This window comes from Sander vitreus, chromosome 4 (assembly GCF_031162955.1).
Source record: "Sander vitreus isolate 19-12246 chromosome 4, sanVit1, whole genome shotgun sequence".
Taxonomy (NCBI): Eukaryota; Metazoa; Chordata; class Actinopteri; order Perciformes; family Percidae; genus Sander; species Sander vitreus.
In genome coordinates, this window is record NC_135858.1 from 5168421 (window position 1) to 5312599 (window position 144179).

The window sequence follows — 144179 nt, forward strand, 5'->3', positions numbered from 1 at the left end:
GCTTTGGGCCAGTACACCTACAGAATATTGCTGCAGATGTATCTTATTGTGAGCGTTCTGGCTGCTACGGCTCACAAAAGGCCTGGTCACACCAGCATTTAAAATGGCAAAATGTTGCTATTGTGCTAGCATGTTACCTGCTGGCTAGCAGCTTGCAGTTTACCAGCTAGCCCTGTGAGTAGTCATTAGGCCCTTTCACACAGCCTGTTCAAGGTTCAAACCGCTAATTAGCTTATAAAGCTAGTCGTCGGGGCACAAGGAAAGTAAAAAGAAATTGCTATTTCTACACCACTAACAAGGCTCAAAATAGCACCACATTTCCACAGTAGCATAATGAGGGTCCCTACATGTAAACCAAAGCGTTGAGAACTTTGTCAGTGTACAGACAGTTTATTAAAAAGATAGTTTAGAAAGACAATACCGTTCACGTATACATGCAGGCGCCATCTTGGGAAAGCAGTCACAAACAGTCGAACGACGAACGCCGTGCAACCAGTAACGTAGCTCAAGTATGGTATTGTCTTTCTAAACTATCTTTTTAATAAACTATCTGTACTGTCGGTAATTATGTGTTATTAACCCCTAGGTTCATTTTGTGACGGATTTCTCCTTTAATATTGATTTTTCAGGAAGCATTCACTCTCTTAAGTCCTCAGTGAAAAATGGTATGGTTGAAGGAGGAGCACCCTCATGAAGTGGAGAGACATGCCGACATCTTCATCTGTCAAAGCTGTGGCTCTGATGCTAAATTGACAGCTTTAGAATGTGTCTTTAATGCTAATTCAATGGCTAAATCCACCCAGAGCCGGCCTCGCTGTAGTGCCCTGTAGGGCAGCGGTGTTATCCAGGGTCCCTAAGGACTGTCCAGTGCTGCTCTGTGTGGTCCAGCCCCCCCAGGAGAGGGCTGTGGCTGAGGGGGGGGCTTCCCTCTCCTCCTTTGATATTAGGAGTGCTGGAATGGAGGAGTAGCACTGGAAGGGAGAGCGGGGGGGAGAGGGGTGCTGGGTCTCCCTAGTTGCCAAGCGAACGCCATATGGGCAGCTCACTGGTGTTACTGGGGGCCCGGGGCAGTTCCCAGAATTCACATGATAATGAAGCCCGGGGCCATTCAGAGTGGTGGCCTAAAGCTGGGCCTAAGAGCTTTTGATAGCCCCCAGCAGCCTGTAGGCCTGCCCACCCCGGGCCGAGCCAGCTTTCCTGCCAGGCCCAAACCACCTGTTTGATTTTCCCAGGGCCCTGCCACAGTGAAGGGAGAGGAGAGAAAGAGGGAGCAGGGAGGAGGAGGGGAGGGGCAGCAAAGGAATGTCTCCCTCTTATTTTGTCACTGAGTGTGTACTTCCCATTCACTTCCTCTTTATAATCCTCCAGCCCTCCCCTCACGTGCACACACACATACACACTGTTGCATAAACACAACCGTGCACACGAACACATGCACCCGAGGATAACCTAGATGCACATACGCGCACAACCCTGCTGACCCGCACACAGGCTCTCTCGCCTTTTGTTAAACCCCCTGAAACAATCCCAGGGAGAAGAATGAAGTTTAAAAGTAGGGCACCTTCTGCTGCATCAAAGTTTCACACAAGCAGATTCCTGGAAGTGGGCCCTGGGTGAAAAGCAGGGCACTTGTCTTAGCTGTGTGTCTCTCAATTCTACATGGGAACCAGGGGAGGAGCTTTCCTGGGCAGCTAAGGGGACTGGGAGACTGGCAGTAGAAGGACCTGGGGGGTTGGATGAGAGGGTGATGGAGACTGGGGTGGATGAGAGGACACCCGGGCATGAGAGGAGGAAACGGTGGCTTTTGCGGGGGGGTCGATGCCTGTTTACAAGAAGGGCACATTCCTTTATCGTGAGAATGGCTGGTCGATGCACAGCAATAACACAGAGACAGACAGGGCAGATGGCCCCAGGCCTCCCTTACTGTAGCCACAGCGCATGAAAACAAATGTTCAATCCTTTCTTGTTGCTTTATCAAACAGTCAAATGTTGAGTGGTGGGGGGAAATGAATTTTAAGTTGGTTTTAGCTACTGGGCTTAAAATTACATTTGCATATAACACGCTGACTGAATAAGTGGTCTCTTCTCTCACAAGACTCTGTGGTAAAGTATTGTGATCACACAGTAGCAAAACACACACACACACACACACACACACACACACACACACTGACTGGGTGCACAGGTGTGACGCTGTGTACTCTGCAGCCACTTGTAGTTCCTGGTGTTATAGGCGGGGCAGCGTTTCTACAGTTTAACCTGAAATGCTACCTTGCTGGGGGCTAAACACCTGCACTGAACTCACAGGGTTGCAGAGAAAAGGTAAGAGGAGGCGGGTGGGGGGAGGGTGTGTATGTGTTTGTGTGTGTGTGTGTGTGTGTGTGTGTGTGTGTGTGTGTGTGTGTGTGTGTGTGTGTGGGGGGGGTGTTACACCTGAGCTGCCTGTGTTTACCCCCTACCTAACAGGGTCTCTGGTTACTGTAGAATGTTCTTATAGCTGGTCTTTTAACACATTATTCAGGTCAGGTGTACAGGGGACATCTGCATAGAAAACATTACAATAACTCTGCACTGTAGCCCTATTGTGACAAGAATACACGCACCTACACCTGTTGCACCTGCACTTCCTTCTGTATGGCACATGAATAGATAGCCAGATTCCCACACCCATGTAAATTAACTTCCTCTTGCTGCTGTGCCCTCTATTCAACTTTGATAAATAAAACAACAAACAAGAGGCGAAACTTGAGCAGGCTCAGATCACAGCTGAACCAGCAGAGACTGTTAAGGTGAGACTTTAGTGTCAAGAGCATCAGGAGAAAGAAACAAAAACTCCCCGAGGCCCAAATAACTTGATTATACCCGCTCCACAATCAAAACAAAAGTGGCAGGCCCAATCTGTTCACTGTCAATGGCGGCTCTCATTTGTCAAGCCCATCCAAGAGGTTGGTTCTCAGGCGACTCGCACAATGCCCAGTGACAAACAGGAGGGCTCTCCTTTTAGCCCTGCCTGCCACCGGGAAGCCCATCTGAAGTATTAATCTTTGGGTGGAAGAGTGGAGGAGAGGGCTCAGCCTGGCCCAGCCATTGTCCCCAGGCCTGGGCCCTTTGAATGGGGCTTTGTCAGCTCCCCAGCTGCCACTGTCCATGCTCCATCTTTGGGCTTTGGCTCCCATGTCCCCTGGCCATGCTGACTGGACGCCTCTGTGCAGCTGTGGGGATGTGCGGGTTTGTGTGTGTGTGTGTGTGTGTGTGTGTGTGTGTGTGTGTGTGTGTGTGTGTGTGTGTGCAGGATGGAGAGGTTAGGTGACAGACCATTTGTCTCATACTCACACAGGCACACACAAATATGTGGCTTTACTTGTCATTTCAAAGCAGTGCATTCAGTTGCCATGGAATCTTAAAAACACCAGAATGAATTCCTGTCTTTAATATGTTAGTTCAGTTTCTTACTTAGGGGAATATATTCTTTTTTGGTAAACAATACATGGCTCTTAATTTCATTGATCTTCTTATCGATTTGACAAAATCACAGGAATACTCTCAGGGCCATTTGTTCCTGATGTTTCACCTTATTTATGTTGGGTGTTGATGACGACCTCTAGTTTGATTTCCCGCGCTAGATTAGTCAGCCAAATGTCTCAATAATGATATATGTATATATGTCTGGGGTGTAAATAAGGAAACCATGGTTTCTGATGGTTTCCCAGAAGCAATTATTTGTTTGTTCTTCATCTCCCTCCTATAGCAGGGGGCAGCTGGCCAGCAGCATGCAGGCCTGTCCCCCATAGGCATCTTCTGGCTACCAGCTGTGAACAGCTGGTCCCCCCTTCTGCTACCAGTGGACCTGAGCCCTGCTGGAAGTCCTGGAAAGGACAAGGCCTCATAGGATCTGACAAACAGGCCGCATTCACACATAGACAGGTTCTGCTAATGAAGAGGCCTCATTAGGCTACATTTACAGTTTCTATAGAGGTGCATCTATTGTTCGGTTCAAGAGGGGAGCAATAGCCATGAGGCTTCTCAGGCCAATGGAGTACCTCATCAGGATGTTTCCAGTTTCACCGTGGCCTTAGCACGAAGTCAGATTTAATTCACTGACCATCCTCTGTGTGATGTCAGCGGCAAACTGTTGCTATAGTGAAATAAGTAGAGGGAGGGGTGAGGTGGGATTGGGAAATGGTTGTTGCTGGTGGTGGTGGGGGGTGATGACCAGTGCACGGAAAAGGGACTCTGGCGTTATTAGATTTGCAACAAGCCGTAACACTGTCTCTCATTGTCTATCCCCCACCCCTGCCCTCCCCCAAGCCCCTGACTGTAGAGAACACTACCCAGCATCCCCTCCTCCTCCTCCCTCTCACCCCCTCCTCACCCAGCCCCACCCCACCACCCACCACACCCCACACCCCCAGCTAAAGCTCTCTCTCCAGGCAATTGCCACTGGAGTGGAAAGTATTCCAGAGTACAATGCCTATGCTCTCAGTGGGTGCTTTAGCATGCCACCAGTGCGCTGTCACCAGCAGATGGGGAGCTAATTAGAAGCCATTTAAGAGCTTTGATAGTGTGTGTGGGAACCGGGCGGAGGGAGATGGCCACAGGGGTGTAAAGGAGGGGTGAGCTTTGGGTCCGGTGAATGCACACACATACACATGTACACACAAGAGAGAAAGAGATAGAGAAGAGAGAAACCAAGCTGTCCCTGCGAGTCCTCCCGGGCCAAGGACACAAAGCAGAGGACACCTGTGGGGCTTCAAGGATCTCTGTGAGGCTTTGCCTCAACTATCAGATGGAGATAGTGTTCCTACAACTTGCCCCTGGCTTTCAGGATAGGGCATCCATTCACCCACCCAGTCTGCTGCCTGCACACAGGAAAAACACCCAACAGGCAGCAAGGCTCCAACCGGTCTGCGCTGCTGATGACACATCTCTGAACCAGGACTCCCACAGGAAGTGACTCCCAACCACGGGTCCTCAGTCATTACATAGGCTTGGCTGCCCAGGGAGGTGCCAGGCCACGCCGGTACATACCAGAAATCCAGGCAGAAACATACATAACACACACCCACAGAAGCCATGACACACAGTATTACAAACCTTCACATTCAGAACAAACTTCCCCCACTTGTACCTGTGACTGATGAGTCCTGAGTGCCACCAGTCAATCATCACTCAGCTGGGGAAAGATTTGACAATGTGGTGTTGTAAAAATGTTTGTATCTGACACCACACTCACCCCTCCCTGTCCCATGTGAGCCTCTCCACACACCTGCACACAGGTGTGATCATTATCAAGCAAACAGGAAGAGCGTGACTGGGAACTGGAAACTAATCCCACAGCTGCGAGGAGATGACCTCTGTGTGTTTGTGTTAGTGAGTAAAAAAATTGTTGAAAACTTCTCCTCTCATAATCAAATTCCTGCACATTTCTTTTCAACAGTGTATCTCAATAATCATACTGAAGTAAATCCTCTGTCTAAGAAACATTTTTTTCTTCTCTGCCATTATTGTGGTTTGGTCACTTTCATGTTTCAGGAAGTAGTACGCACACTACTTATTGTCCCCGCTGCTATAATAACAGCAGCAAAAGTGTCAAAGCATTGTTGGAATGTCCTATTTCCTCTGAATATATTCCTGCACTAACTTTTCTCCTTCTGGCTTCCTGTAGTGTGCTTTTGTAGATTTATTTGCTGTAGCGATAAAGAGGGCGTATTAGCTAATATGTTTCCCCTCCACCAAATGGAACAACTTATCCTGAAAAAAACCTACCGGGAAATGGTTTGTGTGCTGGTGTAAATATAGTCGAGATACACAATGTCCTGAAAAAACATATAAGTGTGTGCTTTCTGTTGTTTCATGGATGCAGGATGTTGCAACAGCACTGACACAAACAGTAGCCTGTCATAGAAATAAAATACCAAGTGATAATTGGCTCACATGTTAAGTGTCCACTGGGAAATTAATTCTGTGTCAGCAATGAAGGAGGGAAGGAGAGCTAGGAGAGGGCACTGCCATTCTGTCAGTTAAAATCAGGAGCTAATATGTTTCACTTTTCTTTCCCCTCCTCTGCCTCTTCCCTCTGTCTTCTCTCTCCCCTTGCCTTGATGTGCTGTAAACAGGCTAAAAAGGGCCCAGCTGTGTGGAGTTATTGTTGGTGTCAGTAGGAAGTGCTGATAGCTTTTGCAGCTGAACAAAAGCTGGATGAGGGGAGTGGAGGGGCGCTCCAGACACTGTGGCTCCAGCCTAGATTCTCTCCCACAATCCTTGCACCGCACTCCCATTGTTCTGCCCACCCGGCCCTCCCACCGCCCTGTCAGCTGTGACCTAGGACAGAGGGCAAAAAAAGAAAAGGAAAAAAAGAAAGTTTCTTAAAAAGTTTTTACAGGCTACTGCAACAGCTAGAAGAAACAGGCCCAGTGGTAGTTAACTTTGTTACAAGACAGCACAGAAATACTGATGTTATCCTCGGTCTGCTACAACATCTGTGCACATATAAGCTGTGCCTCTTTAAATAGCATTTATGTTCAAATGTGAAGAGAACAAGCTGTTTCAATTCCTTCAATATGCAAATTCCTTTCTAACTTGATGAAAAACGGTGCAGTGTGTCAGTCTGTGCAATTACCAGAATATTAATGATATTCTAAATAAAATCTTAAATTTGCAAAAACATGCATTTATAAACTATTACATGTTGCAGGTCCTGGTCAAATAAAATGCCTTAATTTAAGCATAGCATATGGTATGATACAGTGGTGGAATGCAACTAAGTACATTTAGTCAAGGAATGTGCCTAAGTATAATTTTGACGTTCTTGAACTATACTTGATTATTTCTATTTCATGCTACTTTATATTTCTACTCCATTACATTTCAGCGGGCACATACTGTTTTACTGTATTTTACAGCTAAAGTTACTGGTTATTTTACATATTCGGATTTCCCATATATAAACTGCATATAAACTGTGATGCATGGCTAAAGATTAAACTATCCAACAGTAAGCAAAATAGCTTCACATTCACACAATGTTAAAACACATTACTGTACACATTAATAGATCAGTAACGATACTCCAATAATATAATATACAATAATATGACGCTGAAAGGGGCCATTGTCTGGCTTAATGAATGGGTACTGATAATACTCAGTTTAAGTAAGCTTTGGAATGCAGGCAACTTGTAATGGATTGTTGTTTTAATCAGCATTTCTACTTTTATTTATATGGAGGATCTGAATACCTCTTCCACTTATTAGTTTAATGTTACTAAAGTAGTTTCTGCAACATTATAGTGGAAAATAGTAAAACAGCTACATGAAGTAATAAGTCAGTAAATTAAATAAATGAAAAACCTACTTGGCAATAAATACAGGACTCTTACTTGTAATGGAGTATTTTTACAATGTGGTATTGCTACTTTTACTTAATAAAAGATCCCAATACTTTTTCCACCACTCTGCCTCAGTCTATCACATCTCTTCTATTTATATACTGTTCTATCATTATTTTTTACTTGCTTCTTCCACCACTGTCTGTGTGTACACTGTTTGGAGGTTAGTGCATTACGCTGTATAGGCTTTATAATAGGCTGCATTCCTTAAAAGAATATAGAATTACATTTATATTACCTAAATTAGTTTGATGCATGTTGTAGTCAACACTATTTGACATAACAAACTTGTCATCATTGACAAGAGAGTAGCTGAATTCTTGCAAATAAAACGCATGACATCAATTCATTATAAAAGGTAACCACAGAAGTCCAGTGGGCTGTGTGGAGGAATGCAGCCGTTATTCTGTGTTGAAATGCAGTAACAACCTAATGCCGAGCCTTTCCCCTCCTCTCTGACAGCCTCGGCTCTGCAGGTGCGCTGGGCGGTAATCTCACCCCGCTGCTTTAGGTGATAAATGAACGACAAAGCTCCGGAGCCGGCTTGTTCTCAGGGTTCCGCGCGCCTCGCAGGTGAATGGAGGAGTGCGGAGTGCGAGCTCTCTTGTTTGACGTCTCCATGGAGACCGCCCGATCGGCGCCAGGCTGACAGGCGTCAAGGCTCGAATGAATGGGTGACGTCACCGCGCTGGCGCCTGCCAGTCTGCTCGGGCTTGTTTGGACAATCTGGGGGGAAGATTCAGAACAGAGCGATGCGATCTGAGTGTGCACACAAGGCTGAGCACACACTGCAGAAACATGTGAAGGAATCCGTGAAGCTGCTGCTCACACTGAGCTGCCTTCAGCACATGAAGCAGGAAAAGGAGAGTCTGTGCTGCGAGAAAAGTCCAGTTTGTGAGCATAAAGGAAGCTTTGAGTTTAAAAAGCAGGGAGACGTGGTGTGGATATGAGTGTGTGTGTGTGCAGTACATTTTCGAAAACAACTTGTCCGCAAATAGTAATGTTATTTAACTAATCAGATAAATTCAATAAACCGGGCTAATATCTTTAGTGACTGCATTCCACACTTAAACTAACTTCATTATCCTGAACTAATTAAAGTGAACAAAAAGTTCAATCTTTTCCCAGAATTGTTTGGCCACTCTGTGTCATCCATTGTCTTACTTTACTGTACTATTGTCATCCACATCTGCAGTGCCATCAGCAATTGTGAGAGGCAAATCTAGGGCACTGTGGTAGCCTAATTATCATTAGCCATTCATCGTATTCATCCTGTCCCATCCCACACACATTCTCACAGTGCATACCCAGGCATTCACCACCCCTTAACTGTCCCCAGGCAATCTACACCTGCAGAGTCCCCAAGCCATGGACAGCTGGATTCCCACATATTACCCATAAAAGACACACATTTGTTTCCATTTGTAACGCCATCCCTCAAACAGATTGTAAATCCGATAACCAGGCGAGAGTGGCCATTGGCTGAAAGTGCTGTTGTGGACCGACCCATTAATACAAACGCAGCCGTCTCATTGGTTTAGTGTCTTCAAACAGGACGACTCTAGCACGCCCCCGGCTCCTTCTCGGCTATAAAGCCGAGGAGGTTCGCCCATGTGGATGTTGCAAACTGTCAACATAGCATTGCCAAGATCTCTAAGAGGAGGAGAAGCCTCATTGCTCAACTACTTTACCTTAACCCCTCGTCATTTTTGGAAACTACACCTCCTACACTAATCCAAGATGAAGGTTGTCGGATCTACCTGCGCCCTGAAGAGCAAGGTCGGCGGTGAGGACATGGTGCGCTGCTTGTCCGAGCAGAGCTTGACTATCTCCAAGTGCAAGATTCCGCTGCTGGACGAGCAGATGAGCGCCTTCCTTCACGACATGAACAGCTGCTATAGCAAGTTGAAGGAGCTCGTGCCCACCCTGCCAACCAACAAGAAGGCCAGCAAAGTGGAAATCCTGCAGCACGTCATCGACTACATCTGGGACCTGCAGGTCGAGCTGGACGAGCCGGAGAAGAGCCGCCAGCACTCCGCCAACAGCGTCACCCGCACACCGCTGACCACCCTGAACGCAGAGATCGCTAGCATAGCAGTTGAGGTAAATATCTCATCACATATACCGCAGAATTAATCTGAGAAGGGCTCGGTGTCCCACAGAGCTCCCTGCACCACCGTAACATATGTTTTTGAACGTCAGTACGCATGCGCAAAGTTGCTAAATCCGTGCGTAAAAGTCTCTTTTTCGCACAAGATTTGCTTGCGACTGCTTTATATCCATGTAACGCAGATGTACTAATCAACCTTCTTTTCTCTTTCCCCGCAGAATGGATGCTCAGATGACAGGATTATGTGTCGTTAAGAGCTCGCGGAGCTTCGCACCATCACCCCATAGCGAGCACCGCGAAGAACAAACAAGGCTATCTGATGTGACTTCTCGACCACATCTATAAAAAACCTTAAACTGTGTAGGGACGTTTAAAACTCCCAATGCTAGAAAAATAACGTTGCGTGGACATCCTCCGGTGGCGAGGATCTCTGTCACTCAAGGCTCTCGATTGATCAGAGGGCCCTGAGGGAAGAAGACCGGCGGTGTCCAGATAGACTGGGTTAGCCGGGGGACCAAGACCAGTTCAGTGCAACCAGCATCGCTCGTTGCTTGTAGAGTTTCTAAAGAAAGCTAATGTTTCTGTTACGCTCTTTGTATCTTGTGTAAACTTTATAGAGATATTCAACATTTTGTAAAAGAAAAAAATACATTTCTCAGATTACTGAGCGACAAACTGTATTGTATATTACAATGCCACACTATGTGCAGATATTGTTTTCTTACAATGTACCTTATTTGTGTTTTTATTAAAACAAGACAATTATTTTTGAACAAGAATTCTTCTGTGTCATTGTATATATGTGTGTGTGTGTGTGTGTGTGTGTGTGTGTGCGCGCGCGCGTGTGCGTGTGTGTGAGAGAACAGTATTTTAGGTGCTATATCGTATCATACAGGCCCACCTGGAGAGTTTCATTGTCTTTCTTTGTAAAAACTAGAACCATAGTTGTGAAATATGACACCCTGGTGATTATTACGTGCTGTTATAGCCATATTATCATTGTGATTGATAGCAGGCCTACTCACATTCATCTGAATAGCTTATCGTGTTGCTGATCTGAGTACTGGGGGGTGTAAAGTGGTTGTCAATAAAAAAAAAAAAAAAATGCTACACCTAGAAGAGGCTGTTAAGTCAATCAGGTAACATAAAACTAAAGCTGGTGGTCAACATAATGGCTCATAGCCAGTTAAATTGGTAATTTGCCTCTCTATGGGTCATTACCGTATCACATTACAAGAGGAAGTATCATGTTAAATCGTCAAGTCTAAACATCTTGACAAATTGAGGCAGTTTGAAGCTTAGTATTAAATAAAATCATCGCACTCATGACAAATGTATTCCCCCCCCCCCCCAAGATGATTTAAGATTCAACACGTATTTAACAAACTCCCTGACAAATATCAAGCGATGTAAGGTGGTTTATCAAGAAAGAAAAGAAAAAAAACGAATAGATAAGGTTAAAGTTTGTATGACTCCATAAAACATCCATTTAAATATGGTGTTTCAAGATGTTATCGTGTAAATCAGCAGTTTTAGTCGCTCTCGGCACTGCAGGGGTTAAAATGGCTTTGGCGAGGCGATTTGTTATAAGATTTATTCTGTCTCCCTGGTGCAATGTTTTTCCCATTTCCCTGCGGTGCGATGCGCACAGCTGCAGCCCCGGCGTGGCCAGTGTGTGATTGTGTTTGTGTGATAGCTTTGTGCCAAGGGCAGGGGAGGGCGGCGGGGCCCAGACTGAGCGGCGCCTCGGCACACCTGGGGAAGTTCAGGTTAAATAGCTCCACATTCCTCAACACACAGCTGATTGAAACATTAACAAACAGTAATCCACGGGCCAGGCCGCAGATGGGCCGGGAACCAAGCCAACACTCAGAGAGAGAGAGAGAGAGAGTGAGAGTGAGAGAGTGAGAGAGAGAGAGAGAGAGAGAGAGAGATTCCCACAGCACAGTCATATGTTCTGAATTTGCTATTAATATATACACTTTTTTTTTTTAAACATACACTGCTTGGGCTGTTAGAGAAGTGTCCATAAGTAGTTGAACAGAATTGTTTAACATATACAATTCTTTGATGTTTTTTGTTTTTTTTATGTATTTATGTGTAGCTCTGAATTTCTAATCAGTAATCACATATCATTTATCTACATTGCAGATACAAATTTTTACACTTTTACGTAATCTGGTTGAGCTGTGGAGAAAATAAAAACCAGGCTATTGTGGTCCCCCATAATAGGTGTGTAGTGTACTCAATATTTTATTACAGTAAATCCAATTAGGCCCGTGTGTTGGCTTTTATATGTGCTTAATTCTTAATTCTTATTATTATTTTAATACGTCAGTCTATAAACATGAATCAAACCTCGTGTCCCTTCCTTCAACGCTCCTCTAGTTAGCGCCCTCTTGCGAGCATGGAACGAATTGCAGGATAAAAAAGCCTGTGTGTGTGTGTGTGTGTGTGTGTGTGTGTGTGTGTGTGGCAATAGATAGTTGGACATTAGTAGACAACAGCGCCCCCTTCTGGCAAATGTGACGTGAAAAGCTCTTATTGTTAAAGTTTTTTTTCCAACTGTTTACACACAAAATCTTTTCATGCCACAAGATTTTTGAAACCTCTCACTCAAAGTGCAAAACTACACACCAAATCTCCAAAACCATGAGCTATTTCTCAGCCTTTCACACAGTTTTCAGTTGCATAAAACACTATATTCAAAACACTACACACAATTCTCTACCTAAGACACAAATATCTAACAGGATGTGACTTGCGTTTCTTTTCCAAACACAACCAATCAAAATGCTACATTTATTTACCAGGACACACACACACACACACACACACACACACACACACACACACACACACACACACACACTCCTCACATGTGCAAACACATTATGCTTAACTGAATACTAACCAATCACTGCTTTAGTATAAGCCTATACAGAGGTCAAAGGTCAGATTACCTGTTTTGAACAATGGATGCCAACAATGGACAGAGAGCAAGGGGGGGGGGGGGAGGAGGAGGAGGAGAAGGAGGGAAGAATGTGATCAACCACAGATTGACAATGAGAGAAGCCCATCTTGAGTAGCTTTACAGTGGCGTCCATACTTCAAACCTTCAGAAATGAGTACAGGCATGCAACTATCTAAAGACTATTTCAGCATTACAAATCAATCAGACTTTGTTTTGCATGTAATACCCCCCCGCCCTGACACACAAGCACGCACAAACACACACACACACACACACACACACACACACACACACACACACATATTCTTTATTATAAAAGTGATACCTTTGGTTTACATATGTTTGTAGTTTTGTTTTCTTGTTTCGTGCTACTGTATACTAACACCAACACTGTGCTACTCTTACAAACGTGATGTTTTGCCAAATAAATATTTTCTGTTTTACTGTAACATTGCATTGTTGCTTACACTTTTCAACCCCTCAAACCTCAGCAGGTTACTTTCACTCTAGAACATCGTAAATGTAGATATAAGCTTATGAAAGACAAAAGAGCTTTAGATTTAGAACAACAGTGTGTACATGGTATATCCAAAAATTTATTATGAAAAAAAGTGTTTGCCATTTGATGCAAATGCTTCATTTTGAGATGTGTTTATGGCATTTTGCAGTGTTTCATGTTGAAGGAGATGTGAGGCATTTAGCATTTTGTGTGTGCAGTTTTGGGAATTGTGCAGATTTGAAAAAAGGAGACAGATTTGAAAACGTGTCTAAGTAGTTGGAACAAACTGTAATATGGTTCTGGTGTCATCATGTCTTCCTGCTGACTTAAAAATATTTCTTGATAATTTAATATTAAAAATGTCATTAACATGTCTACTTAAGTACTATACTTAACTACAATGCGGGGCGTTTCTAGGATATTTATATATAGTGCTTTTAATTAATTAATGTTTCAAATGAGTTGTTAGTAGTTCCATTTAAGAAAGAGTTCCCCTCTAAACGTGTCGGCACTTTTCATCTTTTTTCCAACTCCATTGATAATCATCTCACGACCCCCAAACGTATCCTGGGATGTGTATACTGGCCTGTGTAAACTATCAAACTAGCTCCACTTCAACCAGCTACAGCAGTAAAATACTACTGATGGTGATTAGTATTAACAATCTAATAATGTCCTATTATATCAGTCACAGGAGGCATTTTTCTGCAGATTGACTACTTCCATTTTAGTCTGTTTGCCAATAATACTTCTGTACTTCTCTTTCACTTGTTATAGTGTCTTTTACATATTGTTTATTGTAATAATTCTAGTCTATATTTATGTTATCTGTTGCAGTACTTTGATTTATTGTTTATTTCCTTTTAATATGTTTATGCATGCAGCAAACACCGAGGCAAATTCCTACTAAGTGAAAAACCTACTTGGCAATAAATACAGGACTCTTACTTGTAATGGAGTATTTTTACAATGTGGTATTGCTACTTTTACTTAAAAGATCCCAATACTTTTTCCACCACTCTGCCTCAGTCTATCACATCTCTTCTATTTATATACTGTTCTATCATTATTTTTTACTTGCTTCTTCCACCACTGTCTGTGTGTACACTGTTTGGAGGTTAGTGCATTACGCTGTATAGGCTTTATAATAGGCTGAATAGGCAAGTTTTCCACATTACAATACTAAGCAGAGTGTAATATTGAAATTCAAAAGCAAAGCAGTTTTTTTTTCTGACATAAGAATATTACATATAAACCTGGGAATGGATACGTTCTTCATTAACAATTTGCAATAACCTGACAGTGGCAGCCCTCATCAGCTTTGTTTGCCAATGCAATAAACTGGCTGATAATTACTGTTACTAGAGTCAGATTTAGTAAATTGCAGAGTCAAAAGATGATCAGAGAACCAGAGTCAAGAGTGTTTAAATATAAATTTGTATTTACATCAATATCAACAACAGAAAAAAATCTGTAATATACATCCTGTAAGATGACAGCTTATCTTACCTCCAAATAAAGAACAAAAAAACCAAATGATCTCTTGCTTCTTTTTGCACTTCATTCAAACTCTACAAAGTTCCTTTTTTCTTGAAGTAACAAAATCTGGACATAAAATGAAGTTGTTTCCTGAAAGATAGAAGAGATATTGATATGTGTTGAAGTGGATTTCATTCCATTGGTATTTCTCTTTCACAGCAAAACATGCTTTTTTTCTGGATGTAAAAACTTTCTGCTGTGGGGTTGAGAGTTTCCAGTCCTCTTCGCACTGCACCGATAGCCGCCCCCCCGCCACTGTGGAACAACTTAGCTCCATGCTCCTTATGCTTACAGTACAAAACCATCAACTGCTTTTACAGATCCATGATGTGTACCCATTTACTATCAGACTAATATAACGCATATCATAAAAAATGTACACCAGAAATTTCAGAAACTATACAGAGATGTGGAAAAATATCTTTGGATTGCGCATGTTAAAAAGGTAGATTGAGCAAGTTGAGAATAACAGTCAAAAGAAGATAGTGTGAATAAAAATACACTTGACAGACAGAGCTGGTGGGAGGGGGAGAACATTGCAAGAACCAGGCTTGTTGGTACATGGAGGAGTGTATTTCATGTCTTCACTGTACTGCAGACAAAAGTTATACAGCTCACCTCACACAGAACCCAACAAAATCACATCGTTCTATGTAATCGACTGTCCTGACAGAATTCACCTCCCCCACCTTCCAATAAAACCTCTGACAGTGTGAAAGCTCAAACCTTCAACTCATCAGATACTCATCACAAGTAAAAGTGCTTTGCTAAAACATGGAATACATGACTTTTCGGAAAAATAAAAAATACAGCATTCAGAAAATGACAAACAAGGGGAAGAAACCCCAAACACGCCTGCAATATTTGCAAGGGCATTAAAAAAAAAAGCAAATCAACCAAATCAGTATTGACCTATGGGACACAAAAATACAACCAGGTCTCATACTTTGTGCAATAATGGGCCTTTAAAAAGTATGTTTGATATATTTTGTAGAATATTTACAATTCATATTCACAGAGGACATTTGAGACATATAATACTGCAGTACCATTTGTTTGCTTATAACAGGTGATATGATGCTCAGTTACAGTCTAAAGCATAGAGTTATTGCTCCAATCTGCATAACATAGTTAACTGTGCTTATAGCTTCCGATGACTTCACGAATGAGGTGCATCCAAAGGATAAGAAGAAAAAAAGAAAGCCTTTGTTGTGAAGGCATTAAATCTCTAGTAAGGCTGTAATGATGAAAAAATATTGCATCAATCTTTGTTACACAGAAGCTTCCAGGTAAAGTGCAGCCACAGCTAGATGTACCATAGTCTCGTTCTGTAGCCTGGCTCTGACCCTGAATGCTGCCCGACAGCTCCAGGTCATTCACGTGAACACACACAAACATGAGCTCACCCACATGCACTGATATTTTTGTTTGTGCATCCCTTTAACAGGGTGACAGTATGTGAGGCTTCAGTTGGGGATGAAACCCAATGTTTGTCCTTGTAGCCCACTTCCTAGCAGTGTGTTGTGCCAAGTCTACTGCGTCATGTTTTATGCTGGAGAACTCCTGCTATGTGTGTGTTTGCGTAGGTCCAGCTCTCGTGGCTCAGATCGCTCTGCCACAGCTGAGAGGCTCCAGATTCTGCTATCAACCACAGGTCCTTAGCAATACTTCTGCAGAGAGAAAAACAGTGAGATGTGCAAACCTTTCTAGGGGTTGAAAAAAGAGAATTTCCCTTTACATGTCTGATATCTCAACTGTGTTTTAAAACATCAGCTGACCATCATGTAAAGCCACTGTACTCTGAATGTGTCAATGTATTACCTACCTGATCAGGTCCCATTGGCATTCTGCCCATTCCCATGGGGTTCATGCCTATTTGGCCCTGCATCTGGCCCTGCCTCTGTACTGGTATTTGGCCCATCTGTCCTGCACTGGCCCCACTGACTGGCCCGGGTCCACCCATTGAGGTGTTCATCATCATGGGTCCAAACTGGCCCTGGTTGCCCTGCTGGGGAAACTGTTGCTGGGGGTATGTGCTGGAAAACCAGAAAAATAAAATAAGTTTTGACACATGTAATTTACCTCTGCAACTTATAGAATCATTACCCAAGGAAAAGCCTTTTCAGTATGGTGCTTAAATTGTGATAATTAACTACAAACACTTAAATAATTGGTGACTCTAAATCATTTTTCTCAAGGGAGCCTAATGCTACATACTTGCTGCGTGACATGCCACCCTGTGGCCAGCCTTTCATGTCTCCAGACTGGTACATGGGCCCTCCCTGTGGATTGCCCTGCATCCCTGGCATCATGGTGTTCTGAGGAGGACCTCCCATTCGTCCTTGCATCATGTTTGCTGGTGGGCTGCTACCTGGAGCCATGAATGATGGGTCCCCCTGCTGGTTCATCCCTGCAAGTACAGCAACAAAAACAACCGAGAGAGTCATCAGTGTGTAACTTGAATATCCAGGAGGAAATGATGCAGAGCTTTGTCTCAGTCAACTCACCATAATTACCATAGTTAAAGCCCTGCTGTCCAGGCTGGTTCATAGGGGGGGCCCCGATGGGGCTGTCTATGCCTCCTGGTGCTGTGACATTTGGAGGAGGGCTGAAGCCTCTTGCTGCCCCCTGCCCCTGCTGCTGCTGCTGTTGCTGCTGCTGCTGCATCAGCATCAGCATCCGCTGCCTCCTCATCTGCAAGGTCATCATCTCCCTGCTGCGCTGAGCCATCATCTGGGCGTTCAGGAAACCAGACTGCAGACAAACATCAATACTTTGACCTTAATTCTACAAATGGTGACTTGCCTGATGTTTAAAAAGTGGCAAGTGAATGCACACTACATTATATGTGAGGAAGTGCTGACTACATACCTGACCACCCATGCTTGCAGGTTGCATGCCAGGCTGGATGCCAGGTTGCATGCCAGGTTGCATGCCAGGCTGGATGCCAGGTTGCATGCCAGGTTGCATGCCAGGCTGGATGCCAGGTTGCATGCCAGGTTGCATGCCAGGCTGGATGCCAGGTTGCATGCCAGGCTGGATGCCAGGTTGCATGCCAGGCTGGATGCCAGATTGCATGCCAGGCTGGATGCCAGGCTGGATGCCAGGCTGCATGCCTGAATGCATTGCAGGGTTTCCTCCGGGGGCATGCTCCATCTTCATGCCCTGTCGGGTCTGGTTCATAAACTGCCAGATGAGACAAGACAAAGACAAGTTAAATAGGCCAGTTTTTTTGTTATGTTCACTATTAACATAGCAGCCAAGAAACCACCAATTTCTCATAAGACACAAGTTGACCTGCTGTATCTTTAATATAATGATACGATATCTGTGTGTGTGTGTGTGTGTGTGTGTGTGTGTGTGTGTGTGTGTGTTATCACCTGCTGTCCTTGCAGTCTCTGCTGCAGCTGCAGTCGGAGAGGCTTGGGGGCAGTCATCATTCGAGGTCGCATCATGTTTGCACGGGGGTTGCCCATACCCGCCATGCCAGGGAAGCTCCCTGTCTGGCCCACTTGATTCATCATGGGGTTGAAGCCTCCAGGAGACTGGCCTTGCATTGTGTTGCCACCATAACCAGGCTGCATGCCCATAGAGGAGGGCCCTGGGGGCCCAGCGTAGCCTTGGTTATACATGGGTTTTTGGTCCATGCCTAAGGAGGAGGCTGGCCCTGGGAAAGGCTCCGATGGCGGACACCGACCCTGGCCTCGATTCTGGCCCTGCTGGTGGCCTTCAGGTCCGTGGGTCTGGGGAACAGGGAAGTAGCATGTCATTCTAGTTTGTGAACTTTTCTGCAATATCAACACAAAGCTGGATATGGGAATTTATGTGATTAAACTACTTATAGAGCACAGACATAAAACACATATTCATCAAACAACTGCATAGCAATAACAAGTATCACAACAGGCTTACAGACAGCCTGCACAACCAGAAGCTACAAAACATTGGGAACTTAATAACATTTACTGCAAGCTAACATTAGGTTGAGACCGCCCATTCAACTGTCTAATTAGAACAGTAGAGAGGACAATATAAATTCATCTTCAATTCCATATTTACTTGAATCAAGAGTGCAACAAGTTGTCCACTTCATGCCATAACATTTAATGGACTATTAACTATTATTTGTATTATTTGTGTTTTATTAACTATTAATAAAACACTTTCTGCTTTATTCAATAAATCACTTTATAAATTAGAATTACTTTTAGAACAGAAGTTAAGTTAGGTCCACGCCCCATTGGTGCCAAAATTTCCTGTTAAAAAAATGAGTAATATGCAGTATATTATATATACACTGTAGTGAGTCCTGTACCTGGCCTACTATTTCAGGGATGCCTAGGGCTCGGTCTATCTCCTGCAGAGCAATGACATCAGTGGTATTGAGCAGAGAGTCCAACTGGTCAAGAAGTGCCCGTTCATCACTCGGGCCCTCGCTGTTGGCCAGGGGCCCAAGAAGCTGCTCCAGGGGGTGCCCAAACTGCTCCCTAACACAACAAATGACACAGGAAATGAATGAATCACTTCAAGAAAAGGAGACTGCAATCACAGACACCATTAACACCACCTTCTGAATTTAGCTTAAGGTCTAATTTGGAAAAGATTCAGAGGGATAGCGTGTGAACCAGTGCAAAAGCTTTACCTGTTTGTGTTATTCTGTGGTCTTTCCATTCCCATAGCAGAGTCTGGCCAGGAGGGGGACCGAGGAGGGGGCCCATGTCCACCAAATGGGCTCATACCCATATTGGCTTCATTGGTGCCTGCAGAGGTAAAAATGGATAGTGTATGATCAATATAGAGTGGAAACACAACACAGACATTTACATTACTTTATCATACTGCCAATTAAGTACATACCAATTAAGTACAAGCACCAAACTTTCCGTAGTTACGGTTTAACACACACACACACACACACACAATGCGACATACCCATATCCATGAGTTGCTGCTGCAGCATAGACCTGGTTTTTCCAGGTACACTGTTGGACCGGTTGATCATGGGTCCTCCCATTGGACCAGAGCGACCCATGCCAGGGTGTCCTGGTCCGGTCACAGGGCTGCTGCTGCTGGACCTCGCCATCCCCCAGTCACCTGAAATGGGAGGCCGCTGAGGCATTCCCATTCCTCTGCCCATACCTCCTGATCAACACACGGACCACAAACATCGAGTGTTAGCAAAATAAAATAAAAAAATAGTATTGAGAAAATAAATATCCCCATGCGGTCTACTCTGTGGAACCCAGTTCTTCATAGAAAGCAGGGCTGTCTTGGGTATGCTAAGAAATAAATGTTTAAGTTACTTGTTGGATTGCCCCGTGGTGGACACACACCCATGCCTCCTGGAAAACCATTGGGAATGGGCCCAGGTCGAATCGGAGCATCTATCTTCTCCTGTTTGACCAATGTGGGACAGGGCACGTTCCGTCTCCCGGCCAGCCCGCCTCCTACTGCTCCCTCTCCACCCATGGGCTTGGCATCCATGGACAAGGCTCTTTGATAGGCACTACGCTGAGCTGAAGGTATGGGACCTCTCTCCCCATCTGAAACACACACACAATACTAGAGTTAGATTACATACCCTCACACATTTAGGAGATTCCAAGATTCTAAGATTAAGACTACCACTGACAAGGAAGCAGCTACACTGTGATACCTCATGAAAGACCTAAAAAAGTAAGTGACATGCTATATGCCAAGGCTGTAGAATCTCAGCCATGCATGCTATTTTGTGTTTTCCATAGAGCAAGAACCTTTTTGCTGTCCAGTGTTAGATTTGATCAAAATACTCAATACTGACTGACTTACCATGTAAACTATCAGGCATATTTCCCAGTTTGTTTCCCACTTCCTTCCCTGCTCTGGGTTCTGGTTCAGGATAGAAGCCAGAGTTGTTCCTTGGGACACCCAGAATGGTCTCCAGGGTCTCTGCCTGAACCATCGAGACACAAGAATGATTAGACAACAATGCTCTACTGGGTATTTTAAACTACATCTAACAAATTGTTATCCTGGGCAAAACCCTTACCTCATCAGATGGCTCCAACTTGACCTTCCCATCCATGCAGTGGGGGTCCGAGCTGGTGACCCCTGTCCCATGAGCTCCTCTCCCCTCAAGCTCCTCTAGTTTTGGCTTGATATCACCACCTTCTTTAGAGTCATCCTTATTGAGGAGGTAGTGAAGGAGGGCATGGGGTTTCTCCTTCTTAGGGCTGTGCTGCTCCTGCTTTGATTCTGATCCTCTAACCCCTCCAGTGGCTGCAGGTTCAGGCTCTGATGCCCCCGAATCCAGGCTGCTCTTCCCAGTGGCCTCGGCTGTGATGCGAGCCACCTCGTCGGGTGTGTGCCCATTCTGCAGAAGCTTGTGGAGGATCTTGTGCTTCTCCTGCAGCGACTGACTTGTTAAATGTCCTGTGCCGCCTGAAGAGGACACAGCGCTGTGATTCCCACCCGTGGAGGAGGACACTCCTGTTGAGGAGGGGCTGGTGACGCCGGCTGTTCCGTCTTTAGCCTCAGGTGTGGAGCTGGGCCCAGAGCTAGGTGTTTGACTAGGTGGCACCAGCTCATCTGTAGGGGAGGTGAGGAGTTGCAGAAGCTTCTTGTGGCACTTGGTGTCAGGGACCCGTCGGTTGGATTCTCCCCCGGCTGGACCCGCCTCTCTGCCGGCCTGGCTGTCTGGCTTGTCAGGAGGGCCCTCGCTGGTGGGGGTGTGTGGATGCTGCTGAGACTGCTGCTCTCCTCCAGCCCCCAGGGAGCTCCCTGGGCTCTTGGAGTCAGAGTAGGCTGGGAGGCTTAGTTTACAGGGTCCCCCTGCTGCCTGGTTTGTGGAGTTGATGCACGGGGAGCTGTCAGGCTTGTGAGGGTGAGGAGAGGTGAGGGGGGAGGGCATCGGATTACCCACTCCCTCACTAATGGCTTGGAGGGCATTCAAGGAGCTGCTGGAGAAGGTGGTGCCTCCTCCTCCTCCGCCTCCAGAGTTACCAGGGTGACTGGAGCTTATGGGAGAGATCATACCTGCAGAGGACACAACCAGAGACATGTGATCAGAAGAAGAATATTTATTAATCCTGCAAGGGAAAATATATATTTTTCACTCTCTTGTATATATTTTTTCAGTCACACTGTGCGTGTCTATATATATATATATATATATATATATATATATATATATATATATATATATATATATATATATATATATATATATATATATATATAAAAAATATTATAATGTGTACATATATAATAAACACATGCATTATGTATGGAGGGAAAGGGCTCGCACCCATCTTGGGGCTTCCTCTGACTCTGGGTGAACCCATGACGTTGTGTGGGGGGCCATTAATCCCTGGACTGGCCTGGGGGGGACTGGTCATTCCCATCCCGTACCCTCCACCTCCAGGTCCACCTCCATGGAACTGACTCATCTGCTGCTGATGTTGGTGCTGATGCTGATGCATGCCATGGTGGCCCATCTGATTCATGGGACCCATTTGGTTCATGGAGGAGTTCATTGGATGCATGGAATTCATTTGATTCACCGGATTAATTTGCCCCATGTTGTTCATCTGATGCATGGTATTCATCTGATGCATGGGATTCATCTGATGCATGGGATTTATGCGGTTGCCCCCAGTGTATGGAGGCACTCCCCTTTGTGGCATGTTGCCCTGTTCAGCCATGCCGTAGCCCCTGTTCATGCCCATGCTCCCTCCTGGGCCCATGTTCATCTGTTGGTTGGGATTGTTCACACCCATGTGTTGAGGCCTCATACCTCCACCCTGGTTTCCACGATAACTATTTTGCTCCCTAAAGGGAATACAGTAAATAACAAAAATTGAAAACAGAACAAAGCACATAAAACATAGTGAGACATTCACCCAATTTGGGAGAAATAATTCTTGCTAGATCCAATTGTTAGAGCATTTGCACCTTTGTAGCAAGTGTGTGGAGAGGTAAGAGTGTGGCTCATTGGTGTTGGGATTCCTGCAGAGGTCACTCCTGGTCTGGGCTGTGACTGGGGTGCCATCAGCGAGCGAAAAGCGGTAGAGTGGGGTCTCCGCATGGCCATTATGGAAAGCTAGAGTAGAAAAAGGAGAATTAACACCCCCCACAATAGCTAACAACGGGTCAAAGACTGCACACACCAACATAAAAAGAAAGCGCTAATAAACAGCTGTCACAGGTTGTGGCAGGGACTTAAGATAAAATGTCCATTTAGTTGATATATGCTTGCAGTTCTGTACTGCGAGTGCTGGAAATAGTTGGAGCCTGTGATGCAGTCACAACACGGATGTTTTTTCTACACGACACAAAGGCACGGTAAAACCTTTTGCTCTACAATCAGTCACTAACACTGGTAACAAATAAAACTGCCATGTAGCTGCTCCACAATTAAAAGCATTCCAGTGATTACTGCTTTTAATGTGAAGCTGACTGAATTAACAGCAATTACAGCTTAGCTGTGATAGTTCAACGAAGAGGATCGGAGGCTGCTGTCTGTTTGAGTAGTAAGAAGAAGAAAGAGTGGAACAAAACTCCAAACCAAAAGAGACATTACAAAGGAGTAACAACGGTACTGAAAATTCAATAAAGTCAGGAGTGTTATTCGATCCGGTATTGTCTCCTGTTGTACTGGAGATGACTCATTCATGATTTTAGCCTCTTATTTATCTAGCAAGGGCCGTGTCCCACATATCAAACATTTGAATGTGATGACTGGTACAGTCCTTGTATACTTTTGCAGCCTTCTTGCCAATGCTCAAACCTGCCTTCCTGACGCCAATTATTGGCAATAATTGCCAATAATAATGGCTCATTCCTTTGCCAATGTCTGTGACCATGTGTCATTCTAGGTAATCCAGTTACATGCAAAACCAATGCGGAAATAAAGTTGCTATCGCATACACCTACAAATGTAGCACCAGATGCGCAAACGCGAGGCTTTTTGTGGAAGCGACTGAATGATGGTGACAAGTGAGGTTAAATTGTAGGGAAGTGCAGTATTATATACCATCTTGATAGTGCCGTTTGTAGGACCAAGGTTGTCCCTCACTTCGATGGAGGAACATCTGCATGCAGCGCCTCACTAGGTCCTCCCAGCCTGGACGCATAGTGGTGTGAAGAGAGGCCTGCTGTTCAATTTCAATCAGCTTACCTGCAATAGAGGATGCACCATTGGGATTACACAAAGGATAATGGCTAGTGATGAACTTTACATGAAGTGTATATGCCTAATACAGTATGCTGTACATCTCTAAATATCTAGAATGACATGGTTTGAAAGGTCATTGTCATATCAGTACAAGTAATGAGTATAAGTGGGACATCTAAAAAAAAAAAAAAAAGTACACCGCATCACACAATGCCATCTAACACAGCATGTATAACCTAACTTAGATTGACTAAGGCCTTTGTAAACTGGTGTGCCTAACAAAAACATTTCCAAAGGTCATGTCACATGTGCACAAAATGAATACACTTGGGGAAAGAACTTGCATTAGTATATACTACATAGTATATACTATCAGAAATAACACAGTGGTAACTTACCAGACAGTTCATGGCGTGTGCTAAACCTCTCAGTCCTCTCTACTGCAATGATGCGTCGTGCCACACAGATCATACATGACTGCAAATCTTAATAAAGAGACAGCGCAATGTTAAGTCCTCATTTGACATCACCGGAGGAGAAACTGGACATTCAAAATCATGTGGTTATAGTATTATTTGCAACATTTAAGCAGATTGACCAATAAATACGATAGAAGGCATAGCTACACACTACGTGTAAGCCAAGAAAGTCACTGGGTAAACAAATCCTACTTTGTGGCTGCTAGTTAAATCATATCCTCTGCATGAATAAGTGTAAATGTTAACTGTTGTCACATGTTTAACTGTTGTATTTTCCCATTGCTTTAATCTGAAAATTAAAAAACATATATATATTCAAAGCAAACAATGACTTTTACCTTCTCCCTCCTCCATCATGGCCCGGGGCTGAGTGAGGGCAAAACACTGCATGGTCTCATAGCGATGGCCCCCAGGCCTCTCTTCTGACAACCCGTGACTCTGACCGTGAACAAAGTTCACCAGCATGCGGCAGTTGAAGGTGTGGCTCTTCTGCCGGGGTGCTTCTCCACCCCACGATGCCCCATTTAGTGCTAAGAAGAGAAATAGGCAACCAGTGAACAGATGACCATGACTCTATGTGTGTGTCCAAGAGCATTCAGATGTTCAATCAGTTATAAACGTGTTTGAGTAAGTGACTGTGTTTGAGCGTTCAATTACGTTTGTGTGATCTTGAATGTGTTTGTACCCACACATGTATAAACCCATGTCTCACCATTAGACTTAGGTAGGTTCTTGTGAAACTCCTCCCTGTCATCGTCATGGATTATGTTGTAGACACTGGTGTTGATTAGCTCCTCCTGCTTGTACTGCAGGTACTGCGTCACGTTGTCCGACACAAATACAATGCTGCCCTCTCGGTTAACCACAAACAGAAAGCCATCCAAGGCCTTAGAACAGCAGGGTCACAAAAATGAAGAGTTAAATGGAGGGAGACTTATCAATGAAAATTACATTATATATACCTTGCTTGGTTACTATTTTTGCCCCTCTATAAACCAGCTGAGACATTTTTATCGACTTTAAGTGAGCCGTGACAGCAAAGCACTGGTCCAGCATATGGAACGGCAGCTAATTAGTGTTGTTATTTTGCCCCCTAGTGATTTTCCCAAAGCTGACCTGTAGGAGCAGCGGTCCCAGATGGTCCTTGTCAATGACCCCTTGACCAGTGGAAGACACATCCGCCTTCTGGACATCGTCATCGCTGCATGACCTCTTACCTGAGGACAAATAAAGCACATTGCACTACTGATGAAGTGTGAGAGCTATCTATGCCTCTGGATCTTTTTATTTGGCACTTTACATATTGCAAATCATTTTCATGGTGTAACTCAAACTAGAATAGCTGTTGTTCAGAAGGCAACATTTGATGCCAGTGACCTTAATTTGAGAAGTACACACAACCTGCATGTTATTTCGGCTACAGTATAATAGATATTTTTCCTGATCATACTGTCCGAATTTCACAGCAACCATTCTATGATGTCCAGTTAGCTGTGGGAGCTGCTTCCTTAATACAATGAAATAGTTATTTCTGGCCAGCAGGTGGCAGCATGAGTCACGGATGAATAATTAGCATGCCTTTCTATTTTTAAAAGCAGCATGTGTCTGAGACACTAAGCAAGATGACAAATAGTATGACACTGGGTTTAATTACATTTCTGACCAAACTAGCCTTATGAGCAGAAGTAATTGACATAAAAAAGGAGACACCAGAGAAAGCGATTGCAAAGAGCAAATGTGTAAACAGGGGGAGGGAAAAGGTGTTTAAATGGACAACAGACAGAAAAGAGAAAAAACTAATCAATCATTCCCATCCTGTAACTATGGCAACCTGGCTGCATCACACCGGGGCCAGCAGTAGCCAGCTGTGACCCTCTGGGTAGACCCTCTCTTTTCCTTACCCATTTAACCTCCCAGATCTAATCTCAACCAAGCTTAAACAGGTGGAAGAAAATATCCTCTTTTGCGTATCCAATCATGTAAAGTATGCAAAATGATTGGAAAGTGGCCTAAGGTCTTATTTCTGAGTCACCAGTAACATTTGTCTCCCAGAGAGAAGCACGGTTTGGCACTAACAAATGCACACTGTCACTGACAGCCTTGAGCCATGACCACCAAGTACTGGTCTCAATTACTGGTGTTCGTTTTCCCCCCAGCAATACAAACAGCCAAACTGGATGTCAGGCTGAAGCAGCCTGGCCATGAACCAAACACACCACTTCATCACTGGCATCATCTGTCCTGCAGTAGGGTACTTGACAAGATTCAGTCTAACTTAATTCACTGTTTACTCCCCATAACAAATACAGAAAAAAAACAAAAAAATATTCTATTTATAATAACAATAACAACAATAATATTAGTAATAATAATAATAATAATAATATGTGGCTTTGTTCATCACGACCAGGAATGTATGGGTTTACTTTGCACAGTGGTGGTACCTTGCTCTTTGATTTGTCTGATCTGTCTCACGGTCTCCTTGAGGATGGCACATTTGTCAGGCTTGACGTTGAAGCTGTCAATGTTGGAGAGGTTGGCAGAGATGAGCTCAGCTAGCTCCTCGATGTACTTGCTTTCCTGTTCCCTCCGACGCTTGTCACACCTGCCGGGGAGCCAAGGGGATTAGACATGTTGTCATGACAACCCCACCTCCCTATGCCCCGTCCATATACAGGCCATACGGCTTTGGCTCAGATGCTTCAGATATTTTGCAAGCAGCAGACAAAATCTTGTTTGCAGGAGGCCAGGGGGAAGGAAGCGACGTTGTGCACTTGCTGACATTCACACCAAAAACGGCAGCAGACAACGACAAACTGGATTGATATGTGAGTGACACTTATAGGAAGTTACAGCACTCACCCCAAACCTGGTGTGTCACAGGTGGACAGTTTACGTTTGCGGTCGGAGCACAGCGGCTCCAACAAGTTGTCTCCTACGCCACTCATCTTCAGCGCATATCAGCCCCTGAAAGCATATAATTGCACATCATACATATACATGTATACACACACACACACACACACACACACACACACACACACACACACACACACACACACACACAGCAACAGGCGGTGCAACATAATCAGAGGGAATAAACTGAGTGTGGGGTTTTATATGCTCATATGTGTGTGGTACAATCTAATTAAATGATAAGTGCTGATTGGAAAGTGCCATCAGCTGTCGTTTCTTTGCAAAGTATGTTATTATGCCAAATTCAGGCAAACCTTTAAAGCTTAGTGTTTAGTTATGCAGAAAAGAAATCAACAAAATCCTGAAGCTATTTATGTTATAAATGAAGTAGCTTCCAAAGGATAAAGTGGGTTGTAGATTCCTACAGATTTATGAGGGTAGACTATCCATTTAGTATCGCAGCCTTGGTTCCTGCTTAGTGCTTGATGGGAGTGAAATCTCATCTGTTCCACTGCGAGGAGCGACTGATGATGATGATGTAGTGATATGGAGCCCCGCGGGAGATGGGTCATCCTGCGTTCAGCCAGGCTGCCCGCTAGAATGATACCACTCTGCTAGCAGCGGCAACACACATATACACTGCGTATACAAACTGTTTCCAGAACACATGCATGTTCAGGCATGTCGCAGCACATACTGTAAGAGAGATCGGTGCTAGTATCTACTGTCCCAGTAAGGCACATATTCACCAGCCTGCCTCTCGAGGCCAGAAACAATCCAGTCAAGGCTCCACAGTGCATTTTAGGGACTAGTAAGAATAATCCTTCCGCATTCTCTTTACTCTGCATTCTCCATACTGGGCTACATCCTCTTTCTTTCAAAAGGTTTTAACTGCTGTTTTCCCCCATACCATCCTCAGACTACTCCTCCCTTCTTTCCCTCCCACCATGGGTGTAGCAGTACTGGGCTGTGGACTCTGCCCTTGTTTTCTTGGTCTGACATTGCCCTGTGTCTGACCCCCTAAGAGTTCACGTTAGAGGAAACCTCTGTAGCCAGCCCCTAAGGTCACTGCTCTTTCCTATTCCCACCCAGAAACACACACAAAGCCGTAGCGTGTGGCTGCACAACCAGATTGTTCTACTACTCTATCCTCGACTCCGTGTCTGCATATGTGTATGTGCACAAACACAGAGTGAGCTCATTCCAGAGTGGAAAAGTATAGAACGGATGGGAGCCATTATGCAACTCCTGCTTCGCAACTGCAGGCTAGGACATGCAGCCCAGTCCCCCACCACCACTACTCCTACTGGAGCACCAAGCCTCAGACACGCACTCTGCGCCGTAAATCTGCATTGCATGCTTCTTGTCTGTCTACCTTTCACCACCCCTCTCCAAATCTGCCTGTCCTGCTCCGGCTGTGACTCTCACTGCCTTCCCTTCTCTCGCTCTTCCTTCCTTCCTGGTTTCTGTCCTAAGGCTCACCTCTGCAGCAGTGAAGAAAGATGACATCAGCCCTCAGTCAGCCTCATATCCTGAAACGGACAAACAACAGAGCTGGGGGCTGCTGGGGGCCTCTCTGAGAACAGGGAATGCATCGCGGCGTAGCACAGTTTCTAATTTGGTCATGGGGACACCATGTTGAAAACTTCTGAGCTTGTGAGTCTCTTTGTTAAATAAAACTTCACCAAAACAACGATGTTCTCATGGGATTTAAACTGCATGACACAATTTGCAGTAATTTCTATGTTCATAATAGTATGTATCACAAGTTCACTAATGTTGACATTTTGACTTTCCTAAAAGTTTTGACATGACTGAAATCTGAAAACTGACAACTGAAATACACAATACTTCTACAGCAGAGTGAGAGATTGTGAGCAGCAGCCCACCAAAACCACTGGCCTGGCAGTATGCCACAGACCTAAATCAGCTTCATTTTTTGAGAATGTGGAACTTGCTCAGGAACAAGATGAGATATGTTGCACAGACCATCAAGTAAACAAAAAGCACCTGCCAATGTGAGAAATACAACATGTTATATCTAAACATAAAATGGTCTGGGGTGTGTGTGTGTGTGTTTCTACATACACCACATGCTCACCTTGACCAGTACAAGCCCCAGTCAAGCTCCATTCAGGGTCTAGTGTCGTTTCAATGTCTTAACATCTCCTGAAAACAGAAAGAGAAAAACAAAAAAGGTCATAAACTGTGGCGTCCTCTGAATGTCTAGACGTCTCAACATGACTTCATAGTGGCAATGCTCCCTATGAAAATAGCATGAGCTCTTTATATGTTTTGCTTTCATAGAAATTCATGGGAAAAAAAATGATTTCTAAAATTGCACAGGAAGCCATAGCAGATAGCATCCTGTTTGCATCCTCCCTCAGCCCATTCCACTGCGTCATCCCTTTCCTGGAAATGTGGCCACTAATCAACCTATTTACATATTCTGTTTGTCAGGCTGGACCCGTGTCGTCCTGGTTCCTACTCCCACCTTGTAGGATTGCTACTGGCCATCAGAGGCTTTCCAAAACTTAGCAAACTCAGCATTAAGACAACAAGACAAGTGTGGGAATTAAACCATACGAACAAAGGTCAGAAAAATCATGCACAATTATCAGATGGTTGCTAATACTAAATTTAAACTGGTTGGTCAAAAAGCTTTCCTCAATGTACACATAACTAAGCAGGTAGTTTTTATTTGTTGCTACGTCATTTATTTATGGTAAACAAGATGCTACGTCACCTTTCTTTTCTACCATTTCTTTTATATACACAATTCTTATATAACTTTTGAGAAGAATTTGTCAGAAATTATACATGTGCTAGCAACCGTTCTGTTAAAGCTTTTATAACCTTCAGTACGGTACGGTGTGTGTGTGTGTGTGTGTGTGTGTGTGTGTGATCCTCCACCACAGACCATTGATCACATCAGTCCTAAAGGCAGGGCTGCTACTGAGCCAACGCTGCATCTGAATAATTTAACACAGTTGAAATAAAGGGAAACTTTTCTCTATTTCTCTGTCAAAACTGTCAACGTTACAAAAACACCGTAACAACAAATCAACAATTCACAGAAACCAGAGTAAGAAAGCAACGTGTGGATATGTTTTAACATCTTTTAGTTTTAGTTGTGTTGTATCCTCAAATCTCATTCATGTCCCCTATTATTGTTCAACTTTGTTAATCCCTGTGCTTTCTGTCCTTGTTTATTGGAACAGGTACAAACACACGCACACACATGCACGAGTAACTTCTGGTAGTGAAACGTAATTCAGACCAGGAGAAGCACTGTTATGAATATGGACCGCAGCAAGAGGAGGAGTCAAGGCAGACTGAGTAGAATAAAGAGGGGGAGGAGGCAGAAGAACAGGGAGGGGAGAAGAGAGGGGACACAGTGCACTGACATCGATAGTGCTGGGAATCCATTTAATGTATACTGGTAGCAAACTGGGTATTTGACATTGAAGCAGTTCCTAAACTAAACCCGTTTGCTACTTGTATTGTTTATAAAACAGAAAGCATGTCATTGACAACTTTTAAATAGAAATATCTGCTTTTGAATACAGGGTTTCCACTAGTGGATAGCAATCCTGGCGGCCTGCCGGGCTAAAGTTGACTCCACGCCAGGCCTAAGTATCTGGGAATATTTTAAATGTATTTTTGACATGCGTTTTAAACTAAAATGTGTTATACAAATGGTGAACTTCATAAGCATTAACTCTGTTAGCAAGTGTGTGGTCAAGAAAGAAAGAAAGAAAGAAAGAAAGAAAGAAAGAGAATGAAGTTTAAGTAAAGTTATAGCTGTAAACATAGCAGTGCAGTGTGTGTACAGTTTAGGCTATTTGTTGGTGAATAAATGCTACAACTACTCAAGACCCAAGCCAGGTTCCTGTGTCTTACTTGCTACCTGCTGATTAAAGTGAAGGTGGTTGCCCCAAAGTAGGGCTGCATGATATGAGGAAAATATTTAATTGTTTTGATTGATATTAGAGGGAATGATTTTTGCATCATTATTCTCATTTTCATTGAAGAATATATTGATCATGGAGTGATTTTCTCTGGATCTGTACCAAACAAAGATTTTATCTTAAGTCTGTACAATACGGCAGGCTATTTTGTGAACACGTGCGTCAACAAAGACACCCCCTTACCATTCATTTCTTTTTATCGCTGCAAATCAGCGAACCAAAAACTTGGGAGTTTGTTTCTGGCAGACATCCAAACTGTCTCTCGCATGGTATTACGTCATATCCTGTGTCACTTCTCGCATTGTTTGGAAACCAGACATGAACACTGTAGCGTGACTGACTGGCAACAGCGACTTCAAGACTCCTGATTACAAGACAGCAAGTTGTGTAGTCGGAACAGTACAACAATCTAACAACTTTGAAAGAATCTTGGTACTTATGACACTGCATTTTTTGTAGTAATAAAAGGATTTTAGTTAGTATTATAAAAGTACATTATTTCAATACACGGCGTTTTGGCTAGAGGCCAGAATGGCAGCAGTGTCAGTCAGTCAGGACCAGAATAGTAAGGAGGACATTCCTGCTCAGCCTGAAATAAAGCCTGCAATCCGAGCTCCCTGAGACAATGAGTGGCAGGGCCAACAATAAACACCCAAAACAAAGATCAGACAAAGTGGAGCACACACACACACACACACACACACGCAATTACGGACCCCCAAAAACACACCTAAAGCCCATTATATATATTATAAATGTATCAAAAAGAGAGTGGTTACACAGACCAATAATTAAAAGGTGAGACACACAGACACACACACACACACACACGCAGAGCGACAGACAGAGTAATAAAGCAACAAAAGGTGTCCACTAGAGTTTGGGACATCAAGAGCAAAAAAAAGAAACAAAAAAGACTGACTTCCTGTTTTTCTTCACCTCCTGCTGAGCATACAACCAGCTCCTGGGTTAAGTGCAACTGGAGCTCGCACAAACCCCAGGCTCAATGGTTTTGTTCAAGACCAAATCCTGGGTAATTTTGAAGCCATGGTTTGCTGAATCCAATTGTCCAGCCTTTAGTCTAGCAAACTGGTCCCACGTGGACTTCAGTCATGAATAAAATTAAATAACAATGAAAACAAAAGAAAAAAATACTAATAAAAATGTTTTGGTTTATTACTGTATGTGGACGTAAGTGTGAAATGTCTCACTTCCGTCACATAGTTCTGATTTGAAGCTTGCATGTATGAAGAAAGAGAAGAAGAGAAAAGCAAATTGGAGATCTAGACCCCTCAAGCTAACCAGACTGTTGTTTGAGCTACAGTTTAGCTCTCTGACCACATTATAGGATGGGCTGCCTTTATAACTGGTTCGATGTATAGAGGGTTTTCACCGATGTCACGTTCTGGGCTGTAACCTGGATGCACGGCCATATTGGAGGCACTCGGTGTAAACAACTGAATGGAGTAATGGAGTATTGTGCACTTTGGATACTTTAATACTTTATGTCTAACAACAGAAAAGCTCATCAAAACGCGTCCAAGATGCAAAGGCATTGAAGGACTTAGACCACAAAAAAAGGCGCAATATTTTGAGAAATTACAGTTTACTGGCGGTGCAGATCCCTACAAGTTGGCTCCCTCTTCTTGAATCCATGGCGACCCGGTGATTCTTCCTTCAGTTGCATATACCGATATAGTCAACTACTTGGTTCTCTCACCGAGCCCATACACAGCGGAAGACCTTAAATCCTACAAAAGTTTGGAGGCTTATAACCAGATGGTGTGTGTGGATGGGTGAGGGAGACGCAGTACCAAGTCATTAACGACCGTTGTGTTGTGAAGGCCAAAGTAAGTAATGCAATAATGTCTTTAATCAACCTAACCTTAACTGTATGATATCATTGTGATACTCAAGGTGTAGTCAAGTGAATCTCAATAGTTTTTTTTTTTCTCATGTCAAATACCGAACAAGACAGAGTTTTACCTCGTAGATCCTGGTTGAGCTTCCAACCACAAGCGCCTCCTTTCCTCGGATAACTTCTGGCATTCCTCTCCCTGGTTTTTAATAACTTTTGGAAGTCGATAATATTCCAAATGTTTTTCTCGGTCTGACCTATTGGTACAACCTAAAACACGGCAATAATTAACCATTTTCCTTGACGCCGTTCGGGATCTACTTCAGTGCCTGTGCTTTGTTGTGATGCGGAGTACCTCAAACATGGCGACTTCGGGTCTGATGACGCGTCGTGAAAACCCTCTATAGCAGGCTGAGCAATTCTGGGTTCAAACCCTTTCTCGGCCAACAGAAAGAAGAAGCCCAATTGCCAAAGTCAAAGCCACAAGCAGCATTGAACGGGGTTCGGTCGTCACAAAGCTGAGCAAAGTCACTTCAGCTGTTTTTTGTTTTTTTAAAGATACATTTTTAAGCCTTTATTGACAGGACAGCTTAGGACAGGAAAGGGAGAGAGAAGGGGAATGACATGCCGCAGGTTGGAATCGATCCGCTGCGGTAAGGACTAAGCCTTTGTACATGGGCGCGTGCTCAACCAGGTGAGCTACCCAGGCGCCCCCAGCTGGTTTAATTCTGTAGTAAAAGGGGTGAGACCAAGCACACACCTATTTCATCACTACAACGGATGCCGCATTTCAATAAGTCCCGCCATTTGGCCCCCCCTTTATTGGAATTTAACGGAAAATGGGTACGTACATTCAGGTCTTACTGCCTGATGTCTCCATTGAGTTTAAGAAGGACTGCACAAGAAGAACTTGAGTTATGGCCACTTTCCTGCTAAGCGCCACCATTTACAAAGTTCTTTGATTGATGACGGCCATGTTTTTTCACCAATCTTGCTTATTTATAGTAGAAATGTGTATCTCAGTCTCGCGATGCTGTAGACCAATTTTGGTGTCGATAGAAATTTACAAAAGTCTACATTTATATATTACTGTTTTTCACATTATGCAAATTAGCAAAAATCCATCATGGCGGAAGTTTATGGTCCAAGAAGCTTTTTTGTAGAGAACAATGAGCTGGACTTGTGTGAAAAAAGTCAAGTCAATCAGACTCAACGTGGCCTTTCAAAGTTTTGGCCTTAAGTTATAGCGCCACCATCAGGCCAAATGGAATCATATTTTATGGGAAGCCTTGGCACAGCAACTTAAGAAAAGGCATCATTAAGCATATAATACTAAAAAGGCCACACCCACCAATCTACCCCTTCAGGGTTTGAACCCTAATAAAAACCCAACATTTTCACGATGGATTTATGAGGATTTGGCATATTGTGTAATATGTAAGAGGCACTCTAATGTTATGCTCCCGTTTGGCTTTGGAAGTAGGTTAGTACTGTAGGTATCAAGCTGCCACGACCCAGCTCTAAGGCCATGACACAGAAAGGGAACTAAACACAATTGTAATGAGAAATTAAACAATCAGAAGCTAGTAAGCTTTGCATGCTGACATAAGCAGCTTAATTTAGAGTAGGCAAACTCACTGTTAAATATGTTCTTTGCACATTTGCGCTTTCAGAGAGGCATACAATAAGCTATGATTGTACAATCAATGTTCAGGGGAAGAGGTTTAGCAAAGTAACATTAGCAAATTGTCTTTCTTTAGGTCTTTACTTCAGTGAGTCCCTTAATGGTGAGATATGTGAGAGGTCTGCTGGTACCAAAAGTACAATACTCAAAGCATCCTTGCGAGATGCAGATGGCAGAAAAAGGGAACCATTGAATGACAATTCTGCTCTTGCTTCATATAATTTAGAACAATATTTCACTTTGTTTAGGAGCTATCCATTAGCTAGACATTTTGGGGATTCCCCCTTAATTTTGAGTGAAGATAACGTCCGGAAGCAAACATTTTGCACAAATGCACCCTTGTTGGTAAAGGTTGCTTATTAGCCATTTTCCTGCCAACATTATACATGATTTTAATGAAACATGGGCTATTGGGACTGAACTGGAGCCAGAGGGTTTAATGGAAAGATGGAGCGTGCCGCCACACAATGAGATTCAGGGATGGGGATGAGGAGGACATATGTCAAGCATGTGCGTACAAGTGTAGATTTAAAAAAAGTGAAGCTGTAAATTGTTCATAGAAAGCCTCCATTTAGGTGCAGAGGCAGCTGTGAAATTCCAGTATGGCTTAAAAACCAGAATGAAAACACAGGCTTTGTCTCTGTGCTTGTCTGTAGTGTGATGTCTCTTCTTTCCTCTGTATACCTTTATGATCCATTCAAACCATGTCCGAGTTGCGAACGGACACTGCCAAAAATAAAACAAACACAAATTTGTTTAATTTCTGTTTGCCCAAAATCAAGGAGCAGTTCACAGTGGAATAAAGCACACCTTTCAAAACCATGGTAGTCAGTGCATTTACATGCACAGCGGTAACCGGGGTATGGTCTAAATGTTAGTTAAGTGAATAACGGGTTATGCTAGTTCTCCCTGTATACATGAGCGGGGAAGAATGGGAAAAATGATGGCTTTAAAAAAAAATTATCAACGTAATGGTTCATTCACACACTCTTGTCACAGTGTAGGAAAGCACAGTGCTCTCGCCAGATGACTGACAACTTTGTTTGGCTTATTACTTATATCTTTAACCAGGGTTGCCCAGTGTCAGGTGGAATTAGCACGCTAACGTTAGCGTTTGTTTACGTTCATTTTCCACCACGAGCATGCAGCTACAAACACAAATCAACAGAGAACTCTGTAATGAAACAGTATCTAACAAGTGTAGTGAAGCGGCTCTGTTGTAAAGGCTAACGGTACTCAATTAGCACAATAACATCATGTTAGAAAGCACAGCCAAAATGATTTGTCATAAACTAACGCTAACGGCATTAATAGGCACTGTATGGCAGCTAACATAAACTTTAGCTGTCTCCATGAAGCACCCAGCTAAGCTAACATTACTATAACTTACGACGCAGTTAGGAAACAAGAATGAGCAAACTAATGTTAACATAAGCACTTTGGCTCGGTGGATGTCGATTTTAAAGTCATGTTAAAACTATTTCCCGTCCTTCTTCCGATTTCCAGCTGCAGCTGCGATGTTGTACTAACTAACGTTACTCGGTACGTAGCTAACGTTAGCTTAGACCTCACAATGCCTTGTGTTTCTCACTCTCGCTAACTTATTGTTCATAAAATGTGACATTATTTATATAAGCATATTTATAAAAAAAAAGTCGCATTCGAATAGTAATTTCAGCATTCAAATAGTATTGATTTTTTTACTATTCGAATTATAGTCGACTTTCGGTATTCGCCCTAATGGGTTTTGCCTTAAACTTGTAGTATACATGATGCCCATTAATTAATGTAGCGACAGAGAGAAGACAGTTCAATGTACAGGGAAACTGCTTCAATAGGATTGCTTTTTCCCCTAAAAAAAAAAAAATATCCCCCACCCGTGCCCAGGGCACACAACACACAGACTGTGTGTGCATCTCCCCATTTTTCTTACACAAACTGCACTGTGTAAAAAAACAGGGAAAATAAATTAAGGTGGAAACAAAGAGATATTCTACTGTGTGTGTGTGTGTGTGTGTGTGTGTGTGTGTGTGTGTGTGTGTGTGTCACACATGCATCTCCTACAACTATCCATCATTAATATGGACAAAGAATAGAAAGAGCCAGGAAAGGGTGCACATGGGCACAGGTCCAACCAGCTACATCTTTAACAACCCCTTCATTTTCTATAAGCGTGACATGTTTGTGTATATAGCAAGATTATAAGAGTGAGGACACGGCATCGTCCAGAGTAGACTACACTGACCAAACAAAATGCAGGCGGCTGTGTTCACACAAGGCTAATATTATGGAAATGAGTTCATTAATCAATGACTAAACCGCCTTTTATCTGGAGAGCCAGAGCACCAGGGCCTGATCAACCGCCATGCTGTCTATTCTGATAACACCCACATCTTCACTAGCAACTAATGGAGATGCAGTGAGAAGAGAAATCTCATGTAGCCTCCGATAATTCAGTGTGAAGATATGTCAACCATTGTAATTACTTTGGGCAATATTTTCTAAATGACCTCACGTTGATATAAAAAAAAAGAAAAGACTGTGCTTTGGTTTTAACTTTGCTTTTCATAAGCAGTGTGTGCGTTGATGTACACGTTTCAACTGTGCCACTCATTTTCAGGCCGCAGCTCTGACGATTTTCTCTCTTCCCTTCCTCCCTTCCTCCCTCCCTCTTGCTCTCGTCTTTCTCTCCTTCCTCTCTGTGCTCCCACCCCTCTCCCCACCGCACCCTCCCCCCTCCCCACCATCCCTGTTGGATTGGTGGAGTAAACACAGGAAGAGAGCAGGCTCTGTTCCACCATGCCAGAACTGGGGCTGGGCGTTCCAGCAGAGCTCCTGCGCCGGGGTCAAAAGTTTACTGTGGTTTTCATTTCACCTTTCCTCAGCCAATCACAGCGCCACACTGCAGCGCCTGAACTCCGACCCCTGCAAAGAATTCCACTCAAAGATGGTCGTACGCCAGTTTCACAACTGCTTCCCCCCCAACTCCCATTTTTTCCTTTACTACTCCTTTTCCTTTCTTTTAACTGGCCCGTTTCATGTGTTGACAGAGCCTAGGTGAAAAAGATTCCAAAAATGAGGTACAAGGGGTAACAGAGAGCAGGAGCAGAACTAGAGTTTTTAATCTTTGCAGCCATGAAAACTATAAAAACTCACTTTCTTTTATCTCCCAGGGTGATAAACAGCTAACCATGGCAAAATAAAAAAATAAAACCACACACCATTATCTAAAAATCGGAGAATCACAAAGATCGTTTTACAGTCTGACACACAAGTAGGGACCATTTTAGTTGGTGTTGTTTCAATTCCAGTGCAATAAAACCCACAGAATTATCGATTACAAAAAAAGATAGAACATAAACCTTATTCTTGTGCATTTGATAAGGTGTAGTGCTCTACTCTTTGGTTTTCCTTCTTCATGTTCCATCATCCACCACATGCCGTTCAGTTGCAGGTAAACACTATTAAATGTGTTAAAATGACTTATGAGGACAGGCTGGATACAGGTGCTGAAAGACAGACAGCGAAGGCAAATGGGTGAAAAAGAACAGAGGAATCAAATCAGAGTTGCTCAGTCTAACTGGACACACACAGTTTGTTTTTGTCTTGGTGACACTGCACTCTGTTCCTATCTGCTGAGTGACTAAACTTGCACTGCTAATCCCTCACACTGTAGCCCATATATATATATATATATATATATATACGGATTGTTGCGCCATTATTCGCCTCGCAATTCTGTATAAAAAAGGTACGGACACGGAATGGGGGGACAGAGTTTTCCGGCGTTAGGCCGGCAGCAGATATAGTAAGAGTGCCAAATTGACGTCTGTGAGAAAAGCACAGCCGGCAGGGTGGGACTACATACACACACGCACTATGCTGTTTTGATGCAGAATTAGTCTATTTGTGGTTGCGGCTAAAGAGGGGTGGGGGAGGTTGGCATTAAAAAAAATTATGAAGTTAAAAAATGTTTTATTTAGCATTCTGATGTGTGATCTTCTGATTTCTTTCTTCATGACACTCTTTTTTTCAGAGTTTTTTTTTTTTTTTTTTACTTTTCTTTTCAGTTTCAAATTTAATGTCAGTCACTGTTGAGGGCTTAGAGGGGAGTGGTCAAGAGAGCGGAATTTACTTGTAATATGGAGAAATGTTTATGGCTAAGGCCATATGGTCAAAATTAAATGATTGATTAATGTCTTAACAATAACTTACAATTACTTATTTCACCAGTAAATTGCTGGTAAACGACAAAAACAAGCACCAGATGGGAAAAGGGTATTTTACAATAACTTAAAATGCACCACGGGGCTGGCGAATTTCAAGAATTTCTGTTTTGTTTTTCCGACAACGGCAGCTGCAGACTGTTACGTCCCGGTGTTGGAATCCTCTACAGGGAACTAGAATCACACTTTACACCGCTTAACGTAAGCTGTCAGCATTTTAACCACTGTGTTTAATCCAGCTACTAGCTAACGGTAACATAGCGTCCCGTGCAGCGATGCTTCTGAAGAAAAAAAAAAAGTCAGGCACCGAAATTTTCGTTCTTATTCAGTCTCGTTACTACCGTGAACGTCAGAACCGGTGGCCTATTGGCACGGCGTTTCGGTACCCAACCCTAGTAGCTATCCTATGGATTCCTACCAGAGGACGCCCCACCCACAGTTGCAAGTCAAGTCGGCTTTCAAAACGTAATTTCTTTTACCAAAGCACCATTACACTAGCCTAGAAATCTAGACGTACCCTAGCGACAGCAAATGTAATTTGCAGCCAAGGGGGTCTAGGCACTCTCCATTGGCTTGCGATCTGGAAAACCAAACTCTAGTCAGGCCAATCACATCGTGTATAGAGTCAGTGGGCGGGCTTATGGCTGCTGCTGCTGGGAACAGCTACTGGAAGACTTGGAGTTAAGCTTTTCTTTGAGAAAAGAACGGCACTGAAGTCATTCTTAAAAAAGGAAGATGTGTTCAGAGTTTTGCCGACCGGATACGGCAAAAGTTTAATCAACTAGCTTTGCTACCTTCTTCGTTGCTCTGCTTGATGATAGCGCTATCCTATTGCGTGCAGTGGGAATTTGAAAGACAACTGTTTATCCCGCCCCTCGGATTGAGCCCCGTCAATGGTGAGTTCCCAGACCCAACATCTTGATGTGGGTCTGGCTTGTCAGGCTACCATTACACATGTTATAGTAATGTAGTTAGTCTGTCTATTGTGTTCAACCTATGGTTGTGCTTTGTTAAATTAGTAACGTTACCGTAAATGATGGCGCTGTGGCGGAAATGGCCGTCATTCCTTAACATTATGCTAGCGTAGTTTTCCAGGGATTTGTGCTCTTATTTTTCTAATCTGTAAATTACAACGTGTCTGCCAACATGAGCTAAGGGCCCGAGGGCTATGACTGTTGATATAATTGTTGATTTTCTTTAGATGTGCCAAATTGTACAATATAAGTGATTATTGGGCGGACTGTTGAGCTAAAGCTATGCTAGCGGCAGCTGTCACTTTTTGCCATAACTCCAAACATCCTGGGCTGTAGCTGACTCAAGCCAGAGAAATCGTACATGCTGTTTTTTTGTTAATGATTTTTTTTTTTATTGATGAGGATAAATGTTGAATAAATGTTTATTTCATAGGTTATGTACTTGTGTTATTACAGTATCTGGGTCACATTAACAGTGGTATAACCAAAAGTAAAATATTTTTCTAAATTTGACTGAAAGAGACAATTATATATATATATATATAAACATTTCTGAGACAAATGTATAGCAAAATTTGGAATTGTTACAGCTCTAGCATAATGCCGCTGTTGTTTGGCTCAGTGTAAAAAAGCAAAGCCAGCGTAACACGGATCTTCTTTACAGCAGTATTGCCGAATCTCCTTACGGTCTGTCTGCCTCACTCCCCACTGCAGGAGATGTATTCACACGACACGCTGTATTCACTTTACTGTTTACAGTTAAAGCTGTTAAATTGAACCCTAATATGTACTAAACACAAAGCATCAATACTGTACCGAGCATAGTATAGCGCCCTGTCGGACAAGGGGAAAAAAATTCTACTTGGCGAAGTCAATTTTTACTGGCCCCTATACATTTTTTTAATTTTTTCTTTTTTATTAGTGGTTATAAATAAACTCAAGTAAATTGTTATATTTGATCTTAATTTACAATGTATAAACACATCACGAATGGTGTCATAGAAGAGTTAAAGTTCATACTGAAAGTGGATGCTATTAATTAAAAGAACCTATCCAATCTAATTGCAATAAATAAGCTACTAGAGAGACAGTGGTTTATATATGTAATTTATTTGTTTGACCGCATACAATTTAGGTTCTCTCATTTCTACTATAGCTCTAGTACTAGTAGCTACACTGCAGGTCGGCAACAGTGATGAAAAATATTGTAGGTATTATGGGTCCTGAACGTGGTCACAGTTATGCTGAAACAGCTGGAAAAGGTTGTCAACAGTAACATTACCTAAGTGTGTTGGTCCTTTTTAGCAACATTTTGCTTTATTTTCAAATAATCATTTCTCAAAAGCGTCACATTTCAGAATATAGTGTCCTTTCTCTCACATAAAAAAACTGTCATATTTTATGGAAATCAGCCACCGAGGCATTCATCCCTGTCTGTCACTCTGCCTGAGGAGAAAATGCTTTAACGTTACTTGCGCTGTTGTTTATTTGATTGTTATGACTTCTTAGGTCGTCCTGTCACTGTTCCAGTTGCTCACACTCAGAGGGGAGAGAGCGCTTGAGTTCAGTGGAGCAGACTTAAACCCACTTGCCCGAGTGGGTTGTTATGTGTACTTGCCCGACGTGGCGTTTTACTTGCCCCGGGCCATCGGGCAACCCTTATTGTTGACCGCTGTTACAGAACTAATTGTGCAGCCTTCATAACACTACATTTGCAATCACATCTGCAGAACAAGAAAAATACAGTATCCTGTATCTTACAGCTCATGTCTGAAGTTTACCATGATGATGGACTTTTTACCATTGATTGTGTACAGGCTTTAGTAAGACATTTGCATGGGAGCTACATCCTGCTTATCTGTGAAGCAAGTAATACTGTATGTAGGCTGTACTACCCAAATAGTACTAACAACTAGACATCGATACGCAACACTGTAAATCTACTTGCAATTTGAAACATGAATTTAATAATGTTTAGCTTTAATCCAATTTTCAAGGGTGGCCACATGGAACAGGGTAGTATCAGAGTAGTACAGATAGTGGTGCTAATTGAACAGGGACCTTTACTTCTCCTATTTTAGTCACACCACAGTCATATAAAATCACTTGTTTCAGTATGGCAGTAGGAATCAGATGAGCACATAGCAGCACAAGCCGAATGGAAACATAGTGATCCCTTGCCAAAAGTAGAGCCACCTCCATACAAAATACTGGATCAGACTAATGTTAAACTTTAACGACAAGCCACATACACAGGAGTGACGTCACCAGGCAGAGTGAAGAGCAGTAATGGTGAAAGGAACATTTTTCACCTTATCCAGGAAGGACAGGAAAAAAAAAATCAGTCCAATTAAGGAATGAGTGTTGTAGAAAAAATGGATAGTAATAAATTATCTGACACATGCCTTGCCAGTGTTGACATGCTGTAGTAAGTCTGGAGCCTTTAACGATGGTGTGGAACTCTGTCATTCACAACTTGACTTTTCTTTGAACTCAAGGCTGCAATAAAGTAGAAATCACACTTGTGGAAAATCGACATGCTGTCTAGCACAGTGCTGTGAGCAAATGTCTGCACACTAACTGCAGTTTGTGGTAATTTCTTTTAATGAAAAAGGAGCTTTTGAATTGCAGGTAAACTATAAGATAGTGCCCATAACAGTTGCTTCTTGCATGGTCACATACGTGTACATATCCTCTTGCAATGGCAGTGCAGTGCCAGCCACAGCTGCCTCTCAATCCAGACAGACCCAGAAACCACACCCCACTGCCACATAAGTCCAACATCAAACCATTCATACTGAAAATGTACAGAGAGGAACACATGTAAACAACGCAAACCATTTGACACTGTTCATTTCATTTTCATAGGTGAGGAGTATTAAGGGCAGTAAAGCTGAGGTCTGTGAAAATTTGGGACAGAGAACCTGTGCACTTTGCAGTGGTCAAAATTGGCCAAAGCCCCTAGTTATTTTGGTTGCAAAATAACTATTTTGACTGTGCCAACACACCTTTTTCAACTTTTGTGCATTTTAGGTAGAGTATACATGGGATGAGAAAATTGTAGACAGGGAGAAGATGGAGAGTGTCCATGTAGCAAGTTCATATAGAAATGACAATGTTTCTTTTCTCTCCCCCTCTTCACCAGCCTCTCTTTCTCCTTCTCTTTATGCAGAATAACAGACAGAGAGCATCTGGTAGCAGTTATCTCACAAACCAAACTTTTTTTCACCCTTGCTGTCTCTCCCCCAAAGCATTTTATAAAAGGGGGCCCTAAACAAAACACAAACAAGGTCTTGCTAACTTTTTACAATGGTAACAAAACTAGGCCAGGGAGCTACCCTCCCACTGGCTTGTTCAGGTGAACACGTTTTACGAGCATTCTTCAGCTGGGGGAGCGAAAGTTAAAGGGGGAGTTGAAGTTAAAGAGGAAGGGTAAGGAGGGGAGGGGGGGGGGGGGGGGACAAAGCTCTTGGCACCCCCTTCCCTAATAAACTTTTGCCTTCGTCCAATCAACGAGGACTACAGAGGGTGAACTGTTCCAAATCCTTGCTGGTTATAAACTAGAATTGGGTGCAATGATTGCTTCAGGCTGCCCGTTTGGCTTTTAGAAGTGTGCATGGCTCACATATGGCTCAGCTAGCCTAACACTTGGGTATTACCTCAGAAGAGGGGACAGAGGGGATGAATGAGATGTGACTTCAAATAGAGTCAGAGTGCAAACTGCACCGCTTGACTTTGGACTCGGTGGGCTGGCTTCCTCTGACTAGTGTATAGCAATCTGGTTTCAGCAGCTCCCATCTCATATTCTCACTTTCACTTGTCAGGGTAAAGTAGCTGTAAATATTTCAGCAGTGGAAACACAACTGTCTTGTTGAGCAGCGTTTTCTATATTTAGCTCAACAATGGTGGGAAGACCTACCTGTTGAGTACTACCACACCACTTTAGCAAACACAAAGACAGATCACGGTCACTGCATGAGTGATCTTGAGATGTGGGGACAAAACGTATGTTTTACACAGCTTAAACTGACCACAGGAAACTTTCTTAAACCTTGGTTGTAAAATAGCCTCTGATAACAAGTCAGCGTCAAGTTTAAACGGTACCGAACAAAGCTAGGCTAAATGTTGAATACTCTAATAACTTGACATTAAAGAAAAGTTATTACTGGAAAATGATGTACTCTCTCCCTGAATAACAAGTACTAGTTGCAAGTAATCCGTCAGAGGCAGCAACTCTGGTATTTTTCTTGACTAACCCTACACTACCTGTACTGCTGCCTGACAAAAGGAACTCAGACCATGGTGTCATATTTCAATTAGGTGAAACAATCGGGCTTTCCTTTCAGCTCTGTGTGTCATCAAGAGTCCTCTCCAAGCCACTGCTCACAAACACAGCTAGTAATCTTAAAATGAACACATACCACATTACCGATTGGCAGTTACTCCAAACAAATCTTATAACTCAGTCTTTCGGCCTCTCTTAGGCAGACAGACTGACGAAACACTAAAAGAATGCTTTCTATTCAGACATTAGTGATGCAAAAAACACAGTTTGACAAAGACAGATTAGAGACAGTTATCAAAACGTGGCAAGCTCTATTTTTTTATAACAGCCAGTATTTAGAATTTAATGCAACCACAGAGCAGAAATATTTACCCAAGCCCTTTAAAAAGGGAGCTCATGCAGCAAAATTAGAGTCCTAAAGTTTTTAATTATTTAAAAACCTTAAAGAAGGTATTATGTAACTTTTGTTGGTAAACACACAGCATTCCCACCCTCCTCCCAAACTCAACAAGCCAAAGAGAGAGAGAGAGAGCAGAGTTAGCGAGAACAAAGCAGTGAACCAGAGAAATAAAATGTTATTATATATTATATCTGATTGTTTCACAGCGGTTACATTCCAAAGCACAAATAAACAGACCCGTACCTCCGCACAACCCTGCGTGAAGGTGCATTGCCATTGGTCAAACGGACAGACCGACAGCACAGAGCAGCACTCTGCACACAGCAGAGGAGAGAAACCAGGAGCAAGAGGAAACACTGAAGCACATAAAAAACCCACAGTGATGCAACAACCTGTTTTCATCCCAGGTCGTCAAACACCGCCGCTTTGTATCATACGGACACTAAAGGGGGCCTTGTGCGCCGGTATGCCCAACCACCATGTAACACAGGAAACACTGACTACCGCGGAAAGCCTATAGAGAGTCTATACACTGTTTTTAGAAAAAACCTGCAGAGTATGTAGTAGTAATACCTTTACATTTTAAACACAAATCCAATAAGAACTTTATAAGAACTTCATTGAGAAACATGAGTCTAATTCAGCGTACTGACTTCAGAAATGCAGTTTTAACATATATTCACATACTGTATGTATGGTGTTGTTTACAATACAGTGGGCTGGAGATAGTGCTCAAAGGAGAACTGGAATCAATCAAATTCAAACATTCCCAACTTTACCAGGGAGCTTTGGATGTCACTGAATACATTTGAACAGCCAAAATGTAGTGTACTTTTACACAGATCTATTATCTGACATAGCTGATCCCCAGATTTATTAGTTTACCAAGTCTGTTTGGTAACCAGCTCACAAAAAACACATTTGTTTTGTATTGTTGAAAGGGTGCTAAAATATTCAACATCAGATTACCCTCTATGAGTAATAACTAAATCACTAAAGCCACTAAATGTATGCCCATTCAATTATCAATCAGGCAATCTGATGTAACCACAGAATCTGCCACGAGAGAGAGAGAGAGACTTCTCCCAGTCCCATGAGAAAAAGTGATAAGTTAATGAATTATTGAGAGCACAGGGGCCGGCAGACAAAGAGCGAAAGCCATGCATCCCAGTCACTTCTTTACCCCATCTGCAGTCAAAGAATCCCCCCAAAGATTGATTCATTGTTAACGCAGCCTGACACCCTGTGTGAGGGAGAAAGAAAATGGTAGATAAAAGGGACAGAGAATGGGGGACAGGGGGCTCCATTTGCCAAGAATATGAGCAGAAGCAGTTCATTGGACAGGTTCCCACAGTGGTCATTCTAACACTTAGAAAAATACCACATACATGGACTTGAGTAATGGCATTCCATCAAACTCAAAATAAAGACAAGTTAGCTCATCTGATGGCACCATTCCCGCTTGTTTATTCCCAGCTACATTTAATGAGTGGCCTGCATGAAATCATATAAGCAGGAACATTCATCAGTAAGCGGCATCCTAGTAGCTAGACCATGTAGTATTATGACAAAAACGCCTACATTATTTCAGAAACTCTCACGTGGAAATAAGCATTGAGCTGTAATACCTGCAAGTATTGGCAGGGATGGCCCCAGGCAAAGAGAGCGACAGCACACCTATACCTCAACTGTTTGTGGAATGACTACCTACCTCCTCATTGTCTGCTTACACATGAGCACACTCTTCAAGAATGTCATCTTACCACCTCACAAACTGTGCTCAGCATACACCTTGTGGAGCACAGAGAAAGCAAACCTGGACTCTACCTGAACCCTGTGAGCGATCATCCTACCCTGCGATCTCTCTCTCTCTCTGTGTGCATGCACATAAATATGATTTATCAGCAGTGAAAACCAACTTGTATCATATTGTGATGGGCCATTATACCAACTATTACAATCACGGATACGTAATCTCACTACAGCCATGCAAATATATAACAGATGCTGTGGATTCTCCAGAGCAGCCACACTGAGTTAGTGAGTTCAAGTTTGGTTTGTCAGCAGGGCAGAGGACAGTGAAAAAACAAGGTGATTAATTACGTGCAGGCTAGTTAACATCATAAATGTATCATTAACCAAGAAAATAAGACTTATTTCCTGTAAAGCGGCAAATACTGCGTCTCTCCTTTTATATGACTTGATTAAATTAGTTTGTTGCCATTTGTTTAGATGATGTTGCATTTTGTGTGTGTCAAATTAAAAGGTAAGATAACAATTCCACAAACCCAATGTATGTACAATACACCGTGTTTAAATGTGTTTACCCTCCAATACATTCATGGTGGAGGCTAGACAACCGTTACAAACGAGCAATAGACAATTTTATTTTCACTTTGTTACCCAAGACAACTACTGCGGTGTAAACTAACGTTAGCTGTGCACACAGCCCCGTTTGAACTGAAACTGAGCAAGTCAGACGTCTGATAAAAACAACATAACGTTTGTGTGCCCAAAGCTATTTCGCTGTGTTGTGGACAACTAACACAGCCTAGTGGCTCTACAAAGGTTTTGAAACACAAACGAGTTTAGTCATAAGCAGTGTGGAGTATTAACAGCTACCGTTAGCGAATCAGAGAGCCTGTATCTCGTAAACTTTGTAGCTAACGTATAATGAAAACACCAACAAACACCGTAACCGGTACAAATGGCACATTAACAAGCCGGGCTTAACGTAAATTACCATCGTATTGACAGTTTAGGAGTCAATAATATCACAACAGGCATTCCATAACAAATAGACAGTGGTAAGGTGGTTCGTTGTATCACGGTAGCTTAAAAACCACAGCCTGCTCGGAAGCGGAGCAACACCAACTGTCTTTCTGTGGCAAATGTGCACGTTATAACACACACAACCGTCAGTGTTCAAAACTTGGGTATACTCGATTCATAAACTAATTGCAGAAAACTCACCGGCTTCGACGCTTTTATTGAATAGAGCAGTTTCTTTTACGCCTCTACAAACTCTCCGCCATCTTCGGCAGGACCGTGTTTGTTTAAATGCGAAACACTCCCAGAGCGGAGGGACCCAGCTTGTAGCAAACCGACAGGACTTCTGGGTAATGCAGTTGCTTTCTTTTGCAAGCCGCATCAAACAATCTGACACGTTCTGCAAACGAACTACATCGTACACCAATACCCACAGGCTATATGAGCAGCAGTCACTGATATTATTAGGGGAGAGATTGAAAAAAACTTATTTATAGGCTGGCAGAAAAGCAGCTTTATGCAAATGACTTATACCCCTAGAGTATTACATTATTATGTTATTCACTTTACATACAATTACCAAACATGTTTTTTTACAAAATGTAAAGAATTTAAAATTATTTTTTAAACAGTAAATAGAGTAGCTACAAGCAGGCATTTGGAATTAATTTAAGGAAAACATGTACACATCGAATGAGGGTTGACTTCTAATGAAGCAGAACAGTGTAAAAAGCTGGACATTTTTCCAATATTGTTTCTCTTGGACTTTACAAATACATAGGATGTATGGCATGTGGCTTGAATACAGCAGGAATAAATATATAATTGCAAAACATTAATTTGCAATCATGATTTTTTTCTCTATTTCGTTAAACAGAAAACTCCATCCGCTGCATCACATTTGGCCTTTTAGAACCTTGCAATTACATCAATTATAAAGTGACTGCCACTCAACTACATGCCAACTTTATGATCTTTTCTTACTCTTATTTTTACCTTGAATGTGACTGTGAGAACTGAAACTAAATAATTTCTCTGAGGGGATCAATAAAGTATTCTGATTCTGAACATGTGCAGCCCGATACCCCACAGATGCTAGGTCCAGTGTCAGTTATATTAATTGGAGTGAGTGGGGAGCCACCATGGCCCCTGAGTAGCCACAGATGATGGAAAAACAGAGTAGTAGTACAACACTAGTACAACAATAGTTATGAAAGTGTACTACTAAGGAGGGAGGGCAACAGGGTGGGGGGAGTTAAGCAGAGAAGAGGCCGTGTTAATGAGCTCCTTACTCCCTACTTGCTCTATCCTGTAGAAACATAATTCTGCAATCAGCTTAAAAACTTTGAGGTGAAAAAAATTAAAGGGCGTGCATGCAGGATGGAAACGTTCACACAGTTTATTTGGTTAAAGCTTAGCTGAGAGGAAGGTTCATTACCAAAGTCACAGAATTCTATGTTGTGCTACCAATTCACAAAATGTACTCAGACAAAGCTATCGTTACTGGCTGAAGTGTTACCCAACTAGTAAAGAAGGATTGAGTCATCCATACATCATTCACAGTATTGATGCAATGCATACATACATATAGATTACTCCAGATCTAGGTGGATTGTTTGCTAATGTTTACTGCTTTTTAATGGCTCATAACATGATGAAATCACCAAAAGTAAAAAATAAAATAAAAAAAAACATGTGCATTTTTGTTGTGTGTATTTGGTCTGTTTGCATGTTTGCCTGAGTGAGAACCTACATTCCATGGAGACCCAAAGAGGGGCCCAGTGGCCCTCTGTTTGTGCCCCTTCCCCCATACATGTCAAAATGACCTCCCCCCTCAATGAGCATGAGCCACTTTATCCCATCCCCCGTCCCTTCTCAGCTTCTCTACTTTGAAAGGACAGGAGATAGCCCCATAATCATTAATGTATTCAGATTAGTTTACCTGCAAACAGCTAACAGCATGCCTTTCTTCGCTCCAACCCAACTCCCATTCCGCAACTCCTCAACACAATGCACAGAAAACATCTTGCATATCCATTATCAGCTATAACACAAGTTATAACTAAACAAGATGACAATGAAGAGTTTAAAATATAAAATCCAGGTTAACAATGTGTAGGCCTACATGCAGGCTAATAATATTGTTGGTTAAGTTTAAAGTTCAGTAAAACACATTAATTGTCTTTTCAGTTGCTAGGGGGATTTGATTTTTTTTTCTCCATAAAGTGCTGGAAAGCAGTAATTAATAAGACAATCTTTGATATAATTCCTCTATTTAACCAAAAGACTAATCAGATCAGGTCACTAAAACACAGTGAAAATACAATTAGATCTGTAAGTATTTTTTTTTTCTCTTGTCGGTAAAGATGTCATATCAATAGTTTGATTGTTTGAGTGATTGTAACATTTTACACTTCTCACTTCACTTCTCCTTAAATGGCAACATTAACATTACCTCAAAATCCACAAGTTAGCGTTACATAACTTTCTACAGGTTAACTTAATTCCCTTTTCAATGGCAGTTCAGATAAATGTCAAGGCTTTTCGTGAAAAATACGTAAATAATGATAGCCTACTGATGAATCACAATAAAGCTCACCAAGTGACCCGAATTAAAGCGTGTGCACTTAGTCATACAAAACACAAAAAAAGATGATAGAACTTTCCTAAAACCACATTTGCATGTTATATATTCAAGGCCTTGAATATATAACATGCAATCCAAGGCTATGGCTATTCAAGCACTGACCAGAGCAGTGAAGTCTAGCTAGCGCGCCATCTTGGGGACTGCAGGGCTCGTTACTAGTCGGCCACTTGAGAAGCTCACGGGTCATTGTCTGCCGACTGGTCTCCAAACGGTAATTTACAGTGGAGACTGACAAAGGCGACAGATTATATACAACCTATAGCTAAGTTTTTATGTGCGGAGTAACTAGAGTAATAACGTTTTATTGTTAAATCATCTGGTAAATAGACCGGCGAAGTGTTTGTTTTCACACATCCTTAGCTGAGATATCCCCGTTTAGTTTGTTTTGGGCAGAAGCTCATGGCTAATTAGTCAAGCTAACTCACTAACGTTAGCTAATTAAGGTTATTACAAGTCAGTTAAGTCAGTTATGGAATTGTTAGAGTTAACTGGTGAGATATGTGACAATTCATTGGAGGAAACACAAAGTTATTACTAGATTATTTTGTCTTAAGTAACTTAACCTTACATACATTTATTATTAAGGCGTCACGTTGCAATTTAACGTTAGCTGGTTAACTTGCAGCGGAGAGACAAGTTATACCAAATAAGTCTAGCTTAACTTTTTTCTAACATTAAGACATTGTACTTGTTATCCTTAGTTTGCTGAAAACCCACACTGACTCTTTCCAAGGCCATTTCCCACCAGTTCCATTTTTTTCAGTTTATCTTAATGCCAAACAGAATGCAACGTTAAATGCCTTAACGTCAATGCACCATCCTTATTAAGCTGTCTTGTGTCGCTGTGTAAGCAATCGCTTTCTGGCCTGCACTGATACTATAAAGGAAATGACAGACTGTTAAGTAAACCCTAGCAGTGATGCCCAAAGCAAGGCTGGATTTAGACAGGAACTCTCCCTGACAGATCCTGTTGGAAGATCTAGTTTTAAGCTATTCTTATGTCTTGTTGACATTGTGCTTACATATGGCATTCTTCTAAATAATCAGAATTAGAATCAGATTTATTGGCCAAATACGTATACACATACAAGGAATTTAACTTTTTCATTGCTCTCAATGTACTAGTACGCAGCTTAAACAAGGCACATATGATTAAGATACACTTGGTGACAAAAGTTGTCGAATGGGCTCCTTGATTAACTTATTTACGTATTTGGTGGTTCATGAATATGTTTGAGAATCTCTGGGCTAGTGTTTACTGAACTATATATTATATAACTATATAAAGTTTTCCCACAAGAGGTCGCTCCTGTCTTTCTTCCTGTAGAAGGAGAGGCCATAGGAAACTGAACAATGCAGGCAGATTCTTCATATATTCGTATATATAATATTTTAACTACAGATAAGCGATGATTTGTTTTACCTCTAAAACTGGATCATCTTAATGCTTTTAGAAATATGAAACAGATCAGTGGCTAATATGCTTACAGGATACTTTGATAAGCACTTCTCAGATTTATATTTAGAGAAGAACAATACTTTATTTATCCCCGGGGGAAAATGATCATGTCCCATTAGCAGTACAAGAACGAACCACACTGAATGCAAAGTATGCAAGTGAAGTATGCAAAGAATGCAAGTGTGCAAAAAGGAGTGCAAAATAGATGTAAACTGCTATTGCCATCTAATTTGTTTTCTAGTTTTTTTTAACAGTTTATGTCCAATCTGTTCTTAACATTTACATGTGATATTACATGAACTACAAAGTTATGGTTATAAAGTTTGAATAATCCCTTTATCTTTGATTTATTGCCTCACACATTAAGCATACATGTCTGTCTTTTTAGCAAGACACTAAATCCCTCCTTGCTGCTAGCTTGAACTGGCATCCCTCCGGTTCCCAAGCCAAGTCCCCATGGACTGAGCTACTGCCGCCCCCCATGGACTGAGCTACTGCTGCCCCCCATGGACTGAGCTACTGCTGCCCCCTTGACTTTTGTGAAATTAATTTACAAAGTTATAAGCTGTAATAACTTAAATATGAGATCACATGTTTCTAAAGTTAGCAAAAATTAGGCAAACAAAAAAGAAAACAAGAAGCTATTAAAATTGCAAATGCAGGAGAACTGTGCTATGTCTTTTGAGGTACCATACATTTTCTTGTAAGTCATTGAAAATCTTCTTGAATCATGCTCCACGGTGGAATAATGTAACAGAAACCGAAAGTCAATGTTTTTTAACAGAATAATCGTGGCCTGTGTGTCTAAGGACACCACTTCAAAAGCCAGTGTCAGGAAAATCACGACTGTTTATTAGTTTGCATTTTTAGCATTGAGCCAAAAAAAAAATGTAGTGCCTGTTTACACATTGCTTTTATTGATATAGCAGTTTTTATCTTTCCCAAGAACTTTAGGGTGGGAACAGTGAGACAAATTCCTCCTTCTGAATACAGCCATAGGCCTGTTCTTTGTGTACACATCTGCTGACAACCCCTCACAGCTACACCAAAGTCCTATGTTATAGCAAGTTTATGAAACAACAACTGCTGTATGCAGTCTTCTTGGTAGCTGATAGGTGTGCAGGAGCTGACTATTTTGATCTGGGCCTAGCTCCTCTTGCTCTGAGTACTGTGTTTCAGCTTGCCTGTGCTAAACAAAAGACTAGCAGCCAGGAAATGCGCTAGCCAATCAGCAGCTGCCTTACATTCTGTCGGCATGCATGGCCAGTCTCAGTGTGCCTTATATCAGAGCAGTGAGTCGGACAGCTTTGAGAGCCGTGGCTGTGCTCTGAGCAGGGTGAGGGCTGACAGGGCTGTCCTCCATGTTTTAATAAGCATTGACATATCACACAGAGTTTGTAGCCATGCATCCACAGAGGTAAGCCTTATTTTCATTCTTTTACATATACAACACTGTTGATAAGGCACCAGCCACTGTGTGTGATCCGTGCCTGAGTAATAATACAGGTTTATCTGACAGACTGGGGGAGGGGAAAGAGTATTTGTCACCCCACAGCATAGAAGTGGAGCTTGGAAGGTGAGCATAGCATGGTACAGTACAGCATACTGCCTCTGTATACTGGGTGGCTGTCTGGACACATACAGTACAGGGTCACAGGTCAAGTGTGAGGTCATTGTATATGCATACTGACTGAGAAAACCTGCTTTCTTTTGTCAAGATCAAAAGAGGATTTTTTTTGTGGCTACCCCTGGCCTATGCTGTCAAGATTGCAGGCCTGGTGAGGGATCCAGGCAGGATGGGAGAGACAGGGAGCAGTGCAGAGGGGAGTCCCCAGAGGAATTAACAGATGGTAAACTGACAGCACAGCAAGTTTAATTTAGGCCTCAAACTGACATGAGAGCAAGGCTGTTGTTAATTGTTTGCCAGACTAACATGGCAATGAAGAACTGTAAATTGTGTAGTTGTTTAATATTTCTACACGTCACCCAAAACCTAGTTCACCTCACCATAATTCCCTTTTTTTACTTGGTGAATAAACAGGCCTAATCCTGTAAGCTGCTCACCAGTGTTCTAAAATACCAATTGTTTACGGACTAAATGTGCCTTTAGCTGTTTATTTATCACAGGGTTGGAGAAATTGCCATAGCCTAATGGTGTGCACTGCCTCCCAGTGTTCTCTGCTGCCGAGTGTCAGCCATTTTAAAGAGCTTCCCCTTTCTGTCCCTCTGCTCCAAGCACACTGAGTATTTGTATGTAAGAGAGAAGGAAGGAAGAAGGGAAGGACTTCCTCTGAAAAGGCTCTGCATAGAAACCTCATCTCATCCAGAGAGGCTTGAAAACCAGTTTGAAGTCGACCAGGTTAGATTGATTCTGTTCATATATAATGATGTTGGTTTTCTGTATGCATGAATCAGATAAAAAAAAAGATTCAATTTAGTGATTGATTGTAGCTATTTTTGCCAGTTTATCAATATTGTTATTTTATTATTGAACATTTAATATATTCCAGGTGGAATATGTGATATTTGTTTTGTCATTATAAATGGATGATATCTGACAAAGGCTCTGTTGTAAATATAACCAGGGGAACTGTGGCCTGGATATAATGGCGCATATGATGTTGCTTGACCAGGGTTCAGGAGCAGTCTGCATTGACTGAAACAGAAAATCCCCCACTCAGTGTTTTGTGAATGGTGCTTGGTAATTCGTTTAATCCCTTCATTCCACTATGGTGTGAAAATTGTTGTAGGCACACTTAAATCTGCATTACACCGACCCACACAGCCTATTTAGTTTGGTGTCCGTCTTTGAAATATCCACCGGTTGACCTCCTTGGACCTGCGTAGATGATGTAGTTGGCCTTGACATTTTGGCCCGGATGTGTTTCTGTTTTGAAGGATGGTTTATACTTGTGTTGCACTGAATGTGTAGCCTACCAATGTGTTTCAATTGTGTGCATTTTTTTATTCATGCTTTCAAGTTCTGTATTGATTAAATGAAATGCATACATTTGATCAAACACAAATACCTTTTACAGAAAGATAGAAAATGTATAGCATTGCTCTCAGTTGTTTATTTGTGTTGTTTTTGGCTTACTGTTGCTCACACTCAAAATATCTAGGCAGATATTAATTATGAGACAGTAAATGTTGAAAAAGCATTGCAGAGAGAAAGAGAGAGGGAGGGAGGGAGTTATGCCTTCCATGCTGTCTGGGAGGCCTGTGACATTTTCAGTCCTGTCTTTGTGTCCAGTGTCAGGCCAATGCTGCATATCAACATGCTGGGGCACATAATAAGCTGCATGTGGTCTTTTACAGCAGATTTCACTGGTGTCTTGTGTACGTGCTGTGTGTGCGGTGCGCACAGTGGTCAGAGAGAGAAAGAGAGAGAGCGAGAGAGAGAGAGAGAGAGAGAGAGAGAGAGTGTTCAAAATGGATGCCATACACATACACTGGCTGAGAACACATCGAGGCAGGGAATCTGATTCTCTGCCTGTCATGCCTGTAGAGCTGTATCTTACATGTCTGGAAAAAGGCACACGGCTGGTATATGTCTGTATGGTGTTTAAAGGGAGTGAGAGACTTGGTTTTCAGGAGGTTTTTGGCAACAGTGAGGAGCAGTCCTCTCTGCATTGCAGCACTGTAGCTGGGGAGAGCGGGGAGAAGAGAGCCTGTGTGGCACACCGAGCTGAGCACCCAATCAGGCTTCTCCGTGTGGTGCTCAAGCCAATCGGCAGCCTGCAGCCGAGGTTAAAGATTGACAATTGCAGGAGACAGCAGCAGGGAGAGAAGGCCTTCTGGGAAACCTGGACCCATCTTTTCCATCATCCCCCAACGCCCTCAATAATTGAAAAAGATTAAAGAATAGGCAGAAGAATCTGTATGTGAGTAAGGAAAAAAGGTATGCTGTTGATTTCCTACATTAAAGCATGGATGTTGTGGCAATGGGGTGTGGAAAGGATTGTACCAGTAGGTGTGTGCTCTGTGGTTAGGGTTTGTTTTAAATATGTTTTTGTCAGGATGGGCAGCATTGATTTCCGTTCTTGGACCTGTCCCTCTCCCTGTCTTTCTCTTTTTCTTTTGTTGCTGTATTTCCTGCCCTGGACAGGATGTTGCTTGGGTAGATTGTCTGAGGCTGTCCAGACAGGTTAGATGAGGAGGCCAGTAAAGCCATTTCACTGCACTCCTGTCTGTCACTGCAGATGTGCTGTGTTCCTGTCTGCTATTTCATCCTTCTATAGTGATCTATGGGAGCAGTAGGTGTAGGAGGTTGGTGAACAAAATAATTGAAATGAAAGCAGTTTTTTTGTGTATGTATTTTTTCCACACAAAACAATCAAATGGTGCTTACCTCAGGAGTAAGTGAAATAAAAATGGGAATCCGCTGTAGCGTCAGAGAAAATGGCAACAATAATAGGATCGACAACTGGGTGCCTGCAGACCAAGGTGAATCATGTTGAACTGACTCTGAGAAAAACCTGTTGGCCAGATTTTGAATAGAAGCTGGATCACAGCATTATAAGGCAGTGTTTCTCAACAGAACTGGGCCTGTGATTGTGTAATCCGTTGTGATATGCTGTCTTTTTATTAGGTCACTTGATCAATGAAAATTACATGGTTGTTTTAAAACAGCATGGAAGTCTTGTTTGCATGCTTTTCACTTGATGTCAGAAGGTTCAAACTGCAGATTCACTGTTCTGTGTTTTGTTCACTAATCATAGATGGTGAGTCAGTGGAGAAAGGTGCCTGGTATTTATGATTGGCGAATGGCTATACACATTGAGCTGCCATTGCTACAGTATGGTTAACTTAAGCTTTAGTTGAGTCTAAAATCTTTTTAACATTTAGAAGATGTCTGAGTCTCAGAGTTGAGGTCTATTTCACAACAGTGTATTAGGGCCATTTTAGGTTAAAAAAAAAAAGTTTACAGAGCCAGGCGGGGTGGGGGTTTGGGGGGGGTGTATTATTCAGAGAAAAAAACTCAGATTTTCCAAGATTAAGGTCATACATTTACAAGAAAACAACTTGTATTTTTTCTGAGATTAAAGTGGTAAATTCACGAAAAAATAACATTTATATTTTCTGAGTTTATGAAGTCATAAATTTGCAAGAAAAAATTCAGAAATAGAGAAAAAACTTTTTTGTTGTTGTCAAGGAACCACACTGCTTCACTTTGTAAGGTCGTATCAACCTCATCATACCACAGACAACGCTGCTTGCCTTATATTTTGCCTGTAATTAATTATAATTAAATGAATTTGTAGCATCCAGACTTTGAAGAGACATTGCTGTGAATTGGGCCTTTTCAGAAGAAAACATCATACTGATTTGGATGAGGTGATAGCTTTTGTGCATTAGTAAAGGCGCCGACTTGCATTAAACATTGGGGGTGGGGGGGTTAGGATGACGACGTCACGTCGTGAGGAGATTCTGCGTGCTCCATCTATGTTTTGGCTGTTTTTGGTAGTTTTAGCTTTGCAGATGCTGGGAAGGGTTCTTTTCAACGTGTAATTGTTTAACACTTGTGTTCTCTAGTGCACCTTATTACTGTTTTTAAGGCCTTTCCTTCACACTGGTGACTCTCTTTACAGCCATCTGAAGGCAGCGGGTATATGTTCCATCTGCAGGAATGGCTACATCCACACTACTAGGTTTTTATTTAAAAACAAATATCTTTTGCTACGTTCACGCCTCGCGCCCACACTATTCTGGCGTTACCGAGGCACTAAAACTGAGACTTGGAAACACTGCTGACCCTGTTTAGGTTAGAAAACTCTGGGGTTGCTTTGTATTCTGGACGGGCAGAAACGGAGACCTTTGGAAACGACGACGCATGTCAGTCAGTCTTATCGGTTAGGTGTAGGCTTACATACCTTTCAGTAACAGTTTCACCTCGTTGTTGGTCCAACCAAATAAATCCCTGGTCTTACTTTTCGTCATTGTTGTTCTTTCTCCAAAGTATTTTCTGTATTTTCAACTTATACATTCATGATTTTCAACCGCAGAGCAACATCAGACAATCTGCTTTCTGTTTACACCGGCATGCACATGTCCAATGTATGTGAATGGTTATGTGATATGCGCTGTCAGACGTGTTAAAATGGACAGGTGGACAGGTGGACATGGTGTCTCCATCCTAAATGTCGGGTAAACGTGGCTGACCAAAATGTTGCCTTGAGCTCCACATTTTTCAATTGTGATAGAGATTGTTCGGGTTTAGAACTGTCAGCGCGCCATGACGGGATATCTCTGTGATTAAAAGGGGTGAAAGTAGTGAATGTGATAAGCCATGATTGTCGCAGCCTCTGATTCACCTATATTACCACTTATTTTTGATCCCTCCCCATGCTTAAGTGCCCCGAAGGTGCGCCAAGGAAGCCTGGCAATGAAATTACCAGTGGCGCGGCCAGATCATCAGGTGCGCCCTGCCAATTGTTGGCACGGTCCGGACGCACATGGCAGGGCGCATCTGACTGTGATCTGGCTGTGCTGCTGGTTAATAAAGTTACCATAACTTGTTGTCCCCCCACTATTCTGGCACCAGGACAGGACTTACAATGCAATGGCCAGATGTAAGGATACCGCTGGTTACATCTACGGGCAATTGAAATGGGATTTGTGGTACAGCTGGACACAATACCAGAGATCGTCCACTGCAGGCATAATACACTGCAAGTGGCGACGTCTGTGGTGTGATGAAGTTGATCCAATCTTGCAAAGTGAAGTGATGTGGTTCCTTGACAATCTCACATCATTTCTGAGTTTATTTATCACAAATTAATGCAACAGTGTAAATTTACGCCTTTAATCTCAGAAGGTATTTTCTCAGAATATGATCCACCTCGCCCCGGCTCCTTAATTATTATAATTTTTTACCTACAATGGCCCCGATACGCCGTCGTACTATTTCTACTTTAGACCTTAACATAATTTTTTGTATGCGTCTTTAAACTGTTGATGAATGGTTTGAGTGATATAATTGCTATGTTATCAGTATTGTCAGTTATGAAGGGTCTTGAAAGTAGTTGCAGTTCATTTTTGGTAAAACGTTTGTACAGTACCTGTATCATGTCTGGCATTAGGCATTTTTGAGACTCTTTCCAGATGTTCTCATGCAGCGCAGTTAATCTATTTTGTATCATTTTTTGATTTGTTTATTGAAATCAAGTAACCTTCAGCAGAGTAGAAAACGTTGAAAACAATGATTTTGTCACCGGCACACACGCAGTGCTGGTGGAATTAGAATATACAAGTCATTTTCTGGTATTTCACCATCCAAGACAACAATGCTTGGTGAAAAATTGTAACCTTCACAGACATAATCTAGCAAGCCATTACTGGTGATAACTTAATTTTCCGATTTACGCCTAATCATTCTTATCATTCTAAGCTTTTGAAACCTATTTCATAAGCATAGTACTTTGTCAGAAGTAGTGGTTTGAACATGTTTGTATGAATTTTGTACAGAGCTTATGTTTGACTGGTAAACCTTTGACTTTTCTGCATTAGTGTGGCACAGGAAGAGGAGACAACTGAGATTACAAGAGAAGGAATGGAGATCTCAACACGATCCAAAGGTAAGAACATACTTTGTTTTTGGATAGGATGGCAAAGCTCTGTTTCTATATTTGTGAAAGTATGCAGTAAAATGTGAATTGGTTTTGGTTGTCCTGGTTTATTATTATAAAACTCACCATGCTTATTGACCTCACCCGACTGTGAGAGTGCAGGAAAACTGTGGTGCGTCATTTCTGGAATTTCTTTCCTCCATCAAGTAGGCCATCAGTGTACCCTTCCCAGTTTGTGTAATCTTTGACCTTTTGTCTGTAGTTTCAGACACGGGGTCGACAGAACGGATGACCCAAAAACGAAAGATACCAAGTCCCTCTCACTCATCTAATGGTCACTCCTCTGCTGAAACATCCCCCTGCCCAATGAAAAAAAAGAAGAAACCAGGGGCTGTTAGCAGCAGCAAAGACCAGGTAACAAGCACAAAAAAAAAATTATATATATATATATATATATATATATATATATATATATATATATTATTACTTTCAACCTGATTGATTGTCTATTGATATTCAGACTTACACTAGACAACTTTTTTTTCAAGAGGTCAAGCACCTTAATGACATTCATGGATACAATGTATACAGTATACAATTGTCCAAATCACTAAAAACTAGTGCTGTCAGTTAAACGCGTTATTAACATCGTTAACGCAAACCCATTTTAACGGTGTCAATTTTTTTATCGCGAGATTAACGTTCTTTTTGGCCTAGCAAACTTTTTTTTCACATGCTGTTGCAACAACTAGTAACGTTAGAAAAACTACAACAACAGGCACGCCGCACACACTTGTTTGGGCTTGCGAGCCGGCCAAAGAGTCGTAGGCTAACGTTACGTTTTGAGTGGATGGCGAGCGCGAGACGCCGAAATGGATGCCAATAAGATTCTGAATGGAAAGTTTACTTTTGAAAAGTTGCCAAATGGTTCCATCGACAAGACCAAAGTGATCTGTGTGTTTTGTTGTTGTGAACCGAGCTATCATCGCAGCAGTACTTCATACTGATTTTCGTCCAGTCTGAGATACCACTTGATGGCCAAGCACACAGCTGATGCCAATTCTCCGCCTCCTCGCCAAAGCCAGGCGACAAAAGCACAAAGCAAGCCGATCCACTTTTCCATGTTGATAAGAGCATTAAAATGAGAAAACATAATTGGACAAAAAGAAATCTAGGGACATTTAGAATAGATAAAGATGTGCGATTAATTGCGAGTTAACTATGACATTAATGCGATTAATCGTTAATTAAATATTTTAATCGTTTGACAGCACTACTAAAAACATATTTTGCCTCTTACCCCCAATGTGGATAGTTTTGGTTTTACGGTTTTGAAGGTCTGAGATGTCTGCAACTGAGACTTCTGTTGCCACCATCAAACATGAAACTTTGTGATGCTCAAAGCATCCAAAAAGATTCAGTTCAAATGAGATATTTATGTTGTTGGTGAGGATGTCAGTGTTATTTTCGGTGATTACAACAGAATAATATTAAGTACTGTGAAATAGTTAACATTACTTGCTGTTATTTGGGGGTTGGTTTAACTCCAGATGAATTTTGCACCAAATTGACATTAGGATTTGCATTTTACAAATATTTTTTAGTTTACCTGTATATATTTGTTCGTAAGGTTCATTTTCACTTTCAATTTGTGAAAGCCTGACAAAACATCAATAACACAAATATCTGTGTGGAAATCTTACTCAAGAAAACATTTGCAGCTCTGTATTTCAACTTTTTTTTTTACTTACTTTGCAGGACATTAGTGCATAGTCTGCTGCTAGTTTTCATTTTCTTTGAATTTTATCTGCACTTTCTTCTACTGCAAGTGTTTTCTTAGCTGAAGTTGCCAGATAACATCTTTCTTTACTGTAAACTACAGTGAATGCTGAATTGTTTCAGTGAACATTTTGGACGCATGGGGATATAACTATATATTATAACTGCAATATTCAGAAATAAAATCAACCTATCACAAGCTACCCCATTAGCCCCTCATTTTAAGTTTATATAAGATAGACCCGACAGAGCAGTGATTCTCAAAGTGCGGTCTGTGCTACTCAGGGTTCCATGAAAAGTTTTCAGATTCATCCATATTAATTATCGTGAAATACATTTTTTTAATTTATTTCCCCAGTTAATTCTTTCTAAGGGGTTCTTGGCTGAAAAGAAACTGAGACCCCCCTGCGATAGATCAGATACTTTTGATGACACAATATTTTTACTGTGGGAAAGAAGTGGTTGGTTGTGATCAGTTCTTCATATTCTGTCGATATGTGAAGGCCTGTTTTATTTAGGGTAGGTTCACTGAGCATGAATGCTCTTTTGCATAACGCCCTGCTCCACATCAGCACACATTAGGCACAGTTACACGCATACACACCTGGGAGCTCCCCAGTATAATCACAATCCAAACTCTTGCCAATTAGCAGCTCCATTGGAGCAGATAGGGGTGAACTTCTTTCAATTAAATGAATTTAATTTCTTGTAAAAAGTGAGATGTTGGGGTGGCCTCTAGCTCAACTGATAGAGCGCGTGCCACATGTAGGCTAAGTCCTTGCCAGCGGCCCGGGTTCAAATCCGACCTGAGGTCCTTTGCTGCATGTCATCCCCCCTCTCTCTCCTCTTTCCTGTCTCTCTTCAGCTGTTCTAAATAAAGGAGAAAAAAGCCCTAAAAAAATATAAAATAACTGAGATGTTGTGTATGTAGACATTTCCTCTTAAATGAGCCCCTTCTTAACTTTCACCAGCACTCTACAGTTTGCTCTAGGGTTGGGACAAAGTGATATTGTGTCCTGCTTTATATTATTGCTAAACTGGCATCAGTGGCATGGTACATTCTCTTGTGAGGTATTTCTTTCCTTTTTGCAGACATTTGCGCTCTTAACTGTTCTACAGTATATCTTGGTTGTTTGCAAGATTGTGGCTGGTTGACATCTGAATAATGGCACATGTTTCCATTTAACTGAAACTTTGCACTTTGATACATGCTGTTTAACATCAGCCGTTATAAGTCTGATTTCTGATTCCATCAGGGGCTAAATATTGTGATATTATTATATCATAAGTTAACCTGCAATTTCCACCTCTTGTCTGCTCCATTGAGATCCAAATATTTAAGTATTTTAGGAACAGTATGTCATGCACTATAGCCTATTAGCGTGTTATGTCCCTGTATTTTACAGTGTTATGTTTAGGATTGTCTGCCAAATGAAAATTAATTGATGTTACTTTTACGTAATAGTTTAATCTCATTGGATACTACTGGTACTAGTAATTTAATACGTGTTCTGAGGTCTGATGAATTGCTATCTGTGCACCTCTAAATTCAACAAATGCTTTCTCTGCAATCTGAGTAAGTGCAAAGTGCATTCTTTGCTTCCTTTGGGTTTAAAGTACTTAACAAATGCACAGTAGGTAAATGATTGCTAGTATCTTACACTTGGCACATTAAGTTGACCTTTGTTAATGATTACTAGTAGTCACTGTAACTATCTTTGCCTTTGCCAGTTTAATCAAGGCTGGCCACACTGTTTACCCTTCTGCACATTGGTGATGGTTTTGTCCTTTAACACAGATTTAAATCAGAGAATTGAGCAAGTCACACGACTTAGAATAAATAACATGACCTGTCATCTTTTGATGTCATTTCCATCACAATGAAAAAATGTGACTTTTAAATTCATCAACCAGCAATTAGTGTCTAACACTTGTACTTATTAGGGCTCACAGCAGTCTGTGTTTTGGACTTCAGTGACTTTAGTGTGCCTTTTTTGATGCTGTGCATGTCTGCTTGGCTACTGTAATCTAAGCTGATTTTGACATTCCCAAACTTTGTCTTTCTTTTGCTCGCATTCCAGTCAGAACTAAGACATGGTCCCTTTTACTATGTGAAGCAGCCAGCACTCACCACAGACCCTGTTGATGTTGTACCGCAGGACGGCAGGAATGACTTCTACTGCTGGCTGTGCCACCGCGAGGGCCAGGTGCTCTGCTGTGAGCTCTGCCCCAGGGTATACCACGCCAAGTGCCTCAAACTACCAGCCGAGCCCGAGGGCGACTGGTTCTGTCCGGAGTGTGAGGTACTCACCCAGGAATGTGTATAGTGTAAAGCTGGTTTCACACCGCCGCGCGGAAACCGCCCTGACAACCGCCTACCTGCAAGAGCGTTTCCCAAAAAAGCAAAGCGTTTTTAAAAGCGATTCCTGCCACCCAAAGTACAGCCAGAAGTTTAGCACGGTGAACTCTGGGCAGCAGAGGAAAACCTGTGCAGGTTCATGTGGGTTCATACCCGACCGCCGTGATCAAAACCGCTTCCCATCTGCTGCAATCCTCTCATTGAAATGACTGGAGGCAGTGAGTTATCGTGCGCCGGTGTGAAAGCCCCTTAAGGGTGTTGTAAGCCATATTCCAAAGCCTTTTGTCCAAACCTGTTTTAATATTTGTTTAATGTACAGAGAACCTTTCAATAAATGTTTGACGTTGAGCCTACATACAGTACATTCTGTGCAATGATGGGATAAAAAAAGTTTTCAACTATTTTCCTCTTGATGTCTTTCAGAAAATAACAGTCGCTGAGTGTATAGAGACTCAGAGCAAAGCCATGATGATGCTAACTATAGAGCAGCTGTCTTACCTACTAAAGTTTGCTCTTCAGAAGATGAAACAGCCAGGTGTAAGTACTGTGGTCCCTCTGTCTTTCTAGGGAATTCATGCTACCACACTGATTATATCGTTTTGATGCAGACAGTCTAATTACAGATGGGGTACACTGTATATTCTCATTTCTGCCTTTTCTACTTGTACATTCAGATTAATCACTTGGATATTGGCATGTGTTCTTTTCTGGCCAGTCTTAAGTTTTGGATGGCTTATGCAACCATCATATTCCCGATTCCAGTCGTGCCAGATGTTAAGATCTGCACGCTGAAGAACTACCTGTCCACATATCAGTCAAGCATGATATATTATTGATTTGCATGTGCAAATTATTTCTAATAACATAACTAACAATCATAGTCGTTGTACTATAATGGGCCTGTCATGGCTGGAAACCATGAAGGTAAACATGCTAGCTGGTGGTGAGGATACAGCTGCCCCTCTCACTCTCTTTCAGGATCATCCCCGCTTGTCATCTCGCTCCCCCCATGCAGCTTCCACGCAGAGAAAGACTTTTAATTGGGTAATCAATTACACCACTAACAAGACCCCGTCATGATTTCTTCCTCCACTGATTTTCCTCCTTTTGTTTGAAGCGGCTTTTAGATTTGTTGTAGTAATAGCATGGTGGTAGCATGTTCATGTGTAGTAAAGGGGAAGGTTGTGCAGAGAGTTTGTTTTCCTTCACTCTCTTTTCTGTCTACTCACTTTTATAGACCGAACCCTTCCAGAAACCTGTCTCTCTTGAACAGCATCCAGATTATGCAGAGTATATTTTTCACCCTATGGATCTTTGCACACTTGAGAAGGTAAACCATAAGCTGTCCCATTTTTCTTGGATAACATGAATGTAGCAACGTTAAAAAGTTTGTCAGTCAGGCACCATCTTTTCTTTTTGCACCGCAGAATATTAAAAAGAAAATGTATGGCTGCACAGAGGCCTTCTTGGCAGATGCAAAATGGATTTTGCACAACTGCATTATATACAATGGAGGTATGTTTCATTGTGTGGAAGTTTTTATTCAAGAATAATCTAGCAGATTAAATCAATATCATGCTATTATGAAGAATATAAATATACTATTTCCTTAAATAGTCTAATTGATGTTCATTTAAATCAACTGTGTTCCACTGTTGATTATCAGATGTCAATTACTTATTTTATTAGTTTTTAATTACAATTTGCTCAGAATAATTGATTTGGGTAACAGGATTTGTAAAACGATAACATGATGTTATCAACAATGTTACAATAACAATGATATTTAATTATCACTAGTGTGTATTAAAATTGTTTATCATAAATGTATGTCCTTGTTTCAGGCAATCACAAACTCACAGCTACAGCTAAAGTGATAGTAAAAATCTGTGAACATGAGGTGGGTATGTGGTTTGGGTAACAAAAGATTTTGCGATTTTGAGTTGTTGATTGATTTAAAACACTAAACATGGCAGCTGAAACTTGATTTTATATGTCTTCTGATTCTTTAATTGCAGATGAACGAGATTGAAGTTTGTCCTGAGTGTTATCTGTCTGCTTGCCAAAAGAGAGACAACTGGTTCTGTGAGCCTTGTGTAAGCTAGTTGAGTAACTTGATGTTTCTGTTGATGATTCCACCAAGTTGTTTACCCTTTTAAACATAGATCACTTAGGTTGCTTTCACACCTACCTCGTTTGGTCCATTTAAAACGAACCCTGGAGCGTTTGGGCAGATAGTCCGGTTCGTTTGGGCTGGCGTGAAAGCTCATCCGAAATCTGGTCCGCTTGAAAACGAGGGTCTCGGTTTGCCTCCAAGTGAACTAGAGTTTGGTTCACTTCAGGTGACTTAGGTATGATTTAAGGGATTATTACTTTCAGATCCATAAGCTGTTCTGAGCACACATCGCTGGTCGTCTGTGTGACAACACATCATCATCTCTCTCTCTCTCTCTCTCTCTCCTTCACTCGCTGTCTGTCAGCTGCTCATTGTTCGCCTTCTTCTAAAATATTAGAAACACTAAAGCAGAACCAGAAAACCCAAGACGTTATAAATTTGGTGTTGCTCCATTATTTCTAAGACTAGAAGTGTCGGTGAGTTTCATAGATGGATGGATGGATGGGTAGATAGACTTTTATTGATCCCAAATTGGGAAATTTCAGTGCTACAGCAGCAAAATATCAGACACACAGAAGAAGTAATAAATAAATAAATAGGATAGAATACAAAATTCTGTCCAATAAACAAGCATCTGTTTTGATCGCGTGACATTTGTTTATGTGTTTGGTGCGTTTGACAAAGTGCAAAACCGAACCAAATGAAAAATGCAACAATGTTGCAACTTGACCCCCGAATTGCACTGAGTCCAACGAACTATAGGTGTGAAAGCGCCCTTAGTTTCAGTGTTTTTCTGTATGTCTGCAGAGTAACCCACACCCTCTAGTGTGGGCCAAACTGAAAGGATTTCCATTCTGGCCTGCTAAAGCTCTGCGGGACAAAGATGGACAAGTGGATGCTCGCTTTTTTGGTCAGCATGACAGGTAACAGTCCTTTGTGCTTCAGTTACTCAGTTACTTAGGCACATGTCAATCTTTCTTTATGATGTGAATCTTTATCATTCAGGGCTTGGGTTCCTTTAAACAATTGCTACCTCATGTCCAAAGAGATTCCTTTCTCTGTGAAGAAGACCAAGAGCATCTTCAACAGTGCCATGCAAGAGATGGAGGTCTATGTGGAGAACATGAGGAAGAAGTTTGGAGTATTTAACTATGCCTCCTTCAGGACCCCCTACACTCCTGACAACAACTTCCAGATGCTGCTGGATCCCTCCAACCCCTCTTCCACCTCGATCAAACCTGAGAAACAGGAGAAGATTAAGCTGAGCTTTGATATGACTGCATCACCCAAGATCCCTTTGACCAGGACCATGCTGTCTGGGGCTGGGGTGGGAGGGAGCACAGCAGGCCGACGGCTCCCTCTCAGTGAAATGCCTCGCTCCCCCATGAGCACCAACTCCTCTGCCCATACTGGTTCGGATGGGGAACATGACACAGCTGACAAGTCCCAGACAAAAGCTTCAAACAGCCAGTACAGTACAGGAGAAGAGTCCATGGACTGTACAGGTATTTCACTTATTGCATTTAAGTGTAGGAACAAGTATGTTGTGTCTAATGGGAGGAGACTTAATTTAACAGTAAATATCTCTTAACAGCATCGCCTGCCCATCCTCGACCTTGTCCTGCAGGCAGTTCCTTGGACAGCCCTAAACCATTCCACTCTCAAGCTCCTGGCGCCCCCAAGCAGGAGAAGACACCACCGACAGGAAGCATTCTGAACCTCAACCTAGGTGAATCTTTAATGGCAATTATGTAATATGCATTAGAGTGTTAAATACATTCTGTGTGAATTTTTCATGCAGATTTTGCTGTTTGGAATTATTTTACGTTGTTTTCTTCCAGATCGGAGTAAAGCAGAAATGGACCTTAAGGAGCTTAGTGAAACGGTTCAGCAGAAACAAGGAGCCACACCAGTCCTCACCTCTCCAAAAAGACAGATCAAGAGCCGTTTCCAGCTGAACTTGGACAAAACCATTGAGAGTTGCAAGGCACAGTTGGGTCAGTAGAGTATGCATAGAAAAAATAGCAATGTCTGAAGTATTGCTATTGTCGATTGTCAGCAGAATCATTGCCGTAATGGAAGAGTTGCTTAACACATTTTGGGGATGGGATGTGGTATTGTAGTGAGGTATTGAATAATTTTGATCCAGGTACTTGCTTAGTTTTGCTTGCTCCTTACTGAACCCTATAACATATTGAATGGTGGTTTGATATATCCATCCTATTACTTTGTTTTGCAGGTATAGATGAGATCTCTGTTGATGTGTACAAAGGTGTGGAACACAGTGACTCAGAAGACTCTGATAAATCTGACTCCAGTGACAGTGAATATGCCAGCGATGAGGAGCAAAAGACCAAGGATGGCCGGGATGCAGCACCCAATGATGAAGCCCAGAAGGAGCCTACCAAAAGTAAAGTCAAAGACCAACCTTCCGTGAGTCAAGATAAGGAGGGTAAAGCTGATTCGCTCGTGGCATCCGAGACTGCAGCAGGCGACGCCACTGCAACAGCATCAAATGCTTCACCTAAAGAGAAAATGAGCACAGATTCGGAAAAGGAGAGCCCAGAGCAGACCAAAGCACCTCCATCATCACCTGGTCTCAGGGAGAAGGCTCAAGTGAAAGAAGAGGCAAAGCAGCCTGTGCCAGTGGAGGACTCTGACTCAGAGAGAGAGCTGGTTATTGACCTCGGAGAGGAACAGGGAGGCAAGAACAGGAGGAGGAGCAGGAAAGACAACACCACTGTTAAAGAGTCATCTGCTGGTAAACCTGAAGGTGAGTGTTGAACTTTTCTCTGCTGATCCCACAAGAAATAATCAAACACCCACTGAATGTAATGCCCATTTTTAGCATATGTAACATGTGAAAACATCATCAACTTTACAGGCGGAACTGAAAAATAATGTAGGTACTTTGTCTTGTAGGTAAAGCCCTGACCCCATCAACAATCCCGTCTCAAAACAGTACAGCTCCCTCCACACCCTCTAGTGTTTCCACACAGTCCCCTATGGCCATTCCTGTCACCATGGTCTCCTTCACTACTCCCTCACCCGCAACCATAAGCCTTGCAACTGTGTCCAGTGCCACCGCAACACCCCCCTCTTCATCCTCCTCAGCCTCCACCACACCAGCTTTGAAAAAACAGCGTCCTCTGCTGCCCAGAGAGACGGTGCCGGTGGTGCAGAGAGCTGTGGTGTGGAATCCCACTGCCAAGTTTCAGACCTCCTCTCAGAAGTGGCACATGCAGAAGGTGCAGCGTCAGCAACAGAACCAGCAACCTGTGGCAACCACGCAGATGCAGGCGTCGTCGCCCAGTCAAGGCCAGGGTCAAGCGCTGACCCAGACACAAGCCACTGGGAATGGCTCGACAGCAGGATCCTCATCGTCAGCACAGCAGTCTTCACAAAGCACACGCTATCAGACCAGACAGGCTGTTAAAGGTAGATAACAAGTATTCGTATGCAACAAGTATGACTTGACAGTGTGGGCCAGTATATATAAAAAAAATTCCTTCATATAATAGTGTTTTGAAAATATACAATTTACCCTTTACAGCAACAAATGTGCTAAATATTTCACAAATTCAGTTTGTCCATATTGATGTTTCTGAATAATATATTTTTCTAATTCTAGCTGTTCAACAAAAAGACACATCCACGTCGGCTGTCACCCTGGTATCCAGTAGTCCTGCTTCTGTTGCCATGATTGCAGCATCAAGTTTAGGCACAGCTGCTACATCTTCCCCAGTGGCAACCGACCTGTATATCCCCACTGCCTCAGCAGATGCAGCTGCAGACATTGCCAAGTACACAAATAAAGTTAGTATAATTTTTAATTTACATTTGTTATGTAAGGTGCCAAATCCACTGGGCTTCAGCACTGACTGATCATTCTTTGGCTAAATAACCTAGATGAAAACAAGCCCTGAAAGCAATTTGTTTTATTTCTCTGGGTGTGAAATGTACAAATTTCTGGTGTCTAATACACTGAGGTACAGTAAATACCATTCCTCGATAGCTTTCAAACAACATATGTTTGACTTGTACATAAAATGGGACTTGAAGATGACAAGACAAAGAAACCAGATTAGTATTGGTAGTTCATATGTCAATTACTGTATAACCATCCATCAAATATTTTTTCTTGAATAAGACATCATAATATTATGGTATACTCTTTTTCAGATAATGGATGCAATCAAAGGTACAATGACTGAAATCTACAATGACCTTTCTAAGAGTACTTCAGGAAATACAATAGCAGAGGTAGGTGTTTGCTCTTGGCCCTGTGGCGACTGAATATTCAGATCATAACATTGGCTTTTCGTGTGACCCTTAACTTACCCATGGGTTTTTAATTCAGATAAGACGACTGAGAATCGAAATAGAAAAATTACAGTGGCTGCATCAACAAGAGTTGTCAGAAATGAAGCACAACCTTGGTGAGAACTTCATTGATCAGCAAAGTACTATGCATGTAGTCTTCATTCCCCAAAACCGTGTAATGGGTTTTACTTGTGTTTGATCATGTGTATGCATACTTCAATGTAGAGCTGACAATGGCAGAGATGAGGCAAAGTCTGGAACAGGAGAGAGAGAGGATGGTGACTGAGGTGAAGAAACAGATGGAGCTGGAGAAGCAGCAAGCAGTGGATGAGACAAAGAAGAAACAGTGGTGTGCTAACTGCAGGAAAGAGGCCATCTTCTACTGCTGCTGGAACACCAGCTACTGTGATTACCCCTGTCAGCAAGCCCACTGGCCAGAACACATGAAGTCCTGCACTCAATCAGGTAACGGCACCGTCCAGTTGATGGCATTCACACGTTGATCAGTTCACAAATTGATAACATTTATTTTTTTCTCACAGCAGCTCGCAATCCTGACTGGAAGTCTCCAGCCCTTTGTTTGCCTGCATAATCATCAGCCACATTACACTTGACATGTTCATAGATGTAATGTATATTTTTCACTTTTGTTCTATTTGTAGCCACAGCCCCACAGCAAGAACCTGAGGCTGAATCGACAGCAGACCTCCCACACAAAGGTTTAGGGCAGACTAGCAGTGGCCCGAACTCTCTGAGAGACACGCCGGTCTCTGCACCATCAGACAAAGACTGTGAGATGGAGAAGAGCACTGACAATGTTGATGTCACTTTGTCCTAAACGAGCTTACCGTACTTGAAAATGTAAAAAAAAATTCCACTATAAGGATATGTCTATGTAAATTTTTCTGTTAGCTGCAGCACAGCAGCTGTTAAGGGAGCAATCTAAATTATTTTAATTTATATATTGTGTTTGCTTTTCAGGGCTCACATACTGCCCCCAGTGGTCTTTACATTTTAAATGTGGAAACAAGACTGACAGCAGATAGTTAGTAACCACTAGAGGGGGCAGTTTAAAAAAATGTATACTGCATATATTAATGCACTCCTTTGCAGTCTATAGCTGTCTGTATACAGATCTTAAGAGCATGCCTGAGTGTCACAAAACATACATACACACATAGTGTAAAGGACAACAGTTAAACAGTTTAAGACTGCAAAAATGTAACCCATGCTAATGGACCACCCAGATTTAGATTAGACGGTTGACAGAAATGACTGTAAATTCCTTATTTTGTATTATATGTTAATTTATTTGTTATTCTAATGTTGCCTGCTGTATACTGCAAAAAAACAAATACAAACATTTTAAACAAGTTGATTCTATGGTTACACTGTGGTCTAATTAGTTATGAAGCAGTCTGCAATAAATAAGCATAGTTTCAACAACCCTAGGTCTTGTAGGTAAGTTGGTTTTTAACAGAAAATTTCTAAAACTCAAGTTCAGATAATACAATTTTGAAAAATTGTTGGTCACAAACAGTCCCATCCTAAGTTGTATCTTATTGTTGTCTTAGAGAAATCTGTTCATGTGTTTGGATTGATTTTTGCTATATATAAATGTATATATTGTCAGTTCTACGCTGACTGTATTCTTAACTCTTAACAGCTGTAGCACATTTGGAAATTTCAGGACATTGTATGTCAGGAGTCCTGAAGAAGAGGTTTATGAGGACATTAAATACAGACTTATTAGAGGTTAAAGTTCTGCAGTTATGTATCAAATATCAGACGAACACTCACAGATAGAAGTCAAGTTTTATGAATTTGACAAATTTCAGCTCACAAATGCAAATGAATGGTTACCTGAAAGACACATTTTAAAAAACATTGACCAGAGCCATAGTATAATAGTATCTACAAAATTAGATATATAGATATATATTCAGGCAAATTCCAATTCAGTTCAAGGTTGTTTACAAAAAAATAAATAACAAACTTTTTAGTCGGTAAATCTTTATATTTTATTTTTTAGGATATTTAAAGTCTATAGCTTGAGATTGAACAAAAAATGGTAGAGCTGCAAATGCAGCGGAAAGGCTGTGCATTTAAACTTGTATCCGGTACGCCTATGCATTCAAGCTAAACAAACCTTTCGTTGTTGCCCGTGCCTGCTCAGTGTCCCTCCTGACCAGTAGGGGCGCTGTAGACACATTGGGCGTATCATCTAAATCGTCAGCCATCTGCCGCAGTCAGTTAGCTAGCTCCAGCGGGAATGGAAAATGGAGGACTGACCGACATGCGAGGGCAAATCGTCGGTATTTCTAGCGTGTAGGTGGGTAGAATGCAACAATTTAATATTTGAGCAATGTTAGTGTAGTGTTTAACACGTTAGAAGTACGTCCGTGTCTCAGTTTTGTTCCTGCCCATGTTTTAAGGTTAGGCTATGTGATGTGCCTGACGCTAGCTAGCTAGCTGTATCGTTAACTTGTGTAACGTTACAGCCAAAATATGCTATTCTAGCTATATCATTCGCATTGGTTAGTTGGATATGGCTCTTGCTACTGTAAGAATGTTTCTCCAAGTTCAGTTTTTGATAGTTAACGTTAATTTGGAGTGTTAGATAAATGCCTAATAGCTGCAGGTTGAGTTTGCCGTTAGCTTGCCCATGCTCGTGGTGGCTAACGTTAATACCGTTAGCGAGGCATTTTGTGCACGTTTTACAACGCTTAGTTCCTCGTTTCGGAACGATAAACGACGAAAAGAAGAGCCTTAACATGTAAAGGCATGCTTAACGTTATACACGGAGTTGCTGAGTGTGCCACGCCCAATAATGCAACACAATTTGTGCCACTGTGCTTTGGTAAACGTTTGCTAATGCTAACGGTAGATCGTTGTTCAGTGGTTTGGCAGAACGTTTGCTTTGCGGCCATCATTGGCTGTGCCCTATATCTATGGCATGTGTCGGCTGTGCAGCAGGTATCGTTATAGTCTGTTGTCGTAGTTTGTTCTCAGACTCCTCCGATATAGGGCTGCTTGTTTAATACATAATTACAGGTCACATGCGATAATGAAGCACGGTTGTGACCGGAATTTAGGAGTTACTATATTATGCGCACCAAGGCCCTATGCAGCTTCACTCCTTTGGTGTCGAGCAACCACTACTGGACAGCCACACGGCAATTACAAACCTAGCACCTCTGTCAGTATGTCATATCGCTGTATCGGAACATATTATAAAGTTGGTTTCGTCGCTTTGGACGCTATTGTTACATTTTATCTTCGTCCCGGGGCCCTCCCACCTCTCATGGCAACAGTTGTCCTGCAATTCACGTGGCAAGGTGTCGTGACTACAGGCACAGCATTGGAGGAATCCTGTTTCAGCACTTCAGTCTTTAGACCAATCCCTCAATTTTAAAGCAGATATAATTATGTATTCATTTAGACAGAATTGTAAATGCTTTCAAATATCAAAAGGTTTAGATTAGTCACCAAATGTTCTTATTTACTGTCAATTGTCAACAAATTGTTGCCCCACATACATTTGGTTATTTTACCCATTTGCAGTTTTGAATAACGACTGCAAAGTCATCATTGTGGCATATTCAAACTTATGTTTGGTGTATTTTTATGTTGATCATATTAAGTTCAAACTTCCATTGAGCAGTTGTTGAATTGCTAAATACCCCAGTTACTAAACATCTTAAATTTCCAGAAAATAAACATGATTTGTTATTTTTATCATCTTAAACAAGTCCTTATTGTTGCATCTTAGCCGGAGCGGAGCACTTTGATCCTAACTTGTATTTTCCTCTATCTGGCAGATCCTTTAACCTTGTACCAAGACAGATGATTACTGGTGCAAGGCCTTTGTTTTGTTTGAAGATCAACTCTCTTACTCATCACTGCTGAAGTGCAGGTACAGACATTGGCTCTTTTTTTTTTTATATGCCCTTAAATTAAAGAATAATTCTCATTTTCAGAAATAATTTGCTAGTGGTGTGACGAGATTAAAAGGTTAAGATATTTCTCGTTGAGGTTAAAAGTCTCGCGATATCAGTACACGAGCAGAATTAGGTCGGTACTACCTAAGACCAATTCACGTTAGATCAATCTGGCAAATTTCAGTACCTGACAGCATGTAAGTGCAAGCATCTCTGTCCTCTCCTCTGCATGTTTTACAGAGATCGGGGCTCACAGTGCGTTCCATTTGTACTCGCTCGTCAGATTTTCTAAGGTCAAAGTCAAAAATGCCCCCTGACTTCGGATTTCCGAGCTTGGAGCTCGGACAATCTCGCAGTACCTCAAGCTCAAAATCCAACATGGATGCCCCGTGCATCAACAGTTGTGAAAGCTGTAGTAACGTACAGTTATTAGCACTTCCTTCTTATTTGTGTCTCACTAAATCAGTTGTACACACAGTCCTGTTCAACTTCTATCTGTGGTCATGTTGCTTCACTGTTTGAAGAGGTTACAGGAGAGAAGCCATTTCAGTTTGTGGCAAAGCCTTTTACAGTGCTCATTTTTTATTTTGTGACTTTCGATTGAATTTTCCCAGTCATATTTCATCATTTAAGTTTTCTTTAAAATAGTCTCTTTCTCGTGAACCCGTTCTTGTGTCTCGTGAGCGGAGTGTCTCGTCACACCCCTAGAATTCACCAATCACAACTATGCTAACAATGTCTTGTGTTGGCCCACAATATATATGGTTTTAGTGAATTCCTGACTATTTAACATGGTTTTGTGGTTCTCATCCCAATTTTCGGCATTCAAATTATTCAAACCGCCAACATTAACGTCTGTAATTAGGGCTGGGTATTGTTCAAATATTTGATACCTTGACTTTGATACCAGTTTCTGAACAATACTTTTTTCGATACCACTTTTATAAAATCCATTTTAACGAAAAGACATTTTAACATTACACGTTATGGTAATTTTTATTTTTCAGCTACTTTACACCCATGCCACACACTGTCGTCAAGCCTCTCAAAATACAATACAACACAACATACGTAACAGTGTTTTTCATAGGTCAAAAATGCCCCAAGATATCTCAGAATGCCCCTAAAAAGCTGAAATACTATTTCTGTGTGCCAGTCTGACTGCCACATTCTGCTTTATGAAGAATCACGGAGCACAAGTTTAAGGAGCTGATGGTATAACATTACACTGGAATGGTACCTCGTACAATTTCATGCAACAAAAAAATAATTGATTGATTAAAAATATGACCTAGGGGCAAAACTGCCCCCAAGATTTCCAAACAATATATTTGCCAGTTTAAGCCAATGTCCTAATCCTACGTTAAGCAATACTATTATTTTCATTCTATTCATTTTATTTCCATTTTTGCCTCTTAACATACACTCACACAAACAGCGCTGTTGTTTATAAGTTCACTGAGAACAGCAATAGGATGGTTTTTATTTACTCATGTTGGCACAAGGTGGTGATTGCTGTATGCATTTTAATCTGGGCTCATTTCACATTCAAAAAAATGCAAGTTTATGCATTAATTACTTTTTTTTTTTTAAAGTGCCCCCAAAAATTGGTAAATGTCCCCCTGAAATATGTTTTTAATGTCCTATCCTTAACGGCTTGCAGATTTGATTTGGCTGAAAAATGTGACATAGGGCATAGTGGGACTAGACATGCTCTTCTGGTTCCTGACGCGCATACGGTTTGTATTTGTCAGGAAACTCGCCCACACTTTATAGTCCAGAGTGATGTCCAACCAGTACTGATACTATACTGATCATATTTTCATTATCAGCTGGTCATTATTTCAAAACCTACTTAAACAACTATCTTAATATGGATCCCTTCGATATTTTTAATTTTAAAGAATTGTGACTAAGATACTAAGCGGAACATTTTACAGTTGAAAAATCCGCTTGCCAGAGCTCTCTGTTGGACATACTATGTAATGGAGACTGTAACGCAGCCCTAGCTTGGCATTTATGTCCTGCAATTCTTGTTACTTATTGCCCGACAAGTGCACCTATTCAAATCATCTGCAATAAGCTAATATAGCATGCCAGGTGATTTATGTACTGATGGCCTTCATGGTTTCAAGATATGAGTTTGTGTTCCCCTTACAATTATTGCATCTCTCCCCATTCATAGCAGTCATAACAAGGTTGTTGAGCTACTCAGTGATGATAGTGGTATCATGCGAAAAAGCGACGGCATTGCATGCCTTCAATAGAGCTGGGTAACGAGTTACTGTATGGTGCAAATAAGGTTTTGTTTATTTGTCCCGCTATTTTGGAGTGAGAACGTAAAGTATTTCTTAAAAAACCTGGCAGCCATCAGTATTTGTCATATTATGAATTGAAAAGAGTGACTCATAGCTGATCTCTTGTGCTCTTCTTCTAATTGTAGACATTCTGTTTGAAAGTAGTGATTGACTCCATCATCTATGGAGGAGAATGCAAGCCCTGAGCTCTCTCTAGCTCCTGAGCCAGAGCAGAGCCAGGACCGTATGGATAGCTGCTCTCAAGGTACCTTGGCTGAGCTTCTTTTCCCCACACAATAAAGGGGTGGGAACGTTGTAGTAATGCTGGGCACATTGTGGTTCTATGATCTTTAAATCATTTTAAATTTGGGTGAGTACGGGTCAAATCCAGGTCAAACAAATTTTTTTTTTTTTTTATAATTTGTTTTGATTAATGTCGCTTTAACACAACTATTTGTAGTTTCTTGGCTTTATTGTTATTTTGCACTCTGGTGATTGCATGCCATCTTTTTTTTTTTTTCCCACAGCCTTCTTTGATTGTTTGTTCACAGGTTTTGGAGAAGGGAATACAGAGCAGAAAGAACAGTTTCAAACCGAAAGCGAGAATGTGGCCGAAGAGACACTAGAGGAGCCAGATCCATCTTCCAAGGCCAACAGTGAAGTTAAAAAGACTTGGAGTTTTCGACGGTCCACTGTTGCAAAGAGAGAGATGCCAGTGGAGGCAGCAACCGACAGTCCTGATAACCGCTGTCCTGTACGTCGCAGTGGCAGGCAATCTAAGCGTACTGACAAACTAGAAGAATTCCTCTTGACTGCCAAAAGAGGGTCAAGAAAGAGCGCCCCACCTAGTCTGGAAAGCGGAGATCCTCCTTCCCAAACCCCAACTGATGAGACTGCCTCAGAGGCCAGCTTTGATGGTAACGCTGACACCAAGGCCGCAGAGGACAAGGTAGAGTCCCCAGAGAGAAGGACTAGAAGTGGTGCAAGGAAGCAGACCCAAAGGAGAAGTCGAGGTGGCAGACAGGCTCGAGGACGCGGTGGCGTGACAGTTAAAGATGAGGGAAGCTCTGAGAATGAGGAGGACAGCAGAGACGCTGCCAAGAAGGACCAGTTACCAGATAAAACTGAGGAGAAAAAAGATGAAGAGAGTTATCCCCGTCCTGAAGATGTAGCTTGCACTAATACAGTACAGCCTCAGCCAGAGCAGGACTCGGAGAGGAAAGAGGTTCTTGATGAGAAGAATAAACATGGAGATGAAAATGACAAGGTGGAATCGGAGAAGGAGACTGATAAAGAGACTGACGAGGACAGCACAGAGTCAGACAAGCCTGCAGCAATGTTGGTAAAACGTGGACCAATAAGAACATACATCAATAAAAAGAGGGCAGCCAATAAGAACGCTACCCCTGTTAAAGGTCCTGCTCCTGCCAACAAGATCACTACTGTCAAGAGGGAGACCAAACCTAAAGTTACCCAAGCTTCTGGAATGACGCACAAGGCTCAGACACAAGTGGACAATGATGATGAGAATGACTCTTCAATGTCTTCATCTTCATCATCCTCCTCCATTGATTCTGACGAGGGAGGTTATGATCCCAATGCACTTTACTGCATCTGTCGCCAGAAACACAACAAAAGGTATCTTTCATTTATTGTTTTTATCCATTATTGGTGTTACTGTAATCACAACTGTTGTGTCTATTGAAAGTGTTAATAATGCAGTACATTTGAATGCAGGGCTACAGACTATCCACTTGCGTGTGCAGTATTCTTTTGTGAGTTTGCAAGTTAAAATTTCAAGTGGTCTCATTCATGCGAGATCATGATGATCATTACCATGATCGCACAGCGAGTAATGTGCGTGTACATAGCATCGTGGAACTCTACGAAACAATCCATTTAGCTATTACTGTGTTCCACAAACAAAGTGGTCTGGGGGGAGAGGAGAAACAATGAGGTTCCGACTCAAGACGCCACTGATGATAAAGATGCAGGCAGAGACCGACTGAGCCAGTGAAGAAGAAAAAGAAAAAAACCCGCCACTTTAAACAATACCTGTGGTTGCAGTACAAAGGGAAAGATGTGTGTATCTCTTAGGCAATGTGGCCCGTCCATTGCAGGAAACTCAAAACTTGTTACCGGGTCAGACATGTCAATCTTTGCATCAATGCAAAACTAGGGTATGCAAATTAAGACAACTATTGATCAGTGTAAAGGTTAGTCTGGAGCGCTGTTTTAATGAACATATTAATTTTCCCTGCCATTATACGGCTTGTTTTTGCACACCGCCTGAGCGTATGAGTGTAGAAACAACATTGAAAGCATCTTGACAAGCCATCGTGCAGAAGACAAGTACACAGTCTCGCAGCTACACACCATGCATGTTGCACACACACCGGCTGCTTTAGCCCACATGTTAGAGAGTAGTAGAGCAGTAGTAATACTTGATGACGTCACCAATAGGCAAATGAGCCTATGGCTCAATTACACCTAAGCCTCTTAGAAACCCATGTATTACCATTTGCTCTTCATTGCACTTTAAACTCTGCATTTTAAGTTGCGTTTTATGTCCCCTCCTTGTTGTCAGGCTCGTAGCTACAACTTCTGTCTTATTTCATGTTGTATCCATACTCAAAAGCATGAGGAAAGCCAGAGCTTTTGTTGAGCATTAATTTGAAGAAATGTGGCACTATAAATGTTCTGTGTTCACTAGGTTCATGATCTGTTGTGACCGCTGCGAGGAGTGGTTCCATGGAGACTGTGTGGGCATCACTGAGGCCCGCGGGCGCCTGATGGAGAGAAATGGGGAAGACTACATCTGCCCCAATTGTACCGCTAAGAAAAATCAGGTCGTCAGACCTGCCACATCTATTCTCGCTACAAGTACAGACATTGGGAAGCCCAGGGCTCCGGCTTCTGCTCTCGCTTTTTCTGCGACCTCTGAAGAGAAAACTAACACCAGTGGGGTTAACGCTGTCGCGGCACTTCCGTCCTCCATTGCTGGAACCGAAGAGAAGGGGGCAGAGGACATGGGCATCAAAGGCAGGATAGAGAAAGCTACTAATCCAACTGGGAAAAAGAAGATAAAGATCTTTCAGCCGGTAGGTTTTAACTGATCTCAACTTAAAGGCTTTGAATTACTGTGTAATTATGAGTCCAGCTATTAAGTCATTTTTTGTTTGACATTTTTGTCAAGTCTGATTTGCTGTGCCTATTGTTCTGCCAGTCAATACTTCATAGTGCATGTCAAGTGTCTTAATAATGTAACTTTCAAAGTAACTATGATGCCATGGCCAAGTTTATACATAAACCAAATTCCATTTCAAAAGTCCATTTTACCATAGCTACTGTCAAAGGGCTTTAATGTGTGGTTGGTTGAAATGTAAATTTGAATTATCAATCCCCCAATCTGTGATTGAGAGTACAGTGCTGCATGACTCGAGCTATTAGTGTGATTTAAGTCTGCATGGGTAGTGTTCTGTGGTGTTTAGAGAATGCAGATTAGGACCCCAAAAAGTAGCTCTAGATAATAAATCTCTAAGTGGACAAACAAATGGTTAAAGGGTAACTTTGGTATTTTTCCAACCTGGTCCCAAGAGCAAGATCCTTTTTGTTTAACATAAAACTGCCCCGAAATGGCTATTGCCAAACCCACCAGACTCCACTTAAATAAACAGTAATTTTATCATCGTAAAACAAAGTCGACCAAAATAAACCATAAAAAGCCGTCATGCTTTCCACTGTTCCAACAAACGTTAAAAATAAACCCTTAATTCACCCATTTACATGTAAAAATATACTGACTATCTATACACCCTAAAATATTTAAATTGAATTTGGCGATTGTCATTTCAGGGGTGTTTAACAAATGAATCTTACTTTTTAACAAAAAGGTCTATCCAGGAAGGGATCCTTTCCATAATGCTGTCAACACAAATAACAATCTGAGCCTGTCAGTGGCAAAAACGGAAATTGGCGTGCATTTGGTGTGTTTGCCCCATAGAATTACATTGCAGTCCGGTTCACGGCTGCCGGTTACAACGTTCTCGCTTAAAACTGGACCAATTTCAAAGATTTGTTCACATTATTCACACACATTATTGCATTTTTTTATATTAATTTTATTATGTACTGACTTGGAGCAGGCCATACAGCAGCCAGCCCAACCAAAAGCAGGCCCGAAATCGGCACCAACCATGGAAAAGAAGGCAGCACCCACAGCAGAGCAGAAAGCACTACCAGACGCAGAGCAGAAAGTGGCGTCAAACGTGGAGGTGAAAACAACAGTGGAGGTGCCCGAGGAGAAGGCCGGGCCAAAGGCTGAGGAAGAGTCTTCCCTTCCCAAATGTATCGGGCCTGGCTGTGAAAATAATGCCCAGCCAGATTCTGTGTACTGTGGCAACGACTGTATTCTGGAACATGCTGCTGCGGCCATGAAGTCCATCACTGATGTTAAAGATCCCAAGCAGAAGGACAAGGCAAAGGCCCAAAAAACCAAGTCTACACCAAAGGTAACTTGGACCATTTGAGACTTAGATTTAGACTTTAGATCTAATGTCTTTATCACATTTGAGAAATTGTTTCCTAAAATGTGTTGTTAGAATGTTAGGTTGTGTTAGCATTGTTGGGCACAAGTATTTCTCTATCCTGTCTCTTTTGTTTCACCGTTGATTAGCATTACAGAAAACATTTGTGTATACATCAATTGTTACCTAATATTAACACCCCAAAGTGTTATTACAGTCTTATTATATGATTAGTGTTATGAATGAAAACTGAAGGGTTTGAAACTAGTGCTGCTCGACTATGGAAAAAATCATAATCACGATTATTTTGGTTAATATTGAAACACGATTACTATTATCTTTTGGATAAGATGTTGCATTTATTTAGTTAAAAAACTGTGAAACGTTATACAAATTAACAGTGAAATCACCTTGAACTGTGAAATTTCCCTAAATACCACTGTTTTTGTGATTATTAAGAGCCAAAATCGTGATTACAAATTCAATTAATTGCATAGCCCTACTTGAAACTTTTTTTTTTTTTTTTTTGGAAGTATGTGTAAAAAGTCTACCTTTTTGAAAATGAATTATACCAATCATTCTTTAATACGACTAGTTTCCTTACTGTGGCTGCACTAGGGCTGGGCGATATGGAGAAAATCAAATATCACGATATTTTTGACCAAACGCCTCGATGTCGATATTGCAACGATATTGTAAGGTTGACAATTGGTGCTTTCACAAAATATCTTCCACATTTAGATTTTAGATAAATAACCATCATAATGTGGATATAATGACTAAGTGGTTAAAGGCAAATAATAGAACAGTCTGGTAAATTCAGAAATGACACCACTTTACTGTAATGCAGCCTTTGAAACCAGAAAGAGACTAAACTTACCATGTAACGATATTACAATTCTTCAAAATCTAAGACGATACCTAGTCTCATATCACGATATCGATATATTGAAATATTGCCCAGCCCTAGGCTGCACCCTCTGCATTTTAATAATGTCACAAGAGGTCATATCTTAGCCTGACTAAAATGGTTCAGAAAGCTTTGCTATTACTCTAAAATACTACTTGGAAGTGAAATTGCTCAACAAATTTGTGATCATAATGGTAACCTGTATTGGTAACCAGCAATGGAGCAGGTTGAGTTCTACGGATCAGATCAAAGTAAACAAATGGCCTGTCTACTGACCACTTAGATCATGTGAACAATGGAGTCATCATTCCGACTGGATCGTGAAATGGACGAAAGCAGTGCATGCATATTAAAGTATTTTAAGGCGTCGAGCAATGTGTTTGAACACAGTGTGCTTTACTTTACAGGATCATTTGTCATATCAGTGCTAAGATGCTATGTTGTAGCCCAATAGGTTTGCTGATGTACCCCAGTGCTAGAGAAAATGTGGTTACTTCATGAAATGAAAATTGTTTTCTAGATGCAATGCCATGGGTTGTACAAGTTAATCAATTTCCCAGGGCACTTTTTAAGATGGTGGGTGATAAGCCTGTTTTATTTAACAAAAGGAATATCTAAATAAGGCTTCTATTACTTAACGCAATGTTTTGGTTAGACTGTCATTATGCATTTCAAGCTTTTTTTTATTCACTCGCACTGCCTGCATCTGCTCCTGATAGGATGTGTTAAATGTGTGGTCTGATTCTCCCTACATGTGCTGTGCGTACATGTATGTGACAATAAATGGGGGGGGGGGAAGACTTGTAACTATTATATATTTTTACTGTTTTGTATAGTCTAAATTTTGTGCTAATGCTAATTTTATTAGCCTAATATTGTAATTTTGTCTCTGCAACAACAACAAATCCCCACAGTCATCAGTCCTGCTCTTGTGTTAAATACTTTTCATATGCTGCTATTAGAAGTGGTTGGCCATTTGTTACAAACCCTGCCTATTTCATGTGCCATTAATTCAAAGATCCTGCGGTCTCATAACTTTGAAAACCTAAACAGACTTTTGTGAGATTGAACCTTCAAGGGCTAGAAAAGCAAGTAAACAATGCATTTTTGTTTACCCTGCATGCATTGCAATTTTGTAAGTGATGTGTACATTCGGGAAAACTATCTTCATATGGTTGATCTTGCTTTGGAATACAGATTCCTAAAGGCAATGTCTGAAATTCTTTTTGGCTCGGTAGCCTAGACTAAAATGGACCTGCCAAGAATACTTTAATATGCAATGTACATCTTTGATAGATTTTGATAGAATAATGTCCAGGTTTACCGAAGCTTAGATGCTACGTGCAGAGCAATGTAAAAGGCTGCCAATGCAGAGTTCAGTGTATGCAGAAATGCTATTAATTTACTTTGAATTGTACTATGCACACCGAGAGCAGGGAGACCGAAGAACATAAGAGTTAATTATTCTGTTTATCATGCACATATTTTCCTGGCTTTTGGCAGTACTTCATAGAGGGAATCTTTTTAAAAGCCAACCTGGCTCAAGTCAAACATGTTTGTATTTTACCTGTAATGTTGTCAAAAATGAGTGCTGTTACTGAATGTGTTTCTTTCCGTCCCTCCAGAGGAACGTGGCTGGTGGGAAAAAGAAGCCAAAGAATACGCGGGAGGAGTCGGACAGCGAAGAAGACCACAGTGCTGATCTGGATGATGATGACGACGAAGATGAGCATGCTGAGGAACACCCGCCCCCGCCGGCCACTGCATCCTGGTCCAGCGACCATAATTACATTGCAGTAACACCAGAAAAGACTACACCCATATCACCAACAGTGTTAAACAAAAAGTGTATGTATCTCTTTGAAGGTCTTGGGCTATTGTTAAAACCACGTTGTTATTTTTCCATTTTAAATGTGGTTCCTGTGGTGCTAACATCATTTAGAAATGATCCGTACATATGGGGATGAACATGAGTGCTCTGGAGATGAATTCCGCTGTATGCTAGACTCACAAATTATTTGCAAAGTGTTGTGATTTTGATAATTATAAGGTTGTGTTACTCAATGAAATGTTTGGAGCTGTGAAAAAGGTAAGTGCTATTTGTGGCTTTGGGTAAGTATTCAATAACCCAGAACGTGTTTGAAAGGGGCACTCCACAGGTTGCACTCAAGATAATTTTAGTAGGTACTAAGCCTGTGAACTTAATTATTAAATGTCTTCTTTGGCTTTGATGCCATCAGGGTTATCTCAGCTTGAGAGACTTTAAATTAACAGAGAGCCTGCGTTATAAACTGAAGGCAGGAGTTTGAAAAAAATGTAGGCATTTACCAGGCAGGGAGGGTCTAACAAATTATGCTCATGTGTTATGGGAAATGTAGGATCCAGCTTTAGTTTGTTCTTTTCTATTTTGGATCTTGGCCCATGCTATGGACTAAAAGTCAGGAAACGTAGGCCTCTGAGGCATCAAATTTCATTATTTTTTTTAATTATGACTTTCTTGAGTCCCTCAACCTTTTGCTAGTGCAACACTCAATCGCTGGAGTACCTCTTTTGAATACCTCATAGTTAAAATGCAGGGCTGTAGATTAAAACGTATAAAGGATCACATGGTAGAGATAAGAGGGCAATCTCAAAATCAGAGCTCTTGTGCTTTACCATGAGATGTATGGGTGTGATGAATGGACTGGTGCTAGTATGTGAGATTTCAAATGACCTGCACAAGTCTCCCCACCTCCTGGGTTCATCACCTCAGCTGTTGAACCATAAAAAAGGTCCTTCCCCTTTTCTCCAGCAGGTAGGTGTCTTAAGAATTCCCCCATGTTAATGTGGACCAGTGAAGCTAACATAGCTCATATTGAGCTGATAATATCAACTGTTACGCACAACTTTGTTTTTTTTCTACCCTTAAGTTTGTGGGTAACAGGCTGACAAGTTTTTTTTATTTTTTTTTTATTCATATTGAATATGATGCATCACTACTCGTGGGAAACTGGCTTTGAAATAAAAGGTGATATAACAGATTTTAGGATGCCTTGATTGATTATGTGAGCAGTGTTGGCTTGCTGTAGGATATCCTGACCAGTTCAGCTCAGACAAGCATATACAACTGATATATCTACACACACTATGGCTATGGAGACGTGACAGTCAAGAGCCCCCAAATGGTGAACGGCTGGAAAAGAAGGAAACTCTACCGCAGAGACCAGATGACCTGGAGGTACTACAGTGAAGTTCAGAAGGCCCACAGCAGAAGACCGAAGCTGAAGACCTGGGCTGAGTTCAAAGAAGAGGGAGATCCATGCTCAAGTTTTTCCACACATTTTGCACCTGATGAGATCTGATATTGACAGGAACGTTTGTTGCAATGAAATGTGGACAGTTCGTTTCATCTCCTTTTTTATAAGGGATCGTTGAAGGCATAAGGATCTTAATTGATAAGATAGCAAGTGTTAATGTTAAGTAAATGCATCTTCTCAGGTCAGGAGATCAGTATGACCTGTGATTGTTGTGATTAACAGGAGGAAGATATGGCTCATTGATTTGTTCTTTAATAGTGCATATTTTGCTGAGTGATATTTTGATTGGTGTGACCTCTTCAAAAGATGGTTGACTGGTTGCTTTGGGTCTCAATACTATTGCTCTGCACAATATTTTTGTGGTTTATATATTTTAGTGGGTGTATAGTTTGAGTGTTAAAGTAGGGTTCATGCTTATACTAATGTAGTTTAACATGCAACTTGGACATAATAGATGATGCACTAGCATCTGCAGTTGACAATGACGAGAGGTTTGAGAAGTGTGTATAAATATTGGTGCAAAGTGGTTGATGTATTACTTTTTCTTTATATAGTTTTTATATGTGAATATTTTTTAAAGAAATTTATTATTCACATATACCTGAATAGCCTATTCAAATGACAACCATTAACAAGATGTGGGTCTTACAATAATTTCCTTTAATTCTGATTAACATATCCCATTCATGTGATGGAGGATTTATGCATTAGTAGGCAGTGAAACAACATTTTGCCAGTGAATAACCTGTTAATCTTGCTAGTCTCTTACATTCAAGTAAGAGAACCTGGTAGGCTGTAGTCCTTTCTTTTCATTAACTGTTTACAGTAAGAGTTTAAACAAGACAGTTCCCTCTCTCCTGTTTGGATTTATGGGTACTGAGAATCAAGCTGCCTTATAAGGGAGTACGAAGACCATTACCACTAAATATTTGGGAAGAAAAAACTTCTTTCTCAAGTGGACCTGCATAAACAGCACAATGTATCTGCCATTCACTGCCACAAATAAAGAGGGGCTTTTTAACTGCCCAGTTGTCAACTTTGTGTTTATTTCAGAATGTTTATTGCCATGTATTCAGTGTGCAAACTCTAACTGTGACATTTATTTGTATTAACCTCCTTAAAGCTGTGAAGTTGATAGTTGTCATATCGAAACAATGCAGAGCTTTTTCAGGCACAACAAAGTCTGAATTATAGACTTTAATCATGATTATCTGCAGTGTTGGTAAAATACACACTACATGTCATATCTGCTGATATTGTAAATTATGGCATGTTTTAAAATGTTTGATCTTTTTCTTGGTTTCCAGCCCCCCCTAAAGAAGAGAAGCAGAGTGAGAAGAAAGAGAAGGAACCACCGCTGGCTCCTGAGAAACCTTCTCGAGCTACCGCAACACCAGTCAAAGGAAACAAGAAGTCCCCAACTACTAAAGCGGCCAAGGTTTCCCCGAAGGGCAGGAAGCCTTCTCTTCAGGCTACCAGCTCAAAGGCACCCAAGAAACCTGCGACACCTCAGAGTAAAACTGCAGCGAAGTCCAAGAAACCAGGTTCGATGCCCGTCCATACCCCGTCCCGCTTCCCTCCAGGTCCGATCCACGTCACAGGAGCACTGAGAGTCACCAAGTCCAACTTTACCATTCCTAAGAAGCAGCCACAACAAAAGGACGCTCCATCCCATAGCAACTTATCCTCAGCCTCCAGAGTCCCGTCATCGCCAGTTTCTTCAGCTCCCTCCAGCCACTCCTTATCCTCCAGACCTCCGCATCCAGCTGCTTCAGCGCCCCCTATGTCCCCCATGTCGCCGCCCCCCAACAACCAGATGAGAACGAACATCCGCCGCTCGTTGACAGACATCCTCTATAAGAGGTAAGAGTCCTGCCAAACCCAGTTCAGAATACTTAAGTTTCTGAGATACTTTCTTCAAATCTGTGGCTAAGCCCATTTAAACACTCATCAAACACTAATATTTGTTGTGTTCCTTACCACCAGGGTGAGCGACAGTGATGATCTGAAAATGACTGAGAGTGAGGTGGCAAGGCTAGCAGTTGCCATTGAAAAGGAAATGTTCAACCTCTGCCTTAGCACTGACAGCAAGTACAAGAACAAATACAGATCCCTTATGTTCAACCTGAAGGATCCTAAAAACAAAGTGAGTCAACATAAACATGCATGCACTTATTTTTATATTTATATATATTTTTAGTACACGTGTTTACAGAGTTGGGAATGCCTACAGCCTGAAAAGCTTTGGGTTTTCTGAGCTTACTTGATGTCCCTCATATTGAGGTGTTAAATTGCTGTGTTATGTTTGTCTCAGGGCTTGTTCTACAGGGTGGTGGGTGGTGAGGTTAGTCCCTTCAGACTGGTGAGACTAAGTGCGGAAGAATTGCTTTCCAAAGAGATATCCGAGTGGAAGAAGCCCATTGCTCCTGAGGTAAATGTTACTTATCTCAAAAAACGCCAAGCAAATGGTCAAAGAGTTCCCTGTTGAGAGTTTGGAACTGTTACACATAAATTGCTGTTTCCTGCAGGCCCAGTCTCCCAGTGCAAGGGTCCTTTCGGAGCATTCCAAACTAGGCAACAGGCATGACTCTGGCTTACATAGCATGGATATGGAGGATGCTCCGCCAACATCCGATACAGATGTATGTATCTCTGCCACCACTTCATCTACTCGCATGGCTTCTGCTGCAGTAAGTGGTGGCACGCTGTCTTTCTTTAGCTTTCACACTTTTCCTTTTCACCTGTGCATGGAGTGCTTATTAACAAAGTGTAACACAAATCTGGCAAAGTAAATGCCGTAGCAAGAGATATTGCAGGTTAGTTATTTTGCCAACTGTCCTTCAGTGTTATTTCTTTATTTCTAAAGCTTTGTCTTTCTTCATCATTGTTAGGCATTATACCTACTCGCATATACTTTGCAAAAAGTATAGTGTTGTACATCATAGTAATCTAAAATTCTGGGTGTTATGTGAATGACCATCAACTGTTCCTTTTCACCTAAGATTTGATGGAGGTCCTCTTTTCTGTGTCCACAGGACCAAGATGAGTCTAGCGCCACTCCTTCAGTTTCGGCTCAGCCCTCTGCTGTGGAGGGGAACGGTGGCAGCAGCATGCCAGACATTTTTAGTACCATGCTCAAAGACACAACTTCTGAACACAGGACTCATCTATTTGACCTCAACTGTAAAATATGCACAGGTAAATGAGACACGGAAGAAGGATATTCATCCAGCAAATTTAACATGATTTGTTATACAACAGGTAACTCTTCTAATCTTGCTCTCCAGGTCAGAAGACGGAAGACGAGCCTGCAGCTAAGAGAGCCAAACTGACCAAGAAGCCTGAAACTGTCTCCCCTGTCAGCCAAACACAGGACCCCACAGCTTACCAGCACCAAGACCCCTTAGCCTACAAACACGCAATGCCTCCATCCTACCAGTCTATCATGGAGTCAGCTGTCCCAGAATCACAGCCACAGCTGGACCTCAATATGCTGGCACCTCCAGCCCAGGCCCAAGCACCTATCACTCCCACTGTGTCCTCTGTCAGCATCACCCGCAGAGACCCACGCATGGCCAGACACAGCTCCAGTGTGACTGTCACTTACACTGCTCCAGAAAAACCCATCAACAACTCAGCAGAAACACTCCCAGCTCCTGTTAGTGCTCCAGTAGACATTGCACCCAAAGCACCACTGCCGATGCCCCCAGCTCCACCATCTGCAGTAGCCACGTCCAAACCAGTGAAAACAAGGTGCTCAATCTCATTACGATTTAATAAATTAGCTCTTCCCGGACTTGCTGGGTTTTGTGGTGGACTAACATTTGTTAGCAATATATTTTTGGTATGTGCTAAAATTGCACGAGAAAACATATATGTAAAATTCTATTTTTAAACAGGATTGGTGGTTCTACAGTAGAGGAAGATGGGGTCATTGTTCTATTCTTTAAGAAATGCCGTGTACATGATAAACTGTGTATGGACTTGGATATTGGGTTTTCTCTAAAAGAAAGTCTGTTTGGTTTTTACAGTACATCCGAGCCTCCTCCTGAGGGTGAGACAGCTATCTTTCTCCATGGTCAAGAGAAGATTTGGAAAGGATTTATCAACATGCAGGCTGTGGCCAAGTTTGTGACCAAGGCTTATTTGGTGTCAGGATCCTTTGAACACCTCAAGGAGGTTAGCAATTTTGGCTGGTGATTAAGCTGAATGCAAAACCTTTGGGCATACAAAGCCCATACATACATATAAGCAAGAGCATCATACTTAGTGTTGTCAATGTTGTGCAGGATTTGCCAGACACCATTCATGTTGGAGGACGGATATCTCCAACAACTGTGTGGGACTACGTTGGGAAACTGAAAACCTCGCTTTCCAAGGTTTGTTTGGAGAAACATTAATTTGTATCAAAGTGTTTAACATCTTTATTTTAAGGCATTGCATCACTTACATACTGTTTTTTGCTCTGCGTTTGCAGGAACTGTGTCTGATCCGTTTCCACCCAGCTACAGAGGAAGAGGAAGTGGCATATGTCTCTCTCTTTTCTTACTTTAGCAGCAGGAAACGATTTGGTGTGGTGGCTAACAGCAACCGTCGTATCAAAGACCTCTATCTCATCCCACTGGGTTCAAAGGACCCATTACCCTCCAAACTTTTACCGTTTGATGGGCCAGGTAAGCATTTACAGGGATACACAAATATACCTTTGTGGTGACATGAATGTAGTTGCATTTATTGTAATGTTTTTGCTGTACAGTTTTTTTTTTCTTTGTACCTATGGTGAGTATATTTAGTGTCATCTTTGGACTTATTTAATTAGAGCTTGTGGATTCATGGGTTTGTACTGTAGAGGGCACTCACACTCCTTGATGAATCTCCCCCAGAACACACTTCTGTACATATACAGTAACAGCTGCTGTGCTCTCTGCTGTGTATCTGACTTTGTATCACACATTTCTAATAAAGGAAGAAGTTTGCATCGCAGGTTGGTGCCATTTGAGTCCAGTCTCAGCCTGTTGTTTATTAAAACTTGGCTCATATATATATAATACATAATTGAACAACTGTATAATCAATAAATTGCTATGTCATAACATCCATTGTATACCACACTGGTGTTTATATGGTAACTTGCAGTACTTGATGTAAACTTGACAGTGATTGTACAACACTGTTAACAATACCCACATTGCTACAAGTATAGAAGTAGTTAAACTTCCAGAAGTATAAAGGTTGTACATCTTGGAGGGTTTCAAGCATCAGGAGATCTACTCCTGCATATTGTGCCTCAGAAAGAGGATATTAAAAGTGTTTCCTTTATTAATTGAGTAGCTTCAGAAAAATAAAATGACACTTCTTGGATTTGTTTTTGTGACCAGGCTGGTAATGATCCTAAATCAAACTTCAGTAAGACCTAATGTATGCACCTGACTGTGGATTAACCAGAATTATATTATAATTTACAATCTGTTCCAGTTTTTTTGCAGTCATGTTTTGGCAATTTTCGGGTGTGGTCAAGTGATGTTGGTGAATTACTGATGTCAGTATGTTTAATTCACAAAACAAGTTTAATGACTACTGACTAAACTGTAGACAAGCAAACTTGAACAGTCATTCCTACCTTTGTCGTTTGTTGAATAAAAAGATACACTTTGGAGTTGGGAGAACTTTGGTTTTTATATCTGATAAAGCCTTCTGTGCTACTAGTTTTTTTTTTTAATGCATGTATTGTAGACAATTTTTAGAGGCTCTCATTTCACCCGTTTTTTGTGTCCATTGCATACGTCAGAAATAATCAAATCTTTTGTTTTAGCAGTAGCAGGAATAATGGCTGTCTATTTTGTGAAATTGTTTCTGTTAGTGCAAATGTTTTCTAAGCTTGTTTTGTCCATTTTGCAGGTCTTGAACCAGTTCGTCCCAACCTCCTCTTGGGGCTGCTGGTCTGCCAGAAGGACAGAAAGCGTACTGGTGCGCCGTTGGAATCTGAGGAAAAACGGTCCAAGACTCAAACCAAAGATGTCGATGACACTGGCCTTCCAAAGCCATCTCCTGCAGTCAGAGCAGAAAGATTAACACGACAGAGTCTTGAAATCCCCTTCAGTACGACTCCTCCTGGGTCACCTCCACCCAACTCCTCTGAGACCTCAAGCAGCACTGTGGCCACCTCCTCAGTCCTTTCCTTCTTGTCCTCTGTTAAAGTCACATCCACTACCACTGGCAAGGACTCCCCATCCTCATCTAGCTCTGTTGCTTCCTCTGCAGCAGCTGCCACTCCTCTTCAGACCATCCTCAACACTCTTTTTGGGAAGAAAAAGCATGATTCAGAAGCTTCCAACTCGCCGTCTGATCAGGGTGGAGAACTACTCGTCCCGCCCGCTACAATCCAGCAGTTTGCACAGAGCTCTAAAGAGAAACTGGTGGAGGAGGATGATGACCGACCGTATGATCCAGAAGAAGAGTATGACCCCAGTAGGGGCTATAATGTGCCTAAGAAGCCTGTAGAGGTAGTAAGCAAACCTGAAATCTCTAAGCAGCCCGAGGTGGTTGCGAATGAAGGTGATGATGTAGCGTATGACCCAGAGGATGACTCAATTTTTGAAGAGGTCAAAACTGTAGTACCAGGTAAAGCTAAGGTTCCAACTGAATCTGTAACTGATTCACAAAAGATCTTGGAGAGCCTTAAACAGATTGGGGATCAGACATTCCAGAAAAAGGGAGACCAGCAATTGTCCTCTACAGGGACGCCTGGTGCCTCATCAACACTTTCAGACACACTCTTAACTCAACCTGCCAAATCCCTTTTGGGCAACACTCAGCTACTGCAGCTTGGCAAAAAGGTTGAGGAACTAGTGAAGTCTTCAACGGTTGCTCCCTTGATCAACCAGAAGAGAGATCCCCGACAGAGCAGGGATCCTCGCCAGGCTGCGGCTGGCAGGAAGCTGACTGATGATCCCGAGGAGCAAGAGGAGACATCTGCTCTGTTGGAAGATTTTACTCCTTCCTCACAACCTGTTCTTCAAGAGCCTCAGCTGTCTAATGTAACTGAACTCCCAGACTCCTTACAAGGCTCAGAGACATCACTGCCTCATAATGAAGTGATAAGCGAAACGCTACCCTTCATGCAGTCAGATGAGGCAGATGTAGCAATTCCTTTATTAGGAGAAGAGGTGGAACCTGATATGGAGTTCAACTACATGGATGAGAAAGAAGTGAAAACTGAGGAAGCTGAGCCACTCAAGGCGGAAACCGAGATGGACAAGTACAGTATTTGGCCAAATGCTGCCAGTATTTTAAAAGCTGGTGAGGACCCAGAGTATGAGGAGAATAGCCAAGATGCACCAACCACAAGTTATTTTAATGAGCCTGCAAACACCTCCACGATAACGTCAACAATCCCAGTACTCACTCAGAGCACAACAAAGGTTGACACTCAGTCCCATCACATGCCGCATTACATGTCAACACCAGGCTTTGACAGCGAGTACAGACCACCAGCTGACATTACCCCACCATCCAACTTCCCTCCGCCCCATCGGATGCAGGGACAAAGCCTGATAATGAGGCCTCCGCCGATGTCTATGCCACCACCCATGCAGGGTCTTCCTCCAATGTCAGGTCCTCCTATGCAGGGACCCCCTCCACCCATCCATGTTCCTCTCCCTGTACGTGGTCCTCTCCCCATGCAGAGTGACAACAGCCAGCAATATGGTCCTCCTCCGACGGCATACCCTCCCTATCAGAACCAGTGGCCCAGCCCCCAGCCACTGCAGCAGCAGGTCCCTCCTGGACCACTTCCCCAGAATATAATGCCACCCAGAGGACCACCACCATCATTCCCTCCAATGGCCCAGAGAGGCCCTGCTCCTCAAATGTTTGATCCCTCCATTCCCCCACAGCACATTAGACAGCAAGGTCACCCTACAGGCCTTCCCCCACCTCCTACTTTTGATGGACAGAACAGTTTACCTCCACCAAGATTCACTGGTCTTCCACCACCATTTAATTTCCGTGCAAACAGAGGTCCTCCTCCGCCTTTTACGGGGCCACCTCCTGGTCACTTTGAAAACCGACTTCCTCCTCCATCCCACTTCCCAGGGCCCAGGGGTCCTCCGCCATCTCAGTTTGGTGACCATGGGGCTCAACCCCCGATGGTAGACCAACCTCGAGGTCCTGCAGAACATTATAACAAAGACAATTCCAATTCTTTCAAGCTAAATGTGGATCTCCATGTTTTTAAAGACAATCAGGGTCCCCCGCCAGGTCCAGCGTACCGGGGACCTCCACCTAACCAGTATGAGGACAGAAGAGGCCCACCTTCAAGTAACGAGATGAGTGGACAGCACTTCAATCCACATAACCAGTACGGGAGTTCCAGACCGCACTCCTCACCACCACATCGAGGATCTTTTGATGAGAACCGAGGTCCTCCCCCTCAGGAGAATAGACCCCACCTTTTTCAGCATTTTGGAGGATCAGAGCGGTACCGCTTCGATAGGCACTCTGATGAGGCTAGACCTGTTCGCCACAGTGGGCCACTACTGCCAACTCCTCCAGAGGCTCCCATAGGTCCTCCAAGTCGCATGGGAGCCCACAGTCCAGACATGCACCGGGACGACCACTGGCGCCGCCACTCTCCTGAAATGAGGAGGAGGAGCAGCACCACCCGAGAGGACTCAGAACCCCGCAGTGGCGATTGCTTTAGTCGCTTTGAAGGAGGGCACAGAGAACCTGCTTCTGGTCCCTCACAACACTCTGAAGAGAGACAGAGGGAGCTGTCCGAGGACCGCCGGAGGGAAAGAGAGCGGGAAGTCCCCCACGCCGGCAGGCCTTCATGGGACAGGGGCCAGGGCAAGCAGTGGAGCAGAGAGCGAGAGTGGGATAGAGCGAGAGAAAGGGACCACGATCCAGAGCGCAGCCGAGAAAGGGACCGCGATCCGGAGCGTACCCGAGAAAGAGACCGCGATCCGGAGCGTACCCGAGAAAGAGACCGCGATCCGGAGCGTGGCCGAGAAAGGGACCGCGATCCGGATCGTGGCCGAGAAAGGGACCGCGATCCGGAGCGTGGCCGAGAGGACGCGACCGGAGATGCCGCGATCCGGAGCGTGGCCGAGAAAGGGACCGCGATCCGGAGAGTGGCCGAGAAAGGGACCGCGATCCGGAGCGTGGCCGAGAAAGAGACCGCGATCCGGAGCGTGGCCGAGAAAGGGACCGCGATCCTGAACATACCCGAGAAAAAGAACACCACCCGGAGCGAGGCCGAGAAAGAGACCGTGATCCTGAACGTACCCGAGAAAGAGAACACGATCCGGAGCGTACCCGAGAAAGAGACCGCAGCAGAGGGAGGGAGGGCGAGAGGCACAGGGACATGGAAGGAGAGCGGCACAGGGATCAAGACACAGACAAGAGGAGAGACCGGGAGAGAGACAGGGAAAAAGACAAAGGCAGGGATTCTGACAAGAGGGACCACGACCGTGACAGAGGGAGAAACCGTGATCGAGAGCGCGAACGTGAGAGAGACAGGAGACGGGACAGATCCCGAAGCAGGGAACGAGACCGGGACAGAGAACGTGGGAAAGAGCGGGGCAAAGACCGAGACAGGGAGAGGGAGAGAGATAGAGACAGGGATCGTCGGAGCAGAAGCAGAGAAAAGAGAGAGGAGAAAAAGGAAAGCAAACATGATACACCCAAGGAGAGAGAGATAACTGCAGACAAATGACAAGAACAGGTCTGTTTTGTTGACACTACATTACGATTTTGAGACACTTCAATCTTTCACCAGTTGAAATCCAGTTGTATCACTGTAAACGTAGATGAGCAGTATTTCGTTAAATTTCCAGTTGTGTTCGTACTAGAAAAAAAGTTTGACAATGTTTTCTTTTTGTCACTTAAAGGTTTCTTACTTACTTTGTTTTATCACATTTGAAAAAACTAAACTGAAGGCCATGTCGGTTGCTTGTGTAAAGATGTATTAAGTAGGCCACTGAGTTCTATTACATGTACCTATCTCCTGCCCAAGCAGTTTTTTTTAAGAAAACAATAATGTAACTGAGTAACACACCATTTTCAATATGTAAATATGAATGTATTTGTGTATATACTGATGTTTTTAATCATACTTTTCTAAGTAGAGAAAATAAAAGCCATATATCTGAGATGGATAATGTGAAAGTTAAGGAAACAGTTTACACACAAGTGTGTCATGTACAGCAGCATTGACCTTAAGACTCCAGCTATCTACAGTATACATCCCATCAATGGTTGTCAATGAAATGTCCTGATTTTGTTTCAGCTCAACCAATTAAACCCATTTGATGACGTGTGTTTCTCTGTTGTTAATTAAAATATGAGTTGACTCTCTGTCCCAAAGTAATGTGGAATGCTTAGCTTGATTTAGTAATTGTAGTTCTGCGTGGTAAGGAGTCACATGATGGCCATTTATGCCAATGAATGTGTCTTAGGATGTTGCTGTTAGTCCAAAATAATTAGCTGCTTTTTGGCATCCTGGGTCATACTACAAAATGAATTGCAGTTCATATCCACATTTATCTAAGCACTAGTGGGGTCTCAACACAAATCATACTAATGAAATCTCAGAAGAAGTAGCTTTACATCTTGCAAAAGGTGGAGAAACCTCATCAGGGAAAGACGAGAAATATTTTTAGAACCAAATAAGTCATTTTTAATTAATACATAAACAAAACTTGGGGGGGAGGGGTAGTACATGACCACTAGTTGACATTTTAGCCACAGATTTTAGACAATGAGAATTGGACAGTTGTTTTAGACTGTCAAAACTGATGAGCAATTCTTAAAAATGTCCATCTGTCCAAATGTATCCACACCAAAACAAGCACATTACAATTGCATATTTATGATTTAACATATTTACCCAGCTCAAAATATTGCAACTTTGTTTTTGAAAGTCAAACCAAACTGGATAAAATAGAGGTTTTGAAACAACTGTGAATACTAAAGTAAACAAACATTTGCATAAATAACTGCTGTAAAAAAAAAGTAAACAAATTGTGGATGGTCCAACTAATCTCAGTGTAACATTTTAAGAAAAAAAACATTTTGATGTCTATTTGTGAAGTTTCATTGGCATTACAAAGTTGCTGTTTGATTGACAACTAACATCACACAGCATTAATGTCCTGTTCCTGAATCTATGACGATAAGTAACATAGTACACACTTTGTAGTATAGTATACATTAGTATGTAGAATGGATTTGCAGCACAGTGACAAATTATGCTTTGGCAGCTTAATTTGCCTGGTCTTTGGCTTCATCTTCCTTATCCAGACTGAAATACTCACAAGCCTCTTTTTTGCCTTTCACTTGCTTTTGTGGCTTTGACGCTGCCTGCTCCGACCACATCATCTGAATTTTCATCGGGCACCACACAAACTCATCTTTGCAGTCATAGTTCAAATAGGCAAACTTGAGGAGACTCCTGCGTTGTTTCTTATCAAGGACAGCAAACACAAAGTAGTTTAGAACACTCTCCTTGACATTTGGAAGTTCTTTGCGGACGAGAGTCTCCTCCAGGAAGAAGCGAACCAGGGGGGCTTGGTAGTGAGGATACCCCAGGGTTCCCTGGCACTTCAGGATGCGGGTGATGCGCAGGTTGTTATGAGTGTGACTGTCAAATACAAACAGTAAAAAGGCAACAAAAAAAACTGACATTAGATGTTTTTTATTACTTTTAGTGAACCATACGTTATTAAAATTCAGAGATCACCTGTTAAGGTTATCAAATCTGTCTCTCCAGTTTGATGCTCTCTCGACTTCTCCTGTGTTTTCATCACACAACCTGATACCATAGAAGTTCAACATGAGCTCGTACGACTTCAATAGATTGGCCTTTGCGGCGCTGTTTTGGCAAAACTCCTAAAGGAAAGGTAAGACTTATGTCACAATATGTAAGAATGTCTTTCAAGATTTTTAACGCGTTAGCTTTTAGCTGTTTACCTTTATTTCTTCTTTTGTCAGAGTACTGGCCTCAGAGTTCATCCCTGGTTCCTGCAGTGGGAACAACCTTTGAGAGAAACAAATTACAAATGTTATAAACAGTAACTAAACATTTTAAATTACATCTTTGATTGTAGTTACTTACCATTGAATGTAGGAGTGTACAAACTCCAGCTGATCATACTTTGTGTACCATTCCTTGTGGAATTGGTCTATGTAGACACCTGATAACAAAAACAAAAACATCATAAGTAGATCAATTTGTAAATAGTTGCACAGATTAAAATTAGGGCTGTCAGCATTAACACGCATCGCGATGATTAAGGGCCAGTTATTAACAATGCATCCATTTTAAAAATCACATGCCGCCGCTTATTAATTTATTTTACACTTCGCTCAAGCTTAAGGCCGTGCCTAACAGGCTACTATTTTGAGTTTTTCAGCTCTTGCAACAGGCAACCCAACTGCAGACCTGTCAGCATCAAGAGAGGACTCGACGCATTTACGCTGCGGCGGTCTGACCCGCCTCGCCGCCGGCCTGTATGACAATGGAGAAAGCAGCTCAACTGAACAGCCGCAAAGTGCTGCAACGCTGTCTCATTAACTGTGATCACTGGACGCCAGTGAGTAATCAACATTATTTAGAGTTACTAAACACTATATTGACTTCTAGTAAGGATAGATTTTTTAGTTTTAGTTAGGTACTTGGAGGACCAGTAACAATGACAGATTCACACATTTGTCTTTTTGTTTACAGTAAATAAATAATTGCTAAAATCTTAAAATCAAGTTCATAAAGTAACTTTCTTTGCATTCATTTGATTCCCAATCAAGATCCACTGGTAAGAATTGCTTTCCATTGTTAATATGTACTTAAAAACTGTTCTGAAATGCATTTTAACCATGTGATAAAACATGCGATTAATCGCGATAAACTATAGAACTTCAGCGATTAATCGCGATAAAAAAAAAAAGAATCGTTTGACAGCCCTAATTAAAATGAATCCAGGCCTGATGTTTTTTTCTCTTGCTTTTCTAGCCATTGCTATTCTCAATGAAATACTGAACTGTTTTACACCTTCAGGGCTCTAAAAGTTATTCAAATGAAACGTGAGAAAGGTCTTTGGTCAACCTGCTCACAGACTCGTCGTCCTGCTGTGATGAGGGGCGACATGTAGACATCACTTTGTTTGAATTAATCTTTAATCTAATTAAAACCTTTTTTTTTCCTGATGCAGATTTATCCTGCATTTACACTTATTTGACAAATTAAAACACAATGTAGAGCTTGTTTAATTTATGTCCATGTGCTTGTAACTGTAGGCCTACCGTCAGGTGCAGAGGGGATTAATCCGAGGTAGAACTTCAAATTAGGCTTGTCATCCTATTCAAGAGAAGAGAATTGCAAATAGATATTTTTTGATAATAATCACATCATATAAGTCACATAAGCACACAGTCATGTGTGTACTTACAGATACTGGCTTCATGAAGCGTTGCGGCCTGGTCTGGGTCTGTTGCGAAATATAAAAGAACAATGTGTGCTTGATTAAAGCTTTAAAACATGGGACTGTGTGTGTGTGTGTGTGTGTGTGTGTGTGTGACTTACAGGGTAGTCATGCCTGTAGTTCTGCATGTCTCTTGCAGAATTTTCAAATCTGTGGAACTTGTACTAGTACACAGAAAATAATGAAGGTCAATATTTAAACTCGAGACATTTAATGGTTACGAGGTTTAAATTTCAAAAGGTAAATTATTTTGCCATGTCACCCTTGCCAAAATAAATGTTGAAAACTGTCTTAAAATTGCAGTAGCCTAAAGTAATTCCCCATATGAGATTACAACAATTAGGTCACCGTTAGATCACACTTAAAATAAAAAAATATATAAAATCGAAAGTGATAATGCAGGCCCTCTGACACAGCAGTAAGCCTACAGCAGGCCCATGCTAACAGGGCAGCAGACCTCTGGTTTAACTCACCTGTTTGGAAGCCGCTGGTCGCCTGTTCCTCATGAATGTGCTCCTCTGCTGCTGCTCCTCGGTCTCGGTCTCCCAGGTTGAGTCATAGCCACAGTACAACTCGTCTGTGGTTTCAACTCGATACTCCTCGTCCTCGCTGTCAAACCCATCACCATCTTCGTCATGTCTCGGCCGCTTGTAGGCGAGATCTCGGTTGGAGTCTGCGGCCCTCTTACCGGCATCATTCTCATTTTGACCCTCACAGCAAGACTGCTCGACCACCTCCTCCACCTTCTCCTCTGGGCAACTTTGTAGGTCTTCTACGTTTTTTTCAGGCTTACCTTGACTCTGGCCGCTCTTAAGCCGAAGTATCGGTATAGATCCGATACTTCTTATACAGCACCATAGACAACATAGTTTGCGCCATAGCCACTCAAAAAAAGAATAAGGTCGGTTGTAACTAAACCTGGCCATGATGCACAAAACTCTGAGGGGAAACATCCTGGTCCTCATCTGCGATTTATGTGCTGTACATGTTCGTCTGTTTCACTTTCACTTTCTCTGAATTTCTCTTTACAGAAAACAGAAACTTATTCCACGACAGCTAACGCCCACAAACTATCATCAGGTTGAGGTTGCTAGCTTATGTTGTGGCTAAAGTGAAATAAACAGAAATACGTATTACCTCCCTCGTGGGTTAAGTTTGAAAGAGACATTTTAACAATGTAATTTATTATCGGTATTTGCAGGTTAAAGTGTGGTAGCCTAAAACTTGGTTGAAAAGTTAACTTAACCCCACTTTTTTTATACAGCAATTACTTCAATGCTTAAAACAGCCCTTACATAACTGATAGCTTTCACTTCTACAAATCTAAAACAGGGAGCGCTGTGTTAAGAGTTAGCTTTTATTGGGCAACATTTCAAAGCACCGTCATTTCCTGATGGAAAATCATTGTTGTTATGACAGTGGGAGATAAAACATACACAATTAGCTCAAGAAATATGAGCAGCCCTGACCTCATTCCTTTGTCATTATACCATTTGACCTTAAAACTCCTTTTAATTTACACATGAATAATTCTGTAAATGTTATGTCGGCCATTTGCGATTTAAGACCCTTTTTAGGGGGGCTCAAGCCCCTCTAAAAATTATAATAATAAAAAACTTGTCAGTTAGTGACAGAGGACAAACAATTACAGGTTCAAAGGGCTTGAAACTGGTTTAATATGCTGTGTTGCTGTGGCCAATGCAGTGCACCTGTAACCCAGTCAAGGAAAGGGTCAACAGAAACCTAGTGTTGGCCAATCGGAGGAGGTTGTGCCAGACTCCCACCTTTCTGTGAGAGGGAGAGCAGGAGTGCGGTTGTGAAGTTTAATGTTGGTAGTCCCCAGAGAAGAAGTTGGCGCAGATTAGAACCCAAATTGAAACGCATAAGCAACTAAAATTGCTGAATGTTAGAACATTGTCTGAAATTGGTCGTTATTACTGTGACTTATAAAGGCTACGTTCAGACTGCAAATCCGGCCCAAAGATTTTTTTTGGGGTGAAGTGACCAGGTCAGACTTCTTCAGAAGTAGTGTGAACACTCAAGTCTTGCCCAGATCAGATTTCTTTTCAAATCAGATTCAGGCCACTTCCATATGTGGTCCTGAATCAGACCCAGGTCTGATTTTTTTTCCCAACGCGGCCGCAGTGTGAACAACCAAGGCGGATTTGATGCGACTTTTACATCAATAACCCTCGCTGCGCCCTCTCTCCCTGCGGGAAGGGACGGGCCCCCCTGCTCCCGGTGCGGCTGTCAACCGGGGCGGACTGTCCTCAGTGCGCCCCAACCGCGTCGCGTCGCCAGGGCGGGGATCGGCTCACGTAAAAGGTGTCAGAGGTCTGCGGCGATGTCGGCAACCCACCCAGAATGACCAAAATAGCCAATTTGGCTCTCTTTCTCTTCATTCTTCTCCTCCTCAGCACCTGCTCATTGATGTTACGGCTGTCATTACACAAACATTTTGAAATAAAAGCAAAAATGCTTACTTCCTCCATAACCTCCCTAACTTTAGCGCAACAGCGTGCTGCATCTGATATCATTGTTATTGTTCTTTTGCGCATGCGGGTCAGTTCACAACCGAACATATCAGATTCCAGTTCACACTGGAATCTGATATAGGCCACATTTTAAAAGGTAATGTGAACAGCCAAACAAAATCGGATCTGAGCAAAAAATCTGAATTAAGCATTAAGACTTGCGGTGTGAACATAGCCAAAGTGTCAGGTTCAGTTCCATCAATAGTGTGTCAAAAAACGTTAGCTGACGTTGTTGTTCAGTGGCTAGCTCAGAGATGATCAGATAATGAAATTACTGATTTAGCCATGGGGGTGTTTTGCATGCACTATATGTGTGTCAAATTCGCATTGGGGGCTGAGCCCCCCTAAAGGTCTGATCCTAGAATTGCCCCTGATGTAGGCCTAAGCAAGGCATTTTAATGAGTCTTAATTGGATAGCCTAATTAATGGATATGTTAATGAAGTGTATTATTTTAAGGTATTTTATAGCTATCCCTTAAAACGGACCTTAATGTTAATTTTCAGGGATGGGGGTTTAAGCCCCTAAATTGTGCAGACAATCCCTTGACAAATACCTTAATATATTACAATCCAGCAATTTATTCATGAATTATCCCAAATTTGAGGTGAAGCACTGAATTTGCAAATGGATTGATAGATTTACGGGTTATCTGTCCTTTTGTAAATTTGAAGGACATCTGAGGATCTCTGGCTAACACACCAAACTCCTTCATTTAGATTAAGATTACGTGTTGTTTGTCAAGTAAATCATATGAACCACTGTCAGGAAACTCACAATTGAGCCTTCCAAATGTTATTCAGAAATATGTCTATTATGTATTATTAATAGATTTTTTTTGTGTGCATGTAAACTATTCTTCTTGGGTCTCATTTCTGAAAAGTAAAAAGACATTAGTAACTAATTGTATTTGACAGCCATCAAAGTACCCTTTTTCTCATCCATCCATCATCCAAGAATTCCCAGGTCAGAAATGAATCTTTTCAAGATGATCAACAAAATATCCAAATAATAACGAGAACAAGGTTCTTTATTAAAGACATTCAATTTGAATTTATTTTATTTTGATTTATTTCTTTTCTTTTCTTTGCCTATCCCACTCACTTGGTACAATAACATGTGGGCAACAACTACTCTACTCGCCAGGACATTCACAGGAGGAAATTACCTAGGTGCCAAAATATAGACGTTTTTTACTTTAGCTCTGTGATCTTGTACAGAAAATGACACAATGACTATCATTTCAAAAAACAAAGACTGCAGTCAGCTACAATTTACCATCATTTGAGAAAGCAGTAATCCATATAACAAAAAAAAAAAAATACAACACTCCATCCTCACACCAGGTGCGTCAACCAGAATGATGCACCTCTCCCTGAAGGTGACATAGATTTTAGAGACCACGTCCGTGCCCTTTTGGCTAATAAGGCTCAAAGGACTGTTCACATTAGCTGCAAAGTTCAGGCCTGTTTCCCTCTGTGACACTGACGACATGTCACCAAAGAGACACCCGCCTGCAAGTTCATAGAAAGGTTTTTTATTTCTTTTTTATTAAACCGGCTTTGAAGTTTTGTTTTTTATGACCAAAATACACTGTGTCTCTGTAATATGATCATCATCTTTATCTCCACTGCCATCACCCGCTGTTATCAGTGTAAAGATAGCATCATGTTTGCAGTATATGTCCCCGCCTAATTTTCTACGGGGATGGCACTTGGACAGATGAGTGTCTCGACTCCAGTCAGTGGACATCCTGCTTTTAATGTCTTCCTGTGCAAGATAAAGGGATGCTGGAAGCGTCCTGTAGAGCAGACAGATATGAGATGAGCAAATCAGATAATACAGCATCATTATTTCATGGCTGGAGAGTTGTTAAACCCTGGGATCCTTGTGAAAAAAGTCAATTGTCCTTCACAGTGATTGCACAGTATAGTGCTGTTTGTACTGTGGGTTATTTGTTTCCTATACATACAATGTGGAATCTACATAAAGAACTGATGTTGAATCATACTGATGTAAGCTCTGTGTGCTCTCATTAGGTGGACTCTGGCAAGGCTATTATCTCTCAGGGACTCCTTTCAAAAGGAGATAATTGCTCTTACCGCCAGTGGAGAAAATCAAGACTTGTCTGCATGTTACATTGTTAACATCTGCTCAGCAATAAAGTTATTTGTGCTTACTAAAGCGGGATAAGGTCCTGTACTGTCTCTGGAAGATAAAAACATGGTGTAGAGATAGCCATATGTTCTTTATGGAATGGAGGCAATAAATGTGGATTTAAATGACAGATCTCAGGCTCTTTATGGCCCTGGTTTAGTGCATGAATGGGTCCCACAAATTAGAATGTGCTCCTGAAATAGATGGAAACGTCATGCAGGATATGAAACTGAAAGAACTTGCAGTATGGAGCTATACAGCAGTCAGTCTATTTTCTGGTTGCTCTGCTGTGAACCCAAATTAGCATGACACTGAGCAAAAAACCCAGCAGATGCCACAGCGAACCTAAGCGAGGCTCCATGGACCAGGCCTCTGTGTTGCTACACTGACACACAGATCATCTCTACTGTCTCCCGCTCGCTCAGTCTATGTGGTGGACTTAGTTAATGACGAAAGCTTGCTGGATCACTCAGCGACTAAGTGTGCTTGATAAAGGTCAGCGCTGCCACCAGCTAATGCTTCATCGCTCAGAGTAATACTTTAGCCGAGCGTATTGTGAATAGACTGCACATGAACGCTTCACAGGGCAAAATAATCAAGAGAGTAGAGTATGGAAAGCACAGCTGCTTCTGCTGTGCTGCTCTGTGGTAGACACAACACACACATACACACACTGACACTTTTGTATCCCAAACCTCTCCAAACACAGGATCAGTTATTAACAGAGAGTAAGTCTGAGAAAGTGTGCAGCATAAATACTTTAACCAAATGGATAATAAAGAGGGAGGGAAAGCAATGACAACTGATAACTAACACATTTACTCTGACTAATACTACGTGTCTATGTTTTTAGTTATGTTTCCTTTTCAAAATTCTTACTCCTCCCTCGGTGAAAAATCCTGAAAAAAAACAGAATACATAAATAATACTGAAATGTCCATTGCCAGTGTATGTGCACTGGAGGTTTTGACATCACACTTGTGTAAGTTGATATTAAATCAGGATTGGCAGTTGTGATGTCACAATATCAGCTCTGCAAAGTCAGATTTAAAGTGAGCACAGATAAACCTTCCCTCTTCAGCAGAGACATGTAAAAACAGCCTTCTGGTGTCAAACTGCACATCAAAGTGAAGTAACAGTAAGCAAAACACATTTTGAGTGGAAAGGGACTTCAATTCATTTGCATCTGTAGACAGGGTGCACTTGTGAGTGCACCCGTAAGCTATACTTTGAAAATACAGTAAACGAGGTCAGACTAACATCCCGTGGAAAGGCAAATGTTCTGCCAGCTGCTGAGCTCAGGTAGGCCTATAACCGGTGCAGACACGCGGGTTTGGTGCCATTTCACCTGATGACAAGCTAACAGATCAGGCTACAATTTCAGCACACAACCTATTTTGGTCGTATGCTGTAATCCTTGCAGGCTAAAGGGGCCCTCAACACATCACTAAAGATGTATGGAGTTGATGGAGGATGATCATGTGTGCGTCCGTACCTCTGAGCAGCAGCAGCACCCTCCCTCCCTCCCTCCCTCCGCTCCGCGCGCACTCCGGAGTTGAGGATGAAGACGCAGAACATCAGGACCCTCTCTCTCATCCTCTCCATTGTTTTCTACCTGCTCATAGGAGCCGTCGTCTTTGACGCACTGGAGTCGGACAGCGAGAGTTCGAGGGAAAGGGCGCTGGAGCAGAAGCTGAACGAGCTGAAGAACAAGTACGACTTCACCGAAAATGACTACAGAGAGATTGAGCGCGTGGTCCTCCAGTCGGAGCCGCACCGCGCCGGGAGGCAGTGGAAGTTCGCCGGATCTTTTTATTTCGCCATCACTGTTATCACCACAATTGGCAAGTAGGCTACATACTTTTATAATTTCTCCATACCCGCTTCTTTTGTGAAAAACACAGGGCAAGCAGCATTCTGCGTCACTGCATGTGTGTGTATGTGTTTCGGCGTTCTTTACAGTTTAAAACGGGAGCCAGCCCTGTGATAGGGCCCCAAGCTTTTGGGGTCACTTATCAGAGGAACAGGTGTAACTTTACAGGGCTGCGGTGCAGCGTGAGGTGTTGCATGAAAATGCTTATTGTGTGTGATTTTGCAAATGGGAACTGAATTTTGCCACTGTCATTTAACTACCTCAAATTGATTAGCACCTTGTAATAAACGCCAACTTAGTAACTGGCATCGTGACATACATACAATCACTTAAAGGGATATTCCACCAAATACCTTCATCATCCATTTTGATATTACTCCATGCAGGGTTGGCAGTTGGCCATAAAACAAACTGTTGTAGTCAACAAGGATTCACAGTGGTTACGTACAGTAACTCAACTTTCTTGGTTGGTAGCGTTCTCCAATCTTCTGGTCTGGGTATTAAGCGAGCTACAATTTTGTGTTTGAATAATCTTCTGTAATCAACACCAATACAGCAAGACAGTGTACACCCAACTTCACTCTCTCTTTGGGGGGGAATCAAATTGTTCATTTTGTTCAAAAAGTTTTTAATTTTGAAGTGACTTTTTATTCTTTTTTTTTAAAGATTTGTTGTGGGCATTTCAGCCTTTAGTGGAAAGGACAGCTAGATATGAAAGAGGAGAGAGAGGGGGAACACATGCAGGTAATCGTCCAGGTCGGACTCGAACCCTGGACCTTCTGCGTCGAGGCATACACCTCTATATATGTTATATACCGACTGAGCTCACCCAGACACTTGAAGTAACTTTTTATGCACTAATTTGTGCTGGAATAGCTGGTATCTTAATGAGCACGCTTTTTGATGCACCGAAAATATTTACTACAATGTAACATGTACCACCCTTTTAGTCCAAACGCACGCACGCCTCAAACATTTTGTTATGAGTGCATAAAGTTAGTTGCGTGGATTATTGATAAATTAGACGTTAGATTGTTACATGTTGCGGGCCATTTAACACATTGACAAAAGTGGTGCTTTTAACTAGATTAGGGCTTTGGCTTGGTTTAGATACTTTTTTATTTGAGGAGGATTCAAATTATTGGTCGTTGTTACTTTAAAAGACACAACCAAAAACCTGGTTAACAAGATTTAAACTATGGTCCTTTGGCCAAACCCCTGTCTATGGGCCTGGAGTCTGTATGGTATGGTAAACTTAAGTAATTAATATAACCCCATGTTATGTGCTCAGGAACTTAGGTTAGAGTTACAATGAGTTCTCATGGTGACCAGCTTTCACATGAAAATAGGTAAACAATGATCAAAACAAGAAACTTCTTTCACTTCTTACATTTCTCAAAACATCTCATATATATTTAATTAATACATTTCACTTTTATGCTTTCCGTCCATATTCATATGGTGCAAAATACACTTTCTCCATCTTAAATTTCATGCAAAACCCTTTCAAACTTGAGAGCAGGCACGTGTGTACTGTATGGTTGCAATACAATTGAGCCAATAAAACTATTTCACTTTCCATTCAATGAAATTGCCCCAAAAAGGATGTGATGTTCTGATGTGGATTATAAATAAATGTTGATCAGATCAATCACTAACTCTGAACATTGAATGAGTGTGATAATGCACTAAATGCGGTGATAAAACATGCTAGAAAAATAACTTTTTCTTAATATTTTGCATCAGTTTTTCTATTGGCAAACCTACCACATCCAATCAGTAAACGTTAAAAGAACATGAACTCTGGAAATGAGTGATTGAATTAGTCCCTCGTTCCCTTGACAGAAGTGAATGGGGACAGAGCAAATATTAGTAGGACAGAAGTGTAACGTGACTGAACCTTTACGGTGGGAAAGGTTACACCATTTGTTCATTTTTATTAGTTCATGTTGTTTGGTAACCTCAATTCCAGCATTCCTGCTCAACTTCAACCTGAACAGAGGTCGGATTAGCCAAAATAAGGGAAAACACCTGTTTGCGCATAGCTTTAAATAATAATTTATAAACATATTTTCTCTCTGTTTGTAGGTTACCTACCCACCTTACATTTTTCTTTAAAGCTGCATTAATCACCTTTTGGCCAGTAGGGAGCAGACAAATATCAAAACAAGCAGAGAAATGTTTGATTTTTTCCACCAGCTACAGTAGGTGCTAGCCCTGGAAATGCCTGCCCTCTGGGGTCGATATATATATATATATATATATATATATATATATATATATATATATATATATATATATATATATATATATATATATAATCTGTTTATATTCACTTTAAACAGAGGCATGTGATTAAATGATCATGTCAAAATATTGCATAGGTTTAACCATGGAAACCAGCAAACCTATTTTGTTATGGTTTAACCAACGTTTGAGACCTAATTTAAACTCAGAACCAGAGACTTGAGACTTGACTTCTGCAGTGGGTGCTAGTGAGCATTAAGCATTAGTAATCTTGATGACTGTAAAACTTTCTAGACATTAAACTTGACATTATGTGACCTGCAATATACTGTGACTTTGTAGGTTATGGCCACGCTGCTCCACGCACTGATGCTGGCAAGGCCTTCTGTATGTTTTACGCTGTCTTGGGCATTCCTCTGACACTGGTCATGTTCCAGAGCCTGGGCGAGAGGATCAACACTTTTGTCCGCTACCTCCTGCGCAGAGCCAAGCAGGGCCTGGGTTTACGGAAGACGGAGGTGTCCATGGGGAACATGGTCCTGGTGGGTCTGCTGTCGTGCACAAGCACCCTGTGTATCGGAGCTGCAGCTTTCTCACATTTTGAGGACTGGACCTTCTTTAATGCCTACTACTACTGCTTCATCACGCTCACCACCATTGGATTTGGGGATTTTGTGGCTCTGCAGAAGAAAGACGCTCTGCAGAAACGGCCCCCCTACGTGGCATTTAGCTTCATGTACATTTTGGTTGGGCTGACAGTCATCGGGGCTTTTCTTAACCTGGTGGTCCTGAGGTTTCTCACTGTCAGCACTGAGGAGCCTGACGTGAGGCCTGAGGCCAGGGTAGAGGAGCTGGGAACGCAGCCTAAGGACATGCAGGGGGATAGGGAGGTGTTGGAGGCAGAAGCAGAAACTGCTGACGTTAGCTTTAAAGACGGCGAAGATGGACACAGCAGCCTGTGCAACCTGAGCCTTCCCATGGGGGGGGGCACCAGCTGTATGGATCTCCTCCCCTCTCCTGTTTTATCTGAGCACTCAAAGCTGTCCGAACCCAGCAGACTCAGGGCCTTGTTTTCCTGCATGTGTTGTGGCCTGGACATTTACGACAGCTCCTCTCCGTCTCACCGTGACCAGGCGGGCGGCCACAGCAACCCCGTCTTTTACAACTCCATCTCCTACAGGGTGGACCAGGCCTCGTGCAGCTCCTGCCCCGCCTCGTCACAGGCCTCCCCCAGCAGCATAGCTCTCTGTCTGGGCAAGAACAATCCTCACACCAGGAGGAAGTCGTTATAACTCTCTGCACCTTTGACCTAGTGGCCTTCGTTTTGGACTTTTTGTACACACCACAGGACCCTCTGATTTCCGTCTTGGTGGAACAAATTGCTTAGTGCTTTCCTAGTCATGAATGTAGCAATACTTGCTACCGGATAGAAAAAGTAGCATATCATAAACATCCTTTACAGTTTATAATGTATTTTTCTACAATAAATATTACCGCTAAAGAGAATAATGTCGGAAACTAATTAAAGTATGTGATATCTATAAACCCATGTTATTCACCATTACTGTCCCAATATACTGCATGTACTGCATGTAATATAAAAGGCATTGACAGGAAGTATGTGAAAAATGCAAAAATGCTACTTTCAAAGCTTTGCAAGCTACTAATTACTTCACACTGAAAGAAGTTGAACTATACAGCAAAGAAATCTAGTTTGGTTAAGTAAAGCTACTTAGAACAAGTAGTTCAAACTACTTTGTAAAAAAGAAATAAAATTGAAAATGTACTAGAAAATTATAATAAAATAAAAACAAAAAAGTCACATGCCAGCAAAAAAATGCCACTAAAAATTATATAAATAAATTAATATATGTGCAAGGAATGTCAGCTTTGGTCAGACACCTGCCTTCCAGAAACTAGAGTCCAGGTGGGGTTAGTGCACCAAGCAGGATTACTAGCCAGGTAACTTCTTAAATAGCATGCAGCAATTTATCTCAACATTGGTTAATAAATAGCAACCAATACGTATGACTAATTAACACCTAATATATTCAAGTTTAGTTTTTCCAAATTCAGATTCATAACATTAAAAACTATAGCCAAATATTTTTCACAGGCGAGCTGACATCCCAGCTTCCTGAAATACCTCTGAGACCTAAACCTGTCCTTAACAGAAATGGATGTCTGATGAATGCATTGCCTGGGCATGTCATCACAGTGGTGAGGATGAAAGAAAAAGGTGCAGTGCTGGTCAAAAGGGGTTCAATTACAGTAGAGAAGCAATGGTAAAATAAAAATGTCATTGTATGGCTGAAAACGGTTTGTAGTTTCTGTAGTTAACTACACAAAAAATGGCAAGAAAGTAATTCAACTACTTGAATGACTCACTGTGGGTCACTGTGACTTTCAGTTATTTCCAGTCAGTAATTATCGGTGTCTTCTAATAGGAACGTACACTCCGTGGCTCTGGCTGGTTCCCTTGGTAACGTTTCCATCCTCATTGCTTAGTGCAGTGGAAAACTGGAGACAGACACGTACAGTACAGTGAGTGGTTATTGTCTGAAGGCAGCATCTAGTCCAAACCGCAAGTTCTCTGTGATGAATGAGTGTGTCAACAAAGAATGGAAAATGAGCAGTTGCACAAAAAAGTGACAAATTAGAAATGTCTCCAAATAATTAATTATTAATTGATTAATAATTTTATAAATAATGAATGAATTGCCTTCTCAAAGATGTGTGGTTAAATCACAAATTATTTAAATTAGATTTACATACTAACCATGAGACAAGAAAAATACTTTTTTTAATATTTGAAATAAAAACATTTTTATTTGATTAATGTAGAAAATAAGACATGTACTAAAATATACTTAAAGGGCCACACATTTAAGTGAGTTTACAGGTCACAGGGAGTACTACTCGGCCTGTGAAAACAGTTGGATAATGGCCTCTGTAGCTTGTCTGAAGTCTGACAAAATTACCCTGATGACATCATCAGGGATATCTTGACTTGGGCTTCGGACTAGAAAATATATAACAGAAAGCCTGCAGTAGGCTGTGGTGTTTTTGGAGTTTAGTCCTCTAAATCATACGACAATATAGGTTGTTTATTCCTACCCTTAATATGTCCCACAGGAACTTTTAATAAATTAGTGCCCCTAGCGGTAGTAGGAAATATGACCCACATGAGCGTTTTCTGTCTTCATATCTAAACGTAACGGTTGCGGTTTGAAACATGTTGTTAATGTTGTGAAACGGTCACAGTTTGGTTAGATTAAGGCAACAAAACTACTGAGTTAAGTTTAGAAAAAGATCGTGGGTTAAAATCAGTACATTTGTTACTTCACTTCTGGTTACGCATGTGACGCAGTTCCATTTGTTCCGCAAAGTTAAAACCCAGTCTCCTGGGTAAAATTCCTGTGTTTGTTTGGCCCACCACCCCACCCTACTTCCTTATGCCGACTCTGGTGCTCTAATACTCCCTGCTTTGCTACCTACGGCCACTAGAGGGCGGCGCCGCCTAACAAATAAAACGTAAATATGGGTCGTAATTGACCCTTCGCTAAGCCCCGCCCTCCTTAGTTACTGTTGCTACACCTGACAAGCTTTCGTGCCTGGCACGTCTATTACAGTACATATGCACCGGTGTCAGACATTGCCAAGAAGATAATTAGTAATTTTTGGCGAACAGGTGAAATATCTGTGAGAGCAAGACAAAAGGGACTGCAGTATGCATTCGAGGGATAACCTCGATAACGTAATATGCAACCGATTAGAGAATAATTTCATAAAAATTGAAGCTAAAGCCTATAGGTCCCAGCGCAAGCAGCAGCCGCCTCATACGCTGACCATTCAAATAGGAAACACACACATTGAGCTATGTTCATGTACAGCAGGGTAAGTGAAATTTGAAAATAATCGAATAATTATAAATCAAACCGCTTATCCATAAGTCTTGTGGAATAAACACAATACATTAGCCTGACCACTTTGCAATGATAACATTCTCCTGCTTATATTTTTAGCGATTAACAAAATGCTGAAATATATTTTAAAGTATGTCAGTGAGCCTCCGTCTTGCCTTTAATCATCTTATTTTACCTTCAAATATATGCATTATGAACAAAGAACTGTCATTATTTCCAAGCAATGCTGTGCTAAGTTAGCTAGCGTGTTCTTGCCTTGGAGCTAACGTAGGTGTTTTTGTTAATCCTGTCGACATTTAGTTGTGAATGGGGCCTCCCACACTGCTTGATCCACGCTCAGCATTTCTCCCCTTGGGTTTTAGGTTTCGGGAAGGGAAAAAAATTCCACCACCCCGTCCAAACTTTTAGGATACCGGGTATCAGATTTTCACAATCCATACGCACAAGGCTTCGGCATGTTTCCCTCGCTCGAAAGCTTGACAGACCTCCCGCGCCTAGTTACGGTTGCTAAGCCACGATTGGCCTGTGGCGGTTTTCGGGAATGGCTTAGCGAAGGGTCAATTGCTGATTGCACAAATTATTTTTCAGGGGAGGAAATCGGAAATCTTGGCATCTTCAATTTTGCGAGTTACCAGACTTTCTTGAATTGTTGGAGTCACCCTTTAAATCTCTGATTTCACTTGTAGTTTAGTGTTTAATCTGGCACAAGACATACAAAATATGAGGAGTATGTTGTTCATAGTTTGATCTCAGATTTGTAAAACACATTTAAACAGGTTCTGTAGTCATCTTCCTTTGCAGCCTCACATTTCTTGTCATTTCTACTTTAATCAGCAGGGTGACACAGTGCTGAGAGCAGCCATTTTCAAATTCTTGACCTCAATTACGCTTGTAGCAAACAAACCATCGGCCAATTTACACCTCACTTGATGTTGTCCTTGAAAAACTGTGAAGAAGAACCAGTGGTTTAAGGGACTGTACATTAACCAGAGGAGCCATGGTGATTCATTGGAAACATCTGCCCTGATGAACACCCATGACAAAAAACACTAAAGCTCCAGGAGTGCTGCTCTGTAGCTGATTTTAAAGGTCAGAAAAGGTTGCCCACTGCCAGCTCCCCAAGATGGCTTCATTTGCAATTATTATCTCCTCCTGTTAATATTTCAGTAATCTGTATCTGACCTGTCCTCTGACCTCCCTGTGGAGGGTCAATTTAAAGATCACTCAAGTTTTGCATTATATTATATTATTAACAGGAGCCTCTAGTGGTAACCAACGGTGACTTGCATTTAATTTCTTCTTATTCCATTTCTGACACTAGGGTGCAGCATTGGTCCACATAAACGTCAGGATGACTTCTGCAACACAGGGCATGTTTGCTGTGATCTTTGTATGGCAAAGTTTTATAATTTGAATTTATGGAACCTCAAGAATTACACTAGTGTAAAAACACCTGATACACAGATATTATCTGTGTGTGTTTCACAGCACAAGAGACAACACTTTGTCTTTAGATAGCTTAACTCCTGCGTGCCATCAGCATAGTATATGAATTAAAGCATGACAGCAGAAATTAGTTTTTTGATCTGTCAGCATGAACTATGACACAGATTACTTCTGTGGAAAAAGATGTTCAGATACTAGATAAGCGAGTACAAGCTTTTCAGTCAAGCGTACAGACATTATAGCTTCCAGCATTATCAACATCATGAACAAGAAAGAAGAAGTCTGAACAATGAACATAAAGATCGCTATTTTGTGAGTGATGAAAGCTGGTATCTAATTTGCATAATTACCACATTAATATTGCAAATGGTGCTTCACTTTATTCTGTTATGATTCCTCAGATGCCTCCTCATATCTGTGACTGGCTGCTCCAGCACTCGGAGCCTGAAAGTATTGAAAAATAGCTACACAGACCCATCTACAAATACAATAACACAGAGGCAAATGGTAACATAAAATGAAATGCACATGCAGAATTAGTAGCTTTTCTCCGACACAAAGACTGTTGTATGCTGATCATTATCTCATGCACAACTGCTGCGAAGAGTGCTACCCAGATCAAACTTTTTCAAGTTTCCTATGTGGCTCAGTGAGTGGCAATCATTTAGCCGTTTTCTAAGAGGACAATAGGAAAGAAAATATTATAATTTATGTTCATATAATGGATGTTGTTACAGGTTTCAAGCTACAGGTGGTAGTAGAGTTCTTTTTGAACAGCCACATTCTTCAGGTGAGTCCAGTCTCCATGCACACGCACGAGCATGTTTTCACGTTTACGAAAATGCAGTTCTGTGGGAAGGTGCAGTCATTTTGGTGTGATGGTTTTCTTTAACGATGAATCACCACACAGGTTCGTCAATAAGCTCTGCTGAGGTTACATTATGCTCAGCTCTGTTGGAGAGAAAATGACTGCAAATCTATAAACTTGTAATTCAAAATGTTAATACCCACACAACAATGCTTTAGTTTATAAAAAAACACAATAACCTTAAGTTTACCTCACCGTTTATTGATTACAGTGTTGAATTCCATTATCAAAGCAATGCACACATGCAGATCCTCTGCTGTATCATAGTTGTTCAGGGCTGAGAGAGTGGGTGAATAATCGATTATATTGTTAGAGATTTCTCTCTGTGAACACACCCTGTTAAGTCATTACTGTCCTGTGTTGAAGGGTCTTTCACGTGCATGGTAGGGGATATCAGATTAAATTGGAAACAAGCCGTCAGTTCACGCAGAGTGCAACTCTTCTCTTTCCAAAGGGTAAATTATAATACATTTTATATGGCAGAAATATGAACAGAAAGGTTCATAATAGAAGCCGCATACAAATTAAGTATTTATGAATATAAAATAAACTGAACCAATAATGGTTGCCAGGTTTTGATTATGCAAAAATATGTTTGTCTGTGTACACTGCATGTCTTTCAGGAGGAGCTCGGAGATTGTGAGTTATTGTCTTGGATGTGCAGAATGCAAAAGCACATTCTCTGTGGCTCACAGTAAACACAATTTAAAGATTAAGGAACTAAAAACAAGTGTCATGTTTATTCAGATTGATTAAATAAGTAGAAATACGGATTCAGTTGGAGAGCATTGAGAAAACAGACATTAATAGACGTTCATTAGTGGGGTAATTGCTCATTAGTTTTAATAACCAGGCAATCTGTGCTTGTGTCGAACAGTGTGAAAAGGCTGTTTTTACTCCGTGGTTGTCTTCTCCAATCAGTAGCTGTGTTTGACACACTGCGTCTCTTTGACATTTTGTGTCAAAGATGTCACCATACTTGCACTTTAAATCAAGTCTTTAATCACCCTTCAATAATGGAGCCCAGGAAACAGATGGACTCCACAGTGGTGACTGGAAGTTTTATCACATCCCCTGATCAATATTTTGGCACACCTGCACTAAACCGTACAGCCTTCCCTCATTCCTTTTCTAAAACAGTTATATTGTGAATGATTGTTATTTTGTTACAGTGTCTTCTTTTACATACTTATTCTTGTAATTCTGTATTTATGTTCGTGACTGTAGCAGAACCTTGCCCTATTGTGTATTTTCAATATGTTTATTGTATGCACCAAATACACCAAGGCAAGCTCCTTGCAAGTGAAAACTTAACGTTGGTAATAAATATGATTCAGATTCTATTCAACAGGCCTACATCTCTGCAAATGTTTTTCTTAAATTTGAAATCATGAACTGGCAATTACGTAAAATGAATGATACAATGAATGAAAATGAATGTTTGCTCATAATGTCCACATCACCTTCGAGGTAGTAGACCCGAGCCTTCAAGTAACCAAATTAGTGTGCTCTGGGTGTTTGACTTTTACTGGTCAAACAAGACACTGTCAAACATTCCCTCGTCCTTCCATTTTAATGCAAAATGTCCCACTGAATATACGTTCAATTGCAATAGAAGCTGAGGTGTTTTAAAGATATGTTTGACAATTGTTTGGTCAGCCTACTGACTTCAGTAATTCATGACTCTTTTTCTAGCGCCACCCTGAGGTGAACATTTGTGGTTCAGAGTGAAATATCTATCACTATTACTATAGTCTATATCCACGACGTTCCACTTCCGGGATTGCTCCGTTGCCTCCAAAATTCCACCGTATGTCCTTTTTGGTCAGATATCCGTTACCTTACGCTTTCTTTGTGTTGGAATTTTATAAGGACTATGGTTAACTGCTCCTCAGATCTCTGCAGGGTAAATCCAGACAGATTAAAACAACTTTTGAACGTACACGTTCCACCAAAACAAATTCCTTCCCGAGGCTATTTTGCAACGGCACCATGGCTCTGTCCGGCGCTTAGCGCCACCCATGATGATTGTGATTGGTTTGAAGAAATGCCAATAAACCAGAGCACGTTTTTCTCCCATCCCAGAATGCTGTGTGGACTAGCCAGACCATCCTCCGCAGCGCTTTGGAGGATGGTCTGGCAAAGCGAGAGATTACTAAAACTATTGGATGGATTGACTTGAAATCTGCTACAGATAATCAGTGTCTCCTCATGATGAAAAATGTAATGAATTGGTGATCCCTTAACTTTTCCTCCAGCAGGATCATCAGTTCAAAATTGACATCCGTCCAATACTTTGGTTTACGACCAAATACCTTCAAAACTAATGACATCCTCAACCTCAGCTGTACTTTGTGTTAAGTTCTAATTAGCAAACATTAGCATGCTAACAGGTTAAACTAAGATGGTGAACATGGTAAACATTATACTTGCTAAACAAATTAGCATTGTCAATGTTAACATGCTGATGTTAGCATTTAACCTCACACAGACACTAGCAGGGCTATGGACTCTTTTGAGTTTTTGAATTTGATGTTGTCTAAATGTTAAAGCTGTATAAGGCATGACAGTGCTAAGTAATAAAGCAGCATAGCCTTTAAGGCAAATCATTCCCGGTAATTCAGTCTGTTGTCTGAGGTAGAGGATTTAAAATGATCAAGGTTGACTGTTATCCATTTCCTCCTCAGTACCATTTAACAAGATAACAGCTTCTCTTTTTTTAAGATTCTTTTTTTGGGGCTTTTCCCTTTATTAGATAGTGGATAGACAGGAAAGGGGGAGAGAGATGGGAGATGACACGCAGCAAAGGGCAGCAAGTCAGATCCGAACCCGCGCCGCTGCAAAGGACTCAGCCTACATGGGGCGCACGCGCTTACTGGGTGAACTAGAGGCCGCCCCAAACAGCTTCTCTGAGCACACTGCTTCCTGTCTAAACAGTGGCTTGGAGATGGAGTGAGAGATGGGAGAAAAAGAGAGAGGTGAACTGGTGGCACAGTAAAGTTCTCATTCTCTAATATATCTGCGCCCAATCAAGGCTGTGGACAGTGGCAGATTAATGTCCGTGTGAAAGCACCTTAGTTGGCGCTGAGTGCTCCTCAGTTAGGTTCGGGACTCTTATCGTGACAGCAAAGGTACTCAGCATAGATGCTGAGTTTGAAGAAACATTGTCTATCCTACAAAATCTGTGGCTAGTAGCCTCTCAGTGTCGTACAGGTCACACTTATCTCCTGCCCAGCAGCGTCATCTTTTTCTTATTATGTGCAGCTGTATATAGAAATTGCACAAATGTTTCTCCTCCTGTAGGTAAAGACTGATTCAGAAGTTGCTGGCAGGGCAGAATTTAAATGAGTAAGATAAGACCACAGAAAAAAAATGCAACTTAGTCGGGTTGGATGACAAATGCATCCTTTTTTATTTTGAGACATACTGTGCAGGGAAGAGAAGAAAAGACTCATAAAGAATAGTTCCCATTGGAGATATGAAATCTGATTTATTCATAGTTCTTCAGCTCTGAACTGTAAAAGATTGACAACAGAGTGATTTGCCACATCTGTTAATCTTCATAAATGAGCAAGTAGTCAGATCTATGCTACGGCCCCTGCACTAAATAATTCACAATACTGCACTTCAGTTTTATTCCATTTTCATTTTTTTTTCTACCTATCAACTGTCAGGAGCCAAAACCATTGCTACTGTATTTTGAGGCTCTGCTGTATTTTCTTTTTATTCATATGGAGCCATGCTCATTAGGGGCAACCTTTTAGGAATAGGTGAAAACAACAAAGAGAAACAATGAAAAAAGGCATCATCTTTTTAGCCATCTAAACCATAGTTATGACCACATGGGGACATAAAAGTGATCCATTTTACTGTATTTAATAGATTTTCCAGCATGTGAATATGTTTCTCTATTAAGTCCTTATTCAGTTTCACAACCAATTCAAGTTATAATTTCTGCGGACTGTTTCATTGTCCAGCATAAATAGAGACATTCTACCTGCTCTGGGAAGATCAGTGATGACCACAGCAGCATCTGAGAAATTCCAGTTGGATGAAATGGTTCCTTTTGAACAGTCACTGCTGTTTATTGCACTACCATTTTCCACCTCTAATACTTTATATATTTTTTTCCCATTCTCTGAAATAATAATTTCAATATTCTATTGACTGTCTTTGCTGGTCTGCTGAACAGGAAGCAGACGTTTCCATCAGCAGAGCTGCGCCTGGCATTCATCATCAAAGGTCTGCCCAGGAAACAGACAGCTTTACACTCATCTGCATCTGCTTGGTATGCCAACTGTGTGAACATCCACATCATCCTACCCACACTGTTATTTCTGATTAGCATATAATGCATCAATTACTTCACTTTCACTAAACAGAAAGGCTTCACAAGTTTCGTTTCCAAGGCAACTATGAAGAGTGCTGGTGGCAGGAGTAAATTGGTTTGCTAAGGGAAGTTTGTGTTGCCATCACAGTCGATCCTAACATATGGAATGTGAGAGTGAGTGTACTGAGGACCGAGAAGTTTAACTACAAAAAAAAGGTGGATCCAGACTGGCATTTCTCTAGTAATAAAGACAATCCACCACAGCTATTCCCTATATCCAAACTATACCTTAAATCATTAGGTCTGCAAAATGTCCCCACTATAGGTCTTAAACCTAAAAAAAAAAAAAAGAATATACAGTGAGCGGCAGTTCTCTGGGTGAAAATGCCTTGTTGATGGCAGAAGTCAGATGAGAATGGCCAGACCGGTTTCATCCAGAGCCATTTCTTCTATAGACGGACTATGCGGATGCATAGGGCCCCCACAGCCACCAGGGGGCCCCTAAGCTGCAAGTTCAGCCTTAAAGTGCTCATATTATGCAAATTTTCAGGTTCATAATTGTATTTAGAGGTTGTACCAGAATAGGTTTACATGGTTTAATTTTCAAAAAACACCATATATTTGTTATACTGCACATTGCTGCAGCTCCTCTTTTCACCCTGTGTGTTGAGCTCTCTGTTTTAGCTACAGAGTGAGGCATCACACTTCTGTTCCATCTTTGTTGGGAGGTCCACATGCGCAGTACCTAGGTAAGGACTACCAGCCATTAAGAAGCAGAGTATGAGGACGTGCCACGCTAGCAGCTAGTCGAGCATTATAACGTGTGTTACAAATTGACGCACGTTTGTCTTTGAAGTAAAGGCTGGACTACAATAGAGCTGTTTGGAGCAGTTTGTGAACAGTGATTTCTGTTGGAGATGGTAAGTCCCTTTGGGGTGGACTTTGGGCTTTTTCACTTTGTAAACCTATAACATGCACAAAAAAGATATATAACACAATAAAGGAAAGGGAAAAAACCAAAAGCATAATATGAGCACTTTAATATATTTATATAAATATATTTAAATAAAATTACCTATCTTCATTTGTAGCCACTAGCAAGTAGCCTTCTTTGTTCGAAACATTTTAAAATAAACCTGTTATTGACGTAGAGGAGCCTCATTGTTAACTTTTTATTATCATTTTCTGTAGGTTTAAATTGCTTGGGTCAACTTGAGATGTTTAATTTGAATTTGAGAGTGTTTTTTTAAGAATCTAACCTGTTCTCCTTCTAAAGTGTAACAGATTGATGCATCTCCTCGGATCATCTTGAAGATTTGAATCCCCCTAATTGTAGTTTGAGAAAATAGGGGCCCCCAAACAGCATCTTGCATAGGGCCCGCCAAAAGCTAGAAACGGCCCTGGTTTGAGCTTAAAGAAAGGCAACAGTACTCACATAACCACTCGTTACAACAACTCATTTAAACGCCACAACCTGCCTGAGTATTGTTGCTGACCATGTCCATCCCTTTATGACCACAGTGTACCCATCTTCTAATGGCTACTTCCAGAAGGATAGCGCGCCATGTGAAAAGCTCAAATCATCTTAAACTGGTTTCTTGAGCATGATGAGTTTACTAATCAAATGGCCTCCATAGTCACCACATTTCAATCCAATAGATCACCTTTGGGATGTGGTGAAATGGGAGATTCACATCATTGATGTGCAGCCGACAAATCTGTGGCAACTGTGTGATGCTATCATGTCAATATGGACCAAAATCTCTGAGGAATGTTTCCAGCATCTTGTTTAATCTCTGCCATGAAGAATTAAGGCGAGTCCAACCTGGTACTAGCAAGGTGTACATTATAAAGTGGCCAGTGAGTGTGTATATATATATATGTACAATTACGGATTCAAAATAGGCAATCATGAATCCATTATATCTTTATATAAATGAATATTACTACAAAAGATATCCTAGCATTACTGAATAAATGCTTTATTTCGAACATGTAAAAAATAATAAAAAAAAAACAACTAAGAGAACAAACAAAATATGAATTTAACATTTCCGAAAAGGAATAGGAAGAAGCGGAAGCTTATTTATTCCTACTCCTTTTCCTCTACTATATAATAACCATCATGAGTGGCTTCATATTTATATCATATAGCATGAATTTATCATTGTAATGATTCCAATTTATGGAAGATTTTATCTTTGCAACAACAGCAACAGTGGTTTACTTCAAATAAAAGAGAATAACTGGGTAGTTAGTATAGGCACAATGACAAATCAAAGAAAACAGCAGCATAAGAGAATCTTAAACTGTATTAAAAATAAGGGCCTCATAGTGCTTGGTAAAGTGATTAACCAGTAATCTCTTGAAACAAATCAGTAGAAAAACATCAGTTTATGATGGCTTTGGAAGTGTTTCAGGATTAAAATAGGCACAATATCCCTTGTATTATTGTTCAATCCATTTTTACAATAGTTTTTAAATGGACATGGAAAAAGCAGGATTTAAATGGGATTGCCAAAATGTGAATATATGTGACGCTGGCAGAAATCTGTTTAGCAAACAAGACTAAACGTTTTATTCTGATTTGTGTTTCTTATGCGCTTCATTTGTGTTTGATTCTCTGAGGTGTGCTGTCTCTGAGGGGGAACATGGGAAATGCTGTACATACAATTAATTCAAGCACCTGTAGTCCCGCCTCATTCATACCACTCCTTACACTTCCCTTTATCCTCTGAAGGATGTCTTTGTTTTGACTGTTAGGGAATGCTGGATGATGGCCAGACTTCAGCTAGAAGACCTGAATACAAGACACCATGTTGGTAAGTGTCCACTTACCCACCCACTGAATTTTTGAATGAGATTCTTGCTTGGTTTTGGTAACCCCTGATTTCCTCTATCACCAACAATAAGTTCAAAATGTCAACTTTAAACACAAGATATCTTATAATAAAATGAGCAGGTTGCCATTGAATTTACTGAGCACATTTCATGTGATTTATGAATAAAACAACTAAACCAGACAGCCCAGTTGATCGATATAGCATGACAATGGAACTGCAGCTCTACCGCTTGTTTTGTTGCATGATGCCTCAGCTGTGTGACTCACACTGGCTGTGCATGCCTCCCACTTGAGCATCAATCTTGAATCTTAAGACTCTGGTTTTCTCTCCACCACAGAACCACGAGACATCTGAATTAAAGATGGTCCCAAAACACACCATCGCTCATTGTCCCCAAACAGCTCCGCCACCTGCAGAGATTCTCTAAGTCACTCGCTCTCTCTAACAAGAACATGGACGAACACACAAGATACACAAAAAAGTAGAGATCTCGTAATTTAGGCTGAGGATGCTGACTGTGTTTTTAAATCTGTGTGGGAAAGTGTTTTTTATGTTTTGCATAATGGAACTTGAATTTCACACTCACTGTAGACATGCAATCATTATTTAATGATAACTGGTGGTGAATTTAGGAGAAATCTACACAAACAGACAAAGTTTAGTGAAATAAACCCCTAAATGTGTATTTTGGATGATTTCGTTCCACTAGTTTGAAAGAATAGACCAGTGCATGAAAAAACTAAGTTTTAGCATGTGGTGTCTCGCTTAATTGAAAAAAAGTCTTAAAGAGAAATTTTATTTATTTATTTGGCATCATGCAAAATAGGAAGGTTGAAGATTAGATAGGAGTATTTGGCGATTAGACCCCATGACTTCATTATTTTAAGGGGGTGTTGATGCCATGAGCTGAACAGGAATTCCCCCGATGGAGTCTAGATGGATTCTAGGTGGTGAAGGGGTGAAGAAAGATGGCTGAAGATCTGAAGTTCTGATTCTCTCACCCCTCTCATACACCTCCTGCTTGTGAACACAGTGGTGCATTTAGCAGCTAAAGAGCCAGATACTCTCCTCAGGAGTTGGTAGAGAGTGAAAAGAGAGTGAATATTGGAGGTGGGCATGACAACACAACTCCAAAAACAATGCTAATGACTGTCAATCACTCATTCGTCCATGTAAGAGCCTATGTGCCTTAATTTCAGAATATACCACCTAAGTGTAATGGTGAACTCAAGTTGTCAGGTTCACTTTTTTTGTTGTTGACCGCAGTGTAGTTTAGTTCAAAGTTTGTGTGTGTGTGTGTGTGTGTGTGTGTGTGTGTCACACCTGCAGCTAAACTGGCTCAGTAGAGCTGTGTATCCCTTAGAGAGGTGATTAAACAGAGTTGAGAGCCAGAGGTCTCTCTCTGTTGGAGTCCAGCAGATTACGTATGTCACTGTTCTGCTTAATATCAACCACACGTCCCACATACTGACTCACTGTCTTTACTAGAATATCATGTTTATTACTAGCAGCACAGTGAAATTATAATTTATTATTTGCTTATGTTTTTAACAGCTGAGGAATATCATGAAGCTCATTGTCACTCCAAATGAGAACATGATCACTTATGCTTATATTAAGTTGCAGCTCTGTTTACTTGACTCTGCAGGTCATCTCTGGAGTGGTCGGGCTACTGCGAGGCTTCGTTCCAGGGCTTGTCTCACAAAAGCAAGCACTGCTTAAACAGAGATCGCAAATGGTGGCAGTGTCACGCTTCACAAATAGTTTCCGCAAATACATTTACGATCCCACAGATTGATATTCTTACACTGTCTCACCATTAAATTCAACAACGGCAAAGTCCTTGTTATCACTATAGCAGCATGGTCTGATTCCTTCTCACAATACTGACTTACTACGGTGGTGTATCTCGCCAGTAGGTCACTGAGGTCATCTGACCAGGTCTTGTTTCGTGTATCACACTCCAGACTTAAAGACCATCAAAGGCAATCGCTCTTTTGAGGTTGTAACTCCCAGACTTTGGAACTCAGTCCCCCTGGACACCAAAAAACCGGCTTACAACCTGCCTACGTAGACTGGCTTTTGTTAAAGTTGATAGCTTGTTCAAGTATGTAGTTTGCAGTTGTTTCAAATGTCATAGTTTTACTACGCTATATGAAGCAGGTGATTTGATGGGGGATGAGGGGGGGATGCTATGTCCCTTGTCAGCAAAATGGCCAAAATGCATGCTCCATCTCCCCTCTCCATCCCCTAGAGAGTGCAAGAGCAGAAGGGTTTAGTTGAATATGTAAGTCTAGTGATCCTTGATCCTTTTTCTGACCGAGGTTTGTGCAAGTTAGAATCTATGGCCCAGACCATGGCTCTGAAATATCAGTGGCCTCACTATGTAGAGTGTGTATAATTGTTTTCTTCACAGCTGTCAGATGATGGCCCTTATAAGTAGTTGAACTTCAGACTTGATGTAATGAAATTTGAAGCCGCAGTGAAATGAAAATGCAGTATGGCATAACACAGTTAAACATCTTATAAAAGTTTTATCTGTGGCTCTGCAGTATAGTTTGTCAATTACATTGAATGTTCAAACATATAACCCCTGAGTGTGTTTGTTTGCATATAATTTTAGGGGCATTTTCTCCCAGAGTAAAGGAGAAAAGAACATTTAATCTTTAATTTTATTTTGCTCATGCAAAATAGCTGGCAAATTATAATGAACGGCTGTAAATGACCTTTGAGGGCTGGAGCTATTTATCATTGTACCTGCCCACAAGAATCAATGCCAAGCTATACTTGTTTTGGGGTATCTTGGTCAGAATTCACACCACATCTAAAGCAAGTAAAAATGCAGAGCAGTGGTAAGAAAAAAAATCCAAGTTTTCTATATTTTAGCGCGAACAACAATCACATTCTGAAAATTAGCGGGCCACATACATTCAGGCTAAGCTGTAAATAATTTTACAGGAAGGTAGAGATGGCATTGCCCCATTCTTGCTGCTTTTACATCTCACAGACATTGTTTTGTACTGCACATCCAGAAAAAGAAGACATTTTTCGTATATAGTTTAAAGCCCATGTTGCAGGGTTTATTTTCTAATGAATTTGCACAATTTGCTTGTTGGTAGTAAACATTTAAACTGTTACCCAACAACATCAAATACAATGGATATCACAAAACGGAATAAAATACGAAAAAGTAGTACTATTTTACAGCGGTTTGCAATGATTCTCTTTCCCCCCACAATGCATTGCATTACTTCACGTTGGGGAGACGACAGACGAAAGCCCCGTCTCTGTTCACTGTTTATGGTCTCGGTCTGTGCCACTGGTGTTGCAAAATATAGCTTTTGGTCTCGACCGAGTCCATGTGTCTTTATTTTGTGTATAATAATATTGGAGGGAAAGTGAAACACAGCTTGGACGGGGATGCTGTTCGGCTTTTCACAAATTTAGACAGCTAGCTACGCCGATGTTTGCTAACGTTAGCGCAACAGCGTTAGCCTAGACTGCTAGCTAGGTAAATATTACGACTGGCTTCGGAGTTTCCTATATCTGCATCCACGTTGTCAACATAAGACATGTTGCGTTAGTGCTCCTTTTATACCATCATTTTATTGAATGAAATGTTAAGCTTCGCTCCTACGAGATGGGTGGGTTTTTGTTACATACAAAGCTAACTGGCTATAGTTAGCCTGTATGTATGCTAGCGGAATTAGCTAACGTTGCGTAACCAGCCAGCAACTTCGGCAATCGGCAGTAGTTTCGGTGAGCTAACCACGACAGTATTGTCGCCCACAATCAACCTCTGCTGCTAAAAGCAGTCAACCTGCAGTGATGTTTGAAATAGAGATGCTTGTGGATGTGTTAGCTGTCGTGTTTAGCTCGCCGAAACTTCTGCTGAAGCTGCTGGCTGGCTACGCAACGTTAGCTAATTCCGCTAGCATATGTACAGGTTAACTATAGCCAGTTAGCTTTGTGTGTAACGTAACAAAAATCCACCCATCTCATAGGAGCGAAGCTTAACATTTCATTCAATACAATTATGGTACAAAAGGAGCACTAACGCCACATGTCTTAAGTTGACAACGTGGACGCAGATACAGGAAACTCCAAAGGCAGTCGTAATATTTACCTAGCTGTCTAAGCTAACGCTGTTGCGCTAATGTTGCGTTAGCTAGCTGTCTAAACTTGTGAAAAGCCGAACAGCACCCCTATCCAAGTAATAAATAAATAAATATATATATATATATATATATAATATATTCATGTAATTAAAAGTCAGTTTTTGCACCTCAGTACAGTGTGTACACACTATGAAAAACATAGGGTTGCTTGAGACATTTAGGCAATCCACTGCCATCACATAATTAATTTATTATGTCAAATTTATATTATTTTACATATAATTATGAATTATATTACAGAAGAAAAAACATTCTTTAAATAAGTGTTGGCAATAAAGTATATGTAAAAAGGGCTTACTTGGAATTTCAAATAATCATAATTTTTCTTCCACTTAAAGTGCCCATATTATGAAAAAAATCACTTTTTCTGGGATTTGGGGTGTTATTTTGTGTCTCTGGTGCTCCCACACGCATACAAACTTTGAAAAAAAACATCCATACGGGTTTCTGAATGTGTCCTGCCTTCAGTCTCCGGGTGAGCTGGTCAAAATCTGCACGGCTTTCTACGTAACTAACCGAAACGAGGGGGCTAGGGGGCTAACCGTTAGCATGCTAGCGCTAGCATGCTAGCGCTAGCATGCTAGCTCGTTCTCAATGGCAAAACACTGCTACAACACACACAAATTCACCCTAATCTACAAAATAAATTGTATAGAACTACTTACTTGTCCCTGTTCTGCAGGTATTCCACGCAAAGTTGGAAGTGCGCCCTCGTTTAGAAGAAGTCTCCCGGCTAATCCTGCCTTGTACAGGCTGAAGTTGGAGAAACAGTTAGCTAGCTCATGTAATCCTTAGCTAGCTACTGCGCATGTGCGACAAGACGTTACAGAAGTTGAGATGTCTCACTCTGTAGCTAAAACAGAGATCTGAACACAGGGTGAAAAGAGGCGCTGCAGCAATGTGCAGTACAACAAAAATATGGTGTTTTTTGAAAATTAAACCATGTAAACCTGTTCTGGTACAACCTCAAATTACAATTATGAACCTGAAAATGAGCATAATATGGCCACTTTAATCTGTTTGAGAAATAGTAAAACAAAAAAGAGTTTTGGCTCCAAGATTACTGAGCTTCAAAAATTTGAGTCATAAATCTATAAAAAAGAAAAAAAAAACATGTCCTAGATGGTCTTACAAGCCAGTGACGGAGTCAACATGTGGAGAGATTTCATCCAAGGCACACAGGGTGAGTCAGACATCAATTACAATTTTTTAAACCTTAAATCATGATTATCTGTGCCTAATGACTGAAGCTGAAGGCACTCAAGCTAGGACTGTGCCAGCAACTTGTCTTTTTTATAACAAACAAAAAGCATTATGCTGCTAAAATAAAACTGTGGCCCTGTTTATTTGCACAAGCTTATTTTTCAGTGGCTCATAAATGGAAATACCAGTAAATGCATCATAAATTAAATACCAGTTATTTTAAAATGGAAGCTTTATTTTCTCACCCTAGAAAATAACATGCACTATACAGTGTGGGCAATTTACATAACAATGTTCAAATGTTTATGTGTGTAGGCTACCTAAACCTATTTTTTTAACACAATTAATAATTTAGGGTTTAAAAACAGCTAGTTTTGCATTGCCAGACCTATCTCCACAGTGCTGTGGAGTACTTTCTGGCTACACCACAGATACATTCTAGGATAGGAGAAAAAAACACTCTGGGTTGTTTGCATTTATTTAAACCAATCACAATTGTCTTTGGCAACTCTAAGCTCTGGATGCAGCGACGTCTCGGAAAGGAACTTGTTTTGGTAGAACATTTGCACCCTGCAAAAGAAAACTCATCATACAATAATAAATAAAGTTAACCATTCACATAATACAGTAACGTGAGGTATTTAAATTAGCAAGTTACATGGTTAAACGTAATTTGCTCTTACCGGTGTATCACTGTGTGTACTTCGTCCATAGCAATCCCAAAACGTCCCAGTTAGATAGTAAATGCTGTAAACATATTTTTTATAAATCTTTACAATCAGTTCCAAAGAACAAAGCAGACCTGCCCTATTGCACGATCCAAATTTTCTTCAAAACTTTTTAGCATGTAGCTTGCTTGGTTGAAGTTAGTTGTTGTTTTCCCGTAGAGGGGATTTTGAGAACAGGACAATAACTTCACACATTTAATGAGGAGGCATTTTTGTACCATGGACTCCAGCCTGTAAACCATTTTTCTTTCTCTCAGGCTCTCTGTTCTTACAGAGGTCAGAACTGTGAAGGTGGTTTACTAGTCACAGCAATTCCACTGAAATGAAATCTAAATGCTGGTGTAACCAGGCTTTAAGTCTTTTGTAGCCTACTCTTACACACACCGTGGATGTTCCTTTTTAACTACTCTGAAAGTGCAGCACATTAAAAGGGCAGCCAGTTTTATGTAGGTTTTTTGCCAGTCTCTCATGGCTAACAACAGCTCTCTATCTACCCACAAAGCTGTAGCTCCATGTATACAGCACGCAGAAAGTGGTCTTTGCAGCAGCTGCACTTTGGAAGCACTTCAGGTTGAGTCCATTAAATTCAGAGACAATTATGTGTTGAAAAGTGACTTGAAAAATGTTTTTGGAAATTAGAAATTCAGATGTGCCTGGAAAATGCTGAGGTCAGCTTTGCCCTTTACACTGTGGGTAATGCTTCCCAATAACAGCCGATCCAAAGCCAGCCTTAAATTAACTGCTAAAAACATGTTTTCTGTCTAAGCACACACACACACACACACACACACACACACACACACACACACACACACACACACACACACACACACACTTCAATATATATATATATATATATATATTCACATTACTGGGAAATAACAGTAAGTAATAATGTATAAAACAGCAATTCATGTTTTTAAAGGGGCTGTTCTTGATATTCAGAAAAAAGTGGACTGGGATTGCCTTCACAAGTCTCTCACACACCGTGCCCTCTGCGTCAGATTCCGAAGCACAAGGTACTCACATGCGCTAACATGCACATGCGGCTGGACCGGCTATCAAAACAAAGAACAGAGAAGCTCAGATTACAACACACACACACACACACACACACACACACACACACACACACACACACACACACACACACACACACACACACACACACACACACACAGAGGGAGTGTGACTTCATTCTCTGCTCAGGATGCCATTCCTCCATTATATCCTAAAAATATTTGTTTGGGACCATATTAATGTTCTGAATATCGAGTACAGCCCCTTTCTAGATGTTCTAGTCCCAGTTTTTGCATAGATGATACGTTGCTGTTGTAATGTTCTCCATTTCTTTGGCAAATCTTTAGTGTTACCGTAATACAGGATAGATGCAGGGTGTCAGTACTTTTCAAATAGCTCCTAAAATAGCTACCACTGTGGTTCAGTTGTTTCAGATGTATTTGAAATGTAAAAGTAGTGCTATCTCAGTGGTCCAGTGCAAAGCGCAGCATTGTGAGTTTGCAGACAGCAATTCTCTCTGTAACCCCATTGTGACTGGCAGACATGGGGACGCTGCTGCTCCCCGTTGGCTGTGCCGCTGATGATAAATGATGCCATGCTGAACTAGTTTAAGAGGAGCATCACACAATCGCTCATTTCAAAAGGCACTGCTTCACATGGCGGCCTGGGGAACGGCATGGAAAGTAATATCCATCAACAGGCAGCCAAGCAGTAGCGCTATCAGCAAACACAATTTAGAGCTCAGAAACATTATTGTTTTTCTCTCCCTCCTCTGTTCGACTCACTGCAACGATGAACTGGCTGACTGATGCTCATCTGATGAATATGATGTTGCAGTCATGATAGTATGAACTTGGTCATTATTGGGAGGAATTGAGTTTGGATGAAAAGGCGTTCTGTAAAAACTGAAAAAAAATCCTTTTTTCATCTGCCTCATATACGCCTCGTAAAGAATATTTATTCTGCCTCCAATATTGTATGAAAGTTGTTGCCACAATATTACAGCCAGGAGGAGCTCTGCACAAAACATTATACAAGTTATTACATGGCAAACAAAACACCAAATCACATAACAAATGGCCAACATTAATAAACAAACCACATTTTTTCTTAAAGGGGTGGATCATCATTTTGCAAATATGCTTATTCGCTTTATAGCAGAGAGTTAGATGAAAAGACTGATAGTGTTCTCATATCTGTACGGTAAATGTGAAGCTACAAGCAGATGCCAGTTAGCTTAGCACAAATGCTGGCAACAGAGGGAAACAACTAGCATGGATCTGACGAAAGGCAACAAAATATGCCCATTTGCCAAGAAATAATCATATAACAACCTGTAAACTATAACATGCCGATTTACACTTTTTGTACAGATTAAACAAGCTAAATATACCATGTTCATTAGTAAGAATTTTAGATGCTGGAAGGTACCCTTGGACAGACCAAGCCTAGCCGTTTCTCCCTGTTGTCTTTTATGCTAAGCTAAGCTAATTGTCTGCTAGCTGTAGACTTATATTTAGTGCACATACATAAGAGTGGGATCGACCTCATTTAACTCTTGCAAGAAAGCAATAAGTGTATTTCCAACAAGCCCGACCATGCAGATGATGTAACATTATATTTTTTTCCCTTCTAAAATATGGATTTTGGTTTTAAATAAATTTAGTGTGCAGAGATTGTGACTACAATAATGTGACTTGGTCATGCTGCATGTACAGTGGGATTTAGCTTGGAATAAATGTGTAAATGATAAAGATGTTCAATACTTCATATGCATTGGGATAATAAGACACTTTACTGTTCTATTTCACACTGAGATTCCCCTCTAATGGGGCTCTTTAGGCTTCACTTATCTCCTTATCGCCACTGGAAATGTTCATCTATATGCCCAGTTACATCAGGTTGAGCCCATTTTGCTCTATAGCAGAGCCATGTTCTCTCTATTTCTTATTCACTTTTCTTCAGTAATCATGATGTGATGGACAACTAGGGGATATCCTCTGCTCTGATGATGAGATGGAGAAACTCAGTCAAACCATTCGACAGTCTCTTGTGTCCTCCAGGCTGATTCTCCAGTTAGCCTCTCACTCAACAGCATTCCTCCTCTTCCACAGCCTGCTGAATGAACACAGCTGGCGTCTCCTGTCTCTTCCTTTTCCTGTACAAAACAGGTTAGTAGTGTGTGTTGTTCAATCGCAACTAATTTCTAGGAACGTTTAAAACCTTTCTGCTGTTCTTTGATGTAGAAAAGCACGTCTGGTCAGGTTAGAAACCAGGTGAGGCAAAATGGTGCTGTTACTGTCACTTATTTTTTACTGTCACTGTGGCTCCATGACATCTGTGCCTCAACACAACTGTTTAGCTTAGGTTTGTGTGAAATACAACAAGCTAAATTGTGGTAGATTGAGTTCCATGACTGGCATATAGTTATTTGAATGTTTATGGACACTCATTCAGGTCAGTGCACCACAGTAATGCAATAAAATGGGTTGCAATTACATTTTCATAAGGTTAAATGGCCAAAGGTGTTTATATAATGTATGTACTGTTGTTAATATTTAGTTTATGTATGCAGTAAAATGGTAGATAGATTAACAGGCTGACTTAATAACAGTTTAAAATCTACTGAATAAGAATATACTGTAAGCTGGTCAAAGTAGCTTTAACTGAATGTGAGTTGTAATACACATAAAGCCTTTACTTGATTTGAGTATTACTGTTAAACTGAACAACAGATCTGTATATTCAGAAGCTGTGAGATGTTAGCTATCTCAGCTGTTTACAGTAAGTGTGAACCCTCCTCATACCTGAATGTGAAATTTGACATAGAAATGGGACGTTCATATGAATGAGAAAAGGAGATGAGTTGTGTTTAATAAAGAACAGAAACAGTCTGCTGATTGAAAACAACTGACGTCTCCCCTCTCTTCTTCCTGTATGAAACAGGACACATCATCTCTTTACAGGTAACTCATGCTTGAGGCCTGTAACAAATGTTGCAATGCCATAAAAAACCTTGCACTTGGACCCATTATAGCTAGTGGCCTCCACTGATTACTACTTACACAGCAGATGTGTCCGAAGCCAAATGGTCGTTTGTTTTCACGTCGCCACATCTTTCCACAACACTGCCCTCACTCTTCAGATTTGTCAGAGGCAGCTACAGCACCACTGGCACCTGAGCGAAGTTGGCTATGTGCAATTTTTGGCCTAGCTGTAGCGAAGGAGGTCTGCCTCCTGCTATTCTTCTATTTCACACTGTTTGATTTCATGCAGGTTGCCCCCTCTAATGGCGCATACAGTGTGAAACCAAATGACTCCATCTCCTGCTGTGACAAGGCCACGTCAACAGGTTGCTACATACAGATCTGGGGCCTCGTTTCCTGATAAGAGGGGCTCTGAGAGGTAAAGTGCTTTGAGGGGTTTATTCATTATCTGTCTACTATTACTCATAGCAGCAGTTAAAGTGAAGCTAAGCCCGACATAATTAAGTGTATTTTAATTAATGCTGCTCTCTCTGCCTCTGAAAGGTGTTGAAATGTTGCTCACTTGGTTCATAATGGCTGATTTATCTAATTGTATGTACATTTTGGGATTATGTTAATATGTTGCGTAATAAGAAATGAAATAAACGTAAAACAAAAGCGATAACTCAGAAACAGAAAGCGTCAACTGTTATCTCACAGTACAATACAAATCCTGTATATTGATGGGTTCTACGCTAATAACATACTTGCCCCCAAGCAAGAGATATAATACCTTCAGCTGAAGATGTGATGGTTTTTATTATTAGCTCTTTGACTAAGAGAGCTGTTAATTTCAGCTACACATTAATCAGGTGTTCCTGTCCTACAGAGGACACCACTACTACGGGACTAAGAGGAGGATGAGTGAAGCTGTGCATGAGCCGGGGGATGCATAACTCACAGCTGGTTTTAATGCCTGTCGATGACTTATTGAAATTGTTTTGAAATTTCCCCTTTCTGTCCCCTCTCACCACAACATTAATCACAGAATCCACCCACTCCTATCACCCTCAGCACCTGAAGAGTTGCTTTAAATATAATTTCATGTTTCTGTATTCACCCTCATCACAGTTCACCCCAGTTGTGGGCAGAACACAGTCTGTAACCACTTTTATTCAATTCTCCCTATGTTTTTGTTGTTTTGTTGTTATCTTTTTAGTAAATCTGAGCAGTTTTAATGTAGCAGTATATTTTCTTTCCTGATTGTCTTACTGTATTAAATTGCTTTTTCAAAACATTCTCCATCCTGCCAGAAATATCTTCTTTTCTGGCCTAAAATATGATAAAACCTACTGATAATGATTCTAAAAAAAAAAAAACATTAGACATGATCATATAATGCAGTGATGTTTTGGGTTGAGCTAACATCACACCTCTCAGACAAATTGACACAGCAGCACATTTTCACCTCCCAGCTGAGCTTATTGGGTGAGAAAAGGTAAAATCTAACACTTTAAATAGCTAACAGCTGCATGTTCACCAACACTCATAAGGAAGTGTTTAAATTGTTATCTATATATGTCAGAGCACACATCCCAAATGATCTGTGAATATTCATATTCACGATTAACATACCTTAAGTTCAAAACACAGATGCATCGACACGCAAATCCACACAGGAGTTTTACAAGAATTGTAGCAACTTATTCATAAACAGTTTTATCCATCTGTCTCATTTAGATGGTTAGATGTCTGAAAAGATAATTTCACAGCTCATGGGGTTTTATTTCAGTGCTCCACTCGTGTAACCTCGTTTGTCATGGTTCTCACTGATCTCATTTTTCAAAATGACATCAAAACGTTGTTTTGTGCTTCTTACTAATATCCAGATCTCCAGTTGTTTTATGCACACAGTGAACTGTGCACATTATGATTGTATGTGATGCGTATGTATGAGCGCCATCGTCTATCATCAGATCAGGAAAGAGGCAATTCTGTGTGAAGATTTGTTATATTATTGGCCTTTGTGTCTGAGTCTCAGTCGTTCGCATAAAGTTTAACGCGCTCCTGTGCCTGTGTTTTAAAAATGTAATGATACGAGGGAGATGGAGAGAGATAAAACGAGCAAGAGCATTAAAGGGTAGGAGATGGAGGGGGAACGGTTGCACAGTAATCCTTGTCGTCTTGGTGGGGAAGTTCAGTGTTTGAACAGAGAGTGATGAGGCGGGGCACAAACCTCCAGGATGGATCTCTGAGATTAAAGTGCCCCAACCGCTGCTCTCACATCACATCCCCTACCGTCAGGGGGGAATTCATTTGCTCACACAGAAAGACAGGGGCAACTGAGAGAGCATTGGAGAACTGACAGAAAATGGAACGCAAAAGCCTGTCTGGAGGCTTTTTCAGGAATTGAAAGCAGTTGAACTCTCTGAGGGTCTGTGGTTTGGCGTAGAGACAACATACTACAGGGAGACACAGCAGTGAATATACTGTATGGATATTGACTTCTCTCTGTCTTCTTTAAACAAAAATACATTGTGATAACCCAAATATTATTGGATGAAAAATACAACGAACAAATAAACATGTTCAAGGCACAAAGGTGGACCTTAATGTACTATCACTTCCCTGCACCGTCAAAGGTCTGCACTACAAATGGAGACAGAGGCTGATGCACTCCGAACTGTACTGTGCGTTCTTAAAGACACAAATAAGGTTACATCATAACCCTAATTCTTGCAAAGTACTTGCACAACCTGCTGATCACCAGAAACACTGTCCCTCTGGTGTTAAGTGGAAGTGATTGAAGGCTGTTCCACAACATGGCACCAGAGTAAAAAGAGGACAACATTATTTACTCGAGGCACTTCCATGAACGAACACTGGCCCTGTATTATAACTACTAAGTATTGAGGAGCGTACCCATTAATAATACAGCACACATGATGTAGCGTCTGTGTTTCTTCTCTGAGCTGTACTGGCAGCAGTCCTACCCTTCTAAACGCATCGCTGAATGATGAGCTTGAATTGATGCATTTAATAAATACCAAATAGTACTATTTAGCATCACCGGCAGTTCTGTTCTGAAATTTAGTTGTCAAGCCACTATACCAAGCAGAACAATAATAATCAATATGACACAGTATCAATTATGAAAAGGATAATGATTAAAAAAAATTAGACATGATCATAAAATACAATAAAATGTCAGATCTGAGTAAAGTGTTGGGTTGACCTTACATTGCACCTCTCAGACAGATGGAGCACTGCGTCACATTTTCAGCTTATATCTGAGCTTGTTTAGGTGAGAAATGGAGCAATCTAATTAAAATAGCTAACTGCAGCATGCTCACCAACAGTCACAAGAAAGTGCTTGATCATTCAATGTTTACACAGGTATGAGTTAGATCGCCAAAGAGAGTAGGCGGAGATAACGCAACACACTCGTCTTCAACTCACTTGTGCATCAAGTGGCATATTGTTTTTTTACCGGTCATTCAAGTCAACGGTTACTATGGCCGAACAATCTATGCTATGAGCTATGACGAAACTTAAAAAACAAGTGAAAATTAGATCCAAAAATACACCTGCATTTACCGCTTATCGCCATAGGTGCTGCCAAAGAGAATGTAACAGAGATCTTTGAGATTGTAACTTTAATTCGTTGTCAACCCACTATACCAAGCAAAAAAGGCCTAATCAAAATGACACAGAATCAATGACGACATAAGAAATTTTGTTAACAGAAAAGTAAAGAAAAAACTTCTTCTGTAACCTTAAGTCTGCTTGCACTCACTTTGATAATATTTAAGCAACAACAGATGCCTACGACACAATTTCAGTATCATTACAAAACAAGTTACAAACGTTTGGTTAGGTTTAGGCAGAAACCCGACTTGATTAGGGTTTGGGAAAGATCATGGTTTGGGTTACAAAAACGTCTTGGTTAAGGTTCAGGGACCTTCGTCGTCATGGTTAAAAGAAACCAATGTTGACTGTTGGTCGCAGACAGGCCTTTTTTATTCTGGTTGATTAGACTCAGGTTAAAGTTGGGTGGAGCTATGCTGTGAATTACACGCGTTTACGAGATGGTTCAAGTGTCACAATAAGTCATGACAGTGGGACAGTGTCCCTAATACGGAAGCAGCTAAATGGAATTCAGCCATCATTCATTTTTAATCATTTACATTTGTGCTTTCCCACCTATTGCCCTCATCTGAGAAGAGGTCTAATCAGGCACAATAAGTGAAAACACCTATGTGCAGGCAGGCGTGGGAACCTATTTTTGACCAGGGGTACTGAATAACAAAATAATGGATGTCTTACGATTTCTCCCCCCAGGAAATGTTTCGGATTTTGACAGCTAAGTATGTCATTTTAGCGCAGTGTATGGGTGAGAGTGAGAAGTTTTAGGAAAGTCCTGGGCAGCCACAAATTCCACTGTGCCACAATTATGCGACAGCACTCGCCACTCGGACTCCACTGCGCGCACCCTAACCCGTTTAGCCCGTTTTAGTATATAGCTAAGGTAAATTACTTTTGTGATTGTCAAAACTACACCAGAGATGTTTGGCTTGAAAATATATGCTAATAATCAGGCTGCAATGACCTCGCCAACAATTTCCTAACTTGTGCCTTCTCCACAGCAAATGTGTCCTAACCACGTCACAACGGATTCTGTTACACAAAACATATGCAATGAAAACAATCGTACTTACAGGCATTGCCCTCACAGGAAACAGAATTATCTTTAAAGCAACTTGTTATTTTTGCAGAATAACCAAAGTTTCAGGAGACACTGAACCAGCGTGTAAACCGTAGTTCTTTTCCACACATGAAGAGGAAGTAAGCTGAACATATTCCCGTATTTCAGGATAATTACCAATTGTGTCCAGTAGATGGCACTCTAACAGATCAAATGACACAAGAAATGGCTTATCTTTCATTCTCATTTCAACTGAAAAGACCGTTGAAAAGTTTCTGTCCCGAACCTCCTTCCAGGATAACTGAAAATGCTTGGCTGACAGGGCTTTTTGAATCATCCTGTAAAGTTATCGTTAGATGCTATGATGGTGCTACTAACATTAGCCGAGTTGCTTGCTAATGTTATTTCAGACTCAGGCTTTTCAACTGCCCCAACAGAGTTTGCCTCGGCGATGGACGAGGAAACATCAACTGTAACATCTACAGATGAAATCTTGCTAATTTTAGCCACATTACTATGCCGGAAGAAAAAAATCTTGTATAGTTTCTGCGACATATTCTTCTCTACAACTAACGTTCCAGTCAACTAGCCTCAGCCTGCTCGCTTCTCAGCGAGTCACTTGACTCACTTTCACTTTGACCTCTATAGCAGCTATAACAGTTAATTTTTAGTAGGCTATATTCAAACCTATCCATAACCCTTTTTTGCTATTTGCCTCATTATTTGATATACAAAAATATAAATAATGTCAGACAGCGAATTAGTAATTATTAAAAAAATAAATATATATAAAAAATATAAAATCTAGCTCCTGCCAGCACCCTCCTTCCTGCGCCCTTGCTGTGTGGGCCTGTTAATATTATGGTGTATTTCATTAAGTAAGATGGTGTAATAATAATTATAATAATTTATACTTATATTTATACTTCAAGGGAAATTACAATTTTTTCACTCTGTTGTTAGAACACACATTACACACAGGCCTGAAATACACACACATGCTCATCACCCATACATGCACAAATGAAGAGATGTCAGAGTATGGGGCTGCAGCTGTCGATGGACGCCCTTAGCAGTTGGTGGTTCGGTGCCTTGCTCAAGAGCCAAGAGGTGAACTGGCACCTCTCCAGCTACCAGTCCACCACCGTACTTCGGTCCATACGGGGACTTGAACAGGGGACTTGAACCAGTAAAGTACCGGTTCGCAGAAATTCATTCTTAGACTATATTTTAGTATAAAAAATGTTATATGACTAAACATTTACTTGATTGAGACAGGGTCTAAATATGTACATTCAAATTAATGTGAAATTAATGATTTTGTTTTAATTATCAAGGATTTAGAAATTATTCAAATACTTTACAACCTAAATATCACATCACTTTAATGATGGTCAAATATATGGCAGAATCGGTAAATACCTGGTTACATATTCAATATGACCTACTGCCTTGAGGCCATTAATACAGACTAAGTGCCGTCCTGAGGAGTGGCCCAGTGAGGTATTCAGACACTGAAAATAAGTGGATGTAGGATGTTTTTGATGGCCTTATCATGACTAGTCTCCTTTTGCCAGACCCTCCTCTGCAGAAGGAGGGTCTGGCTACTCCACACAGCATTCGGGGATGGGAGGAAAATGTGCTCTGGTTTAATGGCATTTCTTTAAACCAATCACAATCGTCATGGGCGGTGCTAAACTCTGCACAGAGCCACTGGAAAATAGTCGAGCGAGAGAAAACTCAGATTGGACAGACAATCTAGCTAGCTGTCTCAATTTACCATGCAGAGATCTGAGGAGCAGTCTACAATAGTCCTCATAAATCCACCAAATTTAAAATTCCAAAACAAGGAAAGCAGAAGGAAACAGAAAATATATGCATCCGGCGGAATTCCCTGCAACACTGGAGCAATCCCTAAGGATATAGACTATATCATAACTGACAAAATAGCGTGTCTAGATTAGCTGCCCCAGTGCACTGCTCTCCATGGACAGGGGTAGAAGTTTTTTGTGGGTGGAATGAACAGGAACAGTCTTGAGCTCTTCCTTTCATGCTGCAACCTCCTGCAATCTGCTGACCTTTCATCTCAGACCTTCCAGTTTCGGCTCACAAGAGGCTCTACAACTTCCTAAGTGTGCTCCCTTTGGTCCAGTTTCCAGATTGTGGTTGAGCAGATTCATGAAGCCAAGGCACATGATAGAGGTGCATCCAGGGTGTGATTTGTGAAAAAAGCAGAGGAGGGGGATGTTTTTTGATCATCCACAACAAAACAAAACATGCAAAGATTAAATTAAATTAAATTAAATCTATATCATCAATGCGGCTGGCTGCGTAGGGCAGTGGTCGGGGAGGATGGGCAGGCATTAACATACAGGACTTATAAGCCAGGGAGCGGAGTTGGGGAAAATAAAAGACTTTCACCCGGGAAATGTGTGTTCCTTGGGAGAGTTTTAATACAAACCACAATCTTTTCCTAAACTTAACTAGTCCTTTTGGTGCCTGAACTTAACCTATTCTTGGGTAACTGAACCACCAACTACTGCTGACCTGACAGAGCACCACGACCGGCATCTTGCGGTGCTCTGTACCCAGCGCACAGTCACCTATTCTGGTGTAACTAGACCACCAACTACCGCTGACCTGACAGAGTCAGTTTGTTTATAATAAGTCATATTTGAATAACAATAACTAAGACATGCTTTATGCCCCACTAAAACACCCCATACCTACATCTTGTCAACACCACCTGTATAAAGTTTCAGACCTCTAGGCCTAACCTTGTGAGAGCTAAGGAGTTTTCAGTATGTGCTAAATGATTTTACTCACTTCGATGACATTAGATTAAAAAACATACTGAAGCCTTTAAAGGACTTACATTCAATAAAAAATTTTGATCCAATATTATTATGAACATAATAAAGACACCTGGACTTGGTCGAGACCAAAAGCCATATGACTATGGCAAGATCACAAGCATTTAGGTACATGGAGTGCTAGCGAAAAAGCTAACACTAGCATAAGGCATGGCTAACTTCAAACTTCATTCATTTCTAAAGCAGTGTTAGAACTTTTTTGACAGCATGGTACACATTAACGATGGTATTACTATATTTGTCCTATGTAATTTGTTATCATATCGAAGAGAGAAATTGATATTTACCTCACACAATAATGAACAGCTCCCATACTTTTCGCCTTTTTGGTTCACGGGGGGACTTGTGAAATCTTTTTCCGCTTCCCTGTCTTTCATTGCAGCCAAACGCGCAACAGTTGGGCATTTTTTCAGTGATTGATGTCATTTTTTAAATAATATATTACATTTTCCACTATTCCCTGCACTATCAATGTCAATGGGAATCAGATTAATTTTGGTATACAACATGGAGTCCACGAAACACGTGACCACCTTGGAACCAATCGCATAACGGGATAGCTCAGAACATTCGATTCCCTAGTTGGCCAAACTCTCTATATAAAGGCTGCTGTGGCAGCCATGTTAGTAGCGTCTAAACTGCCAGAATCCTACAAGAAGAAGAAGAAGAAGAAGAAGACGACAACGACGACATGATGTTCCACACTAGGAGTGCTTGCTTAGGAGTGAAAACTAAACAGAAAAAGGTGGCAATGGTCAACTGAGCTTGACGACGTAGATGTGACGTGAGCAACCTGTCTGAAAGTCTTCTGGTAGCTGTGCCAAGAGAAATCTCAATCATTCCCAATCTTACAGAGACGGAGAGCGTGAGTATATGTTAGGAGATAACATGGACACAGGCTAATTATTGCTAACTAAAATGCTAGTTAACATTAATAATTAAACTTAAACAGCTAATGTAAGTCCAAACTGCCTGTGAGCTTCTCCTGTACTATATGGTAATTCCTCTACTATGCGACAGTAAGTTGCGTGGTTTTGACACAATCGTTAGCCTATTTTTAGAAAAACGTCTGCTACGGAGCCATACCGTGAGATACAAGGTAATGGAGCCTTTTATACATTGTCGTGTTTCTTTAGCAATAAACAATGGACAAATAGAGTCTTTAAACACTTCAGATGTAAAGTTATTCGCTGTCAAAGTGACGCCAAAATGAACGGCAGTCAATAGAATGTTAACGGCGGGTGATGGCTTAATAGCATCAAAATGGCTCCATAGGAGGTACGCTTTGTGGACACTCGCTTACCCCCTTGGCAACGGTCTTATAATACATCCACAGTGGCGAGTGCTTCATTGTGTAGGCAGCAACCTAACGAAAACAAGCATACCCAGCAACACACTGCAGGAAGAGGAGAAAGTATTTCAGGCAGAACAAGTTCAGCAAACAAAGTTAGCAAAGGACTCTACAGGACAATAATCTGAATTTGGATTCTTTTTTTGAAAAACACTTTTGATTCTTTTGATTGGTGGATACTTACGGACTAGAGGAATATAAGTAGCCTAACGTTATGCCAGATTCAGCGTTTAGGACCAGCTCACAGGTGGGGAATCGTCATGATTTCTCTTTTGTTCATTAGCACTAAGATTATGAATCATGCTTTGGTGCTTATGATTTCAGTAAAAGAACCAAACGATTGAATTTAGGAGAATCTAACCGATATAACGATGTTTAGCATGTCCATACTGACACAAGTTTTGAACTTTTGAGGTTAAATGCTTAATGTGAAACACTATCCAAACTTACTAACCGGGTCACCGGCGAACCGCTGGGTTAGCTATATGAACAGGTTGAAATACATGACATATTGAAATCATGTTAGAGATTTATTCTATGAATTCTCCCAGCATGCCAGCCACAACAACCCTAAAGCATCACTCACTCTGTACCATTTCTTTTAAGCAGAGATAAGAGAGTGAATCCCTCTGAGCCGCCTGCAGCAGCCCTTGTGTCTGGGGTTTGCCAGAGCAGCCTGAAGCACTTGCAAGTTGGAAATGCAAACCTTTATATTTAAACTTGTTCACATAGGTTGTCTCTTTTTCCTCCCTATGATATGTTGCTGAATTTATTAATGGTGGGAAAATAGGCATTTAACTGTAGTAAAAACAAAGTCTTAATAAAAAGTTTAATTGAAATATAGAGCTTTCAGTGCATGCAGTGCAACGAGGCACATCCCTGCTAGACATGTTACTTTCGCCAAAATGGAGGATAACTTTCCAGAGCTGTAAGATTGTCCATTGTGCAGTGTTTTTTTTTTTTTTTAAGATTATCTTTTCGAACCTCAGATTGAAGAGGAACAATGTGGATTCCGTCCTGGTCGTGGAACAATGGACCAGATCTTCATTCTTACAAGGATCCTGGAGGGAGCCTGGGAGTATGCCCATCCGGTCAATGTGTGTTTCGTGGATTTGGCCGGGTCCACCGGGAGATACTGTGGGAGGTGCTGCGGGAGTATGGGGTGAGGGGGTCTCTTCTCAGGGCCATCCAATCTCTGTACGACCAAAGCGAGAACTGTGTCCGGGTTCTCGGCAGTAAGTCGGACTCGTTTCAGGTGAGGGTTGGCCTCCGCCAGGGCTGCGCTTTGTCACCAATCCTGTTTGCAATATTTATGGACAGGATATCAAGGCGCAGTCGGGGTGGAGAGGGGTTGCAGTTTGGTGGGCTGGGGGTCTCATCGCTGCTTTTTGCAGATTATATGGTCCTGATGGCATCATCGGCCTGTCACCTGAACTAGGGGTGCGGAGGGTGCTGCAGCACCCCCTAGCAAAAGGACAAACTACTACAACCATAATAAAAATAAATAAAAATACTTTTAATAAATTGATTATTAATATAAATCTAATTCCTTTCATTACAAATTAAATGTAATACATTTTAAAATGTGGTAAGTAAGAGATAAACACATTTGATTAGAATGAATCTGCTGATTTTGCCAAGGGCAAGGCGTGCTGTGCGCCTCTGACACTCATTCATGAGTGAAGATAGTTGTGGAAACTTTCCCAGCTGGTCAACAGTACAGAAGTTAGCTAACCATGGCACAAAAGCACATTTTGGATTTCTTTATAAATCAACCACAGGCTAAAAAGCCTAAAAGACTGGAGGCAGAAAACTCAGCAACTGTAACCGAAAGAAGTAGCCGCAGCACCCTCTACACCTGTCACTGCCACAGCGTCCCTACTAGCAACAGATGACAAGGGAGCTAATCTTGTAAGCCAAGCTAACAGCACCAGGGCAGCCGCAGACTGGCTTGCTTCATTTTGATTTGATATAATTCAGTGATGTGTTTTATACCCTTTTGTTTTGTGGCTCCGTTTTTGAGCTTGTAGTAGGCATATTCTGTACCATTGTCGTAGCTGTGTGCCTATATTGTGCGTTAACTGTGCTTATTTTGTTCTGCCTTGGATTTTGGACTTTATTCTTGTTTTTGTTTTTCGCTTTTGGAGCGTGTACCTTGTTGTATTACCAAAGCCTTAGTACTGTTTTGACACCACGAAGTGCCTTCATTTTAATAAATAGAGATATTTTGTCTTCATTTTGACAGTATGGGTATGAAAGAAATTGCACTTGGTTGAATAGTGATAACGGGATTATTTTCCGATGTTTTGGGATCAGTAGCCTGTGGCTGGCTAATTATTGTCTTGGATTGGCTATTTATAATGAATTGAATATCTATACAGTTCAATAAATGTGATGGATGCAGTTTGGTGTGTGGTGGTTGACTTTGGCTGAACCCTAACATGGCGCAGCGGGTGCGGTATTACATTCAATTTATCGCACCATTGTGACGAAAAGAGAGTGGAGCCAGAAGGCAAAGCTCTCAATCTACCGGTCAGTTTTCGTTCCTTCCCTCACCCTTGGTCATGAAGGCTGGGTCATGACCGAAAGAACAAGATCCAGGGTACAAGCGGCCGAAATGGGTTTCCTCAGGAGAGTGGCTGGCGTCTCCCTTAGAGATAGGGTGAGAAGCTCAGTCATCCGTGAGAAGCTCGGAGTAGAGCCGCTGCTCCTTCGCGTCGAAAGGAGCCAGTTGAGGTGGTTCGGGCATCTGGTAAGGATGCCCCCTGGGCGCCTCCCTAGGGAGGTGTTCCAGGCACGTCCAGCTGGGAAGAGGAGGCCTCGGGGAAGACCCAGGACTAGGTGGAGGGATTATATATCCAACCTGGCCTGGGAACGCCTCGGGATCCCCCAGTCGGAGCTGGTTAATGTGGCTCGGGAAAGGGAAGTTTGGGGTCTCCTGCTGGAGCTGCTCCCCCCGCGACCCGACACCGGATAAGCGGACGAAGATGGATGGATGGAAGATTATCTTTTCCCTTTATTAGACGGTGACAGTGGATAGACAGGAAAGGGGGAGAGAGATGGGGGATGACACACAGTAAAGGGGAGCAGGTCAGATTCAAACCCACGCCGCTGCAAAGGGCTCAGCCTACAAGGGTTGCAAACGCTCTTACTGGGTGAGCTAGAGGCCGCCCCATCCATTGTGCAGTGTTTTTTAATCTGATAAGCATTCAAAGCATCTACTACCCCCGACTCATTAACACCTTGCTTGCTTTTAGCTTTAGCAAAGATACACTGGTTAGTAATTGTTAGTTAGAAGTTAGAATGGAAGACTACCTGAATTAACATTCACAGAAAGACAAAAGGGTCAGAAAATTGATAAATCAAGGGACCAGTTAATGTCAGCATTGCTCATTAAGGGACTAAAATTTTACTGCACTATATGCTTCCAATAGATTTTGTTTATTTCTTTTAATTCATTTGCAGATAAAAAAATATAAAATTGTTTGGTTTAAGATTGTGTCCAAGAGCAGATGTCATTTTTCCCTTAGTCACAGCAGCATTATGTTGATTGTAGTAGTAGTAGTAGTAGTAGTAGTAGTAGTAGTAGTTGTTGTTGTTGTTGTAGTAGTTGTTGTCACAGCACACAGACTGCCTGGTCAAATATGCTAAGGCTGTGGCATTACAACTGTGTTTAATTCACATGGTACTAATCTTATTTAACTGAATTGGACTATATTATTTATGTGTTTTTCATCTGGTAACTTAATTAGACTTCATTCCAGGCCCATGTGCTGTTCAAAGAGCCTGGTGCAGAACAAGTCACAGTAGTTGTGGTTTGCATTGGACACTTCACATGGGGGTGGTATTAGATGTTATGAGGTCAACATTTATTGGGATTTACAGCATATGATCCTTGTATTTACATTGCTGTTTTCAGTAGTTATATTAAAAGGCATGTAACATATTTGATGTAGGCTGAACTATGAAAAGTGAAAGCTTTTGTTAGGGCTGTACCGAACACCATTTTCTAAGCTTTGAAGCTTCGGTACAGTTTATCAACAGCAAATATTCGAAGCTTCGGAGGCAGGGGGGTTGTCAAAATGTTCGACTGCACGTGAAGGCAGCGGAGAAAAAAAAAAGTGAGAGTTGAAGTGACTTTGCTTTGTTGTTGCAGGACACAGTCACCTATTGTTACACAAACTCCTGGTCAGTTCAGTGCTCGTGTTTTTTTTTACCTTCATAGTTTTTTAAACTTTTTGTTGCAGCGATAGAGGCAGTGATGTTTCCTGTTTACGGTACGGGACCCTTACGCCGCGATACGGACTGACGAGTCTGATCTCCGGTTACATGATTGTCAGGGTGATGTTGGGTTGCTTTTCTCCAAAAGTTGAATCAGACTTAACTTATTGCTGCAGACATTCAAAATAAATGGAAAGACCTGTGTTGACTGACGAGTGAAGACAACGCAGTGTTTGTGACTGAATGCTCAGCCAGCCAGCGCCTCACTAGAGCGTTAGCGTTATGGACGGTTAAAATACTATGTTTACCCTGTATCAAATTGCCTAAAAATGACACCTGGCTGCTAAGGTGTAACCATACCGAATACCGAATATTCGGATCCAGCCCTAGCTTTTGTCAGGGGCACAAATATTTTAGCTTGAGGACAGAATTTGGCCCACTGGCCACCATTTGCCCACCACTGGTCAGGCTAGCGTGAATGATGTTTACCATGTCCACTATGTTAGTCATTCGCTACTTAGCACTCAACACAAAATACAGCTGATGGAAATGTCATGAATTCAGGAATTTGGTCACAAACCAAAGTATTGGACACAAGTTTGACTTTGATGAAGGCACTAGATGGAAATTCCAAGGGATCACCGACATTATTAGAAAATATTCTCTGGTGCTCATGAATGTTACGACAATCCATCATATAGCTGAGATTTCTGAACCAAAGTTTTGGACCAACATTGCCATTCCTGCAGCCACACTGCGTACCTAAATAAAAAAAACAGCACACAAC

General features: G+C 41.5%; 6 protein-coding genes across 12 annotated transcripts; 4 read left to right on the plus strand and 2 right to left on the minus strand.

Moving 5' to 3' along the window:
• Positions 1-8990: 8990 nt before the first annotated feature.
• On the plus strand, positions 8991-10277 carry id1 (inhibitor of DNA binding 1, HLH protein). Its single transcript, XM_078247854.1, has 2 exons — positions 8991-9491; positions 9717-10277. The coding sequence occupies exons 1-2, from the start codon at positions 9129-9131 to the stop codon at positions 9750-9752; spliced, it is 399 nt and encodes a 132-aa protein (XP_078103980.1). The 5' UTR covers positions 8991-9128; the 3' UTR covers positions 9753-10277.
• A 4110-nt stretch (positions 10278-14387) lies between these two features.
• LOC144516508 (nuclear receptor coactivator 3-like) lies at positions 14388-47538 on the minus strand. Its single transcript, XM_078247855.1, has 23 exons — positions 47431-47538; positions 29161-29228; positions 27006-27110; positions 26588-26748; positions 25260-25360; positions 24856-25030; positions 24482-24673; positions 24063-24149; positions 23524-23667; positions 22443-22590; positions 21796-22319; positions 20539-21524; positions 20319-20442; positions 19814-20053; positions 19443-19652; positions 19153-19270; positions 18826-18997; positions 17891-18253; positions 17382-17696; positions 17018-17264; positions 16728-16920; positions 16336-16546; positions 14388-16180 (listed from the first exon to the last, which is right to left on the minus strand). Exons 3-23 carry the CDS (start codon positions 27089-27091, stop codon positions 16169-16171), a joined length of 4809 nt encoding a protein of 1602 aa, XP_078103981.1. The 5' UTR covers positions 27092-27110; positions 29161-29228; positions 47431-47538; the 3' UTR covers positions 14388-16168.
• Positions 47539-52623: 5085 nt separating this feature from the next.
• zmynd8 (zinc finger, MYND-type containing 8) lies at positions 52624-70855 on the plus strand. Of its 7 annotated transcripts, none has more exons than XM_078247858.1 (22): positions 52632-52749; positions 53569-53691; positions 58842-58909; positions 59163-59314; positions 62761-62982; positions 63462-63575; positions 64017-64082; positions 64276-64368; positions 64466-64553; positions 64883-64938; positions 65057-65134; positions 65962-66077; positions 66160-66659; positions 66749-66883; positions 66996-67151; positions 67394-67927; positions 68077-68592; positions 68786-68970; positions 69337-69417; positions 69515-69593; positions 69703-69942; positions 70140-70855. In XM_078247858.1, the coding sequence occupies exons 3-22, from the start codon at positions 58885-58887 to the stop codon at positions 70313-70315; spliced, it is 3612 nt and encodes a 1203-aa protein (XP_078103984.1). In that variant the 5' UTR covers positions 52632-52749; positions 53569-53691; positions 58842-58884; the 3' UTR covers positions 70316-70855. The 7 variants fall into 7 exon arrangements, with proteins under 7 accessions (XP_078103982.1, XP_078103989.1, XP_078103987.1 ...); XM_078247857.1 differs by lacking the exon at positions 52632-52749 and adding an exon at positions 53071-53182; XM_078247856.1 differs by lacking the exon at positions 53569-53691 and having other exon boundaries at positions 52624-52749.
• An 844-nt stretch (positions 70856-71699) lies between these two features.
• On the plus strand, positions 71700-94763 carry LOC144516510 (death-inducer obliterator 1-like). Its single transcript, XM_078247864.1, is given in 18 exon segments — positions 71700-71809; positions 73299-73393; positions 75862-75980; positions 76267-77353; positions 78429-78816; positions 79861-80226; positions 82777-82999; positions 85755-86310; positions 86434-86593; positions 86762-86878; positions 86976-87137; positions 87483-87645; positions 87735-88200; positions 88479-88626; positions 88737-88826; positions 88925-89120; positions 90346-93518; positions 93521-94763. Coding segments are annotated over 16 exon segments (8019 nt in total). The 5' UTR covers positions 71700-71809; positions 73299-73393; positions 75862-75898; the 3' UTR covers positions 94163-94763.
• Positions 94764-95099: 336 nt separating this feature from the next.
• Positions 95100-98942, minus strand: LOC144516511 (opioid growth factor receptor-like). The gene is made up of 8 exons (XM_078247865.1): positions 98399-98942; positions 98027-98089; positions 97893-97931; positions 97747-97801; positions 96563-96641; positions 96418-96484; positions 96188-96336; positions 95100-96088 (listed from the first exon to the last, which is right to left on the minus strand). Exons 1-8 carry the CDS (start codon positions 98888-98890, stop codon positions 95710-95712), a joined length of 1323 nt encoding a protein of 440 aa, XP_078103991.1. The 5' UTR covers positions 98891-98942; the 3' UTR covers positions 95100-95709.
• Positions 98943-104175: 5233 nt separating this feature from the next.
• Positions 104176-108228, plus strand: LOC144516174 (potassium channel subfamily K member 15-like). The gene is made up of 2 exons (XM_078247372.1): positions 104176-104458; positions 107077-108228. The coding sequence occupies exons 1-2, from the start codon at positions 104176-104178 to the stop codon at positions 108024-108026; spliced, it is 1233 nt and encodes a 410-aa protein (XP_078103498.1). The 3' UTR covers positions 108027-108228.
• Positions 108229-144179: the final 35951 nt, after the last annotated feature.

Excerpts from the sequence above, each read along its gene's own strand:
- id1 (XM_078247854.1), top strand. The coding sequence starts at position 9,129 with ATGAAGGTTGTCGGATCTACCTGCGCCCTGAAGAGCAAGGTCGGCGGT. Across the intron at positions 9,492-9,716 it reads TCGCTAGCATAGCAGTTGAG|AATGGATGCTCAGATGACAG; the intron begins GTAAATATCTCA and ends CTTTCCCCGCAG.
- LOC144516508 (XM_078247855.1), bottom strand. The coding sequence starts at position 27,091 with ATGAGTGGCGTAGGAGACAACTTGTTGGAGCCGCTGTGCTCCGACCGC. Across the intron at positions 20,443-20,538 it reads AGTTGGAGCCATCTGATGAG|GCAGAGACCCTGGAGACCAT; the intron begins GTAAGGGTTTTG and ends TCGATGGTTCAG. Across the intron at positions 16,547-16,727 it reads GGTGGCATGTCACGCAGCAA|CACATACCCCCAGCAACAGT; the intron begins GTATGTAGCATT and ends CTGGTTTTCCAG.
- LOC144516511 (XM_078247865.1), bottom strand. The coding sequence starts at position 98,890 with ATGAGGACCAGGATGTTTCCCCTCAGAGTTTTGTGCATCATGGCCAGG. Across the intron at positions 98,090-98,398 it reads GACCAGCGGCTTCCAAACAG|TACAAGTTCCACAGATTTGA; the intron begins GTGAGTTAAACC and ends TCTGTGTACTAG. Across the intron at positions 96,642-97,746 it reads AATCCCCTCTGCACCTGACG|GTGTCTACATAGACCAATTC; the intron begins GTAGGCCTACAG and ends TTTTGTTATCAG.
- zmynd8 (XM_078247856.1), top strand. Across the intron at positions 59,315-62,760 it reads TTAGCAGCAGCAAAGACCAG|TCAGAACTAAGACATGGTCC; the intron begins GTAACAAGCACA and ends CTCGCATTCCAG. Across the intron at positions 63,576-64,016 it reads AGAAGATGAAACAGCCAGGT|GATCATCCCCGCTTGTCATC; the intron begins GTAAGTACTGTG and ends ACTCTCTTTCAG.
- LOC144516174 (XM_078247372.1), top strand. The coding sequence starts at position 104,176 with ATGAAGACGCAGAACATCAGGACCCTCTCTCTCATCCTCTCCATTGTT. Across the intron at positions 104,459-107,076 it reads CACTGTTATCACCACAATTG|GTTATGGCCACGCTGCTCCA; the intron begins GCAAGTAGGCTA and ends GTGACTTTGTAG.